The sequence below is a fragment of the Podarcis melisellensis genome (assembly GCF_964234715.1).
Source record: "Podarcis melisellensis genome assembly, chromosome: 13".
Taxonomy (NCBI): Eukaryota; Metazoa; Chordata; class Lepidosauria; order Squamata; family Lacertidae; genus Podarcis; species Podarcis melisellensis.
The window spans coordinates 24,139,775-24,263,077 of NC_138545.1; the positions used below are offsets into that span (position 1 = coordinate 24,139,775).

General features: G+C 42.0%; 4 protein-coding genes and 2 long non-coding RNA genes across 17 annotated transcripts; 4 read left to right on the plus strand and 2 right to left on the minus strand.

The window, feature by feature from the left end:
• Window positions 1-16,690: 16,690 nt before the first annotated feature.
• Window positions 16,691-40,068, minus strand: LOC309354775 (butyrophilin subfamily 3 member A1-like). Its single transcript, XM_081885046.1, has 10 exons — window positions 39,695-40,068; window positions 37,475-37,571; window positions 35,922-36,275; window positions 34,817-35,101; window positions 34,274-34,372; window positions 28,210-28,236; window positions 27,208-27,234; window positions 25,315-25,328; window positions 18,862-18,997; window positions 16,691-17,614 (listed from the first exon to the last, which is right to left on the minus strand). The coding sequence occupies exons 2-10, from the start codon at window positions 37,539-37,541 to the stop codon at window positions 16,953-16,955; spliced, it is 1,671 nt and encodes a 556-aa protein (XP_081741172.1). The 5' UTR covers window positions 37,542-37,571; window positions 39,695-40,068; the 3' UTR covers window positions 16,691-16,952.
• Window positions 40,069-42,072: 2,004 nt separating this feature from the next.
• Window positions 42,073-52,107, minus strand: LOC309355956 (uncharacterized protein). Of its 8 annotated transcripts, XM_081887135.1 has the most exons (12): window positions 51,908-52,107; window positions 51,026-51,064; window positions 49,002-49,295; window positions 48,761-48,811; window positions 47,073-47,099; window positions 46,358-46,375; window positions 45,533-45,604; window positions 44,984-45,008; window positions 43,989-44,014; window positions 43,253-43,353; window positions 42,683-42,778; window positions 42,073-42,290 (listed from the first exon to the last, which is right to left on the minus strand). In XM_081887135.1, the coding sequence occupies exons 1-12, from the start codon at window positions 51,936-51,938 to the stop codon at window positions 42,279-42,281; spliced, it is 792 nt and encodes a 263-aa protein (XP_081743261.1). In that variant the 5' UTR covers window positions 51,939-52,107; the 3' UTR covers window positions 42,073-42,278. The 8 variants fall into 8 exon arrangements, 7 of the variants coding, with proteins under 7 accessions (XP_081743261.1, XP_081743260.1, XP_081743257.1 ...); XR_014162667.1 differs by lacking the exon at window positions 51,908-52,107 and having other exon boundaries at window positions 42,683-42,774; window positions 51,026-51,696; XM_081887134.1 differs by lacking the exon at window positions 51,908-52,107 and having other exon boundaries at window positions 43,253-43,350; window positions 51,026-51,221.
• A 2,370-nt stretch (window positions 52,108-54,477) lies between these two features.
• Window positions 54,478-110,199, plus strand: LOC309355958 (tripartite motif-containing protein 72-like). 5 transcript variants are annotated; one of them, XM_081887147.1, is made up of 10 exons: window positions 54,528-54,620; window positions 54,764-54,884; window positions 55,789-55,886; window positions 58,181-58,291; window positions 59,337-59,393; window positions 62,061-62,081; window positions 62,409-62,429; window positions 63,362-63,382; window positions 64,411-64,437; window positions 65,219-65,879. In XM_081887147.1, exons 3-10 carry the CDS (start codon window positions 55,874-55,876, stop codon window positions 65,761-65,763), a joined length of 816 nt encoding a protein of 271 aa, XP_081743273.1. In that variant the 5' UTR covers window positions 54,528-54,620; window positions 54,764-54,884; window positions 55,789-55,873; the 3' UTR covers window positions 65,764-65,879. The 5 variants fall into 5 exon arrangements, with proteins under 5 accessions (XP_081743272.1, XP_081743274.1, XP_081743273.1 ...); XM_081887146.1 differs by lacking the exon at window positions 54,764-54,884 and having other exon boundaries at window positions 54,478-54,620; window positions 55,784-55,886; XM_081887148.1 differs by lacking the exons at window positions 54,764-54,884; window positions 62,409-62,429 and having other exon boundaries at window positions 54,478-54,620; window positions 55,784-55,886.
• LOC309355966 (uncharacterized protein) lies at window positions 69,918-73,214 on the plus strand. The gene is made up of 4 exons (XM_081887158.1): window positions 69,918-70,189; window positions 70,387-70,452; window positions 71,425-71,715; window positions 72,768-73,214. Exons 1-4 carry the CDS (start codon window positions 70,168-70,170, stop codon window positions 72,893-72,895), a joined length of 507 nt encoding a protein of 168 aa, XP_081743284.1. The 5' UTR covers window positions 69,918-70,167; the 3' UTR covers window positions 72,896-73,214.
• On the plus strand, window positions 78,179-80,671 carry LOC309355979. Its single transcript, XR_014162678.1, has 3 exons — window positions 78,179-78,322; window positions 79,936-80,001; window positions 80,385-80,671. It is a non-coding gene; the product is annotated as an uncharacterized lncRNA (long non-coding RNA).
• LOC309355975 lies at window positions 82,278-86,089 on the plus strand. The gene is made up of 5 exons (XR_014162674.1): window positions 82,278-82,364; window positions 82,975-83,041; window positions 83,612-83,667; window positions 85,405-85,436; window positions 85,934-86,089. It is a non-coding gene; the product is annotated as an uncharacterized lncRNA (long non-coding RNA).
• Window positions 110,200-123,303: the final 13,104 nt, after the last annotated feature.

The following is a 123,303-nucleotide window of genomic DNA, read 5'->3' on the forward strand; positions in this document are numbered from 1 at the left end:
CATTTATCTGACGGTAATGTAGCCAGTCTCGAACTTTGAACTTTAGTTTCTCATAACTCTGAAGTTTAAACTTCTCACCATCTTGTTCTAGGATTTCACAATATTTTGGCCAATTAGTATCCATATTAAGTTTTTTCACCGCCTTAGCTTCCATTGGTGACAACCACCTGGGAGTTTTACTTTCCAGCAAATCTTTATATCGAATCCAAACATTGTATAGTGCTTTCCTAACAATATGGTTTTTAAAACTTTTATACACCTTTACCTTGTCATACCATAAATATGCATGCCAACCGAAGTTATTGTCATATCCTTCCAAATCCAAAATGTCTGTATCTTCAAGAAGCAGCCAATGTTTCAACCAGCAAAAAGCTGCTGATTCATAATAGAGTCTTAAGTCCGGCAGGGCAAAGCCCCCTCTATCTTTTGCGTCAGTTAAAATCTTAAATTTTATTCTGGGCTTTTTGCCCTGCCAGACAAATTGGATATGTCTTTCTGCCACTTCTTGAAGCAGTCCATCTTGTCTAAGATCTGTAACGTTTGAAACAAAAATAACATTCTCGGCAATACATTCATCTTAATAACAGCAATTCGGCCTAACAAGGAAAGTCTCAATCTTGACCATATTTCTAAATCTTTCTTTACTTCTGTCCAACACTTTTCATAATTGTCTTTAAATAAATTCACATTCTTAGATGTTAAGTTCACCCCCAGATATTTCACTTTTTTTGTTATTTCCAACCCTGTTTCACTCTGAAATCTCTCTCTTTCTTCCATTGTTAAGTTTTTTTCCAGCACTTTCATTTTCTGTTTATTCAGTTTAAATCCTGCTACTTGACCAAATGTCTCAATTAGTTCTAATACTCTTTTGGTACTAGTATCTGGCTGTTGCAAAGTTAACACTAGGTCATCTGCAAATGCCCTTAACTTGTAATTTTTGACTCCGACCTGAATACCTTTAACCAACTGGTCCCTTCTGATCATATTTAACAAAACCTCCAGGACTGATATGAAAAGCAAAGGGGATATTGGGCATCCCTGTCATGTCCCTTTTTCTATTGATATTTCTACCAGGAAGAACTTTCTGACAGTAAGAGCTGTTCAACAGTGGAACTGACTCCTTTGGGAGGTTATGGACTCTTCCTTCATTGGAGGTTTTTTAAAGTCATCTGTCAGGGATGCTTTAGCTAAGAGTCCTGCATTACAGTATCCCCACCCCAGCTATAGGCTAATAAGACAAACAGAAGACAGGAAAGATGCTCTTCAATACGTGAATTATTGTGGTCATCCCACCTTGCTTTTGGGAAGAGAAAGGAAGCTCATATTGAATACCCCTTAAGCATCCTGATTTGAGCAGATTACATCCCAGATTACAGAAGGTATCTCAATTTGGACTCCCGCGAGAGCTCCGGACCAAAAAAGCAAGCATTCCAATTTTGATCCATGGGATGTTGGAGGGTATGATATTTTGAGTGAATGAAATAATCATGAAGAGACGCTAGTCTACAAACAGTGGAGTGTGTTGCTTCCACCTGTAAATACTAGATTATTCATGATATTCTTACCTGCCATAGCTGTTCATTTGGAAGTGTCAGACTCCCTCTATCCAGCATTGCTTTGTGTTTTGATTTTAGAGAATCGTATCTTCGTATCTTCAGATATGAAGAAGTGTGCATGCACACAAAAGCTTATACCAAGAACTAACTTAGTTGGTCTTTAAGGTGCTACTGGAAGAAATTGTTTTTATTTTGTTTTGACTATGGCAGACCAACACGGCTACCTATCTGTAACTGTGTTCAGTTTTGGTTAAGCAAAAATGGCTATGATAGCATCCAGATTCCTACTTTCATCAGCTGTTCTTGTAGAATCAAGGTGTGTGTTTGTGTACAAGCCTGAAGTTCACCTAGGCTTGTTCATTTTATGAGGAACAGAAGGAGGAACATGGGACTTGCAGTCTATCACCTGAGCAGTAGGCTGAAAACAGGTACACAGGGGAGCTGGTCACGGACTTCTCGGTTATCTTTTTATTTCATTGATATTAATTGTTTCTTAATTTACATCTATAAATATAAGTTGGCACATGCACACTAATTCAAATCAGTGCCATCTTTTGCACTTTTCCTTTTTTTTGGTGGTGGGGGCAATAAATACACTCTTGTTTCAAACCCCCATAACCAAATTGTAAAAGGCAAGCAAATGGTGAAATTTTTAACACTCTCTTCTCTTCTTACCTGTGAAATCTTGTAGATTTGAAGGATGCTTGCAATGTGTAGAGAAGTTTCAGAGCTAAGTCCCCCAACGACAGCGACCAGATTACTCTGAGTGTCACATTTGTAGTTGGGCTTAAATCTGTTCAGTGTGGAAAGAAACTCAGTGGTTGTATGACAGGTTCACATCGCACTGAAATAGCTGTCATAGATGTGGAACCCCAGGGTGACATTGGGTAAGATCTGGCAGTTTTCATTGATCTCCTTGACTGCAAAGGCCAAGGCCAAGACATGCTGGTAATGTTTAGTCAGAAAGCTACAATGACAATGACAGGTTATCTCAAAGGGGCATTTCACTCTTGATAAAACAATTACTGCTGTTTTGCATGCCACCAAGATCGTCTGCTTTGGAGTAGGACACCAATACCACCCCATTGCTGCAGATTATTCATTTATCAGATTCATTTAAAATAGCATCTTGGACAATAATATTGTGATGGCCTGGGATTCCGATTCTGAGAGTGAACAGGAGGAATCCCAGCTGGCACAGGAGTCCCCGCCTCCAGGGCCGGCTGAACTGGGGCAAGGCCTGGATTCTGAGGAGCCTGCACCTGTGCCAGATCCTCAGGAGCAGGCACCAGGTGAATCCATTCTGGCCCCAGAGGTGGTTGAGGACTCAGTGTCTACAGGTGAGTCTCCCCCGGGGCCCAGTAACCCTTCAGCCTCTCCTGAACTGCAGAGGCTTAGGGCAGAGAGGCGAAGGGAACTGGTTTCTCCCAGGAGGAGTGCTTGCCTTAAGGCCAGGAGAGGCGGGGCTCCTGGGGGCCGGGGCCGCCCCTGGCCTTAGAGAAGATAAAGGCCAGTCAGCCTGGTCCCAGGTTGCGGGAGCTGTTTCGGCCAGCATCCAGACCTGTTCTTCCAGTGTTCCTGTTCCCCACCTGGCTTCCTGCTTCTGATCTTCGAGTGTTCCTGTCCCCGCCCGGCTCCCTGTTTCGGACCTCACCTCGCACTTTGTGGACTATCTCCAGGCTAGTGACTCAGGACTGAACTTTGACTACGGTAACAGTAACCTTTCCCCCGGGACCAGCACAAATATGATGGACAAAATGGGCACATACACACTTCAAGGAAGTATGCAGAAAGAGCTGTTTCATTTTTCTGCATAGCATTGGTTACATTGCATGCATAGGTGCTTGCTGAGCCATTCATGAACATACACATCCATGTCCAAAGGAAAGTTGAGATGTGGTTTTGATGGGGATGGGCTACCATTAGAATATTAAAAGGAACGTTTAAGTCCATGTGCTGCATTTCAAGGCAGGCACACAAGGAAGGACCCATTCTTTGAAGAGGTTGATGCTTTGTGCAGTTACTTAGCTAAAGGAAAAGAAATGCACGTTCACCATGATTTCCTCCCACATTTCCAGAATGTAGGGTTTGTTTTGTTTTTTAACTACAGTATTGTTCTTTATTACTATTTCAATGGAGGGGATATATCTCAGATGTAGCTTGGAATTCTTTTTTGTGGGGAGAAACAAGACAATTGGAAATACCATTCCAGTTCCCGTCTGTACAAATTATTCCTGCTGCTAGTCTCCTAAACTAATGTATTTATGGAACAGCTGTAATCCAGTGGGAAGGAGCAGTGGGAGGGAGAATGAACTAGAATATTGTGTAGAAGCATTTTTCATAGAATCATAGAGTTGGAAGGGACCCTGAGGATCATCTAGCCCACGGGTGTCAAACACAAGGCCCGCGGGCCAAATCCGGCCCGCCAGACCTCGTCATGTGGCCCGTGTAGCCGCCACTGGCCGCCAGCCTTCACCTTTTATTCTCGCTTTTTTTCTTTGACACAAGAAAGCTGCCTCTTCAGCGCATGCGCGGCAGCCTACGAGCCAGAGAACGTCTGCCCTCTAGCGGTGCCGGCCGTTCTACACAGGAAACCTGCACTTTACATGTCCTTTACATGGTCATACAGATACAACCGGCCCTTTGAGGGTGACCAAACTGCTGATGCGGCCCCCGATGAATTTGAGTTTGACACCCCTGATCTAGCCCAACTCCCTGTAATGCAGGAATATGCAGCTGTCCTATATGGGGGCTGAACCTACAACCTTGGCGTTGTCAGCACTGTGCTCTAACCAACATAACTGGAAGGTTGGAACTCTGAACATGACCCCTCCATATTTCTGGCACAATTTGTTGTAAGCACCACATGCCAGACGATATATTTCCTAAAATGTTCTTTACACATTTTTCCCCCTTACACAAAAGCCAATAACCAACAAGGGAGCATCCTTACACAGGTTCTCGATTCTGTTGCTGAATGGGGTCTTTTTTGAAAGTTTTCTCTTCAGAAAGCAGGATCATTTGAGAAGCAATGCCTCCGATGATGAAATCACCTAGTTGATAATATTTGTGAGGAATAGGGATGGGCTCACTGATGGCACATTTAAGAGGATGCACCTGGCACACTGCAGGAGGAAGCAGCGCTGCTAGCAACACTGCTAATATCACCATGCTGAGGGCAAATTTGCGCTCTTGGCAGAAATTCCTTTGTTTGTTTGTTTTTTAATTAATTTTTTATTGAATTTCCAACACAAATTAGCACACTGCAGGAGGAAGCAGCGCTGCTAGCAACACTGCTAATATCACCATGCTGAGGGCAAATTTGCGCTCTTGGCAGAAATTCCTTTGTTTGTTTGTTTTTTAATTAATTTTTTATTGAATTTCCAACACAAATTAAAAAACAAAACAACACACACACATAAACAGACAAAACATATAAACATGTATAATTTCAAAACCTCTTTTTCATTAACCTTACTTCCCAGACTTCCCCTTACCTCCCCTTTTCTGCATCCCTGTTTTAAGATTTCTTCAACAACCCCTCACGCCAATTAACTGATTACTTATTTTCTTTTTTAGCTTCTTCTCATACTTAATCAATTACAGCTGTAATTCTATATTTTCCTTTCCCTTGACATTTCAGCACTCATTAATTTTACAACAGTTCTTAAGATAAACTTTGAATTTCTTCCAATCTTCTTCCACCGTCTCTTTTTCTTGGTCACGGATTCTGCCGGTCATCTCCGCAAGTCCCATGTAGTCAATCACCTTCGTCTGCCATTCTTCCAGCGTGGGTAGTTCTTGTGTCTTCCAATACTTTGCTAGAAGAATCCTTGCTGCTGTGGTGGCATACATAAAAAACATCCTATCCTTCTTAGACACCAATTGGCCGACCATGCCCAGGAGAAATGCCTCTGGTTTCTTATGAAACGTACATTTAAGTACCTTCTTAATTTCATTATAAATCATTTCCCAGAAGGCCTTAATCCTCGGGCAAGTCCACCAAAGGTGGTAAAAAGTACCTTCAGTCTTATTACATCTCCAACATTTATTATTGGGCAAATGATAAATTTTTGCAAGCTTGACTGGGGTCATGTACCACCTGTAAATCATTTTCATAATATTTTCTCTTAGGGCATTACATGCCGTAAATTTTATACCGGTGGTCCATAACTGTTCCCAGTCAGCAAACATAATATCATGACCAATGTCTTGTGCCCACTTAATCATGGCTGATTTAACTGTCTCATCTAGTGTATTCCATTTAAACAGCAGGTTATACATGGCAGAAATTCCTTTGTTGTCACATTATCTCAGCCAGGTTTTGAACAGCTGCTCCTTGAGTCCTCAATTATAAAATGTAACATTACTGAGATCTGATTGATGCCCTTCTTAGCCCCTACGTCCAATTCAGAATGCAGCACATTTTAAAAATGATCATCCAGCCTTAATCACAAACTGAGCTAGTGACCACTGGAGCTTCAGGGCGACATATATTAAATTAACATTAATCACAATCATTTTGATAATTACAAAGGAAGCCAGTAATTTCCTAGTTATGGGCTCACTGTAGCACTACTGAAGAAAACATGTTTGTCACATCTCAGATCTCCTTATCCTCTTCCTATTGGCCCAGCTAAGTGTGTGTCGCAGTGGAATGACAAATGCAAGGGAAGACCATTGGAAATTTGAAAGTTTGATCTGGAGTCAGATCAGGGTCAGCAATTTAGACACTGAGGGAACTCTGCACCAGCCATCTCCAATAACTCCATCTCACCCAAATCCTGGTAAAGGGAAACGCTGCTGATTTGCAGATCCTACAGTGGTTGTTGGAGAACCTAAGACACTTATCAACAGTGCCCAGCTTAAAAGTGTTGGTCAGACATTCAGAACTCTCACTATTCCTAACTCTGGTGCAAACCGTATATTGTACTTCCCCTCCTCTGTATTGTTACTGACATCTATTTTAATTATAATCAGATCCTAGAATTAGAATTAAATACAAAAGTTACAATCAGTGGCAACTGATATCATTCTGAGTTGCCAGGCCTGCAATTTTTAATCTTTTTTTCATAACGGTAGGGCTTCTAGTGCTTATTTAGTATGCATAGTTCCATTGAAACAAACAAACAAACAAACATTTTGTGCACATATTTGGACAGGGGAAGACCGTCCATGTAAGTGGGCCCAAGTATGATTTTCAGACAAGAGTCATTCCATATATAAAGCTTACCACAAGACATAGTTTTTTGAATTTGTGTATCCCTTGTCAACAAGCTAAACACACCAGTGTTTTAAAATGTGTGTGGAACATTTGCTTCCAGTTGTGTGCAGTTCTCCTCCCTACCAAAATCAATTTAACTTTTCAATATCCAAGGTACTTTCTCCCCTCTAGATTAAAAGAACAAAAGTATTCCAACCAATAGATGGTACACTGGTTGAAAACCAATGGATTATGGCATTAGTGCAGCTAGCATGAGTTTAACATAAAGTATACCTCTCATGAACTATCTGTGACCCTGTTACAAGCTCCTATCTAAGACATGACCTGGAAGGTATAGCAAATATCATGACCCCTAAGAGTTGCAGTAAAGATCAGCATACAAATCCTTCTATTTACCAGAAAGTTTAATTTTCACCTTCCTATAAGCAGGAACTGGACTTCAGAAAGACAATGAAATCCTGTTTCGAAAATGGCACAATTCTCTATGATAATAAATAAGGAAGTGGAATGGAACATCAAAAGGATGAGACAAAAAAATTTCGAATCTGCAAATAAATCTGGGAAATTATTAGCGTGGCAGATTAAAAAAAGGAAAGAACAAAATATAGTACATAAGATTGTGGTTGAAGACAAAGAGATTGAAGACCCGAAAGGAATAAGGAAAGGATTTATGGACTTTTACAGACAATTATATAAGAAGAAGGAGAAAGATAACTTAAAGGAAATAGAAAAATATTTAAAAGAGAAAGGGGTGCATAAGATTCCGACGAAAGAGAAAAGTAAATTAAATGAGAGGATAGAAATAGAAGAAATAAGAAATGCAATTAAAGAATTAAAAAGTGGAAAGACTCCAGGACCGGATGGATTCAGTGCAAGATTTTATAAAGAAATGAAGGACATCCTAGTTGTACCATTCAGAGAAGTAATGAATGATATATTAACGAAAAGAGAAATACCAGAAACTTGGAAAGAAGCATATACTACTTTAATACCCAAGCAAGACTCAGATTTATCTCAAGTTAAGAATTATAGGCCGATCTCACTTTTAAATAATGATTACAAACTGTTTGCTAATATATTAGCAAATAGGATGAAAAAAGTGTTAAAGGGTTTGATACATGAAGATCAGGCAGGTTTTCTTCCTGGCAGACAAATGAAAGATAACATTAGGAATGTAATTAATATTTTGGAGTATTTGAATGCCAGGAATGATAAGCAAGCTATGTTGATATTTGTGGACGCGGAAAAGGCCTTTGACAACATTTCTTGGGAATTTATGTTAAAAAACTTTGAAATGATGGATATAGGACAAGAATTTATGAATGGTATTAGGGCAATATATAAAGAACAAAGAGCAAAATTAATAGTTAACAATGTGGTAACAGAAAATATAAAAATAACTAAAGGTACGAGACAGGGGTGTCCGCTCTCACCATTATTATTTACCACGGTCCTGGAAGTCTTTTTAAGAGCAATAAGAGGCAATGAACCGATTAGAGGGATAACAGTAGGAAGTAAACAATATAAAGTTAAGGCCTTTGCTGATGACTTGGTATTAACTTTGGAAAACTCGACAAACGCTGTAACAGAAGTTTTGAACGAAATAGAGCAGTTTGGCCAAAGGGCGGGATTTATTTTGAATAAGAAAAAGACAAAAATGATTAGTAAAAATATGGATTGAGAAACCATCGACAAAGTGCAGCAACAATTAGAAATATAAGTGGTAAAGAAAGTTAAATACTTAGGAGTCTGGCTAACCCCCAGAAGTATTGATCTGTATCAGAATAACTATATACCAACTTGGAGCAAGATTAAAAAAGGCTTAGAGGTGTGGGGAAGAATGAAATTCTCGTTTTGGGGAAGAATTGCAATAATAAAAATGAACGTGCTACCAAAGATGTTATTCCTATTTCAAACTGTTCCAGTAATCAGGGGGGCAGCTATTTTTTAAAATTGGCAAAGAGAAATTTCAAGGTTTATTTGGCAGGGTAAGAAGCCGAGAATAAAGTTTAAGTTATTGACTGATGCGAAAGAAAGAGGAGGCTTCACTCTGCCAGACCTGAAATTATATTATGAAGCATCTTGCCTCTGCTGGTTGAAGGAAATTAGAAAAACACTGATTTTTTTAGATTTAGAAGGTTTTGAGAATAGATTTGGGTGGCATGCTTATTTGTGGTATGATAAAAAGCGAGTACATAAAGGTTTCGAAAACCACACCATAAGAAGGTCTTTGATAGAGGTTTGGGAAAGGTATAAAAACCTGTTGGAAGTAAAAACTCCGTATTGGTTGTCACCATTAGAGGCGTTGAGTGTGAAAAAAATCAATATGAAAGGGGGATGGGCAACATATCAGAATTTAATAATAAAAACAGAAGGTAAATGGAAGTTGAAGTCGTTTGAGGTAGTAAAGGAATATATTAATGCTTGAATCATAGAACAGAATCATAGAATCATAGAGTTGGAATAGACCACAAGGGCCATCGAGTCCAACCCCCTGCCAAGCAGGAAACACCATCAGAGCACTCCTGGCATATGGTTGTCAAGCCTCTGCTTAAAGACCCCCAAAGAAGGAGACTCCACCACACTCCTTGGCAGCAAATTCCACTGTCGAACAGCTCTTACTGTCAGGAAGTTCTTCCTAATGTTAAGGTGGAATCTCCTTTCTTGTAGTTTGGATCCATTGCTCCGTGTCCGCTTCTCTGGAGCAGCAGAAAACCACCTTTCTCCCTCCTCTATATGACATCCTTTTATATATTTGAACATGGCTATCATATCACCCCTTAATCTCCTCTTCTCCAGGCTAAACATGCCAGCTCCCTTAGCCGTTCCTCATAAAGCAACGTTTCCAGGCCTTTGACCAATTTGGTTGCCCTCCTCTGGACACATTCCAGTTTGTCAGTGTCCTTCTTGAACTGTGGTGCTCAGAACTGGACACAGTACTCCAGGTGAGGTCTGACCAGAGCAGAATACAGTGGTACTATTACTTCTCTTGATCTAGATGCTATACTCCTATTGATGCAGCCCAGAATTGCATTGGCTTTTTTAGCTGCCGTGTCACACTGTTGGCTCATGTCACGTTTGTGGTCAACCAAGACTCCTAGATCCTTTTCACATGTACTGCTCTCAAGCCAGGTGTCACCCATCTTGTATTTGTGCCTCTCATTTTTTTTGCCCAAGTGCAATACTTTACATTTCTCCCTGTTAAAGTTCATCTTGTTTGTTTTGGCCCAGTTCTCTAATCTGTCAAGGTCGTTTTGAAGTGTGATCCTGTCCTGTGGGGTGTTAGCCACCCCTCCCAGTTTGGTGTCATCTGCAAATTTGATCAGGATGCCCTTGAGCCCATCATCCAAGTCGTTGATAAAAATGTTGAATAAGACTGGGCCCAAGACAGAACCCTGTGGCACCCCACTACTCACTCTTCTTCAGGATGAAGAGGAACCATTGATGAGCACCCTTTGGGTTCGGTCAGTCAGCCAGTTACAAATCCACTGAGTGGTAGCACAGTCAAGACCGCATTTTACCAGCTTCTTTACAAGAATATCATGGGGCACCTTGTCAACTGCCTTGCTGAAATCAAGGTAGGCTACATCCACTGCGTTCCCTTCATCTACTTGTAATTCTGTCAAAAAACGAGATCAGGTTAGTCTGACATGACTTATTTTTCAGAAATACATGCTGACTATTGGTGATCACAGCATTCCTTTCTAGGTGTTCACAGACTGTTTGCTTAATGATCTGCTCCAGAATCTTCCCTGGTATTGATGTCAGACTGACTGGGTGATAATTATTTGGGTCCTCTCTTTTCCCCTTTTTGAAAATAGGGACAACATTTGCCCTCCTCCAGACTTCCGGGTTAGCGCCATCGTCTAATGGCGGATTCCATCCGAGCTCCAGAGGGAATCGGCTCAGTAGGGGACGGGTCCTGCCGCGGCGGCGATGCGGGGACCCTCAGAAACCACAGGCGCGGAAGCCTGTGGACCTGGTGACTCGGCGGGCACCATTTGCGCCCCCCGACCCGCGAAGGAGCCTTTTTAAAGGCTTCGGAACAGGGGACGGGGAGCGGCGCGGTGCTGAGAGTCGACTGCTTCCCCTACGGAGTGAAGCTGCATGCCATGGTCGGACAGCGCTGACTTCTTCCTTTGAACATTTGGACTAAAAGTAACAACCCGTGAGTAATATGGAAATTGGACTTATAAAAGGGAAATTTTTTCTTTGGATTAGGCACGATTGGGGAAGGCGCAGAAAGGAAGTCCGTCTCCCTGCCTTGTAAACAACTTAAAGCAAGGACTAGATAACTAAGGTTGAGAGAATACCTTCTTCTTTAGTGGATAAAAGCAATTAATTTCACGTTTTGGCAGTATAAGTGATCTTTGCTGGAGGATAAGAGTTAACTTTGAGAGCGGAAGTGTCACCCCCCCCCAGGACCCGGGAGTGATCCGTGAGAGAGCCTGTTGAAGAGACATAGAAGATTTTGACAGCTGTCAAACTAGCTGTCAAAGTTGGGAAGAAAAGAGAACTTTCTGGTGTCTGCTGGTTAGATTTGTTGCAATCTGGTTATAAATTGTTGAGAACAAAGAAGAACAAGTTAATTGGACTTTTGGGTTGGAACTGGAAGGAATACTAAGTAACCAGAATCCCTCTAGAGGGGGTTCAGGGACATTACAAGAATGGCTGCAAGTGGAAAAATACTGACTGAACTGGTTTTCTTTCTCTTGGGAAAGTTACAAGAGCAAAGTGATGTTTTGGCTACAAATGTTACAACACTGAATGAAACAGTAAATAAACTTACTGAATCTGGAAGGGACTTGACTCAAGTCTTTGTAGCTGAACAAAAAGTCTTTGCAGCTGAACAAGAAAAGAAATCTGAGAAATCTGAGAAAGTGGAGAAAGAGATACATGATGATCTGGAGGGAAAGGAAGGAGGAGCTACAATGCAGCAGATGATTAAGGAGAGCCAGAGGCCTGTTAAGATGGACATAAAGGAAAATAAGATCTGGATGATGAAAATCTGGTTTGAATTGAAGAATGAAGAATGGAGAGATCTCCTTATGTGGAGATCTGAAGACCTATGGATTACAAATTTGACCAAGGTGGAAGCTGGAGCTTTTGGAGCATTTGGACTTAAAAGAAGCAAGAAACAAGATTTGGGCTCCACTCTTAAATATGGAGGTCTGGCTGGAAGAAAAATGGACAGTATTGGGACAGAGCTTCTCCGAGACTTGGTGTTTAATATAAAGGACTATCAAAAAAACCGTCAGAGAGGAGTTGAGAGAGAATTAAGAGCCTCAGACGTGAGGTCTCCAGGCTGATAGCAGTTAGACCGATGGATATTTGTTGGGGATCAAAACCGGGAAAGGGGGGGGTGAGGTTTGGGAATCCAAAGGGTGTACAATTATATTTTGTTTTTGTTTTTTATTTTGTTTTGTTATTAGTATAAAAATTGGGGAATTCGTGGAAGGGAATTGGGGTCGACCTTAGAAAAAGATTTTAAGAATGGGTACTGATGTATAAAGACTGATGTTTATAAGTTAAAATTGGTTATATAAAATGAACTAAATATAATAATGAACTATATATAATAAGATTAAAAATTGGGGATAAGAACTTGTTGAACTAAAAATTGGAACTGGAATGCAAGAAGGGGAGGCGTGGGGAAGTCATGGAAATAAGTTATTGAAAATAAGGCTTGTAAATGTGGAGTGTTTTTTTGTTTTTTAATTTTTTTCTTTTTTCTTTTTTTCTTCTTTGAAAATTTCAATAAATATCTTTTAAAAAATAAAATAAAATAAAAGGAAACACTGAAATTCTGCTTGACCAGCCTTCCCAAACCTGGTGCCCTCTAAGTGTTGTTGGGGCTACAACTTCAATGATTCCTTAATTCTGGCCATGCTGACTGGGGCTGATGGGAGTTGTGGTCCAACAATACCTGGAGGGAACCAGGCTGGGGAAAGCTCCTCTTGACTAAGACTGTGACTCAACAGAATGAGACATGATTAATATATATATTCATTATTCAAATAAAAGTAGAAAGCAGGAAAAAAAAATTGCCCTCCTCCAGTCTGCCGGGACTTCACCTGTTCTCCAGGAATTCTCAAAGATTACTGCCAGTGGTTCTGAGATCACATCTGCCAGTTCTTTAAATACTCTTGGATGCAGTTCATCTGGCCCTGGAGACTTGAATACATCTAAACTAGCCAAGTATTCTTGTATTATCTCCTTAGTTATTCTGGGCTGTGTTTCCTCTGCTGAATCATTTGCTCCAAATTCTTCAGGTCGGGCATTGTTTTCTTTATCGGAGAAGACTGAGGCAAAGAAGGCATTGAGGAGTTCAGGCCTTTCTGTGTCCCCTGTTTGCATTTCACCATCTTCTCCTCTGAGTGACCCCACTGTTTCTTTGTTCTTCCTTTTGCTACGGACATACCCATATGGCCTTTTTTTGTTGCTTTTAACCTCTCTAGCAAGCCTGAGTTCATTCTGTGCTTTAGCTTTTCTGACTTTGTCTCTACATGTGCTGGCTATTTGTTTGAATTCCTCTTTGGTGGTTTCCCCCCTTTTCCATTTTTTGTACACATCCTTTTTTAATCTTAACTCAGTTAAAAGTTCTTTAGATAGCCACCCTGGCTTCTTTAGGCACCTTCCATGTTTCCGTCTCATTGGTATTGCCTGAAGTTGTGCTTTTACTATCTCCCTCGTAACAAACTCCCAGCCATCATGAACTCCCTTTCCTTTTAGTATTACTGTCCATGGGATCTCACCCAGCACTTCCCTAAGTTTTATGAAGTTGGCTTTCTTGAAGTCAAGAAATTGAGTCCTAGTATGCTTGGCTGCTCCTTTCCGCTGTATAGTAAACTTCAGAAGAGCATGATTACTCGCGCCTAATGATCCTTCCACTTCTACCCCATTAACCAGGTCATCAACATTGGTTAGGACCAGATCTAAAATGGCTGTTCCTCTTGTTGCTTCTCCCACTTTCTGGACAATGAAGTTGTCTGCAAGGCCAGTGAGGAATCTGTTTAACCTTATGCTCTTGGCTGAGTTTGACATCCAACAAATATCCGGGTAATTGAAGTCCCCCATTACTACTATCTCCCTTCCTTTTGCATGCTTGGCCATCTGTTCCAGGAAGGCATCATCTATGTCCTCCGTTTGGCTTGGGGATCTATAGTAAACTCCCACAATGAGGTCTCTGTTATTCTTCTCTCCCTTAATTTTGACCCAAATGCTCTCACTTTGGCTTTGAGGTTCTAAATCTTGGATCTCTTCACAGGTATACACATCCCTGACATATAACGCCACTCCTCCTCCTTTCTTGTCTGGTCTGTTTCTCTGAAATAGATTGTATCCCTCCATTTTTACATTCCAATCGTGGGACTTATCCCACCAGGTTTCAGTGATGCCTATTATGTCATATTTAGTTTGCTGTACCAAGAGCTCATCTTGTTTATTTCCCATGCTTTGCGCATTAGTGTACAGACACTGAAGTCCATTAATCATCCCCCCGTGTCTCTTATTTAAGGATTTTTTCCTCCCACCACTAGGTCTGCGTGCTGTTTGCTCCATTTGGTCTATGACATTTGGATGATCATCTTCATCAATTGATAGACTCCTACCTTCAGGAGCACTGTCTCCCTCCCCCACATTAGTCAGTTTAAAGCCCTCCTGATGAGGTTTCTGAGATTTTTGGCAAAAGCATTCCTCCCAACCGCTGTGAGGTGCAGCCCATCACTTGCCAGAAGTCCATCTTCAAGAAACTGCAGTCCGTGATCTAAGAATCCAAACCGTTCCTGTTTACACCATTTGCGAAGCCAGCTGTTCACTTCCACTATTTTTCCCTCTCTCCCTGGGCCACGTCGTTCAACTGGGAGGACAGATGAGATGACAATTTGTGCATTTAATTGCTTCAATTTCCTGCCCAGAGCCTCGTAGTCTCTTTTGATCTTCTGGAGGCTATTGCTTGCAGTGTCATTGGTTCCCACATGAACCAAGAGGAAGAGGTATTTGCAGTGATTGGCTGCATTACTTTCAAATTAATGAAACGTTTAAAAAAGATCTGAGATTAAGAGGCTTTGAGGATAAAGAGTCAAAATTCCAGAAAGAAATACTAAATAGTGATTCTAAATTTTTGGCTAAAATGTGTAAGATATTATTAGAATGGCATACAAAGGATGAAGAGGTAAAATCGGTTATGATTGACTGGGCTAAAGATTTTGGATATAACATACAGATGGAGGATTAGGAGAAATTATGGAAAGAAGTTTTAAGATTCACTGCATGTACAACAATAAAAGAAAATGTGATGAAAATGAGGTATCAATGGTATGTAACACCAGTAAAGTTAGTAAGGATGTATAAAGGATGTAACAAATGTTGGAAATGTAAAGAAAAAGAGGGTACATTTTATCATATGTGGTGGGAATGTAAGAAAGTAAGAGGCTTTGGGGAAGTGATATATAATGAATTGAAGAAAATGTTTAAATACACTTTTGTTAAGAAACCAGAAGCGTTCCTACTTGGTATTACAGGGAATGAGATAAATAAGAAAGAAAGGAAGCTATTTTTATATGCAGTGACTGCAGCAAGAATACTGATGGCACAGAAATGGAAGCAAGAGGAGTTACCTACACTAGACGAATGGAGAATGAAGATGACGGACTATGCAGAACTTGATAGACTGACGGGAAGGATCTGAAATCGACGAGATTAGATTTATAGAAGATTGGGAAAAGTTTACAGAGTATATGCACAAATTAAGTGATAATCAAATAACGCTTGTAAGTTTTAATGAAGCTCTGCAAGAAGAAATGTTTAGAAAGTGAGCAAAATAAGACTTAATTTATAAAAATAATGGAAGTAAGGTTTTAGAAATGTGTAAGAAGTTAAGAAGGGAAGGAGTTTCAGTCAAGTTGAGGGAAGTAAAAAAGAGAATGGATATAAAAAAGATGTATGAACTGTATAAATTTTGTATTGGAAAATTTGAATAAAAATAATTAAAAAAAAAGAAAGAAATCCTGTTTCGAAAATGAATTTATGAATCACATGCTTTGCTTGACCACAAAACAAGCAATGAGTGACACTGTTGCCTTGAAGGGGAGAACTTAACTTTTTCAAAAGGCACAGATCTCAGATCCCTCACATTGTGTTCTGCTTGCTTCTTGATCAAGTGTTCCCTTCCCTTCCCTCCCCTTCCCAGTGGCAGCACACAACTGCCCTCAGTGTCGAGTTAGGGACTCTCTTTGCTCTTTAGGGTTAAGGTGTCTATACTTGCTGTATGAAGCAGCATCAATCTGCATCATCTCTTCATTTCCATGTAATAAACCTATATTTCCCTACTTCCTAGAGTCAGAAGTTTTTTTGTTTTTGTTTAACTGATAATGCCATTCACATATTGACTCCACACAAAAGGTAGTAATCCTCTTGGACCTGAATATTGAGTTGATGTGTGTGGTGTACAAGCATGTTTGTTCAGACATATATCTCATGACACTCTTTTTACCTTCTGCTCGGTTATGAAGACATCACCCCCTCCTCTTCTTCAGACCATTGCATACCCCTGCTTAAATCTTTAACCCAATTTCCATGTCTCCCATTCCCTCCTTTTTTGCAACCCCTTTTGTTTCCCCATTTTCACATTCACTCTCTTTTCCCTTTCACCTTTTCTCAACACTTCCTTAAACACAGATCGCCCCATTTCAATCTCGACTCTGCTGCCTGATTTGCACATGAACTCTACTACATAAAGGCTTTCACTTGAACCTGTGTGTGTGTGTGTGTGTGTGTGTGTGTGTGTGGACACTACTGTTAACATTCAACTTCAAACAAACTCTGTTTTTAGTTTTTTTTATTTTAAATTTATTTACAAATATGACAAAGGCTCATAGACAAAAATGAAAGCATATATTCAGTAATGGTACTATCTATCTTCTATTTCTGAGAAAGATCTGTGTTTGGAGGGAAGAGATTCAATAACAGTATGCCTGATTTAGGGGCAGCATAGGATTCCTATGACGGTCAAATTGGTGCATCCATAAATGTGCATCCATAGCAATGGTTAAAAAAAAGAAATGAAAGAAAAATAAATGGCAAAAGCAAAGCAGAATGTCCATCAGTTCAGTCGTGCTAGTATGTCATGTACTGTTGCCATTATTTTACCCTCCTTGTGAAGCTTGGGCATTTCACACTTCTTCCCTGACAACTCTTCTTTTCTTACGGAAATTCGTAAAAACCCATTTCTTTAATGGTTTTGGACCACTATTTTCTGAAGCATTGCTTTTCTTTGATGACTTTGGGTCACTGTTTTCTGAAGCATTGCTTTTCTCTGATGGCTTTGGACCACTGTTTTCTGAAGCACTGCCATAATCTAAAAATGGGTACAATTTGTCAGTGGGTTTAATGGAGATAGACTCTAAAAGGACTTTGGCATCTTTGATGCTATAAAATGAGATTTCCCATTTTTCTTGATCCAGTAACAAACCAATTACTGAATAAGCCTGATGTGCCTTCTTTTCAATCTCTTTCTCACATGGACCGCAAAAGAATTTTCCTTGGCTGCTTTTGAGAGCCCAGCAGCCTTCCTGAAAGGACTTAATAACCTTTTTCTCTCGGAATTTGTCCCTTTCAGCCTTAGTCAGCACCCCCAGCTCCCAGTCCAACCTCTCTCCCACCTCCACCTCCCAGTAGTGTTTTCCAGCAGCATAACCTTCTTTCCCCACAAAAATCTGTGTTCCCATAGAAGTTACTCCTTTCCCTGGGGTGAGAGGTTGAAGGCTGGCTTTTTCTTTATCCCCACTGATGTTGATTTCTGGATGTTTATAATATGACTCCAAAGTGACAGCAACTATAAAGGAAGCAATCACAGGGAGAAAGGAAACAATGTTTAGTTCCGGAGCAGTAGATTCCTCATTCTGCTTTAGCAAACACATTTTATCTCATAGTTGACCAATTATAGTTACTTCACAACTTGGATATAGAAACTTAACTGGTTTGTCTATATAGAAATGCCAACACATTTGTGTAGGAACTCAGTACAATAAGAAGACATGGCTATATAGGTGTCTTGATCACCCTTCCCCTGTTTCAGAATGTTTTTGTTTTGTTTTTAATTTTATATTGTGGATCTGTTTTCTGCCCTGGGCTCTTTTGAGATAAATACTGTAAATGATACACCTGAGAAAGAGCTCCAGTGCTGACTTCTCTATACAGACAGCCACATGCAAAGTGCAGTCCTAAAGAAATCTGTTAGCTCAGTTCCTCTCTGGTCTGTGTGCATGTCAGCTCTGCACATGCAAACAACTAGAGCAAGGATAGGATAGTTTTAGCCGCCCCGATGTTGAATTCTGATTGCTTCAGAATTACAGTAATTAAAACTATTGTAACAAATGGTATGATTTGTCTGGGCTGAAGATGGCTGAAGAACACTACAAAATGGATGCCTTGATGAACTATCAGTGAACTGTGTTGCAAAAAGAGCTAATGGAATGGCAGACTTCATGATGTTTTGGCAAAAACTGTGTGTGATAGGAACAGTATGGAACAGCACATCCAAGGAAGCATGGAGATGAGCTGCACAATATCAACTTCGAGATAAGTTAAGAGTTGTGAAATGCCAAGATTCAGATGAACAACAAGGTGTATATATGGCAAGACCCTCCAGCCTGGTATGTGTGCCAGACATCATCAGCGCACTGCTGTCTGTTCACCCATAGCTCTTACTGAAACTGAACACTTCAGTGAAGAGTGTTGAGTATGAGAGAGGCAAGAATGTGTGTATGACTGAGTGCATGTTCCCCTGTCTTGATATATGTATTACATGATAATCAATAAAGCAGAAATCCAATACTGGTTGTCTGTTGTGTTTACTTGTGCTTTCGTGGAGTATCCTAGGTTTCATCTATGTTGGACACCTAAATGGATCCAAACGAACCTAATTGTTTGTAACACTATGAAAGTACCAATTGAATCAATCCATTGCTACTGTGATGTTTTCATATGAAAAAGGACAGCAAGTGAAAAGTCACTGAATGATGACATTTGAGTCATGTATGCACATCTATGCAGTAAGCCTAATTAGGACATTTTCCTTACCTGCATATTCCCGAGCTTTTCTGACCTCTACAAACAGAAGAGAAAATTGATCAGTCACAGAGAACAGGGAAACATCTATGAAACAAGTGAACAGCCCAGAATTTTTCAGAATTGAATAAAGTGATTTTCTAACATACTAGAAAACTTTTTCAGTACAGAAAAATCATTGCCTCATCAAAAGCAATCTGCCTTACCCAGCTCATTGCAGAGAATACCTAAGTGAAAGAATATTCCAATTAATGATATCATTGACAAAATATATGGGGTTGCTTCATGACAAACTTAGTCCACATCCTCAACTTATATTTATAGCATTGTTATACCATGACTACCTCTAAAAACTAACAATAACAATAACAATAATTTATTATTTATTATTTATACCCCGCCCATCTGGCTGAGTTTCCCTAGCCACTCTGGGCAGCTCCCAATTGAGTGTTAAAACAATACAGCTGTAAATATTAAAACCTTCCCTAAACAGGGCTGTCTTCAGATGTCTTTTAAAAATAGGATAGCTGCTTATTTCCTTGACATCTGGTGGGAGGGTGTTCCACAGGGCGGGCGCCACTACCAAGAAGGCCCTCTGTCTGGTTCCCTGTAACCTCACTTCTCACAATGAGGGAACTGCCAGAAGGCCCTCAGCGTTGGATCTCAGTGTCTGGGCTGAATGATGGGGGTGGAGATGCTCCTTCAGGTATACAGAAGTGAGGCCGTTTAGGGATGTAAAGGTCAGCAGCAACACTTTGAATTGTGCTCGGAAATGTACTGGGAGCCAATGCAGATCTCTCAGGACCGATGTTATATGGTCCCGGTGGCCACTCCCAGTCACAAGCCTAGTTGCCGCATTCTGGATTAATTGCAGTTTCTGGGTCACTTTCAAAGGTAGCCCCACATAGAGTGCATTGCAGTAGTCCAAGCAGGAAATAACTAGAGCATGCACCACTCTGGCGAGACAGTCTGTGGGCAGGTAGGATCTCAGCCTGTGTACCAGATGGAGCTGGTAGACAGTCACCCCTCCGTGGACAGCTGTGAGCCCAACTCCCAGGTTGCGCACTTGGTCCTTCATGGGCACAGTTAGCCCATTCAGGACCAGGGAGTCCTCTATACCAGCCCGCCCCCTGTCCCCCAAGAACAGTACTGTCTTCAACCTCAATCTGTTAGCCACCATCCATCCTCCAACCGCCTCCAGGCACTCACACAGGACATTCGCTGCCTTCACTGGTGCTGATTTAAAAGAGAGGTAGAGCTGGGTGTCATCTGCATACTGATGAACACCCAGCCCAGACCCCCTGATGATCTCTCCCAGCAGCTTCATATACTGTAGATATTAAAAAGCATGGGGGAGGGGACAGAACCCTGAGCACCCCACAAGTGAGAGCCCAGGGGTCTGAACACTCACCCCCCAACACCACTTTCTGGACACTGACCAGGAGGAAGGAGCGGAACCACTGTATAACAGTGCCCCCAGCTCCCAGCCCCTCTAGAAGGTCCAGAAGGATGTTATGGTCAATGGTGTCAAAGGCCGCCGAGAGACCCAGCAAAACTAGGAAACAGCTCTCACCTTTGTCCCTAGCCCACCAAAGATCATCGACCAGCGTGACCAAGGCAGTTTCAGTCCCATGGTGAGGCCTGAATCCTGACTGGAAGGGATCCAAATGGTCTGCATCCTCCTGGCATGCTTGGAGATGTTCAGCAACCACCTGCTCAATCACCTTGCCCAAGAATGGTAGATTTTAGACTGGGTGATAGTTGGCCATATTGGCCAGGTCTAAAGATTTTTTTTTTTAAGAAGTGGTTTAATGACCGCCTCTTTCAGTGGGTCTGGGAAGGCTCCCTCACAGAGGGAAGCATTCACCACCCTGCAGAGCCCATCACCCAGCCCTTCCCGGCTCACTTTTATTAACCAAGATGGGCAAGGATCAAGGAGACAGGTGGTTGGTTTCACTCATCCAAGCAGCCTGTCGACATCCTTGGAAGTAACAGATTGGAACTGATCCCACGCAACTTGACTAGACAGGACTCTAGCACTCTCCTTCCCCGGCCCTGCTCCCACGGTGGAGTCTACCTCCTTCTGAATCTGAGTGACTTTATCTGCAAAAAACTTTGCAAAAGCATTGCAGGAGATATGGGTTCCCTACCAGGCCCTGGTGATGAAGGTGGTTCTGATAGATTGCGAACCACCTGAAAGAGTCTCCTGCTGCTGTTTTCTGAAGTTGCAATAGAGGTGGTGAAGAAGGTCCTCTTCACCGTCACCATTGCCACTTGGTAGGCTTGATGTTGAGCTCTAGCCCGTGTCCGGTCTGATTCAGAATGAGTTTTCCCTCACCGTCTCTAGCCATCTCAACGATTGTTTCATCACTCTCAGCTCCGGGGAAAACCACGGGGCTGTCCGGGCTCCCTGCAATCGGAGAGGGCGCTTCGGAGCCAGACAGTCAATAGCCCTGGTTAACTCTGCATTCCAGCAGGCCACCAGGGAATCAGCTGAAAGGCAATCAACATGGGATAAAACATCCCCTACCACTCTCTGGAAGCCAATTGGATCGATTAAGTGGTGGGGGCGGACAATCCAAATCGGTCCCACCTCCCTGCAGAGGGGAAGGGTCATGGAGACGTCCAGTTGCACCAGGAAGTGATCTGACCATGGCACTTCTTTTGTTTCGCTTTTACTTAATGTCAGATCACTAACATCTGTGGAGGTAAACACCAGGTCTAAGGCATGTCCGTGGCTATGAGCTGGGCCAAACTTATTCAGGGACAGCCCCATGGAGGCCATGCTTTCCACATAGTCCTGAGTGGCCCTTGTAAGTTTGTGTCGGCATGGATGTTAAAATCCCCCAGGACAACTAAACTAGGTGTCTCCAGGAGAACGTCCGCCACAACCTGAAGCAGCTCAGGCAAGGAATTATTGGTGCAGTGGGGAGATTGGTACACCAAAAGGAATCCTGTACTGCCCCTATTGCCCAACTTCCAGAACATGCACTCAGAAAAATGGGTCTTCCCAATAGGACATCTGGTGCAAGCTAATAACTTCCTAAAAATCACTGCAACCCCCCTCCCTGCCCACATGACCTCTCCGCCCACATGACCTGGTGTGTAAGAGAAACCTGGTGAACAAGCAGTGGCAAGGACAGGCCCATCTGCTTCATCCAACCAAGTCTCTGTCACACATGCCAGGTCAAGTCCTCCATCCCCAATCAAGTCGTGGATGGCAGTGGTTTTATTCATCATTGACCTGGCATTGCACAGCAACACTTTCAGGTCATGTGGGTTTCCCTTGCTGATTCCAATATCCTTCCAGACAGGACCAGACCTGGAGGCAGGGATAGTCCTCAAACAACGACTAAACCTGCCCCCTCAGTAATGACATGGTCTGGTCTTAGTTTAACTCCTCCTCCTGCCTGTGATCACTGAGATGGGGTGTCCCAATACATCCCCCCCCTGTGGAACCTGCCCCAGCCCTTCTGTTGGCTGAGGCCCACTCCCAGGCAGTCCTGACCCATTCCACTTAAAAAGCAAAATACAAACTATACAATAACCTAACAAAATAATGAAAGTAAAAACAAAGCAAGAAACAATTATGCTAAAATTAAACTACTCCCCGCCCCGACTAAACATTTTTCCCACCCCAAAGAGAAAGAATTTTTTAAAATAATACAATATTTTTTAAAAACCACCATTCAAGGTGCAGCAGATTAAGAACACTTAAAACATTTAAAACCATTTCTGCCACTTGCTGCAGAAAGAAAGAGTATGTGTGAGTGTAGGCCTGATGGAATTAGCTTGCAGGGGGGAGCAGCAATAGCAGCAGTGTCCTGAAGGCCTCCTAGGGCCTCTTAAGCTGTGGTGGTGAATGTAGGCCCCACCCCCTAAAGCCTCCTGGGAATTGCAGTTTCTTAAGGATGCTGAGAACTGTTAGGAGACACCTAATCACCTTATAGAGCTACAATTCCCACAGTGCTTTAACCATCAATCCTCTGGAAAGTGCAGCTTTGTGAGGGGAAAAGTGGTTTCCTCACAACTCCCAACACCCTTAACAAATAAAAGAGTTCCAAGATACTTTGGGGAAAGCCATTACTGATAAAGTGGTATATTATTGCTTTAAATGTGTGGTGCAAATGTGACCTTGGTCACACTTAGGTCCTATTGAAATTAAAGTAAGAAATTAATCATGGTGACCTATTTGTCCCATTGATTTAAAGGTGGACCAAGTGCAACTAACTTAGTCTGGATACAGCCTATGAAAAATATATTGCAGGGTAAACTCATAATACTATTACAGTGGTACCTGTGGTTACAAACGCTTCTGTTTACAAATGCTTTGGGTTAGGAACTCCGCTAACCTGGAAGTAGCTGCTCCTGGTTGCAAACTTTGCCCTGGATGTGAACAGAAACCTCGCTCCAGAGACGCACGTGCAACGGGAGGTCCCATTAGCAAAAGCGTGCCTCAGGATAAGAACGGTTTCAGCTTAAGAACGGACCTCTGGAATGAATTAAGTTCGTTACCAGAGGTACCACTGTATATATTTAGAATTCCACATAGTACTAACTATACATGAAATAAATGTTGGGGGGGGGGGAATTCTGAGTCAAATTGCAAAATACAGTGGTACCTCGGGTTACATACGCTTCAGGTTACATGCACTTCAGGTTACACACTCTGCTAACCCAGAAATAGTGCTTCAGGTTAAGAACTTTGCTTCAGGAGAAGAACAGAAATCGGGCTCCAGCGACGCAGCAGCAGCAGGAGGCCCCATTAGCTAAAGTGGTGCTTCAGGTTAAGAACAGTTTCAGGTTAAGAACGGACCTCCGGAACAAATTAAGTACTTAACCTGAGGCACCACTGTATAGCACTTTCTCCTACCAAAATGGATGTCACCGTCCTACTCCTTCTCTGTTAATTCAATCCCCAGTCCCTGCCTCCAAATCCATACATCAAGTTTTGTCTTACCAAAACGGCGTTCTAGTTCCGAAACACCTATAAAAGAATGACTTGAATTAATACAATGAAGAGTTAAGAAAATAAACGAGAAGAAGTGAATGACTAAGATGTGAGGTCAGGCTACATAACTGAAAATCCATATAGGTCCTATGTTGCTTTCAGTGCATGCTAGATGCAAAGCCCACAGTGCTGCTCCCCATGACACACCCACACCCGGACCCCTTGTTCCTTGCCACTGCCAGGCATCCAGCCCCTGGTGCTCCCTACTGCTGGCTGTTCATCTCCTCCTTCCTTACTGCAGCCATGTCCCTTCTACATATATTATGAAAATTTTTATTATCACATATAAATTTTTATGATAATAAGTCATTTCACTGCAATGAAGGACCTCTCAGCACATCATATGGTAAAGTTATTGTGACAGGAGTTCATCAGAATGTATTGCGCTATTATTTTTTAGCAGTCAATAGGTGGGCCTTTACCCCATGCTCTATATTCTACTAGGAACATGGATTTGGTCATTTCATTTTCTATTTTTTAAATAATTTTTATTAAAGATTTTCTTGGGTTATAAATGTAGGTGCATTGTCTCTATTTTCAGTTCGTAGACTCATTTTGAAATGTATATCCAACCCTTCCTCCCAGAGATCGGGAAGAGAGAGAAAACCCCAAGGGCTCTCTCAGTGCCAACCCAAGTCTGCTGGCCTTTGGTTCTGTATCAAGGAGCTGGTAAGAATGGCTCACATAAGTGCAGGAAAGAAGCTTGCAGTTTATCAAAGACTACAGGCACTTTGTAGCTAGTTAGTCATTCAAAGGATACTCACTTGCTTGTCCTGTGCGTTTCTCAGTTTCTACAACAATAAATGAAAAAGAGTAAATCTTAGCACACATATACCCAGCTTTTCATTCAGTTCCTGGGATACTTGTTGCAATTTGAGCAGAACACTAGCCTGAAGGAGCCCATCCTCCATTCATTGTAATTTTAAAGCCTCTGTCCTCCTTTTACAATTGTGCAGATTACCTTCCTATGGATACCTGTATGATGTGTGCTATTTTCATAATAAAATCTGCTCTCAAAACCACACAGGGAAGCAAATTCCTTTTAATTTAGCTTGTACCCAGCACAAAAAGAACCCTATACAGTGGTACCTGGGGCTACATACGCTTCAGGTTACATACGCTTAAGGTTACAGACTCATACTACATACTAAAGTGGTGCTTCTGGTTAAGAACAGTTTCAGGTTAAGAACAGACCTCCAGAATGAATTAAGTTCTTAATCCGAGGTACCACTGTACTTATTTGTCCATAATTTGGAAGATTTCTTTCCCAGAAGTACTTCTCTCATATACACTGTTTTCATATATGACTGTAAAACAACAAGGCAGTTTATGTGGCTTCTTGTTAGCTACCTCAGACAGAAAGCCTACTCTTGCAGAAACACTACAGCAATATTCTTTTTACTTTTGGAAGGATCCATCACTCCTTAATGGGGAAAAAAACAACCATGCCTGACAATTTCATCCAATTCTGCCAAAAATAAAGATTAAAGACCAAAAGGGAAAATGAGCAAAGTAAAAGCTTTATACCGAGCACAGAGGACAAAAATCAAAATCAAAACAAAATCTTGGGCCTCTTTGCTTGTCATTTGGCAGATGTTCTTCACTCTGGAAGCTCTGGCTGTGCTCCAAAAGGCATGTTGTGGATCTGCCCAGACTCACAGAGGAAAGTGATGACCAGCTCATCAGCCAAGCTCAGGAGAGCTGCAGTCATTGGCAGAGGGGAGAGGCAGTGGGGAGGGAGATGGGCTGCAATCCTGCTGGGGTGGAAATGGCTCTTCCTGACTTAGCTTCTGCATGAGAGACTTCTCTCTAACAGTGGATCTAAAAAAAGCAGGAGGCAGAAGATGGCTTTTGGCAGATCTGCCATGAAAATTACTTGAGCCAGTCAATGCTTCAGTTGTGACCATACATAGGCAGTGGCAGGGCTTGCCCACAATGTTTTACCACTTGAATTCCTGGTACATTTTAAGGCACATGTTAAGACCAGAGTAATACAAATATTATTCTCCCTCTTTTTATGCCCCCCAACATATAAACATGATCACATATCTCCTTCTCCTTGGCTTTCTCTTCTCTAGCTAATAGATCTAGTTTATCTTTTCCTCTTTTTTTATATATATCTGGAAGACCCTTAACGGCCCAACTCCAAGTTGTCAGCATTATGGAATGCCTTCAGTTTGAAATGCCTCTTGCAGTTGTCAATTTGAACATGGTTCCAGGAGTAAAACTTCATAGCAATACGAAATGCCTAGACAGGAGATGAATCGATGAACCTATACTGCAGAAATATGATACAATAATCTTTATTGTCATCGTACCATACAGAACAACGCAATTGAAAAAATCTACATCAGACATTCAAGAACCAACAAGCTTTCTATCCCAGTTGGGCTTTTGAAATCTTGGAAGGATAGAAGAAATCCCGCCAATATAAAAAAAAGGGAGCTTGAAAAAAGGGAAACAATTTCATCTTACCTATTGCTTCAATTGCATGATTTCGGTCTGAAAAGAGTGATAGCAAAATGTTAGTCATACACACTCTATACATACATGTAAGTATGATTAATCAAGGCTTTACTTGCACCGATATAGCTAAAGGGGTATCTTTTGTGGGGAGTGTCCCTTCTACTACTCTGCCTGTTAGCTACTATTGCCAACACAACTACTATTAATAATACAAGTTATGGTATATAAAGCATTAGATCAGGGGCGTAGGAAGGGGGAGCGGAGGGGGCGGTGCGCCCTGGGTGCGACTCTGGGAGGGGTGACAAGATGGCCCCTGCCTCCCCCCAGCTGTAGAGCAGACGAGGGTGCGCGCAGTCCATATGGGCGCTGCTTGTGCGGCATCCGTACGGGCTGCCACTCTTGGTCGCCATCCATATGGGATGCCACTCGCGTGGCAGCCCATATGGGCTGCACCACCCCAAATGCCAGAGAGGATTCCTCTGCCACTGCATTAGCTTGGCAAGGTATCTTGAGGATGTGACGGGATTATTCCTTCCTTGCTCAATTCAACTCAACTCCCCAACCCAACCCAACCTCTGCTTTGAATAGTTTCAGCCACCAGGCCTACTGTATGACCATCCAGTCATATAGCTATTCCAGCACATTAAGTTTTTCCAGGTAATAAGAGCATTTATTTATTTAATAAAAAATTCTGGGGCTCACTCATTTATTGTGGTTAAAATTTTGCTATTTTTCACCTGCTCCTCTTTACTGGGCTATTAAAAAAGTGTTACTGTTAGTCAGCCCGAAAACAATACTGCTAGGGAGAGGCATATGCTAAAAATATAAACAATTATGGAACACTACTATAGAAGATGTGCATCTCTCTTAGAGGCATTTACCAGCTTGTGCTTCAGTCTTCTGTTTTTCTGCAGAAAACAAGATGCATTGCAACATTATTCATTTATTTACTGAACATTATATGCTGCACTGTATCTGTTTAGAAAGATTCGTAGACCAGAATCATAAAGCTTTTAAAGTGATGCACACACTGAAACTATTGGTAAAACTCAGCTAAACTGAGTTAAAACCCACAAGACTGTTTAAAAAGTATACAAAAGATAAATATCACTGAAACAGAGCATAGATAACTACGTAAATATATATCTGGGGAGACTTGCTGAAATAAAGAAGTTTGTGGCACCTGTAAAAGTGTAAGTTCTGCGGACTGAAACATTCAACTTGGCATGTAAAGAGGTTCCAGATCGTGAATGGCTTTACATACTAATAGTAATACCTTTGACTTAGCTTAGTAACAAAGTTGTAGGCAGTGCAGCCAGTATTGCAGCATTCTGCCCTCACTACAGTTTCCAGATCAACCACAAGAGAAGTCCTGCATAGAATGAATTACTAGGGTTTTGGCATTTCCAATGACTGAACTCTTGTGGTCAAGCTTTTAGTTCAGGAATGATTCTAGCTGTGGCACCTGCCCAAGGTGATAAAAGCCACTCCTAGTCACCAAGGTCACCAGGGATTCAAGTGGCAATATTTAAGGTAGGCATCATCTCCAGAAATGGTAAGCATGCATTTAATGCATCAGAAGATCAGATAGCAAAAGTGTGAATATAACTAATTTACAGAAAATATGAATACAATCTTAAATCAACAAATAATCATTCAAAAGCAAATGAAACTCCCGAAAAGCTAAATAACAGAATATTCCATGGTTAGCCATAGTTGAATAATAGGGCTTGATGCTCTGTAGAGGTGGAATTTGTTTTCATACAAGGAAAGGAAAATAGACTTGCTAGGGAATTTGATTATGATTCTTTATACCTCAGTAGTGAACTCCCGGTCCCTTACATAAATGATATGTATAAAATATATCACTGTCAGTTACTCACCATACTGAGATAACTTCTGATAATTCTCTGAAATAAATATAGCAAATGATAGAAATCAGACAATTTATTTATCTGACAGTCCTTATTTCTCCTAATACACACATTTTTGAAGGCTATTTCTTTTAATATGATGCATTATTTTCACTAATACAGTGGTACCTTGGGTTACAAACGCTTCAGGTTACAAACACTTCAGGTTACAAACTCCGCTAACCTGGGCAATCGGGCTGCCAGACTACTAGAGCTACAAAATTGCTAGAACTGTCAATCGGCTAGAACTGCTACAGTGGACTGTTACATTGATCTGCTACATTGGGAATTCGCACTTTTTGAGACATTGTAAGTACTCAAGGATTGGCTCTGCAAAAGACTAAAAGATTAATAAGGCTTCTAGGAATTTTTGGCTGTTTGTAATTGATATTAACATTGGAGAGACTTGAACAACTTGGTAAATTGCATGAACAGTAACTTTTTTTTCTCTCTCAAGAACTAGTTAGTGTCCCCCTAGTGGAACTTTGAAATCCGGCAATTGCTGGGGGAATTTTCCATTCAGGAGCTTGTGGATTCCCATGGGAATTGTTAATCGTGAGACTGACCTTGGTGCATAGACAGTGGTGGGATGAGTGGGAAAACAAGATCAGGCAAAGCCAAAACACAACAAACTACTATAACTTCACAGCTGCGCAGATCATCGGTTCCTATTGTCTCCGTGGCACGACAGGAAGATTTAGAGCAAGCAAGGCCTGAAGGAATGGCCACAGGTGGAGACACATCAGTATTGGACAAAATCCTTGGAAAATTAGTCGATCTGTGTAAGCAAGTGAATGAACATTCAACTAAATTAGACCAAAATACAGCTAGTGTAAATAATCTGACTCAACAAGTCGGCTTTAATGCGCAGGCAATTGGGAAACTCTTGGAAACCACCACTGAAAATCGCAAAATTGCAGAGGAGGCCCAACGGAAAGTGGAGGCCGTGGAACAGGAAATAAAACCTATGCGTAAACAGATTGGTGACCATCAGGCATACCTGTCCATGGTGGAATTAAAAAGTAAAGAAAATAATCTGAGATTGAGGTCAGTCCCAGAACTTGAAAAGGGAGATTTAAATGAATATTTGACAAAAGAATTTGCAGAATTTTGGTCTTTGGAAGAAGATAAGGATTTTAAAATAGTAACTGCATTCAGACTTGGAAGAGGAGGGTGGAAGGTTAAATCTAGAGACTGCCTGATCTCCCTCAGAACGAAAGAAGAAAGAGACAAGATACTGAGTGCACACTTTCAAAAGACCTTGGAAATTCAGGATAGCAATGTGGAAATCTACAAGGACATCCCGAAACATCAATTGGAACTTAGATCTGATTACAGAGATTTGGTGACACTACTGAGAGGTAACAGTATCATCTTTAGATGGGAATTCCCCCAGGGACTATCCTTTACTTTTAGGGGGAAGAAAGTTAAAATCAAAACAGCTGAAGACAAGGAAAAATTTTTGAGCGACTACGGAGAAGACCTTCAGAAAGGGATTGAAGGTGAACTAGGAGCCTTAGGACCTGGACCATTAAGTTCTGTACCCACACCTTCGGGATCTGTGGACCCTGAGAAAGTGACACCACCGCCAAAGGGAGAATAAAAATACTTCAGCATGTCTCTGCAACTGCTAAGCTGGAACATTCATGGTTGTAACTCCCCGAAGAAAAGAAAAAAGATATTTCATTTATTAAAAAAGGAAAAATTAGATTTAATTTGTTTACAGGAAACACACGTGACTAGGCTTCACAGGAAAGTTTTAATTAATAAGAGACTGGGCCAAGAATTTATCTCTTCTGACAGAGTGAAGAAGAGAGGAGTTGTCATCTATGCAGGAGAAAGCCTGTCACCAAAATTTCTTTTTAAAGATGAACATGGAAGAACTTTGGCAATTGAAATCTAAGTACAAGGTGAAAATTTTTTGATCTTGGGAATTTATGCACCGAACGAGGGGAAGTCGGAATTTTACAAGAAGTTGCATGAGACAATGCTGGAGTACATTGACTACAATAACATCATTATGATGGGAGACATGAATGGGGTGGTATCTACGAACATGGATAAAGCGCAAAGCCAAAATATAACAAAAGAGGGCAGACTACCAAAGACCTTTTTTGAACTAACTGACAATAGGGGCTTGAATGACATCTGGAGAACAAAAAAACCCCTAGGAAGGGAAGGGACTTTCTTTTCTGAAGCTAAAATGACATGGACAAGAATTGACCAAATATGGATAACTAGAGGACTGGCACCGAAGACTAGAAAAGTGGAAATCTGCCCAAAAACCTGCTCCGACCACAACGCAGTAAAGATGGAAATGAGACTAACTACGACTGATTCCTTCAGATGGAGGATGAATGACACCTTATTAAGAGATCAAGAGATTGTTAAGAAGGCCCCCCAAAATTTGAAGGACTATTTTGAAGTAAATCTGAAAACCACAGTGGAAAAAAGAATAACCTGGGACGCAAGTAAAGCAGTTATGAGGGGGTTTCTGATACAGCAGAATGCAATAAAGAGGAGAGCTCAAAATGAGAAAAAAGACAAAATCTTGGAAACGATAAAAGAAGGAGAGAAAAAATTAAGATCGAAACCAAAGTCACAGGAGATCTTGAGAGAAATTAAACTATATCAAGTACAATATATGAAATTAGTAAATAAAGAAGTTGAATGGAAAATTAAGCAAATGAGGCAAAAAACTTTTGAATCGGCAAATAAATGTGGGAACTGCTGGCATGGCAGTTGAAAAAAAGACAGAAGCTGAATATGGTAACCAACCTCGAGATAGAAGGGAGAAATATACAGAATCCTGTGGAGATTAGAAAGTGCTTCCAGAGATACTTCAAACAACTTTATACACAGGGGCCGCAGAAAGAGTCTGATATAGACCAATTTTTAAGAGCTAATGGATTACAAAAACTATCTCAAGAAAATAAGACAATATTGAACCATGAGATAACGGAACAGGAGATTGAAGGTGCCATTCAGAACATGCAATTGGGCAAGTCTCCAGGGCCGGACGGGTTAACCTCCAAGTACTACAAGACTTTGAACGACTATTTAATCCAACCACTAAAGGAGGTGTGCAATGAGATTATGGAGGGGAAGAAGGCACCGGAGTCGTGGAAAGAAGCTTTCATCACACTTATACCAAAATCCGAAACTGAAAAGACACAACTTAAAAACTACCGTCCCATATCCCTGCTAAATGTGGATTACAAAATTTTTGCAGATATTTTAGCCAACAGACTGAAAAGAGTGTTAAATGAAGTAATACACAAAGATCAGGCAGGCTTTCTTCCAGGTAGACATTTGTCTGATAATACAAGGAACATTATTGATATATTGGAGTTATTGCAGACGAACATAAATACAAAAGCAGTGTTAATTTTTATTGATGCGGAGAAGGCCTTTGACAATATTTCTTGGAATTTTATGAAAAAAAACCTGAAGGGAATGGGTGTGGGATGAGGGTTTGAAAATAGTATAGAAGCAATCTATTCGGAACAAAAAGCAAAATTGATAGTTAATAATGTGGTGTCAGAAGAGATTAAAATTGAAAAAGCAACACGACAGGGGTGCCCTATCTCTCCATTGTTATTTATTTCGGTCCTGGAGGTGCTCTTGAATATGATTAGGAGGGACCAGTTGGTTAAAGCCAAACAATATAAACTTAAAGCCTTTGCAGATGACCTGGTTTTGACGTTGCAGGAGCCAGAATCTAGTACGAAAAGAGTTTTAGAAATGATTCAGGAGTTTGGTTAGGTGGCAGGATTTAAATTAAATAAGCAGAAAACTAAAGTATTGGAGAAAAATATGATTGTAACGGAAATAGAAAGGCTTCAGAAAGAGACAGATTTAAATGTGGTGAAGAAAGTGAAATACCTAGGGATAAATATGACAGCCAAAAACCTGAACTTATTTAAAGACAATTATGAAAAATGTTGGTCAGAGGTAAAAAAAGATCTAGAAATATGGTCAAATTTGAAGCTCTCCTTGTTGGGCCGAATTGCTGCTATAAAGATGAATGTATTGCCAAAAATGTTGTTTTTGTTTCAGACCTTGCAGATTGTGGACAGAATGGACTGTTTCAAGAGGTGGCAGAGAGATATTTCTAAATTTGTCTGGCAGGGCAAAAAGCCCAGAATAAAATTTAAAATACTGACTGATGCTAAAGAAAGGGGGGGGTTTGCCCTGCCAGACATGAAGTTATATTATGAATCAGCAGCTTTCTGCTGGATAAAGGACTGGCTACTTCTTGAAAACACTGACATTCTGGATTTGGAAGGGTTCAACAATGCGTTTGCGTGGCATGCATATCTGTGGTATGACAAGGTTAGGGCTCATAAAGCATTTAAGAACCATATTGTCAGGAAAGCAGTTTTTAATGTCTGGACAAGATATAAAGATTTATTAGAAAACAAGACCCCAAGGTGGTTGTCACCTATGGAAGCTAAGGCTCGGAAAAGACTCAATATGGAGGCCAAATGGCCGAAATATTGGGAGATATTAGAACATGATGGAGATACATGGAGATTGCAGAGTTTTGAGAGATTAAAAGACAAAGTGCGAGACTGGTTACATTATTACCAAATTAGAGAGGTCTTTAATATGGACAAGAAACTAGGTTTCCAGGTGGAAAAATCGAAATTAGAAACGGAATTGTTAGAACCTAAAACTAAGGTACTGTCAAGAATGTACAACTTGCTGTTAAAATGGAATGCTCAGGATGAAACAGTCAAATCAGCTATGATTAAGTGGGCACAAGACATTGGTTATAACATTATGTTTGCTGACTGGGAACGGTTATGGACCACTGGTATGAAATTTACGGCATGTAATGCCTTGAAAGAAAATATTATGAAAATGATTTACAGGTGGTACATGACACCAGTCAAGCTTGCAAAGATATATCATTTGCCTGACAATAAGTGTTGGAAATGTAAGGAAACTGAGGGAACATTCTTTCACCTCTGGTGGACGTGCCCAAAGGTAAAGGCTTTCTGGGAAATGATCTATAATGAACTGAAAAAGGTATTTAAGTATACCTTCCTTAAGAAACCAGAGGCATTAGTGACAAAGCTGAAAGGAATGTGCAAAGATGTTTTAAGAGTAACAAGTAAAGAAACATAGTTAAATTAATCAAATGAGGGGGGATTAGAAGGTAAGTGGACAGCAGTGGGAGTGGTTAATTTAAAAGAAATTAAGGAACATTAAAATTAGTTAAAATAGAAGAAGAATTTGCTGAAACTAAATTGGAAATTTGAATACAGAAAAGGGAGATGTGAGGAAGTCAGGAAAGTAAGTTATATGAAATTAAGAGTTGAACTTATATATTTTTGTTTGGTTTTTGTGTTTTTTATTGTTTATTGTTTGTTGTTGTGTTATTTTGTCTTGTTTGTTATTATAAATCTGTTGAAACCTTAATAAAAATCTTTTATATATATATAAAAACAAACTCCGCTAACCTGGAAGTAGTACCTCGGGTTGAGAACTTTGCCCTAGGATGAGAATGGAAATCGCACAGCAGCAGTGCGAGGCCCCATTAGCGAAAGTGTGCCTCAGGTTAAGAACGGTTTTGGGTTAAGAATGGACCTCTGGAACGAATTAAGTTCATAACCCAAGGTACCACTGTATATGCATTTTTTTGTGTACACTTTCCCCTAATATATTTCAGGTTGAAAAAATGAATCACAGAATTCAATAAATTTGCATTTTGGTTCGCGTCCTGGTTTGCTGAGTCCAACAAAGGTAGAACCACATTAAAATGTAAACTGCACTAAATTTGCCAACTACGGTATCTGTTGGGGAAGTGACTCTGATTGCCTGAAGCAGCTTTTAAACTATGCTCATTTTAAGGCAGTTTAAGGAGCAATTACTGGCTGTAGTAAATACATATTGATTTAACTGGTATGTTCCCTATTTCTTCTCTATATCTAAGAACACATCACTCATTTTAATAAACCTGGGTACAAAAAACCAGAAAGTTTCTGTAACAGTTCACATCTACAGTTTAATGAGATTAAATACTTACGTCTGACTTTGTACCCAGCACCAACAAGAAGGCAGATGAAAATCAACAGAATGATTAGGAAGGGTGCTAGCCAAGGGGAAGTGGCAGGATAAAGGGCATCTGAAACACACATTAAAATCTCAGTTACAGCAAAACTAACCCAACCGGTTTCAAGTTGCAAAACTAATTAACCAGAGTCTTACTTTGCCACTCACCTTCATTGCCCCAAATTCTCCTGAACTTCCCATTTTGGGAGGGATTGAGCTGACGTTGTGGCAATAGGGGTGCTTCAGTTGTGACCTGCCTGCCTCTCTGGTGAATAGTGGATATGGGAACCAGAAGACATTTTAGCCATTACCCCAGATTATAACTGATGAAATGCTGCTCAGCAGAACTACAGTTGTAGATAATCTGGATAATCCATTCAAACAAAGAGCCCTGTGTACTCCAGAGGCATCAAAACAGAATTAATTTCCCAAACCTCTCTCTTCCTATATAGTACTTGTACTGAAAACACAGTGAAAGCATTGAACCTCTTGGCCCTTTTGCTTCACCCCTACTCACCAGAGATCAGGATTCTCGATTCACTCTCAACCTCTAACAGTTTGCTGATGATTTTGCAAGAGACTTCATGGTCAACTCCTGATTCTATTGTAATGGAACTGGAAACACTGAAGTCCCCTGCCTTGGTCTCTGTGATTGTAGTCTCTGACTGTTTACTTCGGACTTTCCCTTCATTGTCCAGCCAGAGAGCACTGGGCTTTGGGTACCAACCGTTGGAGCTGCAGGCGAGGCCAATCCCCCAGCCTTTATAATCCACCAAGGCAATGGTGGGCTCTGTTCCTTTTGCTGCACAAGAAGAACACCACATATTAATTTTCCATTGCTCCAAGTATCATAGAACCTGTCTAGAGTTTCTGCACTCTGACCAAACACCAGGAATCATACTTTATTACAGTCAGTTCTTACAGTACACATTTTGTGCCAAGCTTCCATTCAAAATTCCTTTTTTTGTGTCTACTGTATTGTCAAGCTACAGGACGATTGGTCCTGTCAGTAGTGCTCATGGGTGTGAAGAGATGGAGAAGTCTGAATGAGTGAGTCACTGACCTGGGTTCTACAGTTTTAAGTTTGACAACTTGTATTTCTGAAAATGTATGCTTAATATGGCCCACAGCACATGATGATGTCCCTGCCTCCTCAGACGTGCTCAAGAAGAACATCCAGGAGTTAGGTGGTGGTGGTGGAGGCAGCAAGGCTTGGCTGCTGCTGCTGCTATTCTTCATGTGCTCCTCTCTCTTCTGCAGCCATGCATCTTGTGCCAAGTGTCCATGCATACTCTTAACCCCATCCTCCTCTAGAACCCAGCCCACTTCCTTTTCTTCCTCTGCTTTCTCTCCCATCACAGAGCCCTGGAGAAGGAGGTTAATTGGCAGACACGCCCCCCCCCCATATGCAAAATATAGCAATTGGCTTCTGTGGGCTTGAAGCTTGCAAGCTGGATGCAGTGTCTTCTAAAAACATGGTATTCCCCCAAAGGTGCTCCTGTCTACCTGGAGATTCAAGTCCTCTTTCTGCACCCTGGAGTGGGACAGGCAAACCTAGAGACTCCAGGTCAGCCCCAGAAGTTTGGCAACCCTAATAATAAAACTAATAAGAATAAACTCACCTGCCAAAACCAATTCAACCACCACTTCATTATACCAGTCTCCAAGGAATATCATACAGGTGTAGTTTCCTTGGTCAGACAGACGGCTTTTCTTCAGAATCAGAGACATGTTTCCTTTACTAAGATCAGTACGGGAAAGCTCAGCTCGATCTCGGTATCTGTTATCCTGTGTTTCTTGCCCGTTTCGACCATAGTAGGATTTCACATCAATTTTTTCTGAGGATTTATCTAAGATCCACTGGACCTGGATGTTGGTGCTTTCTGGTACCCTTGACGTTAGTTGACATGGCAGGAGCACTTCTTTTCCAAGGAAACCAACTATAGGTTTATGGGGTGGAATGATTTCATATTGACCTTTGGGGAATAAAAATAAATCAAAAGTTCACCTTAAACTGACCACTACTGGCAGTGATTCCTCCATGGAATTCTTTTTGGAGGCTGGAAGGATATGGCACCCATCACCAACAGCTAGGACCATGGTAGCCCCTACTGCTAAACATGTCCAGTTCCTTGCCCCGATTGTGCAACTCCTACTCTAAATATGAAATGCTCTCTATCTTCACATCCTAAAAATAGGGTGATGAAATAAAAGATCCAGCATGGGTTTCTCAAAAACAAGTCATGCCAAGTTTCATTTTTTTTATAAAGTTACAAGCTTGGTGATCAGGGGAATGTAGTGTACCTTGATTTTAGCCAATCCTTCAGCAATGATAATCTTGTGAGGAAGCTGATAATGTGTGGGTTGGATGAGGGAACTGTTAGGTGGATTTGCAGTGTGTTGATGGACCAAACCCAAAGAGTGTTCTCTAATAATTCCTCATCGTCCTGGAAAAAAGTGACAAGTAGGATGCCATAGGGTTCAATCCTGGGTCTGTTGTTGTTTAATATCTTTAGAAATGACTTGGATGAAGGAATTGAGAGGATGCTTGTCCAATTTGCCGATGACACCAAACTGCGTGGGGTAGATAATGCCACTGAAGACAGAATTGGGATTCAAGTTGACCTAAGGTTACCAGATTTTTTTCAGTGAATCCGGGGACACTTTTCAACTTCCTACTAAATAGATGGATTGTCAGGGGACTGATTTGCAAATCTGGGGACTGTTTCTGGAAAACGGGGACATCTGGTAATCTTAAATTGAACATAATGGATTGAAAAACTAGGCCCAAACTAACAAAATGAATTCCAATAGAGACAAATGTAAGATTCTGCACTTAGGCAGGAAGAACCAGCTGCACAAATATAAGAGGGGGACACCTGGCTTGCCAATAGCACATGTGAGAAGGATCTAGGGGTTATAGTGGACCACAATCTGAACATGAGTCAACATTGTCATGCAGTAGCAAAAAAAAAGCTATTCTAGGCTGTATCAACTGAAGTATTATGTTCAGGTGAACTTCCAGACTGTAAGAGTTGCTAAACAGTGGAACGGATTCCCTCGGAAAGTGGTGGATTTTCCTTCATTAAACAATTCTTACTGTGTTTTGCACACAACTATTACCACAGAGGTGAACTGCTCGCTGCAGTAAACCTTACAAAAGTAGCTTGCTTACCTGCAACTAGCACATGGGAGATCTGAAGAAATATCAAGATGCAAACATTCATTGATGAGGAAGACATGGATCAAAGATCTGAAGAATAGGACTATACCTGTACAATTGTTGAAAGGAAGAAATAAAATATAAAATTGCAATATCCACTGGTCACCATTTATTAATTACTGTCAACAGTTCTGTCTACTTTATTTAAATAAATATAGGCATTTTTGTACATTAATCTTAATGTAATTTGGCTTTGTTAAAACTTAATTTATGCTATATATACACCAGGAATGGTACATATTATGCAAATCTGCATCCACTTTCGCAAGTAGGTCAGAGGACCGTATTCAATACAGTGTTTTGTTTTGTTCTTCTGCGTAGCCAAGCTATTTTTGAAGTTTATTATTCTATTATGATGTGTTTTTGTTATTCTGATTATCTTGTTTTGAACTTATTTTACTAATATATTTATTGCATTTGTTACACACCACTTTTCAGTTAATGCACTTGAGGTTGTTTACAAATTTAAAATAGCAGAACAAAAATGTAGTGACTGAGACCTCTCAGGTTGACTGACAACTGATGGCATTTGCTCCTGGCCTCGGCTTCCTTGCCATATCTCAGGGCAGATGGGACTTTAATAGCCCCAGAGAAGGTGAATGAGGGCTGTCCCAGTAGTTTTCTCAGGCCACCTATCAGGATCTGATTTGCCATGCTCCCTAGCCTGGGCATCCCAGTTTCTGATTTTCCTCAAGGAAGACAGTAGCCTTAGGGACACTGTGGGAGGGGCTGCCTCAATGATTCTGTCAGGTCAATTGGGTAGTTCTGTCAGAAATCAGTGATATGGACTCTCTGGCCTGGGCTCACTTGCTTTTATGGGTTAATATGGATAGTGATTTTTTGGTCATGCATTTGATGTGTATTGCTTTGAGCACAAAGTATACGGGGAAATGGTGCACAAATAAAGTGGCAATGATACTGGTAAGTCTTTTTTCACTTTCCTGTAGAGTTGGAAGCAGCTTGAAAAGGAGATTGCTACTTAAATAGTACACATTCACTCCAGTGTCCCCTTTTGTCTATTCTTCTGCTCCTTCTCCACAAATAGGTATATTTGTAATTTATTATTATATTAAATGAAACAAAGGGAATTATAGCTGTTTATTTCACCACACTAGCAGAACGTATGTGTCAACTAAAGCTGTATTCTATAGGCACACTTATCTGAAAATGAGGCATGTATAGGATTTCACTTTTGTTTATATATAATACATTTTATGTTCTTACCCTATTTTAGTTTAGATCTGATAAAAGAAATCTGTTGCATATATAGTAAAAAATAATAATTCAAAAGCTAGCTACTCTGTCTCTATTGTAAGTGGATGGATCATGTTTTTCCCCACATCTCTTCAGCATTTCAGGAAATCAAACACCCTGCTCCAATATTGTTAAACCACAATACTAAATCTAAACAGTCACAGGTAAATTGTGTTGTGCAGCACCATCTATGTATGTCACACAGTTTTACTGCTGTTTCTGTCTTACACCACTCACTAATCCACTTTCCTCATGTAAATGTTGATACAGAGCTTTTCACAACACAACATATTGAGGTATAAGAAACATTCCCAAAATGGGGAACTGCATCCTCTAAAGTGAACAACAGGTTTTGTGGGAAAGGTCTGGAATTGGCTAGTTATGCATATGCAGTGAAATGAATGGCTATATGGGAGATCCATATTCAATTAAAGAGCTTGAAAAGCAGGAAAAGCCCTTCAAATTGAGAGATGGTTAATGACATCCCCTACTCAGAGTTCCAGGAACTTGGTACAAAAAAGTCTAAGACGTCCTATGGCAGAGCTGACTCTGTGCACCAAGGGATAAACAACACTTTCTAGAGTAAAATGGGAGTGACAAAGAAGCAGCCATTTCATGTCCAATACAAATGAAAGAAGCAACCACCAGGATCTCTGCAGAAAGGAGCAAGTCGCTTTCATTCTTCTTTCTCTCAAACACACACATTTCTATTTGTAAACTTACATTTTGCATGGAAATTTACTATCACAAGTATATTTGCAAATGTGGCTTGAAAGTTTCTACACAAGGGTAGAACTAATCCTATATATATCCTGAATGGAAGCATGGGAAAAGCCTCTCTCCACCAATTCATCATTAAAGAAACACATTCCAATAACTAAAAGAATTAAATATAATTATGGAAATATTTTTTCTTACCTTTTAGCAAACAGTGAGATTTGTTCGTCAGTTCCTGTACCTTGCTCCCGCTTCTGGCGGACCTTTGTTACGGGAGTTATTTACTTTCATTTTCCTGCTCTGCATCGAGATAAGTAACTGCCAACAATCTGCTCTGCAGTTAATGGCCCTGTGACATTCAGCACCTGCCTCCAAAGGATAGAGGAGTGTCCCATGCAAACACTAAGCTCCACCGATACTTGTAGAGCTAATGCAGTGACGATAGGGCTTCATTTGAAAGGACAGTCCTATATGAACGGCTCTCTACCCCAAGTCTGGTTTAAAGATAACCGTAAGAAGGGAGAACAGAGACCTTGAAGTTCTGCAGCAACAATTAGCATCAGGACAACAGCCCGACAGTCACACAAGACTTCCGCTCTATGATGAGCTGTGCTGAATTTCTATTTAAAATATAGCAATTGTTTCAAAATCTGCATCTACATGTAATGTATAAATCAGAACACACAAACTGATGCCCTCTTTTCCTGATTTGTTTATACTACTAGCGTTAAAGGAGATTCAGCAGCATATGCATGCACACAACTCATTCATTCTAAATCACGATAGACCAGGCAATCTGAATTAATGCAGTGAATGTGCAGCTTAGCCCTGTTTATTGCCTTGCTTGCTACAAATCTACTTCTACCCTACTTCTGCTTCCTGCAGTTGTGCTGCTGTAGAGGCTCCATGGTGTTTATTCTCTCTGTGCTCCTTCTAGTGGCTATTCCTCCTCTGGTCATTGCTGTGGATGCACAACCTGTCTGTCTCCAGGCACTGCAATCATCTGCAAGGGATTCCTATGTGGTCGGCTTCATGTTGGCAGCCTTCATGTCACATTGTCAGGAGTGCGTACAGAAGCCAGGCCCTGTGTCCAGTAGGGCTTCGCAGGACTGGGGCCTTCCTAAGTTTGTTCTGGGGAGGAAAGCATGGCCGCACAGGTGACTGCACCTGGTGGCAAGAGCCAGGAAGGGATATAAGGTCAGCATTTCCCTTCGGCTCTTTGCCACATCAACATGTTTCCTGCCTTGGGCTTCTTGCTTCCTGATTCCCGGACCCCAGCTTCCTACTCCCTGCTTCTTGATCCTCGGACCCTTGACTTTGTGACTCCTTGCTTCTCGACCCTCCGACCCCTGACTTTGTGACTCCTTGCTTCCTGACCCTTGGACCCCAGGCTTCTGGACTCTCATTCCTGCTCCCATCCCGCCATCTTGTCCTCAGCTGGGACTTCGATCACCCGTAGACTGGACCATGACACACATCTACAAACATTTGATGTACACAACTACATTATTCTTAGATCCTGAGATTGAGAAATGGCATCTGTCAAGAGCACACAATATCAAGTTCTTATGGGCTTTCCTACTGGAGATATGCCTCATTGTGCCACCACCGAAGGGTTTTTTAGAGCAGGTATAATGGAAATGTGAGCATAGCCCAAGGTGTACTAGCTGCTTATGAGGTAGAACAGCACCTGAGCCCTTGAACTGGTAAGCGGCAGCTTTGCAGGATGGCTCTGCTGCCCCCAATGAGATCCTCTGATGGATACCACTTACAGTAGTCTCCTGCTGGTGGAGAAGCCTATCGGTTCTCTCCACTGGTTGGAATCCAAGCCTGCCTGAAAATTCAGACAATCACAAGCAGGCTTGGAAGCCGGACATTCCTGGGGGGATAGACCACCAGATTTACCTCCCCACCATTATTAAGCTTGTTTGGTAATTGGATATTGTTGGTTTCTGATTTCAGAGCTGGGCAGGAATTCTCCTACCAGGCCAATTGTCTCCTGTTTTTTGGTTTTCACCTACCTCTGTCGGAGGCAGTGGAAGACAGGAGTGCCTGGCATTGGCTGGTTCATGGGGTCACAAAGAGTCGGACACGACTAAACGACTAAACAACAACAACAATGGCAATTTAGGCATTGAATAAATCTTAGTCTTGGCTGGAGGGGAGGTTGTAACCTTTGCCTACCCCTCCGAAGGAAAGGGTATTCTGTTAAAGGGATCTGGGAGGACTTGCTTCTGTCCAGGGGTCCAGGTGGAGGCTTGGGCCACAGCACTTCTCTAATTGGCGATCCCACGGCAGTATTCCTATTTGATGTATGTCATAGGACTCCCCTCCTGGGCTGGAAGTCAACAGTTATACTCAATGCCTACACCAAACCTCTACATCTGTAATCAATAAAGTCATGGCCTTATTTGCCCCCAAATATGTTGTCCTGTCTGGTTATTCTATGTGGAGGTAGGGTGAGGGGGGGTAGGTGGAGCTTGAGCACTCATTTTTTTTGAAGAAACACACCAACAAGCCCAAATCAAAATAATTTTAATTGAACAATTATATTACTTAAGGTTATGACAAACCTTGTTAACATAATGAATCTGTATAATGAACAACATGAAAACTTCAAAAACCGTGAGAAGCCTCACAGAATCTGTTGTAAAGAATTGGTAATCTTTGCATGCATAAGTTCAACATGCAGAATCTTCCATGCAGTAGAAATGAAAATACTTTTCAGGATGTTGAGATTTAGGTTTTGGAATAGTTTGTGTTATTTAAGCCCCACATCTGGGAATCATACTTCTTCCTAGGAAGCAAAACAGAAAACAAAAATACAAAATAAAATTCTGTCATTCATATGAATAAATGAAATGTCAAGCATGTGGATAAAACATCAGCATGTGATTCCCACACACCGACTTTGCACTGACTCCATTAGAGATATTCACAATAGGATATAACAGGATTAGCGAATCTCTTGTCCATGGGCCTATTAGGCCCCCAGGTCCTCCCCATATGCCGTACACCTGACATCATATATAACGTCAGGTGTGGGGCAAGTAAAGGCCAGGCACTGCAACACCTGCAAAGCATTGTATACAGATCTTTCCGAGATTAACACACAGCTATTCAAAAATAAATTGGGTTAAAAAATGCATACATATAGATACAAGATGAATGCTCTGAGTATATACTGACCTCATAGAACCTTCCCAGAGCAGGATGAGCTTCCTGTCTCTTCTTAAAGCTTACATGGCTATAGGCTTGATGCAAAATTCCTTTGGGTGCCTCTGCCTTGGGGGAAAAAGTGACAGATTATATTAGTGCTCTCCTCTTTGAAAACCATAAAACGCACCAAGTGGTGTGTGTGAGTTGGGGGGGGGGGGGAGAGACATACAGGAGGAGTAACCAGTGAGAGGTAAACTACCACCACCAGACAGGAGCATGCCAGCATGCAGATTTGGAATGCAATCCTATACATGTCCCAAGTGGGGATGGACAACAGGTAAGTGCACATAGGATCACAACCTAAATTCACAAGAGTTGTAAAAATGAAACATCCACCGTTTCTATGTGAATGTGTAGATGCATGTCATAAGCAAATGCAGCTGCTCAGTCAAGTCCAGTTTGGAGCTAAAAGAGATGGAAACATACGGAAGTACCCACAATGTACCAAATGGTCTGAAAAATACTGTTATAGGTTTGGGGGGTCGGTCTGATGAGAATTGCTCTGCAATTCACCAAGACTGCAACATTATGCATACTCACCTGGCAGTAAATCCCACTGACCGGACTGAGGCTTATGTCTGAGTAAACATGCAAGGGATTCTGCTCTGATTCATCATTCAGTGAACCAACTGGTTGTCCTTCTGGGGAGAAAAGCAATACTGGGGTTAGCAGTAATAGTTAGGATGAAAACTATAAAACATAATCTTTGACCCTGCCCAAACAGTGGTGTCTAATCTCATTTCCCCCTCAGCCTAGATTGTAACAGGGATAATAGGGATACAGGAGTACAGTGATGGGACACTAATTCAAGGAAGGATGCTCTACCATGTTTGGATTTTAAAGAGCAGGCCCTCCTCAATTTGGCATGTACTGGCCACATTGGAAGGGGTGGGGATATCAAATATAGGAACCATGCTCTTTCCCACTGCATGTTAACTCCTTTTTCTTATGAGAGAGGGAAGTGGTAGTGGGAAGGAGGGTTCACTAGCTTAATAGGGCAAGTTTTGGCTCTCCTGACATGGTTGAACACCAGCTTACATCAATCCAGTTCAGTATGGTCAATGATCAGAGAGCAACATCTGGAGAGCCACAGCTCCCTACCACACAATTCTGCCTGTTCATGCTTGCCTTTGCAACATGAGGACATAAGGGAAATGCACAGTAGATTCAGCTGGCTTGCTTGTGAGCAAGCGTTAGACCTCACATCACTTGACTACATGCTCCAGTGTAGACAATACAGGAAGAGAAAGAGAGAGATGATAAAGCATATCCTTACGTGTTTGGTTTTCTCTTTCTGGATCTCTGTGGAAAGCAAAGATGTGTGAGATATATAAAGCTGGAGGGGCAGAGAGAAGTTCTCTCGTTTCAAATGTGTATGTAGACATACATAGAAAGTTTAGAGAGTTGATGTGAGTTTTAATTAGCTTCAATCTATTACTTTTTTTGTATACTTTAAATTATTGCTGTAAATTTTATTGTTTTATCTCTTTTGTAAACTGCTTTGGGGTTTTTCTACAATCAAGCAGTATATGCATTTTATGAAATACATTAATATACATCTCAAGCTATTAAACTAAAGTCAAAGATTAGCATGGGTTCTATTTTTTATTATTTATTAAGTTTGTATGCTGTCCTTCATCCACAGATCTCAGGGTGGGTCACAACAAAAACACAGACATTATATGTCTGCAATAACATTCCAGCAGGTAACTTCATTTAAAGCCAAATTCTCTCTCTTCCCATGGAGAATCAGCTTCCCACACTTCCCTAACTCTACCTATGAGTGTTGTGCTCACAAAACAAGTATTAAAGAGTGGAAAGAAACTTAAGAGCCCTAGCTCAAGTGGAGAACAAACTGCCCCCATACAACATCTTGTCTGACCCTTCTTGAAAGAGCAGGCACTTCACTATATGAACTCATTTTTAAAAAATATGATTAGATATAGTGTCATACAACATTACTACTTGATAAATGATTGTCTGAATTTACCCATCAAGTTTTGCTACTTCTCCAATTTTATTACTGTGAGGAATGGTGGAAGTTGTCTCTACTTGCAAATGAGTAATTTCTATTTAATCCGGGAGAAGATATGAAAGCATTAGTTCCAGTTACGATATGAAGCAGGTTTAGGCATGACCAATATCCAGAGAAGAAATTGTTGCCCAGAATATGCTGTTCTGAGGAACAAAGCTGCTTTACCTTATTTCCTGCACACCGAATCAAACTTTATTGATTTGAAGACATGAATATTAAAGTCTCATTACACCTACCTGGTTGCTCGCCATTGGATTATACCTGAGAGAGATACAGTGTACATTGTATCATCTTAGATCAATCTCTTCATAGCTGCTATGACATAACACCACAATTATAAGACACATTGAACCATTGCATAAAGCAGAAGACATAAATGGGGAAAGTTCTGGACAGCTATTCAAAACTAGCCCCTCCCTGGGACATCATCCCACTTGTTCCTCTGATATTAGGGACAGTAGCACACATTCCTTCAACATGACATTTGTTCATTATCTGTGCACACACCTTTCAGTGTGATTGCTGGAGTGGACATGCAGACAGCATGCAGGAACATTATTATGCATATGTTGCCCATCCAGGAGAATCAAGCAATAAGATGAATGTGTGCACAGTGTCATGTCAGAGGCATCATCCAACCCACCACTGTCAGAGAAACAGACTGTGCAATACGACTATACTGAAGTAAGTTGGTTGTAACATAAATCCTAGCAAGGCAGGATTGCAGAGGGCTCATTTTAGTAGTTAGTTTTAATTACGATTGCTATATTTTGCTTGATCATTACCTCTTTTCTCCAGCACATAAAACAGTGCAGCACAGATAAAGATGGAAGCAGTTGTAATTCCAAATCCTAATGCTAAGGGCAGGAAAAAAATAATGCATGCATCAATCCACTTTATTCAAAAGGATGGAAAAGCTAAGACAGCAAAAGGAAACGTGTTATACAATGGTGCATGCATAGTAAAGGTGGATACATCAAGCAACATTCAATGATAGTAAACCCTGAAAGTCTGAATTGCCAAAAAGAACAGTTTTTATTTTCATTTGTTAGATTTATATACTTCCCTTCATCAAAAGATCTCAGGGCAGTTCACAAGAAGCTGATTTGTCCAGATTTCTGAAATGTGGTATGGAGTACCCAAAGTTTGATTATTGTGATTTCAGACATGTCCACTGAAACATGCTTATGATACAGTGTGTCTGCTGCTATGGAACTTATAACAGAGCAACTCATGGGATCAGGGAGGTTTGCAAGCAAGAGTCTGGTAACAAGTAATAGATGTACTAGGCTTTGGGTTGGGGAAACCTCAGGTGCAAGGGCTAAATGTCTAGCCCTAGGGGTGTTCCCTAGGCCACAACCCTCACCAGCCCTGCTTTGCACCCCCTTGAGTGATTCTTGGCTGCCTGGAATGTATTACTGAACTCTAATGCTTCTTGTCTGCCTTGGTTGTAGAGTCAGGTGTGTGTGCATAGAAAGATAAAATCCAAATGTGTTGTTCTGCCCAGTTTTGCTTCTGGTTTCACCCACCAATGGCATGTGACCCTCAAAAAGTTGCCTCAAAGGGCATATGGCCACATTCAACCCTAGAATAGATTAAAAACTACTTACCTAAGGAAATTTCAAAACCTGTGAATTGAAAGCAAATGGGTTATACAAAAATTCTCTCTCTCTCTTTTTTACTTTTCAATTTGTATTGCCTTTTACAAATTTATAAGAAACAGGATGTCATCCAACCAATCTTCCAGTCTCTGATCACTTAGGTTTTACAGTGGTACCTCAGGATGTGACTGGGATCTGTTCCGGAGCCCCGTTCGCATCCCGAACGGAATGCAAGACGCAATGGTGCGTCTGTGCATGTGCGTGTCACGTTTTGCCACTTCCGCGCATGTACGTGACATCATTTTGAGCATCTGCGCATGTGCAAGCGGCAAAACCCGGAAGTAACACACTCCGTTACTTCCGGGTTGCCGCGGAGCGCAACTCGAACGCACTCAACCCGAAGCACATTCAACTCGAGGTATGACTATATAATCTATGGCTTCAAAATGACCTATATGATTTCTTTCCTTTTGAGATGAGAATCATCCCTTCCGATTCTTCCTGCTAGAGTATCATTGCATAAGGGATTCTGCATGGGGACTTCTCAGTGGCTTTCAGGAGCCCTGGAATAGATAGCAGTGCCTGCTGGGCTCTGTGATTCACAGGACTTTTGCATCTTCACCCAGTGATAGAACATCAATTCATCTAAAAGTCAAAGAAGGCCACAGGATTCTTACAGCAAGAATCCTGTGGCATTTAGGTTTTAGAGTAAAAACTCACTTACCTAAGGAACTTGCATTATTTGAGGCACCTGTGAATTGGATAAAAGTGCATAACTTTATAAATGTGAAAGATGTAATTGCATTTCTTACCACTTCTGCTGTAGCTGAGAATTCACTCCATTTCTATGGTGCTTGCAAAGGTATAATCACATAGGAGTTACTGCCTATTTGAAGATCAGCCAAGGTGTTAAAAATGATTCACATTTATTACAATATCATTTAGAGCAGCTGAAGGAAAGAAATGCCCTTTGTGCTTTCTGCTCAGGAGGTACTGAACATAATGGGTTAGTTGCTGACTAATTTAGGTTGCATTCTTATACCTACTTACCTAGAAGTAAACCTCAATAAATTAATGACACGTCTCAGTAGACATTAATAGGATTGTGCATTAGTCACACTTATTCCCCATTGAAATCCATGTGACAGTCATTATTAGTCTCACTAGTTTCAATGGGAAGTGCAACTAAATTACTCTTGATCCAATCCAAATGTTTACCCCATTTACTGAAAATTCAATAAGCCATAGAACAGACCCAATAAAACATAAGCAAGAACTTAAGCCGCACACATATACAATCAATAAACAGCAGAATCATAAGACTCTATCAAATACCTGGGGGAATAGTTCTATCCCCAAAACAAATGGATGTTAATGACGGTGCCAGGTTAACTTCACTGATGATGGGAGCTTTTGTTCAACATCTTCTGAAGGCTATCAGGTTAGGGAAGGCTGATTTATACCCGTATGACAGATTTAGCTATGCCACTCTCTTACAGTTTACCAGTATATTTAAATCTCTGCTTCTAAAAACACTCTGTCTTTTGTTGTGGTGCAAGACTTTCCAGTAACTTCCCATTTCCACCATCCATCTTTCAGATATATGGTTCTCAAAGGTTGCTTCAGAACTTTTATTTTCTTCACCTTTGCTCTATGGTATCATGACATGCCACGCACCCAGTAACTAACAAGGCTTTCAGCTAAACAGCTGGTGAAATCCAGCTTATGTAAGATTTACAATAGGCAGCTCTAACGTGTATGTGACCTGTGGACTTGTTGGATATTGTTGGTAGGGTATATGTGTTTATCTATTACTAGAGCCACTTTATTTGAGGTTAAGAATGGACTCATTTCCTGCTCGGCTTGTTAAAGTATTATCATTGTCATTGTTTTGTATTTGAACTTCAAACTTCATGATTCTACATATTTTGAAAGTGAAACAGGGCCACCCACATTTAAAGTAGTGGCTTCAGTGAACTCTGGGACTTCCCAGGTATGCAGAAGTGGGTATATTTTTTATAAAACATGAAATTAGAACTGAGACTATTTATTGGCTTCCAGGACCATGAGGCTGTCAAAGCCTCTTGAGCCCCTAACACTTTAAAGTATCCTGCAAGGAGAATTATGCTGGGATGACTAGCAGAAACTGTTCCCACATAAACAGCAGTAAAGGCAGGGCTGCGGGTAACAGACAGGGGCTGTTTCCCCTGAACCTAAGCATTCTGAAGGATGAGAAATACAAAGGTGTCATTTTCCTACTCACAAGCCCTAAACAGCACTTTAAGCCTAATGTTAGGGGCGAGGTTTACCTTAGATACTTTGCTTCCCACTTGTTACAATCATTCCTTCTAATAAGGAGCTAGAGTTGCCATGGCTCAGTTTGAGAGAAGAGTGCATAATTAGCATAATTACCTGCATGTATCCTGAAATCTTCATTGAAGTCTGTTCTCCAAGTCCCCCTTTCTAAATAATAATAATAAAACAGAAATGAGGAGGAGGAATCAGCAGCAATCAAAGTAGTTGAAGCCTAAAGGAAATAAACTCAAAGCATTTTGGGTAGCATTAATGTATCACAACAGAAAATTTCCATTCTTGATTCACCAAGAAAATTACCAGTTTTCTATAAAAACTATTTCATTTGTAGTTTTCTTACCTGAAACATAAAGGTTCCTGGTATCACTTGGAGAGGAATTATTCACCTGGTTGTTTTTATCCTTGTTCTGGTACATGCAAGAAAGCTGTCTTGTACTTGCTCTTGATATTTTATAAGAGAACTTATATAAAAATACTGCATCCTTTTGCTTCTGACTTTTGATTTCTACCCCGTCTTCACAGAGAATAATTCTGGTAAAAGGAGAGACTGGTGGTATTTGACACTTAACCAAAACTTCATCTGCTTCATCAATGGGTGAGGTTTCCAGAAATATGTTTGGTTTGATAAGAGTACCTGTAGGAATGAGAAAACAACCCACTAAATTGCATACAAATATGAAAGTTTGTGTAGCATTTGACTAGTTTATAATTTTCAGTCCATTTCATTTGCCAGGAATCCATTAAAGACAGTGTATATTTTGTCCAGACAACTCATGATATATTGTTGAACATAATATAGCATATTGTTTTAAAACTGCAAAATTCCAATCAATGGGGACTCCAGTCAGGATTTGTACTGTGGTGAGCAGTTCCTCTCATTGTTCTCTTCCCAAACATTCCTCTGGAGCTGCTATGTGCATCAGGAAGAAAGTTCCCGTTCGTACCAAATGGAAATTAGCTTCTAATGCAAATAGCAGCTGCTGCTAAGTGATATTGGGACCATGATGGGGCAGAAGGGTAAACTCCTTCTCCCTGTGTCCCACAATGGGAGCAACACTTACCTGGGGTGCGACAAGTCTGTTGCTTTGTGAATACCTTAGGTTTTTTTTTAAAAAAATCATGCAACATGAGTATGATTGTGTACCTTGAATTAGGACACAACTGATATTACTAGCACTCCTTTAATAGTATATTGGCATTCACCTATATAGCTATGGTGCAAGAGTTCTTATTAATCAATACTAACTAGTCACGTGTTTCTAATAACCTCCTGCACTGCCATCAGCAGTATGAATGAATGAATCTTTATTTGCATCAGCCACCAGCCATTGCAATAAAACAAACAAAATGTGGTATACAGAGGATAAAGGTAAATAGGCAAATAATGGATCTTATTGTAATTGCCCTAGCTAAAAACCTTGCAACCTTTGATGTCAGCTACTTATCTTGGTCTGCCAAGAGAAAGGACACTGTAACAGTGGTTGGGTCCCCAGGAATGGACAATAAGAGAGGAGTGATAACTGTACTTCCCAAATCTTTATAAAGAGTGCAAGCCAGAAAGACAAGAGCAGTATGAACTGCATGTGCTTGATGAACTGGACTGTGCTTCACAAAAACCTAGATAGGTAATATATTCAGATCCCTCTCTGTTAGAGGTTCACATAGTCAGTGGCATAGCATGGGCTGCCAGTGCCCAGGGCCATATAGAGGGATGGAAATAGATGGAGTACACCTGTGCATTCAGCTGCCTAATGGCATCCACATCACCCAGGAGATCGCAGCCACAGAGATAAGAAGAGTCATTCCATTTTCAGCAGAGGTCACTTCTGGATCGCATGGAGAAGCCGTTTTCAATGGAGCCCAGTGATAGAAGCACACAGCTGTATTGAAGCAGCACCGGGTGTTGAAATTTTGTGCCCTTAACAATTTTGTGCCTGGGGCAACCACCCATGTGCCCCACCATGCTACACCACTGCAAATAATTCTGCTCATAAAGAAGCCCCTCTAGCCTAAACTGGAAGTGTGCCAATCTGTTAAACATGTGTACATCTAGTTTGGTTCTTAGCTGCCTTTAAATATCTACATAGAGGGAAGGCCTTCTAAATATACTTCTACTGGATGTGCTATTTGCACACCAAAAAAATAATCCTTACAAAACGAAAGCTGTTTTTCCTGTCTGTCTAGGGTCCAAGTCACATGTTACCCTTTTAAGGAGGTAGTACCCATTTCCCAAACTTCCCACACCTATATTAACAGGATAATAGTGGCAAAGAGGTGGTGTGGAAATAGCAGTGAGGTGGAAAAAGCATAATTTTTTTTTTAAACAAAAAGGGCAACACCTCCCACAATGAGAGCAACACTTACCTGGGGTGGGACAAGTCTCTTGCCTTGTGAGATGAATACCTTTAAAAGTGAACATACTATAATAAGCTTTTAGTAGCAAGAAAATACTGATTTTGACCTCTTTGAAAGGCAGCAGTGTCATTCAGATGCATGAACCCTTGAGAATATTTAGATTTGCACCTCAAATAAAGACTTACATTACTCTGAAATCACAACTCAATATATGATGCAAACATACTGTGATATCATATATTTTCCCATTATTATTTCCCATTACTATGCACTAAAATTAAATGAACATTTGGGGAAGTTTGGAATATGACACTGGAGTGTTTGATCAAAGAGAGGAGAGTCAAAATCCCATTTCTACAGCAGCACTTTTTAAAATATTTTTTATTTTTGTATTTTCTATTTTACATAAACAAATGAATTAAAAACAAAAACATACAATCCCTTCTGACATCCCTCCCCCCATTGTGGATCTTAATGTAATGATTTCTCCCTCTGCAACTCTATCATGACTCTATTCTTATAAATCCTTTGTCAATCCATAGTTCAGAATGTTATTACAAGTTTTCTGTCAATCCTACCAATGTATGTAGATGTTTACAATAGCTTTTCAAATAAATTATAAACTTTCCCCATTCTTTGTTAAATACCTCCTCACTACAGTAGCACTATTGGAATTTCCACTCACAGTCCTTGGATAACTGACAACGATGGGAAAGGAATTTAGCAACTCTGTAAGAGTGGCTCTTTTTTCATTATAATCCCTACTATTATATAATTGCAGTTTTTAAAATGCTCCAAGCACCAATTGGCTAGATAAATAAAAATGATTCTTTATATTATATTATAAATCACTCCACTTTAAATGGATTCCCTGTTAACCCTTATACTCACAGCAAAGGCAGACCCCCAGCAGAAGTATCATTACAAATATAGCAGCAGTTCCTCTTTGTGCAAACCGGACAGAGGTTTCTGCTGCTCACACAGCATTTCCTACACTTCAGAATGAGATGCTTTGTGCATAGCACACCATTCCATGTTCCTAATTTGCATGAAAGTTTGAAACAGAAGCAGTACACTTAATACGGATCTGCAGTTTACAGTGGTGCCTCAGGTTAAGTACTTAATTCATTCCGGAGGTCCGTTCTTAACCGGAAACTGTTCTTAACCTGAAGCACCACTTAAGCTAATGGGGCCTCCCGCTGCTGCCACGCCGCCGAAGCCCGATTTCTGTTCTTATCCTGAAGCAAAGTTCTTAACCTGAAGCACATCTACGCTGGCTTGGTCCACAGAATGGAAATGGCAGTATCTCTAAGGGTGTGCTCTGGGGGGAGCTGTCTTCAGGCACCAGGTCCATTGACAGACCAACTCAGTATTACAAAGATGTCTACAAACATGGCATGAAGGCTGGCAACATTGACCCCACCGTTTGGGAATCCCTGACTTTCCTGGGAGTAAGCCCCATTGAATTCAGTACTGCTTACTTGTGGATGGACACACAGTTGCTTGCACTGTTTACTGACCAGCTCCCCCTCCTCCTCATTGTGTGGCAAGGTCCTGCCCCGCCCCCCACGGATGAATAAAGACACAACTATTTAAGGTTAATGGGCTAAAAAAGGCAACAACTTTATTGGTTACAGATGATGAGCGATATTGGTTTAGGCATTGGATCTAACTGACTATATCTGGCTCTAGCCCATCTGCAGGAAGTCCAGGAAGGGTTAACCATCAGTAGGGGGAGTCCTGCTGATGCACATCAACTAGGAGCTCCCCTGGGGGGTCACTGATAGGGTTTGTTCCTAAGGCCCTAACCTCCCTAGGCTTCAGACAGGGCCGCCCCGCCCCAGAATCCTTTAATGGAATACCCTTCAATATGCGGGGCAGGTGATGGCGCTACCTCTCCTCTTCTCTTCTCCAGAAATATTCCAATGCCTAACCGCCACTCGAGCCAAAAGGCTCGCGGCCAATACCCTCACACCTGCAACAAATTCCTAATGCCATCAATTATATCACCCAGCCAAACATCATTTCCTGCACTGGAAAGATGCACACCATCTTCACGGTAGAGGGACAACTTGCTGAACTTAATGGTGAGGTGCTCGATAACCCGACCATTCAGCGCTACCACTCTATGAGCCACCAAACGGTCCAATAGTTTCCTGCCTTTGTTTATCGCAATAGGGCAATGACAGTTTTGCCACACATGCCTCTCCACCAGCGATGACCAAAATAGTGTGGGTAGTGTGTGGGTAGACACACATTTGCTTGCACTGTTTACTGATAAGCTCCCCACCCCATTCTCACACCACAATTACAGGAATCACTTTTGGGGTTTGGTATAATGCAGAACTCACCCATTCGGGTATAGTGGCACTCTGAGGTAAAAGTTTTAGGATAGGTAGCAGTTTAGGCACAATGACCCAACCTCCCATTTCATCATAAGGTGGCCAGTTAAATTTCCCACCTTCCATTTTCCTATTGTGGCACAAAAGCAGCCCCCCTCAAAGCCCCCGTCCAACTAATCTCTGCTTTTTTATCACAGGGAGTGGGGCAGGAAGCAAGCAAAGAGATAACCCTCTTTTAAAGAAACACTTCCTTTTTTTAAATGGAGGGGAGCTGTTTAGGGGGAACCAGCAACGTAAACACCAGATAATGCAGATGAAACACTTCCCCCCTCAGCAGCACATTAGGAAGTGGAGGATTGGGGGAACAAATGTGTGAGAAATAAAGGAGTGAGGGGAGAATTGGGGAGAGGTCAGGGGTAAGGAGGAGAGAATGGGGAACATAATGAGGGGAAAGCAGAAGGTGCATGGAAGAGGCCAGCCATGGAGCATCCTGGCCTAGTGTTTCCTGCCTAGGAATGGGGGAAGAATTCAATTTGTATTTAAAGGTGAACCTACCAAATTCTTGCTTTCTGAAACAATATGAGAACCACAGCACAGGCATCCTTTGAAATTCACACTGCTCCAAATTTTGCCATGCAGTTCTCCAGACAAATAATGTGTACAAAAATGCTAACACTGAGGTAAAGTGTGAATAAAAATACATATATATTAGTGAAGATAACATTAGAATGTTGTTTGATGCTGTCCTGGCTTCTACTTCATGGGTTTCCTTGTCCTGGTCTGGTTGGCTGCATCTGCCCAAGCCAGGCAGTCTCTGAGGGCACAAGAAAGCATTCATGCCTCAGGCATGGTCAGTCAGGGACAGTGTTTTCCTGGCCGGTGAACTGCTGCAACATGTGGAGAGCCACAGCACAGTGTCTGCAATTTGCAAATGTGCACACAGGCCCAGAAAGCTCTCTGTTCAAACACAAGCTACCCATCATAATGACAGGTGGTTTCTGCTAGCATATTTTCTCAGTTACAAACCAGTTTCATGTGTGTCAAGAGGGTGTTATTGCAAACAAAGATCCGTGTACAATAGCTGGATGGTTAATAGGTAACTAATCCTTAAGTTTTCCTGGTCAATGTTCACGTCGTGTTGTGCTTTATGATTTCTCTACTCTCACTTTCATTTGTGCCACAGCAACATGCGTGTCGAATGCAATTCTCATTTCAGTAGCTGGGGACTGAACTTTGGGATTACTTCTAATGCTCAGGAAAAGGTACATTTTTGTTGTTGTTTCTCTGTCTCAAAATAACATGAAAATGGGTGATATATGGTTTAAAGGGGGGGGGGCAGTGAGCAGTTCATGAAATATTTTTGGATTATGACCTGTTTCTTTGTCTCCCTTCCATTATATGCAAGTTGGTTCACATACCCTTGGATATCAAATTGCGTCACTGATTGAACTTTCGCCCTCCTGGTAGTTTATGGGACTCAAAAAAACCATGGTTTCAATAACAATACCCTGCATTAAAAATGCAAGGTACATTTTTAGCACTTGACAAGATAATAGATTGTATTATAATTCTACTGGGAAAATTGTTAAATGGTGGTTATGGTTACATACTCTGGTTGCATACTCATCACTGCCTTAAAATGCAGCTATGTCATTCTTTTTCTCATTTCAGTTTGAAGCTGGTCTGAGGGAAAAAAACATCAAAATGCAGCTTTTCATAAGGAAGTTCAGGGTAGATCTATAATGTGGTTAATGTTTCATGGACATGGCTTTTCGCACCATCTGTGGGAGTGCACTAGGTGCAGAGTAATCAGAAGTGTGCACCAGCCTTGTTGCACTAGTTGTGTCAGTGACCTCTTGTTTGTAAAATGGGTTGTGTTTGTCTTATTTTTGCTTATACAGTTGTAGCTCGGGTTACAGACGCTTCAGGTTACAGATTCCGCTAACCCAGAAATAGTACCTTGGGTTAAGAACTTTGCTTCAGGATGAGAACAGAAATCACGTGGCGGCAGCAGGAGGCCCCATTAGCTAAAGTAGTACCTCAGGTTAAGAACAGTCTCAGGTTAAGAACGGACCTCCAGAACAAATTAAACTCTTAACCCGAGGTACCACTGTACTATTTTCTTAAAAGATGGAGATGATTGAGATGATGGTGATGATTTTATATAAAGAAAGCTTTCCCCACCTTTCTTATAACAGTTCATCCTCAGTGAAAGGTCAGTCCCAGAAATTTTTGATCCCTCTGAAACAGCCTGGTAGAAAGGCAGATAGCCGTGGTAGTTACAGTTATACAAAACAGGTTAAATGTGCTCTTCCTTAATTTTGAATCAGGTGGGCTGTTTTTGCATGTGCATGAATGTTACAGAAAGCCATTTCATGTTATTGGCACATATTTATTTTCGCTGGCATTGTTGCTGTTATTTCAGATCAGAACAGCCTGAAGAGGAACAAGAGACTTGGCTCTCACGGAATGTACAATTTTTGCTTCCTTCTGTGCTGTAATCCTGGGAACAGCGATGACTTTATTAGGTAAAAAGTTCAGAGAAACACCAGAAATGTGCTGTGTTGTCAAGACTTGGTAAAGTACTTAAATGCAGGCTATGAACCAGACCTTCATATGTGCTTGAGGCTACAAATTCCTACAAATTAATGGGCCTTTCCCCCACCTCCCATAATTCTCATCAAGGAACCCTTACTTGTATATATCAGGTTATCAGAATCAGGAAACATGTGCCTGCATTTGGGGCTATCCTCCTATTACAGATACTGAGGAAATCCAAGCAACTAAATCTATACCTTTTTGTAGTTCAGGATCAACTTTAAATCTCATTAAAACACATCAGGAACTTTAAAGTGTTTATTTGTGACTTCCTGTTGAAGTCATTAAGAGGCAAAACACAAACTACATTATTCACATATGCATATCCAAAACTTGTGCTCATACAGGTCTCATTTCATCTGAAGAAAAAGCAGCTGCAGTGTTTCACGTCACAATCTAGATTATGAGGGGAGGGAACAGGACTTGCCAACTCCTTTCCAACCAGACCTGAAGGTGTTTTTTGCAGCATCTTCAGGAACAAACAGGGACATGGGTGGCGCTGTGGGTTAAACCACAGAGCCTGGGACTTGCCAATCAGAAGGTTGGGGGTTCAAATCCCCTGACGGGGTGAGCTCGTTGCTCGGACCCGTTGCTCGGTCCCTGCTCCTGCCAACCTAGCAGTTCGAAAGCACACCAGTGCAAGTAGATAATTAGGTACTACTCCGGTGGGAAGGTAAATGGCATTTCCGTGCACTGCTCTGGTTCGCCAGAAGCGGCTTAGTCATGCTGGCCACATGACCCAGAAGCTGTACGCTGGCTCCCTCGGCTAATAAAGTGAGATGAGCGCCGCAATCCCAGAGTCGGCCACGACTGGACCTAATGGTCAGGGGTCCCTTTACCTTTACCAGGAACAAACAGCACCAATGGGAGGGGTGGGGACTCAAGGATAAACTGTTTTGAAGTCCTTGATCTAGAGCACATTCTGGATTATTTACATGGCTGCATTATTTACAGAATGAAAAAAAAAGTCATTTAAAACTTTTTTTGGGGTAAAAAAATATGAAGAACACAGCCTGAAAAGAAATACCTAAGGCAAGACTTTTCCTACAGCCAACCATTAGCAAGTTAGAATTAGTGAAGAGGGCAAGGATCTGGAGCTCAGCTCAACAAACAGATAAAACAAAACTGTCTACAACTGCTGGTCACAGCAACTGAAGCCAATTGCAGCAACTACAATAAGATAGGCCCACAATACCTCACAAGACTGTTCTGCAACTCATATGGAGTCCACATATCACAAGGGGCCACAAGGCACCCATTCTGATAGGGCCTTCCCATACTTTGAAAAGGAATTGAACTCATTTTCTACCACAGGGTGTTGTAGTAGGATTTTAAAGGTTTCTATTGGTTATGAAGAATTCACTCACTCCCCCCCCCAAGCTCCATCTGGACATTTAAGAGCATCACATAGTGAAGGAGCACAATTTCTAAATACCTTAAGTCTCTCTGCTACAGGTAATGATGACTACTCTGTCCTGTGGGGGGGGGGCACAGCTTATGGTATGTGTAAAATTATATTAAATAGTATTTGAAGTGATTAAATAAATCATGTAAGTGACAAATTGCATATTAAAACATATATTAGGGAAAGTAAATACAAAAATATTTATATTAGGGAGATTAATGTACAAAAATAGATTATACTAGGCCAGTTTTTGTAAGGAAAAATATGTGTATTAGGAAAAATGCACAAGGATCCACATAAATTCTTGTGCTGATTATCTATCTATATATCTCCACCTGTCCAAAGCAAACTGATGAGAAAATGGGCCAAAGGGAAGATTAGCGAAATGAGAAACTAAGAGAAAGTGAGTCTGTCCTTAGCCACGGTCCACATATTTAAACAATCAATGTCCCAAAATGTGAGACATGGTAAAATCTATTGGGATGAGCACGCTAAGTCCTCAGCAAAGACATTTGCTTCTGCCTGGGCCAAGCCGTTATACTTTGTTAAGTGTCCCATATAACTGATACACTGAAAATGAAAATATGGGGCAATGCAGCCTAGAAAGATGTAATTCATTTACTACCTTCATTGTTGTATTTTTAATATTCTGTTAGGATCTGCACAGAGTGGCTGGGGAAACCCAGCCAGATGGGCAGGGTATAAATGAGTGAATAAATTAATAATAACAATAACAATAACAATAACAATAACAATAACAATAACAATAATAATAATAATAATAATAATAATAACTTCTTTGACATTTCTGTTTTGCAGAAAACTCTCCCTCATATTGCTCTGCTTGGACCTCTGTTTCCTGGGCACTGCTTGCAGTAGCCATCATAGTTTTTCTTGCTTTCATTGCCGCGTTGATTTGTTTAATTAAAGGTAAATATATGTTTGGTAAAAGGAGTGGGATTTCTTCAATTTCCCCTTTGTTTACAGGTGGGAAATCATGGTTAGGTCTTTAAGTTTAGTTTCAGAAGTTGTTAATGAACCCTCAAAATGACGCCATAAATGTTTCAGAGGGAGAATGCAGAAGTATTCACTATGAGGAAATTGCATCTTCTTTTAAAACTTGCCTCTCTTTTTTAAAAGTCGTTCTGAAGCTGGGGGCTGAGATAGGAATTCCTATTCCAGTTCACTTCTTGGTTTCCAAAAATTACTCCCCTCGCATATATCTTGTCCCTTTCATTCATGTTGCATTGCAAGCTTGGTCAAAATGCTCCTCAAATTTGGCTGAACCTCTGCAGCAAAATGAATGAATATGAAATATTTCATGAGAATAAGGAAACACTTTTGTTTTAGGTCTATTTGTGTCATCCATTGTTTCTATGATTTTTAAAATGTATCAATGACTCATACTTCGAAGGACCTGGTTTTGCAAAATATTGTAAGCTCCCACTCAGTTTCATTTACAAATAAGTATCTGATCTCCCTGTTTGGTCTTTGTTTCTGATTCTCCCTCAAGGAGCTTTGTGGCTCAGTCCCACTTTGCCTTGTTGCCCCTCCCTTACACCTACAGTCCACATATCCCCCAGGCTGAATTGCCTCTCCCAGTTCAGCTCCATGCTGAAGACAACCAAACTACAGGCCTGTTTGTTCCCTTCAGCTTTACAAACTCCAAGGCTTGTGCACAATCCTCATCCTTGGCTATTTTGTGCACAGCCCTCATCCTTGGCTATTTTGAGGCAGGTTGGGCGAAGGCTGAGGGAAGGAATAGGATGGCCAACCTGTCTTTTCTCTACCACTTTGGGAGAAATGTGCCTCCCTTTGGTCTTCTGCATTTAGACTACCAGGATTCTCAGATGTGGCACACACTCTTAAAAATATAGTATAATAATAGCTACCTTCTCATCCTGTATTAGTAATGGAAAACATAGAGCCCATTTCACCCATAAACATGCATTACATTTCTGCGTTCATTTTCCAGAGAAACGTGAGAATTCACAAAGCAGATATGGTGAAGAAAACAGAAGAATAATACCAGGTGAGGTTCCTGCTTGAGTTAATCTAATGGTGTGCTTCTGGATATTTATGTATGTACATTTATGCTTTAAAGCACTGAAAACCAGCACTGCTGTACAGTGATTAAAGCTAAAGCAAAGCTGTGCATGCAAACTTCCATTTAGATTTGAAAAGAAAGTCCCATTAGAAGGAGGTTTATAGGGAAAAGAGGATTAGTCCTGAAAAAAAGGCAGAGGAATTGTTGTGGTTAGGAAGGGGGCTGGGGGCGAGCAGGCAATGATTCAGATGCACCTGATCCAATCTCCCCAGACCAACGTTGTGTGTCACAGTACACCTTCTGAACCCAAGTCCTCTCAGGCATTTTAGTGGTGATGAGGGAATTTCCCCTTGCCAATGAAAGGAACTTTTGTGGAGGGAATCGGATGGTGTACAGCACAGGACATATTATCCTCCCAGCTGAACTGCCTCTCTTGCTTCTGCTCCATACTGAAGACAAGCAAACCACAGGCCGGTTTGTTCTCTTCAGCTTTATGAATTCCTAAATCCAGGCTGACTGAGGGCTTGTACCTGTGCAGCTGCACACTCCTCATTTTGAGCCAGGTTGGCTGATAGTAAACAATATAATAACAGAAAATATTGACATTATGAAAGGTACAAGACAAGGGTGCTCACTATCACCATTATTATTCAATCAGTACTGGACGTCTTCCTAAGGACAATAAGGAGAAATGAAAAAAATAAAAGGAATTTCAGTAGGGTCGGAAGGAACATAAAGTTAAAGCCTTTGCAGATGACTTGGTATTAACAATAGAAGAAACGTTAACCAGTGCTAAGGAAGTATTAGAAGAGATAGAACAATTTGGGCATGTAGCAGGTTTTAAACCGAACAAAAAGAAAACTAAAACGGTAGTTAAAAATATGAATCAAGACTTGGTGGATATGTTGCAGCAACAGATCTGTATAGAAGCTGTCAAAAAAGTTAAATATTTAGGAATATGGTTAACATCAAAGAATATAGACCTTTTTCAGAATAATTAATGGAATGGAATTAAAAGAGATCTGGAAGTATGGGGAAGGATTTCTGTCATTAAAATGAATGTGCTACCAAAGATGTTATTTTTATATCAAGCAATTCCAATAATCAAGGGGGCAGCAATTATTAAGGAATGGCAGAAGACGGTTTCAAGATATATCTGGCAGGGGAAGAAACCAAGAATTCAATATAAGTTGTTAACAGATGTTAAAGAAAGAGGGGGCTTCGCTCTGCCAGACTTGAATTTGTATTATGAAGCATCTTGCCTCTATTGGTTAAAGGAAAGGATGTTGTTAGAAAATTCAGATTTGTTGGATTTGGAGGGTTATGATAATAGATTTGGTTGGCACGCATATTTATGGTATAACAAGACAAAAGTCCATAAAGGATTTGGTAACCATATATTCTGAAGATCTCTATTTGAAATATGGGATAGGTATAAAAACCTATTAGAACGTAAAACACTGTGGTGGGTTTCCCCATTAGAAGCGATGAGTGTGAAAAAGACAAATATGAGTAAAAATTGGGTCACATATGAAAAATTAATACAAAAGGAAGGAAGTAAATGGAAACTGAAACCCTATGAAGAGGTTAAAGGATATGTGAATGACTGGTTGCACTATCGACAAGTTGATGGAATGTTTAAACAGGATTTGAAGGAAAAAGAGATTTTATTATAATAAATCAAAATTCGAAATAGAAATATTGAATAATGATTATAAAATTTTGTCTAAAATGTATAAATTGCTGTTCAAATGGCATTTGAAAGATAAAGAGGTAAAGTCGGTTATGATACATTGGGCCAAAGATTTTGGGTATCATATACAGTTAAAAGATTGGGAAAAACTGTAAAGAAGGATTAAAATTCACAGCATGCAATGCTTTGAAAGAAAATGTGATGAAAATGATGCATAGGTGGTATATCACCCCTGTGAAATTAGCTAAAATGTATAAAGTAAGTAATAAATGTTGGAAATGTAAAGAAAAAGAAGGAACTTTTAACCACAAGTGGTGGGAATGTAAGAAAGTGAAACACTTCTGGGAGATGATATACAATGAGATGAAAAAGATGTTGAAATATACATTTACTAAAAAAAAGAAGCATTTTTACATTGTAGGGGAGGATATTAACAGACAGAATTGTAAGTTGTTTTTATATGCAACAACGGCAACAAGAATATTATTGGCACATGGAAGCAAGAAGAATTACCGATGAAAGAAGAATGGCAAATGAAATTAACGGACTATGAAGAATTAGATAAATTAATAGGAAGGATTCGAAACCTGCGGGACCAAAGATTCTTAGAAGACTGGAGTAAATATTTGAACTATTTGAAAAGCAATTGTAATAAACAGATTATGCTAGTAGGGCCGCAAGTTCTGTAAGGAGGATTATGTGAAATATTGCAAGGAAGACTATGAAGAGAATTATTAGTTAATGATAATTAAAAGTAATAGAGAAACTAAGAAATGTAGAATAAGTGATAAAGAACGGAAAATCTTCACAGGTTGTTTACGGAAGTCTAAAATATTGTATAAGATAAGAAGTTATATTAAATGACTGTTGGAAATGATATGTTTAAAAATTAATAAAAATGTATATATATATGGAAATGTAATTCATTCTTTTTTTTCCTCCCCTGCTCTCTTTTCCAGATAAACTAATAGCAGAGAATGGTAAGTTTTGCAAACTCTTTCAGTTTTTGAACATGCAGAATCCAAGTGACTTCCTCCATTTTGCCATCCCGTATATGTTTACTGAGCAGCTTGGGTCTGCTAAAACTTAGAACATGCCCCAGAACTATATCATACCCTCCAACATTTCTCTGATGAAAATAGGGGCATCAAGTGTCTACTTTGGTTTTGATCTGTGCAATGAATGTTGTGTGATTGCCAAACAGCCATACTTGGTCTTGACATGGCAGCTAGGAGTGTTCTGTGTCTCTATAAATCGGAAAATAAATGTAATTCTTTCTTTTTTTCTCCCCCCGCTCTCTTTTGCAGATAAATTAATAATAGAGAATGGTAAGTCTTCCAAAATCTTTCAGTTTTTGAACATGCAGACTTCCTTCCAAGTGACTTCCTCCATTTTGCCATCCTATGTATGTGGGTGGGGTGGGAGGGTTACTGAGCAGCTTGGGTCTGCTAGAACTTTGAACTTGCCCCAGAACTAGTTTTGGATTTGATCTGTACAGCTCTGTACACCCTTCGGTGTGGCGGCATTGTGAGATGGCAGAGGCTTCCCTGGGGCCCCAATGGGGGAGTTGAAACAGTGGTGCCCTTCCTGACAGGCGGTGGGGGCATAACCCCCCCCCAGCCTATCAGGAACCGGATCCTAGCCTGACCCTGCTTCAGTGAATGGGGAGGCAGGCTGGGACTCAGGCTGTGCCAGGGGGTGGAGCTGTCAGAGCAGATGGCTTTCCTTGGATCCACCCCTTGCCCATTTAAACAGCCCGCCCCTGGTGCACCACCTATTTGAATGTTGTGTCATTGCCAAACAGCCATACTTGATCTTGACGTGGCAGCTAGCAGTGCTCTCCGTCTCTATAAATCAGAGAAGAGACGCTTTTGACACTGAAGCCTCAAGAAAAAAGCACCAATGCAAGCAATGTACCCACCTAAAATATTTCTCCCTTTACCCTCCTCCCCGCAATCCCTTCCATTTTGACTCAACCTGAACCAAAGGTTCCCTTCCTCTGATGGAATGAGTATCCTATTTATTATAAAATGCATATCCCACAGAGGTATCAAAGCATCTTACAATAAAATATACAATATGCAAAGTTTAAAACATAAATTAGACATTTGTCAGAAGAAGACTTCCATCTGTGGAAGGGGTCCTTTGGGTACAAGTATTTGTTACTAATTCTAGATTACAAACTGATTACAAATTTGTTTTTCTTTTTTAATTTGAATGAGGCTCTTCATTTCTAAGCCATGCAAATTTTCTTTTGCAGAAACCTTGAAGATCGAAAAAGGCAAGTAGCCTAACATTTTGTATATGTGTTGCAAAAATATATATTCCTGAATCATAAAAATACCACACGTGCCACAACCACTTCATTTCCCCGTTTCTTTGCACTTAGTCCAGGAATTAACCAAAAAGGGTGTGTTTTTGGTCAAATTTTCATCAGTTTTGGACATAAGGAGATTTCATATCATATCTGTGCAGAGTTTTGAAAAAGCTGTCAGTGCTGCATTTTCCTCATCTTAGAAATTATTATATTATATTATATTATATTATATTATATATTATATTATATTATATTATATTATATTATATTATATTATATTATATTATATTATATTATATTATTATATTATATTATATTATATTATATTATATTATATTATATTATATTATATTATGCTTTATAGCTGTGCCTGAGATGAGTAGATACTAACTTATGCTTTTAGAATATATATTTTTAATGAAATATTTATTATAATAGTTGTTTTGATTGTGGTCTTTTGACAAAGGGTGGTTTATTAAATCCGCCCACCCACCCACCCACAATATCCATCTACATACAGGATCTTCCAGACCTTAGTTAATGGGGTGAAAAAAGTATGAAAAGAGCTTCTTTGAGCATTTAATTAAACACGATCCAAATCTGCCAGGGTTCTCACACTAAAGCTTCCATGTATGTTCAGCTGAAAGCAGGTTAAAGCCCCCTTTAGACATACATGGTCATTACATCAAGATCAGACAGGAGCCCAGATAGGATGTGGGGGCGTGGGGCTTACACATGCAGTTCCTGACCCACCACACACTTTTACCACAGTGTAAGAAGGCTTGGGTCATACATAGCAAAGGCCTATTGAAATCAAAAAGATGTAATTGAGTCGAAACTAAGTTAAACCCAACTTATTTCAAACAGTATGTTCTAAGCATGGTTAAATCTGGATCCAACCCATGGCATTGATTGATTAGGTTGTAGAATGAGTAGAAGTATCCATCACGTTCTTGCCAATGAAACCTTTATGTTCATTCCTTTATTCACAGAATTCTCAGATGCCCGCTTCTACAGAGGTGAGGAGGATGCAAAATCATGTGCAAACAGAATGGATATTGGAGAGAAACCAGCAACTTCTGCAAACTGCTGTTTGTTGACTCGGGCTTCTTCCAGTCATCCTGTAATGGGTAGCTCAACCTGTGTGCTGCCAGATGGTGCTTGACTGCAAATCCCATCATCCCTTGCTTTGGTCATACTGTTTGGGGCTGATGGGAATTGTAATCCAGATCCATACCTACTGGACTAATTTACTTATCCAATACTGTTTGGCTCAAGAAAAGCACAAACATTTTTAAATGCACATTTTCAGGGGAAATACTTTAGACAATGTGTTTATACAATAGGTATACAGGAAGGGTAGATCAATGTGGAAATGGACTGACAGGTAAGCACATGCAAAAGTGAGGATGACCATCATTAATGTGACCAGAATGTGCTTAGCACATTAAACATGTTTCAGATGGCTAAAGCATAAGGAGATATGTTGAGGAACATAGAAGAATTGTTGTAGAGAGAGGGTGAATCATGCAATGCAGAAAGCTTGGATAGAAATTTGTATTAGTCATCATGTCATAGATTCATAGAATTGTAGAGTTGCAAGGGACCCTGAGGATCACCTGGTCCAACTCTCAGGAAGGCAGGAATATGCAGCTGTCCAGCAGACAGATGAGAGTGTGGTCCACAGATGGGTGACTTAAAAGAGAGATGCCCACAGACCGCCTTACTTAATTTATACATTAATTTATACGCTTCATTTAAGTCTGTGCCTTTGAATCAAGGTCTTTCTTTTTGTTGCAGTTGATGTGATCTTGGACCCCAGGACAGCTCATCCAAAGCTGAAAGTGTCCGAAGATGGCAAAAGTGTTTGGAACACAGGAAATGTTTCTAAGGTTTCTGACTGGGAGGAGCGGTTTGACTCCCGCACATTCATTCTGGCAAAACGTGGATTTTCAGAAGGCAAACATTACTGGGAGGTGGGGATTCGTCAGAAGAAAACCTGGGACTTGGGAGTTGCCTCTGCAACCGCTTCTAGAAAGGGGAAGATCACCCTGTGTCCTGAGAATGGCTACTGGGTCATAGGATGTGATGATGGGAAAGATTACTGGGCTCGGACAGAGCAATGGACCCACCTGAAAGTGAATGGAAAGCTTACAAAATTAGGAATATTCCTAGATAAATCAGCTGGAAGCTTATCTTTTTATGATGTCTGCAGTAAAAAGAAATTGCACACCTATAAAACACTTGGTGTTGGGGAGCTTTATCCCTTCTTCTCCACAGGATCTGTGACTGCAGGGCTAAGTGGTTCTCCACTAAGGATTCTTCCATGGAATTTGCAAGAGTGACTGTGGGTATAGAATGGGAAAACATACCAGCTAGGCCTGGAATAGCTCAGAATTAGTGAAGCCCTTTCATTTAGCCAAGATAGTAGTATAAATCCAGGTGCCAAAAAATGAGAGAAACAGGACTTCCGGGTTGACGCGATCGGCTAATGGCGGATTCCCTCCGAGCTCCGGAGGGAATCGGCTCCGCTGAGGACGGGTCTCACCGCGCCGGCGACGCGGGGACCCTCAGAAACCACAGGTGCGGATGCCTGTGGACTTGGTGACTCGGTGGGCACCTTAAGCGCCCTCCTCGACAGTCGAAGAGCCTTTTTAAAGGCTGCGGAGAAGGTACGAGGAGTGGCGTGGTGCTGAGAGTAGACCGCTACCTCGGCGGAGCGAAGCCGCAAGCCATTGCCGGAGAGCGTCAACTTTCTTCCCGACATTTGGACTGGAAACAAATACCCCGTGAGTAGAACGAAATTCGGATTTTAGAAGAAATTTATCCTTAATCTGGAACGAACGGGGGGGTTGTGCTAAAGGGAGGTCCGCACCCCCCCTTCTATGCAGACAATCTGAAGCAAGGAACGGAAACCTAAGATCGGATTAAAAAATCTTTTTGTGCCTTTTGGGACTGACAAGAGATTCCATTAATTTGTGAGAATAAGTTTCTATCTTTTTATTTAAAGCTGTGCTGGAGGAAAGAGGTGTTTTTTGAAAGTTTTTTATGAACCCCCCCCCTCTGGGACCCTGGAGTGTCCTGTATCAACTTAGCGCGAAAGAACGGGAGTTTGACAGCTGTCAATTGAGCTGTCAAACGGCTGGATCAAGATAAGAACTGTATCTCTATATCTCTCTGACTAAAAGGTGTTACATTGAACTAGAAGTGATTGGAAACAAAGTAATAACAAGTAACTATAAAGTAAAGGACTGTTGGTGGGGAACTTTGAAAAATGGCAATCCCCCTAGGGGAAACCAGTGATATTACAATGGCTGCAGAAGGAAAACTACTAGCAGAAATAGAAAGAGCTCTCTTTCTCATGGGAACTTTACAAGAGCAAGAGATGGTTATGGAAAAGCAGCTTATGACCTTGATTTCTAAAACAAGCAACCCTGCTGGCGGAAATGAGGATCTGATCTTGGAAGATTCTACAGCTGAACCAGAAAAAACATCTTTGGAGCTGGTGGAAAAGGAGTCTGGAGGGAAAAAAGTGCAGGAATATGAATTTGTGCAGCCAGGGAACAGAGAATCCTCTTGGATTACAAGTTATGAGAGGAGAAAAGCAAAGGAGGAAGTCCATGGACACTATGGAGTCAAAGTTAAAGGAATAAAGAAACATAACTGGGGCTTCCTCCTCTTTTCTGGCCTTGCTGATTGTGATCTGGGGGAACCTTTGGTAGAACCCTGGCAGCAAACTCGACTGGAATTCGACTGGAGAGAAAGTGAAGAGACTGTGTTAGACATCCCTCGAGACCTGGAGATCTACAAGAAGGACTACCAACATAACAGGCAAAGAGAGACTCAAAGGGACTTAAAAGCCTCTGATGTGAGAAATCCAGGCTAAGAGTTCTACAAGAGGACAGTGATCTGGGAAGGGACAGATACCAGGGCAGGGAGGAAGGGGGGAAAAATTTTACTTCATCTTATGACTTTTGGATTTTTTAATTTTAATCTATATTTTAATATGAAAAAGTGGGAATTTATGGTATAAGAACCTGGATCGATCTTAGAAAACGGATTTAATGTATATAAGAGAAGTAGACAAATAAATTGGACTTAACAAAGGGAATTAACTTTAAGTATAACAAGAATAGGTTTAAGGAGTGAAACAAGAACTTGCTGAATTTTACAGGAGAATTGGGATGCATGGGGTGGGGTGGGGGGAAGTCAGGGAAAGAGGGTTATGAAAAAATCTATTTGTGTTTTTTCTTCTTTCTTCTTTTTTGTTTTTTCTTTGTTTTGTGTTGTCTTAAAAATGTGAAAACTCAATAAAATTTTTTATAAAAAAACAAACAAAAAATGAGAGAAACAGAGGAGACCCAATGGCATCAATGAATCCTGCATCTAAGAAATAGAAATGATTCAAAACATATGGAGTGTGGACAAGATACCAAGATCTACTTGGAAGGGAAACACTTTTATGGCTATCCCCTATAGAAACTAGTACACAAAAGAAACTTAATGTGATGGAGAATTGGGGCAGATATAGAGACATACTTTATTTTTCTGGAGATGTATGAAAATGGAAAAAGTTTGAAGAAATGCAAGAATGGGTAATGGATTGGTTTCAATATTATGAAATTAATGAGTTATTTAAAAATGTGTTTATACAGTGGTACCTCAGGTTACAGATATTGATATTGATTGATATTAGAATGGGAGACAAAAGATGAAATAGTTAGCTTAAAAATATAATATATTGGATTATAATATTGTGGTCATGATTTGGTAGGTAGAAGATAGGGTGCAGCAGAAGGAGAGAAACAATAAATTCATGGAAAATGAAGTGAAGACCTTCTGGGAAATGATATATAATGAATTAAAAAAGGTATTTAGGTATACCTTCCCCAAGAAACCAGAGGCCTTTCTATTGGGCATTGTTGGCCAGAAGGTGTTAAAGAAGGATAGAACTTTTTTTATGTATGCAACCACAGCAGCAAGAATACTTATAGCTAAATATTGGAAGACACAAGATTTACCCACACTGGAAGAGTGGCAGATGCAACTGATGGACTACATGGAACTGGCTGAAATGACTGGCAGAATCCACGACTTGGGAGAAGAAACGACGAAAGAGGACTGGACTAAATTTAAGGATTATTTACAAAAACATTATAAGTTGTATGAATGTTAAAATGCTAAATCGCACGATTTGGAAGTTTTGGCTTCAGCGATTAGATTTTTGAAATTGAAATTAAGCTAAAAGTAAGAAAAGGAAGAAATTTAAGGGGTTATTAAAGGTGTTAAAAGGTTTAAATAATTGACAAAGAGTATCTTAAATTAAAAATATTGGAAAAGTATGAATTAAGAAATAAGGTGATAATTTGCTGACATTCTAAAGAGTAAAGAACGCAAGGTATGGGAGATGTGAGGAAGTCCGATTGGTCATGTAAAAATATTATTGAAAGTGGAATTTTTTCTTCATTTTTTAATTGTTTATTCTTTCTTTTGTAAGTGAACTTTAAATTCCTGTTTGTGTATTGGAAAATCTAATAAAAATATTTTTTAAAAAAACAAATTCATGGAAAATGGGGGGCGATGGGACAAAAATAAAATATGAAACTGTGTTTTGACTGTATATGTTAAAAATGTTGAAACTTAATAAAATATAATTTAAAACATAAAAATGATTCAAAGCCTAGTTGCTCCTTGTAAGCATGTATAAATAGGGAAAGTAAATTTCAGTGACTGCATAAATGTTGTAGATTCTTCAACAAGGAAACTCATAGTAAATATTATTGATTTGATTTTTGTATTTTGAATAATAATAATAATTTTAGAATTGTTAAATTTAAAATGTCAAGTTTTGGGAAGGCACAGGCTGTAAAGAAGGCAGGCAATTTGCTTATCCGGGGTGCAGGCCAGGATTCGACTCTTGATAGGTGGTGAGAGATTATGCCTCTGCCACCTATTTGGATGGGGCACTGATGTCACAATTCCCTTGTTGAGGCCTTAGTGAAGCCTCTGCTGTCCCACAATGCTGCCACGCCAAAAGGGTGAACGGACTTGCTCTACCCAGTTTCACAGTAGAAACTGCTAGAATAGGGATTGAGCCCCTGTGGCATGGGGGTGGTTTGTGTGCATTGGTATGTCTCTTGGGCATTAGCTGCTGGGGTGCAGCCCTGTTCATTTTATCCTGGAAAAATGTTTCCTATTTATATTCTTAGAAGGAATTTTCAACCACGATTAATGTCTGAATCTTCTCTCTATCATGTGAACTAATTTACCCATTTTCAGAGGGGTTTCTGGTGGGGGGGGGGTAAATGGGATAACAGATGAAAAGCTGCCTTTCTGACCATCAAATATTCTCTAAGTGAATGTGCCTGAGGGTCAGAGATACTGTGATACTTTAGCTAAAGGGACCTTCCACTGCCGCAGCCGCTGCCACGCAATTTCTATTCTCATCCTGAAGCAAAGTTCTTAACCCAAGGTACTATTTCTGGGTTAGTGGAGTCTGTAACCTGAAGCGTCTGTAACCCGAGGTACCACTGTACATTGAATAGTTCACCAGAAGGAATGGTTTAAAAATTATACATCGTTGACTTGTAGCTGCAGCCACATCTGAGGGTGTGCCCTGGGGGAGGGGACAGAAACATGCATGCTGCAAATGTCCTGATCATTTCCATCTCGTCTGTGAGAGAAGTAGAAGGACCTGAGAGTCAAGAGTAGCAACGTCAGATTGGGAAGCCAACTCCTTCTCTGCCCTGATGAATCTCTTCTGGATTCTCTGTAAGTTTGGGAAACTAGGAACGGAATTCACGAATATGGTTATTAAAAATTTCCAGGGATTGTTAGAAAACACTTAAGCCACTCCAAAAAAAGCTGAAGTAAAAACAGTAGGTTAGGAGAATTCTTAAATCATTGCTGTGCCCTTGTTATTTCTTGTTAAAACATAGTGTTAACATATTGTATGGATGTTATTGCAGGTGCTCTGCTTGCAAATCACTGGTGTGTAGGTGATGGCAAAGATTCAGAGCTTTGCACTTCGACAGGTGAGTTTGAACCTGTGAAGCCTGTGCACACCGGTAAGTATGTAAAGAACTGCAGGATTGTGCATGTGTGTACAACTAATAAACATGTCAAGATGCAATATAAAGGAGCACAAAGAGAAGTGCTAGGAAAGCAAAGAAATGAGAAAGAAAATCATGCCGATAAAGCAATTCACAGAACTGCTTGAATATTCCTCCTCCATTGCAATTAAGTTTTCACTTGCTCTCTGCACTTCTTTCTTTCTTTCTTTCTTTCTTTCTTTCTTTCTTTCTTTCTTTCTTTCTTTCTTTCTTTCTTTCTTTCTCTTTCTCTCTCTCTCTCTCTCTCTCTCTCTCTCTCTCTCTCTCGGTGAACTTTCTGCTCATGTTTTCTTATTAAATGCAACTTTGGCTCCTGGAGTGAAAATTATCTTCGCACTATGTGTTTATCCATTAGAGCTTGTGCTGACCAAATTTCTTTTTTGTAAAGATGGGGCTCTTATTTCATCCAGAAAACAATATCCCAAAATGATGAATAAATAGTCTATTCATTGTTGAAGGATGCTGGCCAATATTCAGAGATGCTGTATCCTAAGATTCTCATCCTATTGGAAACGACATAGGATTGCCTCATAAGATCTTTTTCTCATCTAACTATTAATCTTCTATACTTTAAATAAATTAAATTGAGAGTTTACAACCCCAGATTTCTAAATAAAAATGGAGGTGGCATTAAAATGCTTTAAATAAATAAAACAGAATAGAACATTGCATGCTACTTTCCCCAAAAAGAAATAATTGAAGGCAGTATACAACAAACAATTGGGGGAGGGGACTGCTTAAAAAGCAATACAGTAAGACAAAAAATAAAGGTGATAAAGCAATTTAATTCCACATGATTACTCAAATGTCCACTCTCTACTGCAACTACATTTTCACTTACTCTCTGCATTCCTTATGCTCTTTCTTTATTTCTTCCATTTGTTCGTTCTCAAGGTGAACTTCCTGCTCCTGATTTATTCTTGAACGCAACTTTCATTCCTGAAGGGGAAATTATCACAGTACTATGTGCGGCTCCTGCAGAGGTTATGCTGACCAGATTTTTTTTCTGTAAAGATGGGGCTCCTGTTTCATTCAAGAAAGCAACATCTCAAAATGCTCAATACATTGTCTATGCATCACTGAAGAATGCTGGCCAATATTCCTGTGGTTACCAGCAGATTGATGCAATGAACCAAAGGAAGACATCTGCCCTCAGTGTTGCTCAGAATCTGATTGTCCAGTCAGGTAAGATTGTAGAAATGATGAGACTAGGAAGCGACCTGCAAGAGAATGTTGCATAGTGGGATAGTCCTGTTCAGAGTTCCAGCTAGCCAGCCATGACATATTCCAGCACAGTTAATTTCATTCTCCATCCATTTGGTTTCTATTCCCCCATCACAACAATTAATCAGTATTTCAAAGCTACAGAGCATGTTCAGTCCTCCCTGGTCTGCTTTTGAGATTCAACCTTACAGTGTTTTTCATCGGTTTACATACAATGTGTGAAAAATATTCATGTGCTTTGTTTATGTGTCTGGCCTTTATGGATGGGACTTAGATTAGCTCAAGTCCATCCTGTTTAATTTCTGCTGGCACTGTATACGTTGTTAAAGAATGCATGAAAAGTTACAGGTGTTGTTCTATCCAACTAAGGTATACTTTGAGTAGGCCCAATGGAATTAATAGATCCTAGTTAGTTGCCACCATTGACTTCAGTGGGGCTACCTATGATTTAGTTGTAAACAAATCCACTGTTATGATGCACATTTATATATACATTAAATGACACCATTGGTATGCATTCCTCAAAATATGTATTTTTACAATACTTTTCAATGCATTTCCTAATAAAATACACAATATATTAAAATACTTTCCAAGCAAACTCCAACTTTTTTCCTTTCTTGTTATCCCCCTCTCTAAAACAGCTTCATAGGGTGGATAGATTGGAAAGAACTATAGTTGAAAACGGAGCAGATTGTTTTTCTTTTACTATTTTATTGTATGTTGCAAACTGCTACAGGTTACATGTATGATTTTAGATGCTTTTATGCTCTGTTGTCCATTGTAAAGGCCTTTGGCTATATACAATAAAAATTGATTGATTGATTGATTGATTGATAGTATTTGAGATATATAATCAGAGTAGGAAAGTGCTATGATACACTTGCATATTCTTCCAACAAACATAAAACCATAGGGAACTTGTTAATGTCTATTTGTAGATTTATCTCCCTGCCTCTGGTCATAGCTGAATAGCTACCCAAATCTTTCTGATCTTTTTCTATTCGATCCAGGTCAGACAATACCTCCCTATATTTGGATTCTCCGCTCCTCATTGGTGCTTCTTCTCCTGGTCTCACCACCAATCATCACCTATTTCATGGAGAAGTATAATTGCTCCTTGGCTGGATCTAGAAACTAGGAAATCCCATTGGGGAAAAAAATGCCTCCAGACTGTTCTATGTCTGTTCTCTTTCTCTCATCCATTTATTCACTTACAATAATGTTTCCAGTATTCTACTAAGCCCAGTTCAAGTACTGGTTTTGACCTTTAAGGTTCCAATAAAGGGCTTGGGTTCATGATGTCTGGTTAGCTTGCCAGATGTTTTTACAGCAGGTACTGAAAGCAATACAGCAAATATGTCTGCATAGTATTAATGGAAATCTTCAGTGTATAGCCTTTTATCTATTGGGATTTATATTATTTGCTGCTTATTTTAACATGCCTACGTTTTAAAATATTATTTTTATTACTGCCAAATAAATTGTTGAGCTATTGTGTTGCTTTGTATTGTGCTGTATTTCTATAATATGTTAGCCACCCTATGTGTGCAATGTTTACAAAGACCACATTCTATGTAAAGGAGTAGAGAAATAGGTAGACAGATAGAAAAACAATTATATAGGGATCCTCAGCTGGTAGATCATGGTGGGGAACCTTTTGGGGTCCAACCCCATTAGCCAACTTTGATAAATGGACCAGCAACCCACCTGTCCATCACATGACATAATTCTGTTAAACTCCCTTCAGACGTTATCCAAACATGGGAACCACAAAGCAAGGGGGATTGGCAACCCTGTGTTTTGCAAGCCACTTCATGACACTCCTTTCAACCTCCAAAACTAAGGACTCAAAGGAACAGCACAACACGGCTTCAAAGAGCTACACTGGGAAGGAGAAGCTTCTCCCCTCTCCTTGAGCAAGGCATGCTTTGCTCCAGCAAAGGGACAACTGGGGGCCCATGTGAAGTTCCCAATTGTTCCATTGAAGGCCTGGCTTTAGTTATTTAGAAAAATATTTATATACTGATATTCATATGAAAATATCAGAGTGGTTTACAACAATTGTACATAAAAAATATAATAAAAACCATATTAAAAGGTTAAAATCAGAAACAAGAAGAGGATGTCGGGTGTAGGATGGATGGCAGGGCTTCCATAATTTTGTCAGCCAAAGGAGGAGACGTGATGGGATTGTTGTGCCCATGGACTGCAGACTGCCCACACCACTGTAAAAACAATCCAGCCTCTGGCAACTTCCCTCCTGGCTCCTAAATAGTTATCATCCACAAATTCTTCTTCTTCCACAAAGGCGTTCTTATTACATACCTCATTCCTCCTAAGATAGAAACAAATCTAAAGGCTCACAGAAATTACCACTTCCACATCTCCAAGGAAGCTGGAGCCTCTTTCCATGGGGATGCGAAGAGAATGGCTGAATCCTTCACACCAGAGATAGAATGTAATAAGACAAAACTTGTAGCCAGACAGCAGGAAGGACCAGGGTCACTTGCCTCACAAAACTGTTGCTCGTTCCATTCCAACATCAGAAACTGCTTGACTAGGGATCAAGGCCCTGTGGCATAAATGTGCCCCACCAGGAACAACAACAACAACAACACATTTTTATTTATACCCCACCCTCCACGGCCAGAGCCAGGCTCTGGGCAGCTAACACCAATAAAACTACATTAAAACACAATTGGGGAAAAAAACCCAGTTTATTAAAATATGGGATAAAATACAATTTAAAATGCAGCCTCATTTTAATAGTAGCCCATAAATCAAAACCATAAGGGGAGGGAAACATAAGGGTCAGACTGAGTCCAAACCAAAGGCCGGATGGAACAGCTGTCTTGCAGGCCCTGCGGAAAGATGTCAAGTCCTGCGGGGCCCTAGTCTCTTATGACAGAGCATTCCACCAAGTCAGGGCCAGTACTTAAAAGGCCCTAGCTGAGACCAATGTAACCACCTTGCGGCTTGGGACCTCCAAAGTGTTGTTATTTGGACCTTAAGATCCTCCACAGGGCATACCAGGAGAGGCGGTCCCATAGGTGTGAGGGTCCTAGGTCGCATAGGGCTTTAAAGGTCAAAACCAGCACCTTAAACCTGACCCTGTACTCCACCAGGAGCCAGTGCAGTTGGTAAAGCACTGCATGAATGTGATCCCACAGCAAGGACCCCATAAGGAGCCTCACCATGGCATTCTGCACCCACTGGAATTTCTGGGTCAGCTTCAAGGGCAGCCCCGCGTAGAGCGAGTTACAATAATCAAGCCTGGAGGTGACCGTCGTATGGTTCACTGTGGCCAGATCAGGGCGAGAAAGGTAAGGGATCAACTGCTTGATACGGCGGAGATGGAAAAATGCCACCTTTGCTATGGCTGCAACCTGCGCCTCCAAGGAAAGGGAGGTGTTGAAGGTTACACCCAAGCTCTTGACAGAAGGCGCTGGTACTAATTGAGACCCCACGAGATGGGAGTTGGCCCCCAACCCCATGTTGTCCCGAGGACATGTTGTCCCAGAGGACCTCTGTCTTCAAAGGATTTAACTTCAACCTGCTCCCACACAGCCATCCAGCCACAGCTTCCAAGCATCTGATCAGTGTGTCTGGGGCCGAGTCAGGGCTGCCATCCATTAACAGATAAAGCTGGGTGTCATCAGCATATTGATGACAACCCAGCCCAAAACTCCGGACAATCTGGGCAAGGGGGCACAAAAAGTTACTGAAAAGCATCAGGGAAAGGATTGCGCCCTGCAGGACTCTACACAGCAAGGACTGCCAGGGCGACAACTCCCTCCCTAGCGCCATCCTTTGTCCCCAACCTGAGATAAAGGAGCGCAGACATTGTTGGACTGTGCCCTGAATCCCCACGTTGGCAAGGCGGTGGTCCAAAAGTTCGTGATCGACCATATTGAAGGCTGCTGATAAATCTAAAAGAATCAACAGTCCCGACACACCTTGATCCAGCTGTCTATGGAGATCATCTGTTAGGGTGACCAAAGCCGTCTCAGTCCCGTAACCAGGGTGAAAGCCGGACTGAAATGGATCCAGAGCCGATGTTTCATCCAGAAACCTACCAAGCTGTTTGGCAACCACTCTCTCAATTACCTTACCCAGGTGTGGAAGATTCAAAACCGGGCGGGAATTGGATAGATCTAAAGGATCTAGAGATGTTTTCTTTAAGAGCGGACGCACCACTGCTTCCTTCAACTCTCCTGGGAAAGTCCTTGTACCAAGGGACTGATTGATGATGTCACCCAGGGGGGACTGCACCTCGTCTGGGCACACTCTAATCAGCCAGGACGGGTATGGGTCAAGGGGGCAAGTGGTGGGCCTTCCAGCTCAGAGGAATCTGTCTACATCAACAGGGAGTATGCGATTGAAGTGGTCTAATACTGGACCCGAGGACAGTCGAGGTGCCTCCAGTTCTGTTACTGTATCCAAATTGGCAGGGAGGTCACAGAGGAGCGGCAAGACTTTCTGCACAAAAAAGCTCACAAATGCCTCACAGCTAAGGGTCAAATTCGTATTTAAATTTGGCTGTTCCTCTAGGGTTGTTCTAAAAAGTTGTACTGGGCGAGAGCTAGCAGATGCAATGGAAGCTGAGAAGTAAAACTTTGCAGCTTTCACTGCCATCTCATAGGCTTTCATAAGTGTCCTATAAGATGTTCTTGAGGCTCCATCGTGAACACGTCGCCATACTAACTCTAGCTGTCTGAGGTCCAGCTTCATTTTCTGGAGCTCCTCGGTAAACCAGGGGCCCCAGTTTTGGCAGGGTCTCAGAGGGTGCTTAGGTACGATCTCATTGATGGCCACCAAGAGCCGGTTATTTCAGTTCTTGACAAGCTCATCTAGTGAGCCGCTGGGGGGGGGGGCAGGGTCCCACAAGGCCTGACGAAATCCATCCGGATCCATCAGCCTTCGTGGGCGAGCTCAAATAGGCTCGCCACCTGAGCGGGGTGGGGGCGGGAAGTCAATCCTGGCTTTCAGAGTGTAGTGATGAGACTATGGCACTTCCACAAGTGAGGACATGATCACATCTATACCTGCACCAAAAATCAAATCCAGTGTGTGGCCTGCTTGGTGTGTGGGACCCAAAACAAACTGGGAGAGCCCTAATGTCGCCATGGAAGACACCAGGTCCAGAGCCCATGAGGAGGGGGTGGCATCAGCATGGACGTTGAAGTCCCCCAAAACCAGTAGGTTAGGGAACTCCAAGGCCCAGCCCGGCACGACATCCAACAGGCCTGACAGGGTGGCTGCTGGTGGGTTAGGTGGTCGGTACACCAGCCAGACAGCCAAGTGTGGTGTTCTTACGGAGCCCCCGGTCGTCTCACTGACTATTGACCCGTACACCACTAATCCGCTGCCACCAACCAGGTCCTCCCTGGTAAAATCACTTCAGTCTCAGTCAGCTTTTCAATTAATAAAGAAGAGTGTATTTTTATTTCAGACATAAAACAAAACTTTCACAGCATTCCAAACAGTGTTCCTCTTTACTTTCTTAATCTTATGTTCCTCTCTCTATCTCTGCTTCCTCCCCACACTCAAGGAGCAACTGCCCTGTCTCTCTATTACCAATTGCCTTTCCCAACCAGCCAACCCACTCAAACCAACTACCCTCCCACAACTCCCAACGAACTCCTCCCTAGAACTAGTTTTATAAACCCACTGACTCCACCTCCCTGGGTCCTGTCTGAGCATCCTATTTAACTATTTCCCCTCCAGCACTCTCTCGTATATGTTAACGTCAGACCAAGCTCTCCTTGGTGCCCCACACTAGGCCAACACATTTGGTGCTGGAGATTGAAGGTGATGGCAGAGCCCTGAAAGAGCAATCCTCCCAGATTAACAACGCTTCCCCTCCCCCCCCGACCCACAGTCCATGACTGGTGGAGGACGGAGAAACCCAGGGGTGCTATCTCATGCAGGGTGACTACTTCACCTTCACACACCCAATATTCACACACACAATGCAGCCCAGGCACCCTCCCCTCTTTATAGGCCATGTTACCTAGGGGGTGGCTTGTGTGCATGGGTGTGTACATACTTTAGCTCCATCTTGGGCATGAGATGCAGCCCCATCCACTTTATCCTGAGGGGATACTGTCCTCGGGGAGAGGGGGGTGATTTCCTATTTCTTTCCCTAGAATGAATTTTTCACAGCAATTCATGTCTGAATCTTCTCTCTATCATGTGAAATAATCTACTTATATTCAGATGGGTTTCTGGTGCTGGGAGATAGGATAACAGATGAAAAGCTGCCTTTCTGACTATCAAATATTATCTTTAAGTGAATGTGCCTGAGGGTCATAGATACGTTGAATAGTTCACCAGAAGGAAAGGTATAAACTTATACATCCTTGAGTGGTAACTGCAGCCACATGTGGGGGTGTGCCCTGGGGGAGGGAATAGAAGCATGCATGCTGCAAAAGTCGTGATGATTTCTGTTTCGTTTGTGAGAGAAGTAGAAGGAGCTGAGAGTCAGAAGTGGGGAAGAGTGGACAAACATCAGATTGGGAAGCCAACTCCTGCTCTGCCCTGAGAAATCTCTTCTGGGTTCTCTGTAAATTTGGGAAACTGGAAAGGGAATTCATGGATATGGTCAACCTCTTGAAAGATCTGGGGAAACTAAACTCCATAATCCCCATCAGAGCTTTCCTCGGAGTGTGTGTATGTGTGATTGTCAAAATTAATGGACTTAGCTGAGATGGCGAAATTGACATGTTTTATCAGAGAAAAGCCATTTTTACCATTTACTAAAGATTAGAAACCTCTCCCATACTTTTTGTGTGGAAAAGAAAATGAAATAATGTCATTTGGATATGAGGATTGAAGAAAATGGTTTACAGAGGGTGGCATTATTGGTGTTACACTGGAGTGGATGAAATGAGTGATGTTTTTATGTAGCATCAGATGAAGAATCAGAAGTTCTTTAGCTTCTTAACTTTTCCCTCTTTTAATTCCTTTATTATTTCTTTTTCTTTATCTCTTCCTCTTTCTTTCTTTCTTTCTTTCTTTCTTTCTTTCTTTCTTTCTTTCTTTCTTTCTTTCTTTCTTTCTCTCTTTCTTTCTTTCTTTCTTTCTTTCCCCCCTTTGGATTAATCTTTTAGTTTGGATTTTAAAAATAGGTATTTGACAATAATCTTTGTATTTCTAATAAACACTAATAAAATGTATTTTTTTAAAAAAGATAATGTGTGTGTGTGTTTGTGTGTGTGTGTGTGTGTGTGTGAATGTATATGAATGCTGTTCTAAAAAGAAAGAAAAAGGTAAATAGTAAATACACCAGGTCCAAACTATTTTCAACAGAAGGACTCCTGCTCTGCCTACGTGAGGCAGGGGAAAAAGACTTAAAAATACTGTTCTGTGTGAGGTTACCAGGACTCAAGACTGATTTGAATGAGCTTTGGTTCCAGTTCAAGTCACCTGCTCCTTGCCACATCCCTGCAACAGCCTTCTGGGGGACTCAGTTTACTATCTGAGCTGTGATGAGCATATCTTTATCTGATCTGGAGGGACTTTCTGCATAGTGAGACCAACTGAGGGAGAGATCTGCTGCATCCTAAGCTGCCCATGTCTTTAGATCTTGTGATAGGATCGCCCCTGAGGACTACAGAAAAGCCAAGCTGTTTTCAACATACATTTTAAAAAATAAACTGAAACAAGGCCTTTATCTTCAACTTGTGGAGGACATTTCATGAAAACAATTAACAACTCCTTCTTCTTCTTCTTCTATCTGTAAGAGAACCAAGAATTTCAGTTTAACAATGACTGGGTTACACAACATAATGTAAATGTAGAAATTAAAGAAGTGTTGGTAGAAGGAACAGCATGAACACAGGGGAAAGGGCAATTTCATTGATTTCCCCTCAGCTCTGCATTTGCACATGCTTGTTTAATCTCTTTCACACACCATGCACTCCCTTTGCACCCAGAAAAACAACAACAACTGCACCAGAATAGGAGGTGCTCTGGCAATTATATGGTATTGACTCTTATTTATATGTGCATTATTTGCATAATTGGAAACTACCAGGGATTGCTAGAAAATACTTAAGCCAGTTCAAAAAGGCTGCAGAAAAAATAGCAGGTCAGGATAATGATTAAATCATTGCTCTGCCCTTGTGTTTACTTGTTAAAACATATTATAAACCTATCACATGGATGTTATTGCAGGTGTTCTGCTTGCAAAGTACTGGTGTTTGGGTGATGACAAAGATTCAGAGCTTTGCACTTCTACAGGTAAGTTTGAGACTGTGCAAGACTCACCCTATTGGAAACTTGTTATATGATTGCCTCATAAGATACTTTTTCTTACCTAACTATTTACAATCCCAAATTTCTAAATTAAAATGGAGGTGGCATTAAAATACTTCAAATATATAAAACAGAGTAGAACACTGGCATGCCACTTTCCCCCAAAAGAAATAGTTAAAGGCAGAATACAAAAACAATTATGGGGGGGGGGAACAGTGCTTAAAAAGAAATACAGTAAGACAAAAATTAAGGTTATAAAGCAATCTAATTCCACATGATTACTCAAATGTTCACTCTCTATTGAAAAAACAATGTCACTTACTCTATGTATTCATTTATGCTCTTTATTTCTTCCGTTTGTTCTCTAGGTGAACTTCCTGCTCCTGATTTATTCTTGAATGCAACTTTGGTTCATGAAGGGGACATTATCATAGCACTATGTGTGGCTTCATCAGAGGTTGTGCCGACCAGATTTTTTTTCTGTAAAGATGGGGCTCCTATTTTATTCAAGAAAGCAACATCTCAAAATGCTTGATACATCGTATATGCATTGCCGAAGAATACTGGCCAATATTCCTGTGGTTACCAGGAGAAGGATGCAAAGAACCAAGAGAAGACATCTGCCCTCAGTGTTGCTCAGAATGTGATTGTCCAGCCAGGTAAGGTTGTAGAAATGATCAGATTAGGAAGGGACCTGCAAGAGAATGTCGCATGGTGGGATAGTCCTGTTCAGAGTTCCCGCTAGCTAGCCGTGACATATTCCAGCACAGTCCATTTCATTCCCCACCCATTTGGTTTCTATTCCCCCATCACAACAACAACAACAACAACAACAACAACAACAATTATTATTATTATTATTATTATTATTATTATTATTATTATTATTATTATTTTATTATTATTATTCTACCACAACAGTTACTCATAGCCACAGAGCATGTTCAGTCTTCTCTGGAGCACACTCATATATTTATCTAAACGAAAGTAGGTGCTGTTCTGCATCTATGCAGCAGATGTTGTAGGATCTGGCCAAAAGAATGGGATGATAAGCCATGCTTTTCTGATATTGTCCATTTTTTTCCTGCCCAGGTTGTTATGATTCCAATGGTAAGTAAGCAGCATTAGTGCGTAAAAATACTTATTTGATTGATTGACTGTTTATATTTGATTGTTTGCCATTTTAAATCTTAACACCAAAACAACATAATGCAGTTTATACTCAAACACAATCATGAAAATAAAACTTTTTTATCCTTTCCCAACAGAGACCATTAATGGCCTAAGACCACATTAATAGAATCTTTTTGTCATTGTAGAAAGTTTGATAGCACTCTTGATGTCATTGCCTGATTTTTTTCTTCTTTTTTGACCAGTGATTGCCATCAATCGAGCCAGTTCGGTATACAGAGAAAAATGGCTAAATATTTTATTTATTCAAAAGATATGAGGGAGCAGTACTGCCTGATTTAGTCTTGCCATATTCCAAAAAGCAAAATTCCTGACACCCCAGCCTCCCCCCAAAACAAACAAACAAAAAATAAATTTAAAAAAAAAACATCTCCAAGAGCCGATTCTTCTTCTTCTAGCAGGGAAAGAAAGGGAGATTCCTTGTTCAGGGTTCCACCCCCTGCTTTGGGAGGGCAGGAATGAGGATGTAAGTTCCTTTGGACCTGCTCCTGAACAAGTAGCCACAGGCACCCTGTTCCCTTTTAGCTGGGCTCCTCGCCTCCTGCTCTGTGTCCAGGAAAGGGGAGCAATTGTCCTCAAGGCAGCAGCTGTGGACGCTTTGAGAAGGTAATGCAGCGGCTCTTGAGGGGAGAAGAAGGCGGGAGCAGAATAACTGTCTATTTTTTGCCTCCCTGGAGGCTGGCAGGAGCTTGGGGCTGCTCTCGCCCTTTTCCCACCGCCCTCCATGCTCCTCTACTCCTCAGTTGGGGATGCTGCATGTGGGGAGGGCACAAGCACGCTTTGGGTCTCCCACATGGGGGGGGGGGTCATTCCTTCCGCTGCTCAATAGGCGAAAATGGGGGGGACCCAGGTTGCCATATTTACAGTAAATTCCGGACATCTCTTAAAATTAAAAAAAATTCCCCAGGGTGCCATTTTAGGCATCTGATTTCCTTGCATATCTGGAATTTTCCAGACGTATGGCAAGCCTAGCCTGATTTAGGTGGGGCTAATTTTGGCTTTGTGAGGGAAACCAAATGAAGATTCCCTTTTCTTTTTTGATCTAATTCAGGTTATTCTTCTTTTTTTGGCAGGGCCAAATTGGGGAATTATATGTGGTGGTGTGGGTGGTGCCATTCTGGTGTTGGTACTTTTGATCTACCTTTTGGCCAAGAAAGGTGAGTGATGGTAACCTGAAGCAATGATAATCTACCACGGAAAGGGTTGATTTTTCAAGTATCAGCAAATCTGATAACTGTGTAGGGGTGAGGAAGAAATTCTGTTCCCATTTGAAGTGACCTTACCTAATTCACACTTACAGGAACAATATGTGAACTGAAACTCAGTTTTCCTTCAAAACACACACCTGCAATGCAAGTCTCCAACCAAATATGTTGGAGAGTAGTATCTGTGTGCATAAATTTGTGTGTGCACAGGTATGGGAGAAATTGTGTACATACATGCATATGTTAGCAAAAAGAAAGTACAAAACTGAATTCTGTTAGGGAAAATAGTTTACATCCATTTGGAGGACTGTACATTTAGAGGAGTGGCTTCAACTGACACTCGCCTTCATGGAACTGCCCCCAGCCTTTACAAAAACACCCCCCCCCCAAAAGGCAATTTTTTGATTGACTAGCCTAAGATCCAGGACAAAGCACCGCCTTTCAGAAATTCCACCAGGATGTCAATTCTGCCTTTGAAATCCCGGTAATGTTTGGGGAAATCCAGACATATGCCAGCCCTAATTTATGACAGCTTATTTGCCTCTCTTCTTTTTTGTTTTAGTGCTGGGTCTTCAGAGATCTTCAAGGCAGGACAGAGCTAATACTGAACACATTCCTTACGATTATGTGTAAGATTTTCATTTCTTCATTCACTTAATTTGTATGCTGCTTTTCCACACAAAAAAAATCATGCTCAGAGCAGCTTAGAAACAAAGAAAATGGGAATATATTTCAAGCACTCCAAAAACAAGTTCATAGAAACATAGAAAATGGTCTTTTTTCATGCACTTTGTTCAGCTCTATTGTTGAGAATGTGTGAGGATTTTTGTTTCTTGTTTTTTTTACACTTTCTCCTAAACTTTTTTCTGGCAAGGTCCCTGCATCTCCCCACTGCCACTGTTGGACAAATAGCAGAGGGATTTAGATCAGAGACGTGGTACAGGGGAAGGAAATACATGAATGAACTAACCAGAGTCTTCTGCTGTTGACTAAACACATACATACCGAAGCTTCTGCTCTTATCAGATTTAAAGCCTCATGTGACTAAACCAAGTTTAACAGTTTGGATCTCCTGCATTTTGTATCATTCATGGTTGTGTGAAGGAATGCAGATCTCATCCTTCTCAGAAAAGGCTTTCTGCCTACAGAACCAGTAAATATGCAGCATCACAAATGCATTTGCCTCTTGTTTTTCTTAGGGAAGGAACTGCAGTCAAGGACAACAGCAGAAACCTGATCTCTGAAGAAGTTCAATGTAAGATAATTCCTTCCTCCCTTTGGACTGAGGGTCATGAAAACCACAGTTGCATCATGAATCATGCCACAAGTCTAGCACACAATCAGAGGATCTATAGAATGTTTAGCAGCTTTATCGTTTTTGGTCTGAATAGTTAAGCTTGCAGACTTTGCGACTGTGGAAAAATGCTCTAAAAACGAGTATATAAATGTTTCTGCTGAACAACTAGGAAGAGAGTAAATGCACTTCACTTAATCTTGTGACCGCAATGTGTGTTTGAAATATCTAAAATGAAGGATTAAGAACTTTGAATTCAGGTGTAACTTTTTAGTATTGCTACACAATCCCTTGGAGGTTTCTGTGTGAAAGGCAGAATTTAGTTTTAGAATACAAATATTATGTTCTGGAACATGAAAACCACAAAATTAATTAAGTTTTAAAAATCCTTTAACTCTCCAAACCTAACGGAAGGTGCAGTGGTTTTATTTTGTTATGCAACTGCATTCCAATGACCTCAGATGTAAACCCTCATGTCTCTGGGAGAAACTAGATTTTTCTGCAGTTAAGTGAAGCTTCTGGTTCATGCCTGCCTACAAAAATTGTAACACATTATTTGGTAGAATGGGCTTATTTATAGAAGTTGTGGGCTGTGGGAGAGAACGCTCTCGCTGTGGTTCCTCACCTACATGACACATTCAACAAGCACGGATGCCCACATAGCTGTTTTGGAAGGCTTCTCTCAATGTAGCCTTACCAGAATGGTTGAATTTGATTGTGATACACATTTCCAGAGAGCTATTTTTGCAAGCCTGTATTATACAACTGTTTCTGTTGCCTCCCTGACCTCTTAGTCAGATGCATTCTCAGGATAGCTCTTCTGTCCAGACACTGTTTTTGTTGTTGTTGTATCAACAACAATCAAAATAATACATCTTAATTGACTTCCTTCCAATTCCCCCTCCTGGTTCCATTATTTTATACTTATTTATACAAGTCCACAAAATCTTATACTCTTACCTATCCATTTTTAAAAAACATATTCATGTTATTAGAAGTGAACTTTAAAAGTTCAACTAATGTAAAAACCTATACACAAAGCTCAGAACATTTTGCTTTAAACATTTCCCTGATTTAAAAAAAAAAGAAGAAGAACCATCCAGACACTGTTGGATTATTACTCTCATCAGACCCTGCCGAAATGCCTGTCCTGACCCTCACTGTTGGATGAAGAACTCAAACTTTCTTTTCTGTCAAACCCTTTAATGCATAGACCTGGGTGGTACCCAGGCAAACAAGAGTAAAGGTACAGCAGTGAATTATATGGCTAAGTGTGAGCTGAGACATTGATCCAAGGAGCAACACACACCCTGCCTCTTCCTTTTGAAGAGTAGGGCAGAACCAAGTCTTGACATAGCAAATGAGAGGTGTTTCTGCTCTGGAAAAGCAAATTGGCACTTTGGTGAGTGAATGGGGCCTGTGAGGTGTGTTTGTGTCAGTGCTGACTGATTCTCAGGCACCTTCCCCTGGAGAAGAAGCTCATTACTAGCAGGAGGTGTCAGTGATGGCAATGGCCCTTCAGGAGCTGTGTGGGCATTGTTCTCTTTGAAGCAAATGATGGAGCCTGATGATCAGGGATGAACCACTCCTAAAAGAAAAGGTTCACACACACACACACACACACACACACACACACGTACACATACTTATACACATCCTTGAAATTTTACTGTGTGACTAGACTGAATTTGTTTTCAGATGCCAAACTTACAGGGCTCCTCCAAACAGCAGTGAGTAAAATGTCACAGCCAAATCTGGGGTGATCTGTCTTAGTGCAGTAGACCTTATTCAATTCTGACTCTGTCTAGTTTAGACTCTGTCTAGTTTAGTGCATTCCCCAGGGCTGTTCAGGGGTAGGGGGCTGTCTGGTACACTTGCTCCAGGACTCGGAGGGCTAAGCTAGCTGGGGGACCCTTCCAGGGACCTGCTGGACTTACACTGTCATGCCAAAAACTTTATTCTAACAAAACTCCCTCCCTGGTCCTCAGACAAGCTCTGCATTGGCCTGGTGTTACCAGTAGGCTATTGTAGTTTCCCCACTCACCCCCCCTCCTATGTACCAAAGACCCTGGAATACTGTGTAAAACTACAAATATATTCCAGAAATTCTTTGGGTAGGTTAGCAGTTTTTTCTTTCCATAACAACAATTGGCCCCAAATTACTTCTGTCAGAAAGCCAATATCAGTAGGTAACTGTTTTTTCTTTCTTTTTTTTCAAATTTCCAAGCCATCACCATCTGGAAATATAGAAACAACAGCCTATGCAACTATTACTCCATTGTACATGCAACCTGCCTGAGAGACCTCAAACATTTCACATGCTGATGCTGCATCCTCACAATGCATGGCAATTTACGGGAATTGATGATATGGAAGAAGTTTGAAAGTGGGATTTGGAAGCTTTACAGTCCCCAGAAGATCTGAGAAGACTTCCATCAGACTTTTTTTGTTTATTATTTTATTTACTCTTTTCCTGCCTGTAACCATGCAAGGAACCTTTTTTTGGTTTCCCACTGTTATGCACACTTAACCTTCAAATCCTACCATATCCTTCTGGTTGTGTCTGATTGCAGTTTCATTGGTAATGTCAAATGTTAAATGATGTAACCACAGGTAGATGGAATTATGAAAGTGATGTTCATTCTGTTGTGTTAATAATGGTAGACTTGTCTGTTCAACACAATAAAGATACCTGGGAATTCTGCTTGCTGACATCCTAGGCCTATAAATATGGATATCATATAAAGCATAGAAATTGTGGCAAATGTATTTTGCCTATTGGTTTGTTATATAGGAAGATGAAGTAATCAATGTCTCCTTCACACATGAGAATGTTGGAGATGATCCTATATTCCAAATTAGCAGTGCAGTCCAAGCCCAGGATCTGTCCAGATAAGAGAGTTTAGAGAGCCTTCTAGGCAGTTGTGGCTGCCTTGTGCAACACTTTCCCACCAGATGTGAAGGAAATAAACAACTATGAAGGCAGTCCTATATAAGGAAGTTTTTAATGTTTGATGTTGTATTGTGTTTTAATTTGTTGGAAGCCACCCAGAGTGGCTGGCATAACTCAGATGGGCGGCATATAAATATATTATTATTGTTATTAGATTTTCCCAGCTGAGCCATGGCAATGCTGGTTAAGTTCCCTGTGCTGGCTGAGCTGGAGATATGTATCAGCATAAATCCCCACTGGTGAAACATAAGCCAGTGTAAGAGTAAAAAGGGGGTGGTAGGGACATGATGGGGCAAGGCAAGGCATACTCTTATTCCGAATGCAATCTAGCATGATCATGTGACTTAGGGCCTAATTCTCAAAACCTGGGCCCACACTCACCTGCCAGTTCAGGGATAGGGGTTACAGACAGCAAGAAATGTGGTTGCCCCTGTTTCACTTTCAAATGTGTAGACTCATGAAGTTTGAAATTCAAATCCAAGACAACAACAATGATAATACTTTAACAAGCTGTATAGGAAATGAGTCCATTCTTGTGGTTCTAGTAATATTTATATACACACACACTGGTAAACTATAAGAGAGTGGCACAGTTAAATCCATCATATAGATTTAAATTAGCCTTCTCAAACCTGATACCCTTCAGAAGATGTTGGACCCTGAATTCTAACCAGTGGAGAGAGCCAATAGGCTTCTCCACAAGCAGGAGACTACTGTTAGAGGTATCCACCAGTCGATCTCATTGGGGGCAGCAGAGCCATCCTGCAAAGCCACCACTTACCAGTTCAAGGGCTCAGGTTCTGTTCTACCTTGTAAGCAGCTAGTACACCTTGGGCTGTGCTCACATTGTGTGCTCTTGACAGATGCCATTTCTCAATCTCAGGATCTAAGAGTAAATGTCCGTGACCAGGAGACTTGTGTGACTGTCGGGCTGTTGTCCTGAGGCTAATTGTTGCTGCAGTACTTCAAGGTCTCTGTTCTCCCTTCTTAAGGTTACAGTGGTACCTCGCAAGACGAATGCCTCGCAAGACGAAAAACGCGCAAGACGAAAGAGTTTTCCGTTTTTTGAGTCGTTCCGCAAGACGAATTTCCCTATGGGCTTGCTTCGCAAGATGAAACGTCTTGCGAGTTCTTGAGAGTTTGTTTCCTTTTTCTTAAAGCCGCTAAGCCGTTAATAGCCGCTAAGCCGCTAATAGCCGCTAAGCCGCTAATAGCTGTGCTTTGCAAGATGAAAAAAACCGCAAGACGAAGAGACTCGCAGAACGGATTAATTTCGTCTTGCGAGGCACCACTGTATCTTTAAACCAGACCTGGGGTAGAGAGCCATTCATATAGGACTGTCCTTTCAAATGAAGCCCTATAGTCACTGCATTAGCTTTACAAGTATCTGTGGAGCTTAGTGTTTGCCTGGGACACTCCTCTATCCTTTGGAGGCAGGTGCTGACTGCCACAGGTCCATAAACCATAGAGAAAATTCTTGGCAGTTACTTATCTTCATGCAGAGCAGGAAAATCAAAGTAAATAATTAACGTAACACAGATCCACCTGAAGCGGGAGCAAGGTACAGTAACTGACGAACGAATCTCAGTTTGCTAAGAAGGAAGGTAAGAAAAAATATTTCCAGAATTGCATTTGATTCTTTTAGTTATTGGAATGTGTTTGTTTAATGATGAATTCGTGATCAGGTGAAAGGAGCAAGGCTTTTCGCTTGCTTCCATTCAGGATATATATAGGATTAGTTTACCTTGGTGTAGAAACTTTCAAGCCACATTTGCAGATATACTTGTGATAGTAAATTTCAGGGGCTTCCATGCAAAATGTAAATTTACAAATAGAAATGTGTGTGTTTGAGAGAAAGAAGAATGAAGGCGACATGCTCCTTTCTGCAGAGATCCTTCCTAGCCACACAAACCTGAATACTGGTGGTAAAATGGCTGCTTCTTTGCCACTCCTATTTGACACTGGCAAATGATATTTATCCCTTGGCACACAGAGTTAGCTCTGCCATGGGACGTCTCAGACTTTTCCCCACCAAGTTCCTGGTCTTCTGAGTTGGGGATGTCATTGACCATCTCTCAACTTGAAGGGTTTGTCCTGCTTTTCAAGCTCTTTAGTTAAATATGGATCTCCTGTATAGTCATTCATTTCAGTACAGATGCATAACCAGCCAATTCTAGACCCTTTCCACAAAACCTGTTTTTCACATCAGAGGATGCAGTTTCCCATTATGGGAATATTTCTTATACCTCAATATGTTGTGCTGTGAAAAGCTCTGTTTCAACATTTACATAAGGAAAGTGGTTAGTGAGTTAGTTAGGAAAGGAAAGTGGTTCGTGAGTGGGTTAGTGAGTGGTGTAGGAAAGAAAGAGCAGTAACTGTGTGACATGCATGCACGGTGCTGCACAACACAATTTACCTGTAACTTTTTAAATTCAGTATTGTGGTTTAACAATATTGGAGCAGTGTATTCGATTATCTGAAATACTGACAAGATGTGTGTGTGGGGGAAAACAGTATCTGTCCACTTGCAATAGAGACAGAGTAGCTAGCTTTTGAATATATCTATATCTATATCATCTATATCCATATCTATATCTATATCATCTATATCATCTATATCATCTATATCATCTATATCATCTATATCATCTATATCTATATCTATATCTATATCTATCTATATCTATATTACTATATATGCAATACCTTTCTTTTATCAGATCTAAACTGTAATAGGGAAATGTATTATATAAAAACAAATGGAAAATCCTATATATGCCTCATTTTCAGATAAGTGTGCCTATAGAATATACAGCTTAAGTTGACACATACGTTCTGCTGGTGTGGTGAAATAAAGGTAAAGGTAAAGGGACGCTTGATTGTTAGGTCCAGTCATGGACGACTCTGAGTTTGCGGCGCTCATCTCGCTTTATAGTACTGGCCAAGGGAGCCGACATACAGCTTCTGGGTCATGTGGCCAGCATGACTAAGCTGCTTCTGGCAAAACTAGAGCAGCACACAGAAACGCCATTTACCTTCCCGCCGGAGTGGTATCTATTTATCCACTTGCACTTAGCCGTGCTTTCAAACTGCTAGGTTGGCAGGAGCAGGGACTGAGCAATGGAAGCTCACCCTGTCATGGGGATTCGAACCGCCAACCTTCTGATCGGCAAGCTCTAGGCTCTGTGGTTTAGAAATACACAGCTATTATTCCCTTTCTTTTATTTAAAATAATAATAAATTACAAATATGCATATTTGTGGAGAAGGATTAGAAGAAAGACAAAAGGGGACACTGGAGTGAATGTAAACTTCATAAGTAGCAATCTCCTTTTCAACTTCCTTCCAACTCTACAGGAAAGTGAAAAAAGGCTTACCAGTATTGTTGCCACTTTATTTGTTTACCATTTCCCCACATAATCTGTGTTCAAAAAATAAACATTAAATGCATTATCAAAAAATCACTAAATATATTAACCCATAAAAGCAAGTGAGCCCAGGCCAGAGAGTCCGTATCATTGATTTCTGACAGAACTATCCAATTGACCTGACAGAATCATTGAGGCAGCCCCTCCCCCAGTGTCCCCAGGGCTACCGTCTTCCTTGAGGAAAATCAGAAACTGGGATTCCCAGGCTAGGAAGCCTGGCAAATCAGCTCCTGATAGGTGGCCTGAGAAAACTACTGGGACAGTCTGTCATTCACCTTCTCTGGGGCTATTAAAGTCCCATCTGCCCTGAGAGATGGCAAGGAAGCCGAGGCCAGGAGCAAATGCCATCAGTTGTCATTCAACCTGAGAGGTCTCTGTCACTACATTTTTGTTCTGCTATTTTAAAATTGTAAATGACCTCAAGTGCATTAACTGAAAAGTGGTGTGAAATAAATGCAATAAATATATAGATAAAATAAGTTCAAATCAAGATAATCAGAATAACAAAAATACATCACAATAGAAAAAATAAACTTCAAAAATAGCTTGGCTACAAGGAAGAACAGAACAAAACACTGTATTGAATATGACCATCTGACCCACTTGCAAAAGAGGATACAGATTTGCATAATATTTACCATTCCTGGTATATATAGCATAAGTTAAGTTTTAACAAAGTCAAGGTACATTACATGAAGATTAATGTACAAAAATGCCTATTTTTTTAAAAAATAAAGTAGACAGAACTGTTGACAGTAATTAATAAATGGTGACCAGTGGATCTTGCAATTTTAAATTTTATTGCTTCTTTCCAACAACTGTACAGGTATACTCCTATTCTTTAGATCTTTGATCCATATGTTCTAGACAGGTTCTGTGATACTTGGAGCATTGGAAAATTAATATGTGGTGTTCTTCTTGTGCAGCAAAAGGAACAGAGCCCATCCTTGCTTTGGTGGGTTATAAAGGCTGGGGGATTGGCCTCACCTGCAGCTCCAACGGTTGGTACCCAAAGCCCAAGGGAAGTCCGAAGTAAACAGTCAGACACTACAATCACAGAGACCAAGGCAGGGAACTTCAGTGTTTCCAGTTCCATTACAACAGAATCAGGAGTTGACCATGAAGTCTCTTGCAAAATCATCAACAAACTGCTAGAGATGGAGAGTGAATCGAGAATCCTGATCTCTGGTGAGTAGGGGTGAAGCAAAAGGGCCAAGAGGTTAAAGGCTTTCAATGTGTTTTCAGTACAAGTACTATAAGAAGAGAGAGGTTTCAGAAATTTATTGCATTTTGATGCCTCTGAAGTACACCAGGCTCTTTGAATGGATTATCCAGATTATCTACGAATATACAGTGGAACCTTGTATTACGTACTACCCTCCTTACGAATGCTTTGGGTTACGGGCTCTGCTAACTCGGAAGTAGATCCCCTTGTTGTGAACTTTGCCCCGGGATGTGTGCGGAAATCACACGCTGGCGGTGTGGCAGCAGTGGGAGGCGGCATTAGCGAAAGCGCACCTCATGGTAAGAACAGTTTCGGGTTAAAAGCAGACCTCTGGAACGGATCAAGTTCGTAACTGGAAGTACCACTGTAGTTCTGCTCAGCAGCATTTCATCAGTTATCATCTGGGGTAATGGCTGAAGTGTCTTCTGGCTTCTATCCCATATCCACTATTCAGCAGAGGGGCAGGCAGGTCACAGCTGAAGGCCCCCCCCCCCCCCCGGGCACAACTTCAGCTCACTCCCACCCAAAATAGGAAGTTCAGGAAAGTTTGGGGCAATGAAGGTGAGTGGCAAAGGCAGACTCTGGTTAGGTTAGTTTTGCAACTTGAAATCTTCTTCAGGAGAAATATGAAATATGTGGCTGTAACTGAGATTTTAATGTGTGTTTCAGATGCGCTTTATCCTACTACTTTCCTTTGGCTAGGACCCTTCCTAATAATTCTGTTGCTTTTCATCTGCCTTCTTCTTTGTATTAAGGACGAAGGGAGACGTAAGTATTTTAAATCTGTCATTTTCTTAATGTCGTTTAACTGTAGATGTGAACTGTTACAGAAACCTTCTTTTTTGTACCTATGTTTATAAAAATGAACGGTGTGTTTTTGGATACAGAGAAGAAATGCATACCAGTTAGGTTTCAAGTTACACTCTTCACAAAGACTTATCCAGCCTGTGAACGTCCTGGGAAATTCTTCTTTCCCACAGATAGGCACATCATGTGATGTCAACAATCTGGCTGTCTGCAGCGGTGATGTTTCCATATACTGACATCCTCCCCCATATGAATCATTGTTAGCTGCGGACAAAGCTTGATCCAGAGAAGAAAACAAACAGTTGTTATACATATAACAATCCCCTGTTATTTCAGTTCCACCCTTGGAACTACCCGCCACTGGTTTCACCAATGTAACTCTCTGGTTGTCTGTTTTCCAAGGAATAGATGCTTCTGCATTACCTTGGTTAGGGAATGTAGTGTTACGCTTAGCAACTCCCTGTTGTGTCTTTGTCTCTGACTTAGACATACCCTTAACCTGGCTTGAGTTGTCAACAATAGTTAATACATGCAACAGCTGAACTAGCAAACTCTTGAGAATACCTCTTGGGTGGTATGCCCTTTGTGATTCTCTCAGACCTGCGTATGAGGTGCTGATCCTCTTTGCTGACTGGTTCAGTCTCAGGACCTTTTGGAGAACCAGTTCCAATAGTAAACAGTGGTTCATCCTGAACCTGTGAAGATCTAGCTTTTGTGTGTGAACCTTTCTCAATAACTGTGTCAACAGAACTCTCCGAGCTTCCTGTGTCACTTTCAGTAGCACTATAATCAGAATAATCAAATTCATCATCTGAATCATCAGCAGTGGGAAATGTGTGAAAAATTACTCTCTCCTGTCCAGGAGCACTCTCTAGAAATTTTGTGAGAATCACCTGACCAGATTCAGACAAAATTACTCTGTAGAGACCCTTTTCATAACCCACAAAAATGCCTCTGACATTCTTCACCCCATCTGGAGTTTCAGTTCTGATTTGAGATCCAAAAACCCTAAAATGCGAGACAGAAGGTTTCCTGTGGAACAGCTTCTCAAAAGGAGAACATTCCATACCTTTTGAAACCTTTCTCACCCAAGAGTAACAAAAACAAGATAAAGATTCAGCCCGATACTCATGTGGCAAGTGTGAACTCAGCAATTGTGCCTTCATGCCATTTTGCAAATCTTTGTTCACTTTTACACAAACAGTTTTGTTCCATGCAGCCTCTGAAACAGCAACCTTGTGCTCTATCCCTTGCTTCTCCAGGAAATCCTGAAAATCCTGTGAAAGAAAAATTGGTTTCTCATCTGTGAAAAGAAAATCAGTTTTAGCATCATGAATATTCTTAACCTTGTCACAAAACTCCTTAAACCTTTCTAAGGTTTCTCTGGGATTCTGCAACATGTAAATCCATACATATTGAGAAAAATGATCAACAAATACATCAGCATACACTCGCTGAAAAACACTGTTAATCTTTGTTGCCTTTCCTCTCGTGTCTTCTTTCGAGATACCTGCAAGAGAAAGCATTTTAGATTCACATGCTGTGCACATTTTATAGTCACTTTCATCAAAAGTCAACAAATACAGTCCGTCTTTCTCTCTTGCAGAAAGATACAGCTCTCCATCTTTGTAGATTTTGAAGCTTTCCTAATCATAGGATAACACCAGTTTCTTCTTAGGGATTTGAGATACACTCAACAGATTGTACTTTAAACCCGGAACAAATTAAACATTGTTTATAGTCAAGTTCAGTCTTTCCAGATACACAGTTCTGATCCCGGTTGCTTCCATTTCCTGACCATTGGCCAGTTTCACAGTGAAGTGTTGCTTCTCAAACGTAGAAAACAGTTCCTGTTGTGATGCCATGTGTTGCGTCGCTCCTGTGTCTACAATAAAAGCATTCTCCACGGATGATGTGGCCTTTAGGGACATCAAAGCCATATCTGGTTTTGCCTGGGACTGGGTATGACCTTTGTTTGAAGCCTCAGGCTTTACAGAGCTCCCTCTAGCTCCTTTCTCCTGATGTGGTGTCTTCTGACGAACAGCGTTCTGAGCTACAGCTTTCTCCTCTGTAGCAATAGTAGTGGGGGTGCTTGATTTCTGAGCTTCACTCCCCCCATCAGCAACAACCATTGCAGCAAAAACAGGTTCATCAACAGCAACAGCAGCAACAGTCCCTTCACTTCCCTGTTGTGGCTCAAAGCTCCTCCCAGCTTTCAATGAGCTCTCAAGAATTTGGCTAGCTTCATCTTGGCTCTCCCCCTTTGGCGCAACCAATTCTCGGTCCTTGCTTCCCACCCCAGCTTCACAAGCTTTGCAGAGTGACTCCCAAGCGACCCTTGGTTCTGCTGCACCCTTTAGGACTGGCTCAAGATAAGCGTCCACATTTTCTGCCAAAATTCTCAGGACACGCTGCTTCAATTCATTTTGAATTGCAGCCTTCTTCCCCTTTGCTTGTACAGCAACAGGCTGTGGAGTTTGGACTAAGTCCCATAATTGCTCTCCCACCAGCAGGAAGAGTTGGATATACATTTCAAAATGACTCTGCGACCTGAAAATAGAGACAATGCACCTACTTTTATAACCCAACATTCCAGCACTACAGAAAAACCTGACATTCCAGCACTACAGAAAAACACGTCCTTTCAGTTCAGTTCTTCCAGCAAGTCTGACAAACTTCCTGAACATGCGCACACAGAAGGTTTCAAGTTACACTCTTCACAAAGACTTATCCAGCCTGTGAACGTCCTGGGAAATTCTTCTTTCCCACAGATAGGCACATCATGTGATGTCAAGAATCTGGCTGTCTGAATCGGTGATGTTTCCATATACTGACATCCATTGCTATTGGTGGTTCAGGGGGGATGAATCCTTCCAAAATTAAAAAGAATATCTGCTGTAAAGTTTCTGCAAGAGTAGACTTTCTGTTTGAGGTAGCTAACAAGAAGTCACATAAATTGCCTTGTTGTTTTACAGTCATATATGAAAACAGTGTATATGAGAGAAATACTTTTGGGAAAGAAATCTTCCAAATTATGGACAAATAGGTCCAGCCTTTTCCCCCCTGCTGGGCACAAACTAAATTAGAATGAATTTACTTCCCTGGTTTTGATAGCAGTGATTTTATTATGAGAATAACACACATCATACAGGTATCCATAGGAAAGTAATCTGCACAATTGTAGAAGGAGGACAGAGGCTATGAAATGGAGGGTAGGCTGCTTCAGGCTAGTGTTCTGCTCAAATTGCAACAAGTATCCCAGGAAGTGAATGAAAAGCTGGGTATATGTGTGCTAAGATTTACTCTTTTTCATTTATTGTTGTAGAAACTGAGAAAAAAACAGGAAAAGCAAGTGAGTATCCTTTGAATGAATAACTAGCCGCAAAGTGCCTGTAGTCTTTGATAAACTGCAAGCTTCTTTCCTGCACTTATGTGAGCCATTCTTACCAGCTCCTTGATACACAACCAAAGGCCAGCAGCAGACTTGGGTTGGCACTGAGAGAGTCCTTGGGGTTTCCCCTTCCAGATCTCCAGATAGGCATTTGGGAAGAAGGGTTGGATATAAATCTTAAACTGACTCTGCGACCTGGAAATAGAGACAATGCACCTACTTTAATAACCCAAGAAAATCTTTAATAAAAATTATTTTAAAAATAGAAAATGAAATGAACAAATCCATGTTCCCAGTAGCATAAAGAGCGTAGGGAACAGGCCCACTTATTGACTTCTAAACAAATAATAGCAAAATACATTCTGATGAACTCCTGCTGGAATAACTTTGCTGGATGTTGTGCTGATGAATCCTTCATTGTTCTTGGGGCAGTGAAATAATTTAGTATATGTCAGGGGTTCAGGAGCAGAGGGACAGGGAAGGGAGGAATTAGAGACCGAGGGAGAGGAATCCGAGGGAGAAGTCAGCGATGATAGCCGTCCGAGGTCTCTAAGTCTCTCCAGCGAATCAGAGGATTCACAGAAAGGGGCTCCCGTGATCAGAGCAAGGGGGTTGCCAAGGGGAACACCCCAGGAGGGAGGGGCCAGAGAGGGCTCAGAGAGCAGCAGCTGGAAATCGGGACCAGTTTCCCCACCGGAGAGCAGTAGGGGGGAGGAGCCCCAGGCATCGGGAGCAGGCAGCTTTCCGTCAGCGGAAGGACAGGAGTCAGGGTTAGCCACGCCTGCATCAGAGAGCGAGGAAACGGTCAAAAGGAAGGTCAGGGGCAGCGCGCGCGCGCCAAGTTCAAATGTACAAGAGGGTGGCGCTATAAGCAGCCCGGAGAGGGAGCCGGGTCCCAAAGCCCGCCGAAGAGAGGGGGAGGAGTCCGAGGGGTCCGCATCCGAAGCGTCCAGGAAGGAAGGCACCCAGGGGGGTAGTAGGACCCAGAGGCGCAAGGAGAAACGCAGAAGGTGGAGTAAGGCTAGAGTGTTGAACTGGTGTACAGGGGGCGGAGACTCAGATGAGGCTTCGCTGGTCTAGGGTCTAGACGTAGAGATGCACGCTAGGGTTTGAAAATGGGAACTAAACTTCAATAAAGACTTTGTACAGTTCCGCTGGCTAGCGTTGGTCTTCCGTGAGCTGGGACCTGGAGGCAGTCTCTGACAGTAAGCCTCATCTCCAATTTCACCGGTTTTCTTCGCCTCAAGCATCGCTACGGGAGCGAGGCAGGGAGGGCAGAAGACTGGTGCCTTGCGAGCTCACAAAAGTCAGGCGAGATGACTACAGAACAGAAAATAGCTTCCCTGCAAGAAGCGGTGACACAACTCAGCGCTGAAATAATCGCATCCAGGAAGAGAGAGGAAGAAGCGGCGGCTGCCTGCAGAGATCTTCAAGCCAGGTTGGAGGGGCTTGCGAAGCAGGGGCTACCGGGACCCAGATCCGAGGGGATTGGGTTGGGGAAAAGAGGAGCCAGCATTGTATCTCATTTTGATGGGAATTTGCAGCAGTACCCCAATTTCCGAGCAGACGTGCTGTTTGCGCTGCAGCTGTTGGAGAGAGACTTTAGAGATGAGCAAGAGAAAGTGGGGTTCATCCTGTCCCATTTGCATGGGGACGCGAAAGCATGGCTGCGAAATCTGTGGAGGGACAAGGATCCAGCGCTCCAAAGCGCAAATGCATTCATTAAGGCGATGGATTCCTGTTTCTTATCAAACATAGACATTGATATTGCCAGAAAGGACATATTTGGGCTAAGACAAGGGAAAGCCAGCGTCAGGCAGTATCATTCCAGGTTTTTTGCATTGGTCAACGCGCTGAATTGGGATAAGGATTCTCCGCCAGTTAGAGACCTTTTTTTGGAGGGATTGAGCCCACAGATCAAAGATGAGATGGCACGGGGAGAGAGACCCACAACCACTCAGCAAGCGGTGGAAAGAGCGCTGTCGATTGGGGTGAGGCAGGAAGAACGCCCATGGAGCAAAGAAGAAGGACGTTGGGGACGCACACCAGGGAGGGTGCCCCCCCCTCTTGCCTAGAGAGACAGCGCGTGCGCAGTCCACGCCTCCACAGGGAGGGGGCGAAGAGCAGATGGAGATTGGAGCAGCTAGGGCTCTCTCAGCTAACAGAGCCTTAACACCGGGAGCAGTAAAACCGAAGCTGCCTAGAAGGAACAGGAAGTGCTATATATGTGAGAGTGAGGAGCACCTGGCGAAAGAGTGTCCCCAGAGGCTCCGCAAGCAAACTGCAGCTTCAGTGACAGTATTGGAAACAACTCAGCAGAGAGAACCACAGCAGGGAAACGACGAAGTCTGGCTGGAATAGGAGGCACTGGGGCCCAGCCAGACAAATCAGTGAAGAAGTCCCCAGAGATTTTGCAGCCCACAGACCCCCTCCCGCCCAAACCAGTGGTGCAGCTCACCGCATCGCTCCAGCTGCCCAATGGACTCACCTTAGAAGTGCCTATCACAATTGACTCTGGCAGTAATGCAGACTTTATAGGACTGGAGTTCATTCAACGACACAACATAGCTTTACTGCCAGCCACGCTGCCCCTGAAGGTTGTCACGGTGGATGGCAGGGAACTGCTAGGGGGGCAGGTGGTGCAGCAGACGCCGCCGATGGTGATGCAAATTGGGAATCACCGGGAGGTCATCAGCTTCAATGTCACCCAACTGTCAGACACGCCTGTAGTATTAGGCATGAGTTGGCTGCACAGGCACAGCCCAGCGTTGGCTTGGTACCAGCGCCAACTAACGTTTGGATCCTCCTACTGTGCAGAACACTGCATCATACCCAGCCCAGAAGAGGAAGAGGAGGACCCGCAGTTACAGTTGGGCACGCTGCAAGCAGTACCCCACAAGTATGCGGAGTTTTTGGAGGTTTTCTGCGAGAAGGAGGCGGACAAGCTGCCTCCTCACAGACCCTATGATTGCAAGATTGACCTCCTGCCGGGGGCGACGCTGCCAACGGGGAAACTGTACTCCATGTCTGAGGATGAACTGCAGGAACTCAGGGAGTTCATAGATCACAATTTGCAGCGTGGGTTCATCCGGGAGTCGAAAGCGGTGGGAGGCAGTCCAGTATTCTTTGTGAAGAAGCGGGACACGCCCCAACGGAGGCTGGTGGTGGATTTCAGGATCTTAAACTCGAAAACCAAGCCCTCAGCTTTCCCCATGCCCAAGATAGACGACCTGCTCGCGACGGTGCGGAAAGGACGCGTTTTCACCAAGTTGGATCTACGTGGGGCGTACAACCTGATTCGCATGCGCGAGGGCGACGAGTGGAAGACGGCCATGTTCACGCCACTGGGCACCTACGAATACAGAGTTATGCCCTTCGGATTGCAAAATGGCTCTCACACTTTCCAAGCCTTTATGCATCATGTGCTGGCGGGGCTCCTTTACAAGAAGTGCGTATGCTTCCTGGACGACATCCTGATTTTTTCAGAATCGCGAGAGGCGCACGAGATGGATGTCAGGGAAGTTCTGCAGAGACTGAAGGAGCACAGGCTGTACGCCAAGCTGGAGAAGTGCCAGTTCGACGTGACGGAGGTGGATTTCCTGGGCTACAAGCTGTCGGACAAGGGGCTCGCCATGGACAGCGTCAAGGTTCGCGCAGTTTTGGACTGGAAAAGCCCACGCAATCGGAAGGAAGTCCAGCGGTTTGTCGGCTTTGCCAACTTTTACCGCAAGTTCATCAAGGGATTTGCCATGCAGACAGCGGCCATCACCGACACGCTCAGCTCCAAGAAGAAGAAATTCATCTGGACGGAGCAAGCGGAGCAGTCCTTTCAGAGACTCAAGCGGCTCTTCGCGTCAGAGGAGCAGCTGCTGCATGTGAATCCCAGCAGACCCATGAGGGTGGAGACAGACGCCTCAGACAGAGCCGTGGGAGCTGTCCTGTTGCAACAAGACCAGCAGGGGGACTGGAGGCCGTGCGCCTTCTACTCGAGGAAGCTCAGCAAGTCGGAGCAGAATTATACCATCTGGGACAGGGAGTTGCTAGCCATCCATGCAGCGTTCAAGGCATGGCGGCACTTCCTCATCGGAGCCAGACACACAGTGCAGGTCCACACGGACCACAAGAATCTGGAGTACTGGCGCACGGCTAGGTTCCTCAACCAGCGACACATTAGATGGGCGGAGTTCTTCGCGGACTTCGACTTTAAGATAGAGTACATTCCGGGCGACAACAACGTGATGGCGGATGCTTTGTCCAGAAAGCCGCAATACCTCGAGGAGGCGGCACCGCCGGCGGCCAAGCACATTTTCGCACCGGAAGCGTGGGCATGCGCGTCGGCAACCGTGGACCTGGAGGCCGTCCGTCGCGCGCTGCGGGAGGACCCCTTCGCACAGGCCAGGATGGAGGAGGTGCACAGGGGCACAGCGAGGGCCGACGAGTTCCAGATACGCGATGGGTTGCTCCTCCACAAGGGAGCACTCTACGTGCCGGGAGACGACCTCCGCGCAAGGGTTCTGCAGCAGCTACACGACGCTCCCACCGCAGGGCACTTTGGCAAAGAAAAGACTGTCGAACTAGTAGCCAGAGACTTTTGGTGGCCCAAGATGCGGGGGGAAGTCGCGGATTACGTCGCGAGATGTGACACCTGCCAAAGGGCCAAGTCAGTTCACAAACCGCCGGCGGGATTGCTGGAACCGCTGCAAACACCGGCTGAACCGTGGGAGAGGGTGGCCCTGGACTTCGTCACGGATCTGCCCAGTTCGAGGGGAAAGACAGCAGTGCTAGTGGTGGTGGACATGTTTACTAAAATGGCACACTTCATTCCGTGTGCGAAGGTAGCCACGGCAGAGCAGACCGCAAAACTGTTCATTGACCACGTGTTCAAGGTTCACGGTCTGCCACGATCTATTCTCTCCGACCGGGGGCGACAGTTCATCTCGAACTTCTGGCAGAAGCTGATGGGCATTCTGAACGTCAAAGTCAATTTGGCGTCGGCGAGACACCCACAGACCAACGGACAAGCGGAGAGGGTCAACGCCATCATGCAGCAGTACCTGAGATGCTACGCCAATCAGCAGCCCACGACATGGGTGGACTACCTGCCACTCGCTGAGTTCGCTTACAACAATACGAAGCACGTGTCGACGGGGGTGACGCCGTTCTTTGCCAACAACGGGAGGCATCCCAGAACCTTCCCGAGTTTAGAGAGAGTGGGGGAGGGGGAGCCACAGGCAGCGGAAGCCTTAGCGTCGGAGTTGCAGGAAGTCCACGAACAGCTCAGGAGGCAGTTAGAACTCGCAAAACACACATACAAAGTGCAGGCAGACAGACACAGAAGAGTTGGGGAAGACATACAGGTGGGAGACTGGGTCTGGTTAGCAGCGCAGGCAGTGCCGACCAGATCGTTGGCGAAGAAGAAGCTAGGACATAAGCAGCTAGGACCTTACCAAGTCCAGGCACAGGTCAATCCAGTGGCCTTCCGGTTGGCGCTTCCGGAGGGTTCCAGAATGCATCCGGTGTTCCATAGATCAGTGCTCACGCCCTACAAAGCACCTCATAGATTTCAGGAGCCAGACACAGCACCGGACCCGCTCAGAGAAGGGCCCAGACAGGGGGGGTCGCCAAGGAGGGGGCACATCAACGAGGTCACAGAGATTTTAGACTCGAGATGGGGGGAAGAAGGAGTAGAATATCTCCTAGCCAGAGAGGGTACCCCGGCCACTGCGAACAGCTGGGTACCGGACTATGCTTTGGAGGAGCCTTTGCTCAAAGAGGAGTTTCATGCCCTCTTCCCACACAGGCCCATGCCAGCCGAGTATTTCGACGACTGGCTCTTCACAACCACTCTTTCGGCCAGCACATTCCAGGGGTTCGACTCGGACGAAGAACAGGCCCCAGTCCCGAGCTCCCGGGTGGGTTCACCACCGGGGTCTGCCTCAGACAGCTCTTATTGGTGGGACGATCGACCAGAGGAGCAGTGGCGCAGGAAGTGGCTGAGTGGTCCTTGGCTGGGACCACCCGAAGAGGGGGAGGGGGGCGAGACGGACATGGACGTGTTGGGGGAAGACGTGGGGTTCGAGCACGGAGACAGAGAGATGGAAGCAGAGGAGAGAGACGTCGACGAGTACATGGGGGACGAACTGTATCCTGCACGCACCCCCGCTACGACGGAGCACCCAGTACCCACACCGGAAGGAGGGGAGGGGGGAAGGGGGGGCTTCGAGGGGGGGATGGATGTCAGGGGTTCAGGAGCAGAGGGACAGGGAAGGGAGGAATTAGAGACCGAGGGAGAGGAATCCGAGGGAGAAGTCAGCGATGATAGCCGTCCGAGGTCTCTAAGTCTCTCCAGCGAATCAGAGGATTCACAGAAAGGGGCTCCCGTGATCAGAGCAAGGGGGTTGCCAAGGGGAACACCCCAGGAGGGAGGGGCCAGAGAGGGCTCAGAGAGCAGCAGCTGGAAATCGGGACCAGTTTCCCCACCGGAGAGCAGTAGGGGGGAGGAGCCCCAGGCATCGGGAGCAGGCAGCTTTCCGTCAGCGGAAGGACAGGAGTCAGGGTTAGCCACGCCTGCATCAGAGAGCGAGGAAACGGTCAAAAGGAAGGTCAGGGGCAGCGCGCGCGCGCCAAGTTCAAATGTACAAGAGGGTGGCGCTATAAGCAGCCCGGAGAGGGAGCCGGGTCCCAAAGCCCGCCGAAGAGAGGGGGAGGAGTCCGAGGGGTCCGCATCCGAAGCGTCCAGGAAGGAAGGCACCCAGGGGGGTAGTAGGACCCAGAGGCGCAAGGAGAAACGCAGAAGGTGGAGTAAGGCTAGAGTGTTGAACTGGTGTACAGGGGGCGGAGACTCAGATGAGGCTTCGCTGGTCTAGGGTCTAGACGTAGAGATGCACGCTAGGGTTTGAAAATGGGAACTAAACTTCAATAAAGACTTTGTACAGTTCCGCTGGCTAGCGTTGGTCTTCCGTGAGCTGGGACCTGGAGGCAGTCTCTGACAGTATAATAATAACAGTTTGCAATATATACATAGGAGGGAAATGGCTGCAGTGGAGATGGAGGAAATGAACACCCAGCAGTGGGGAGCACCAGGGGGTGGAAGCCTGGCAGTGACAAGGAACAAGGGGTCCTTGTGTGTGTGTGTGTGTGTGTGTGTGAAGGGGAGCAGCACTGTGGGTTTTTCATCTAGTATGTACTTAAAGCAACATAGGACCTATATGGATTTTCAGTTGTGTAGCTTGTCCTCACATCTTAGTCACTCATTTCGTCTCATATGTTTTCCTAATTCTTCACTGTACTGCTTGAGAAAGTCTAATGCTGTGCTTCAGGATATTTCAGTGTCATCTGTTGTTTCTATGATTTTTAAAATGCATCAATGACTCATACTTCGAAGGACCCGGTTTTGCAAAATATTGTAAGCTCCCACTCAGTTTCATTTACAAATAAGTATCTGATCTCCCTGTTTGGTATTTGTTTCTGATTCTCCCTCAAGGAGCTTTGTGGCTCAGTCCCACTTTGCCTCGTTGCCCCTTTCTTACACCTACAGTCCACATATCCCCCAGGCTGAATTGCCTCTCCCAGTTCAGCTCCTTGCTGAAGACAACCAAACTACAGGCCTGTTTGTTCCCTTCAGTTTTACAAATTCCAAGGCTTGTGCCTGTGCATCTGCACAACCCTCATCCTTGGCCATTTTGAGGCAGGTTGGGTGAAGGCTGAGGGGAGGAATAGGATGGCCAACCTATTCTACCTATTCTAGCTTTTGGATGGCTCCGCGAAGCCTCCTCAGGGCACGGGGATGAAGGCTTCCCTTGCCCTGCGGAGGCTTCACGCAAAGCTAGACCAGATATCCCAGCAGCTATCCCAGAAGCCAGATCCCTCTTGCTGTTCTGGCTTCTGGGATTCAGATTTTTTTTTTCTAGTTTCCTCCCCCCCCCCAACTAGGTGCGTCCTATCGTCTGGTGCATCCTATAGAGCGAAAAATACGGTATCTAATATCCCTGATTGGTATTTTTTTCTGATTTTCCCTCAAGGAGCTTTGTGGCTCAGTCCCCCTTCACCTTGTTGCCCCTCCATTACACCTACAGTCCACATATCCCCCAGGCTGAATTGCCTCTCCCAGTTCAGCTCCATGATTAAGACAACCAAACTACAGGCCTGTTTGTTCCCTTCAGCTTTACAAACTCCAAGGCTTGTGCTGTGCATCTGCACAACTCTTATCCTTTGCTATTTTGAGGCAGGTTTGGCAAAGGCTGAGGGAAGGAATAGGATGGCCAACCTGTCTTTTCTCTACCACTTTGGGAGAAATGTGCCTCCCTTTGCTCTTCTGCATTTAGACTACCAGGATTCTCAGATGTGGCACACACTCTTAAAAATATAGCATAATAATAGCTACCTTCTCATCCTGTATTAGTAATGGAAAACATAGAGGCCATTTCACCCATAAACATGCATTGCCTTTCTGCGTTCTTTTCCAGAGAAACGTAAGAAGTCACAAAGTAGAGATGGTGAAGAAAGCAGAATAATAATACCAGGTGAGGTTCCTGCTTGAGTTGATTGAATGATGTGCTTCTGGATATTTATGTATGTACATTTATGCTTTAAAGCACTGAAAACCAGCACTGCTGTACAGTGATTAAAGCTAAAGCAAAGCTGTGCATGCAAACTTCCATTCAGATTTGAAAAGAAAGTACCATTAGAAGGAAGTGTATAGAGAAATGAGGATTAGTCCTGAAAAAAAGGCAGAGGAATTGTTGTGGTTAGGAAAGGGGCTGGGGGCGAGCAGGCAATGATTCAGATGCACGTGATCCAATCTCCCCAGACCAACGTTGTGTGTCACAGTACACCTTCTGAAACCAAGTCCTCTCAGGCATTTTAGTGGTGATGAGGGAATTTCCCCTTTCCAGCGAAAGGAACTTTTGTGGAGGGAATCGGATGGTGTACAGCACAGGACATATTATCCTCCCAGCTGAACTGCCTCTCTTGCTTCTGCTCCATACTGAAGACAAGCAAACCACAGGCCGGCTTGTTTTCTTCACCTTTATGAATTCCTAAGTCCAGGCTGACTGAGGGCTTGTACCTGTGCAGCTGCACACTCCTCATTTTGAGCCAGGTTGGGGCAAGGCTGAGGGAAGGAATAGGAGGTCTAACTGTCCTTTGGGAGAAATGCTGCTCCCTTTCCTCTTCTGCCTTTAGGCTCCTATGTAAAACACCTGCTTTACAAAATACAGTAATAATACCTTTCTGTATTTGTATTCTTGTTTTTCCAGAGAAATGTAAGAAATGTAAGGTGAATATCCTGATTGAGTTACTCTAATATTGTGCTTCATGATATTTCAGAAATAGATAGTCCTCCTCCACCTCTTCTTTCTTCTTTTTAAAAGTATGGCTAGAGAGTGTGTGGGGCTCCTGCCTCCATGCACATTGAATTCATTATAGCTAGACCTTCTCAGAGTACTGGGTTTTGAGGATGTATCTGTCTGCAGGGGAATTTTGCATGTTATATATGAGAGGCTAAGGTGGTGGTGGGGGTTTGCATGAAAATATATGAATTTTTTAATGAAATACCATCAAGACCTGACATGCCCGGGGATATTGGTTTCTTATAAAAAGCTGCTAATAAAATATTTTATGTGTGTTTTAAGTGCAATATCCAATGTGACGCTAGATGGCAATTGTGAGCCTTATGGAAAATTCAATGTATTTTTAAAAATGCTTTTAAAGTCATTTTTGGAATGGTTTTTATATGCGTGTAGATTCCACCAAAGTGTCTTTCCATAAATCCTGATATCTCACAGGCACCCTGATTTTGAATGGTTCCCAGTTCTCACAATGTATTGCTTTTAGTGCATTTCACTTTTTTTTAATAATAATTTTTATTCATTTTTCAAACACATAATAAAAAACAAACACAACACAAAACAAAAACATACAAAACATTTAAGCATGTATAATTTCATAATCTTATTTTCATGCACCTTCTTTCGCCCGACTTCCCCATACCTCCCTTTCGCTGCATCCTTATTTTACAATTTTTTAGCAACCCTTTGGTCAATTTATCTATTTAATTCCCTTTCATTAAGTTTTCTTTAATTTGTTAGTTACAGCTGTAATTCTCTGCTTCTTACCCCTTGACATCTTAACACTCCTCAATTTTACAACAATTTTTAAGATATAGTTTAAATTTCTTCCAATCCTCTTCCACTGTCTCTTTCCCCTGGTTGCGGATTCTGCCAGTCATCTCTGCCAGTCCCATAAAGTCAGTCACCTTTGTCTGCCATTCTTCCAGAGTAGGTAGTTCTTGCATCTTCCAATACTTTGCCAGAAGAATTCTTGCTGCTGTGGTAGCGTACATAAAAAAGGTCCTGTCCTTCTTTGGCACCAATTGGCCAACCATGCCCAGGAGAAAAGCCTCAGGTTTCTTAGGGAAAGGTCCACTTAAGGACTTTCTTAATTTCATTATAGGTGGTAGTGCATTTCACTTTTTATTCCTGTGTGGAGGAAATGTAATTTTTTTCTTTTCTCTCCCTGCCCCCTCCTTTTCCAAATGAATTAAAGGCAATAAATGATAAGTCTTGCAAAATTGTTCAGGTTTGAACATGTAAATCCAAATGACTTTCTCTATTTTGTCATCCAATGTGGTGGGAGGTGTGTGTGTGTTGGGGGGGGGGGAAGCTTGGTCTGCTGGAACTTTGTGGATGCCCCAGAACTACGTGCCTAGTTTGGTTTTGTTCTGTGCAACAAATGCTGTGTCATTGCCAAGCAGCCATTCTTGGCCTTGACATAGTGATATTGTCATAACCTGCTGAGGAGAAATGGCAGCTAGTAGTGCTCTCTGTCTCTATAAATCAGAAAAGAAAAGTAATTCTTTCTTTGTTTTCTCCCCCCGCTTCTTTCGCAGATAAATTAGTAGCAGAGAATAGTAAGTTTTGCAAAATCTTTCCGTTCTTGAACATGCAGAATTCAAGTGACTTCCTCCATTTTGCCATCCCATATATGTTTACTGAGCAGCCTGGGTCTGCTAGAGCTTTGAACATGCCCCAGAACTATATAATACCCTCCAACTTTCTCTGATGAAAATAGGGGCATCAAGTGTCTAGTTTGGTTTTGATCTGTGCAATGAATGTTGTGTGATTGCCAAACAGCCATACTTGGTCTTGACATGGCAGCTAGGAGTGTTCTGTGTCTCTATAAATCGGGGAAAATATGTAATTCTTTCTTTTTTTCTACCCCCCTCCCTGTGCAGATGAATTAAAGGAAAGGCTTGGTAAGTCTTCCAAAATCTTTCAGTTTTTGAACTTGCAGAATCCAAGTGACTTCCTCCATTTTGCCATCCTATGGATGTGGGTGGGGTGGGAGGGTTACTGAGCAGCTTGGGTCTGCTAGAACTTTGAACATGCCCCAGAACTATATAATGCCCTCCAACATTTCTCTATAAATCAGAGAAGAGATGCTTTTGACACTGAAGCCTCAAGAAAAAAGCACCGATGCAAGCAATGTACCCACCTAAAATATTTCTCCCTTTACCCTCCTCCCCGCAATCCCTTCCATTTTGACTCAACCTGAACCAAAGGTTCCCTTCCTCTGATGGAATGAATATCCTATTTATTATAAAATGCATATCCCATAGAGGTATCAAAGCATCTTACAACAATAAAATATACAATATACAAAATTCAAAACATAAATTAGACATTTGACAGAAGAAGACTTCCATCTGTGGAAGGGTCCTTTGGGTACAAATATTTGCTAAATTCCATTTCATATCATATCATATCATATCACATCATATCATATCATATCTGCGCAGAGTTCTGAAAAAGCTATCTGTACTGCATTTTCCTCATCTTAGAAATATGTAATATTATGCTTTATAGTTTTGCCTGAGATGTATGTTCAGCTGAAAGCAGGTTAAAGCCCCCTTTAGACATTCACACTCATTGCATCAAGATCAGATAGGAGCCCATGAACATAAGGATGTGGGGGTGTGGGGCTTACACATGCGCTTCCTGACCCACCTCACACTTTTACCACAGCGGAAGAAGGCTTGGGTCATACATAGCAAAGACCTATTGAAATCAAAAAGATGTAATTGAGTCGAAACTAAGTTAAACCCAACTGATTTCAAACAGTATGTTCTAAGCATGGTTAAATCTGGATCCAACCCATGGCATTGATTGATTAGGTTGTAGAATGAGTAGAAGTGTCCATCACGTTCTTGCCAATGAAACCTTTATGTTCATTCCTTTATTCACAGAATTCTCAGCTGCCCGCTTCTACAGAGGTGAGGAGGATGCAAAATCATGTGCAAACAGAATGGATATTGGAGAGAAACCAGCAACTTCTGCAAACTGCTGTTTGTTGACTCGGGCTTCTTCCAGTCATCCTGTAATGGGTAGCTCAACCTGTGTGCTGCCAGATGGTGCTTGACTGCAAATCCCATCATCCCCTGCTTTGGTCATACTGTTTGGGGCTGATGGGAGTTGTAATCCAGATCCATACCTACTGGACTACGGTAATTTACTTATCCAGTACTGTTTGGCTCAAGAAAAGCACAAACATTTTTAAACACACATTTTGAGGGGAAATACTGTATACAATGTGTTTATACAATAGGTATACAGGAAGGGTAGATCAATGTGGAAATGGATTGACAGGTAAGCACTGTTGGAAATCTGGCCCGTCTTGAGGTATGTGCCTATCTGTTCAGGCACCGGCTGAATTCCTTAGACCTCCCTCCGGCGACTCCCGGCAGGATACAACATACTCGAGGTCCGTTCCGGCGATTTTCCTCAGGCTGTGAGGAAAACACACCAACTGCTCCTCTCTCCCCTTTGGTGTCCCCAGGGAGGGGAAAGAAGCAGACAGAAATCTATTTACATCTTTTATTCCTGTCTTTTACTTCAGTACAGAGAAAACATGTCTGCACTCATCAGCAGTTAGAATAAACTCCACCCATGTACATCCAGCACAGGTCATATGACAAACCCACTGAGCTAACATCCGGTGCTCAGTACAGATTGGACTGCCCCTTTGTTCCCATGGCAACAGTCACAAACTTCCTGTTTGGCTTTCCAGCCACAAGCAGCAGTCTTGGCTGCTATAGCCTTTGCTTGCTGCCGCATTGCTGCTTTAGAATAACAAGCACATGCTAAAGTGAGGATGACCATCATTAATGTGACAATAATGTGCTTAGCACATTAAACATGTTGTGGATGGATAAAGCATAAGGAGGTATGCTGAGGAATGTAGAAGAATTGTTGTACAGAGATGGTGAATCATGCAATGCAGAAAGCTTGGATAGAAATTTGTATTAGTCATCATATCATAGATTCATAGAATTGTAGAGTTGCAAGGGACCCTGAGGATCAGCTAGTCCAACTCTCAGCAAGGCAGGAATATGCAGCTGTCCAGCAGACAGATGGGTGACTTAAAAGAGAGATGCCCACAGACAGCCTTACTTAATTTATACATTAATTTATATGCTTCATTTAAGTCTGTGTATTTTGAGTTCAGCCCTTTCCTTTCCTTTGCAGCTGATGTGGTCTTGGACCCAAGGACAGCTCACCCAAAGCTAAAAGTGTCTGAAGATGGCAAAAGTGTATGGAACACAGGAAGTGTTTCTAAGGTTTCTGACTGGGAAAAGCGGTTTGACTCCCGCACATTCATTCTGGCAAAATGTGGATTTTCAGAAGGCAAACATTACTGGGAGGTGGAGATTGGTCAGAAGAAAACCTGGGACTTGGGAGTTGTCTCTGCAACCGCTTCTAGAAAGGGGGAAATCACCCTCTCTCCTGAGAATGGCTACTGGGTCATAGGATGTGATGATGGGAAAGATTACTGGGCTCGGACAGAGCAATGGACGCGCCTGAAAGTGAACGGAAAGCTTAACAGATTAGGAATCTTCCTAGATAAATCAGCTGGAAGTTTATCTTTTTATGATGTCTGCAGTAAAAAGAAATTGCACACCTATAAAACACTTGGTGTTGGAGAGCTTTATCCCTTCTTCTCCACAGGATCTGTGACTGCAGAGCTAGATAGTTCTCCACTAAGGATTCCTCCATGGAATTTGCAAGAGTGATTCTGGGTACAGAATGGGAAAACATACCAGCTAGCCCTGGAATAGCTCAGAATTAGCGAAGCCCTTTCATTTAGCTAGGATAGTGGTATAAATACAGGTGCCAAAAAATGAGAGAAACAGAGTAGACACAATGGCATCAATGAATTCCATCATGTTCCCGCATCTAAGAAGCAGAAATAATTCAAAGCCTATGGAATGTGGACAAGATATCAAGATCTACTTGAAAGGGAAACACCTTTATGGCTATCCGCTGTAGAAACCAGTACACAAAAGAAACTTAATATGATGGAGAATTGGGGCAGATATAGAGACATTCTGTATTTTTCTGGAAATGTATGCAAATTGAAAAAGTTTGAAGAAATCCGAGAATGGGTAATGGATTGGTTTCAATATTATGAAATTAATGAGTTATTTAAAAATGTGTTTATAGAATGAAGTTCTGATTTTGAAAAGATTTTTCTTGAAGGAAAAGAAAAACAGATTTCAAAAATGGATTAGAAATATAATAGATTAGATTATAATATTGTGGTTATGATTTGATAGATAGAAGATAGGGTGTAGCAGAAGGAGAGAAACAACAACGCCATGGAAAATGGGGGTGGTCAACAAAAATAAAAGATGAAACTGTAAATGCTGAAAATGTTGAAGCTTAATAAAATATAATTTTAAACATAAAAATGATTCAAAGCCTAGTTGTTCCTTGTAAGCATGTATAAATAGGGAAAGTAAATTTCAGTGACTGCATAAATGTTGTATATTGTTCAACAAGGAAACTCACAGTAAATTCTATTGATTTGCTTACTATATTTTGAATAATAATAATAATAATAACAACAATAATTTTAGAATTGTTAAATTTAAAATGCGAAGAAGCCCTTCCTTGGACCCGTGGGCACACTTCGATCTTTCAAATTTTGGCAGCACCCTGTGTGAACCCAGAATTTGGCACCCTGCTACCTCTCACCTTCTGTTCTGCTCAATTTACTACAGGAAAGCACATACTCATAGAGAAGCACACACTGGTATTCTGAAGGGCCCCCCTTTCATCTTATGTATGAAAAAGAATCAGGAAGCAGCTTCCTGGTTCAGATGCAATAACAGGAGGATCCAACATGGCGGCGAAGGTAGTCTCCGAGTAATTTCGCTTACTCTTATCAAAGTTTTAAGTGGTTTTATGCGGTTTTTATCCTCCCTTGTTTTTATCCGTGAGTTTTAATGATCTGCTGGCTGTGCTGGCTGTCTTTTAGTATCTTTTAGTATCCCGCTACTTGTTTTATCTTTGTTTTCTTTTTATCTGGGTGGCTCCGACGCCCGGACTTGCCGCCACGGCTGCCGCCGCCTCCCTAACTGGAAGAGATAAGTGAAAGGTTCTCCTGGGCATAAATCCTCTGCCCTGTCGACCAGCTCTTTCCTTTAGCTTTTAGTTTATTGCACACTACGAAGTGAATTTTGCCCGACTGCTGGAACCGAGCTGTCTCAAAAATCCTAGGAACAAGGAAAAGGGGAAGGAAGAGGCTTGAACTGACTGCCTTACTGTGAGTAATTTTATGGCACCACTCTCCTGGAAGTGGTAGTATTCTTGTGAGGAAGACTAAAGGATTTAAGGAGCTCCCCAGCTCCTGCAAAATTGATTTATGGGCCATGGAAAACGTCCAAGAGACTCTGACGAGGCATTATCCTCTCCAAGGCCTAAGCAATTAAGGAAGGGTTCACCTAAAGGAGGGAGAGGCCCCAAAGAATGTACCTACTCAATAGCAACTCAAAATCGTTTCGATCCTCTAACTGCCCTTGAAACAACATCAGAAGATGAGGCCCCTGAGACGTTACAAATTGGAAACGCTAATGGTAACACAAATGGGGATGGTCCCTATCCAAAGGAGGAATTGGTAGCCGAATCGGACTGCACAGGATGCGAGCAACTCCATCTAATAATTAGAACTCTAAACTGTATATTTAAGAAAATTGATGGCCTATCCTCTCAGCTGCATAGTCTTCAGCAAAAACTGGATCACCAGCCGGCACAGACAGCCCAAGAGGGGGCAGTAGATGTTCCATTGCGCCGGCAGAAAGCTCCACCAAACACCGATTGTATGAAGAACTGCAAATACAATCTCAACCCCGCACTGAATCGCCAATCCCTGATTCTACATCCAAGGAAGATTTCCCTAACCTTCCGGGGAAGGGACCTAAGTTGGACAACGCTACATGGGACTAAAGAGCACCTCAGATGGCTTCTAAAACTCGAGGCATCACAAATAGATCTTTGTGCTGTGCTTCCCTTAGTTAGCCAGAACAGATATCAGAGAGTGATGCTGGCTTTCCACTCTGCAAAAATCCCCTCTCTTATTATTAAGCAAAAAGTTCTTTTGAATAATCTTGGTATTTTTCCAACGAGAGTTTTCATGGATTCCAAAATTAGACCCCTCCTATCAGAGGGATTAACCAAGGAGACGGTACAACCCTCCCGCCCTGAACCACAAAAGAGGGCTGAGCTGTACACTCCATGTCTGGGCCAGTCTCATAGTAACTCCACTCCTACAACCAAACACTACGAGTGTGCCAGTAACTCTTTGACACCCCAGGAGGAAAGAGAGCTCATCGCCTCCTTTGGAGAGTTACCAGCGATGGAACAACAAGATATTATAAATAGGCTGGATTTACTTAAACTTCAGCTCCTAAGGATCGCCTGCAACGGAGTTCCTACGAACGATACCCACTCTAATTTAGCGGTGCCATGCCCCATGGAGATGGAAACAACAATTCCCCAATACCCAGCATATAAGGTGCCCTCTGCAGTAGATGGGAAGGTCCCACTGCTGGAGGCAGACTCTTCTCCTCCCCTTCACGCTGGTAACTCATCCCTGCTTTTAATAGACTTATCTGTTCCCTCTGTGATTAACCGATCCAAGAATGGAACTCAGGATAACACCCCCCTGGATAAATCGTTGTCCCTTCACCCCTCCATGCCGGACTTGGAATCAACATACATCGAAGACCATCCACGTCCTGAGACGGTAGTGGCCACCTCAAGTAAGGCTTCTCCACCAAAAATCCAACAATCATGTGAGGAAGACACCACAGTGCCGCGAGTCACCACAGAGTGGACTGAAGACCCAGCAGGACATATAAACCAAATGATCACAAGTGGATCGGTTAGATCCCCAAAGAGGACAGCTCCAGCGGACTTGGCAGGAGCCTCTTCAGGGCCTAGTTGGGCCCGACAGCTAAAAACATCAAATATTATCCATATTCACAATAGCTCAAGAGGCACACCTGCGCCAAAAGGAGAGAAGTCATCTACCATTAGTCAAAGGAAAATTACTGACTTCTTTAAATTTGACAACCCACCAAGATCAGCGTTCCCCCCTTCTCCATTGTGACTACCCAAACCTCAGCCAAACTCTCCCCCGTTCTCCCTTTTAAGCTGGAACATAGCAGGTTGGAAGGGGAAAAAATTCGACCCAGACTTTGTAAAACTAATAAACTCACACCAAGTAATTCTCCTGCAGGAAACATGGGAAGAGGGGAGAGTAAATATTAATGGGTTTGATGCTATATCATTACCAGCATGCCCGTCCACTAAAGGAGGCCGGCCTAGTGGAGGATTAGTCATAGCAATTTCCTTGAAAATACGGGCAAAACTCACGCTTGTAAATGCTTCCACCCTTGCAATTACAGCCCTGATTACGGGGAAAAACTTCGAACTTGCTATAACAAATGTTTATCTTCCTCCTGGAGGCAACATTGCTGACTTATACAATAAATGGGGAATCCTGGAGGAACATCTTATTCTTTGTCACTCCAAACACCCCAATATACCCAATGTTATAGCAGGGGATTTCAATGCTCGCATTGCAACAAACTGGGAGTCCTTAACCAAAGCCAAATGGTGGATAACCCCTGAATTCATTAATGACCTCTCCCTCCACAATCAAAGACTCTCCAAAGACGAAAGGGTAAATGAAGCAGGAACCCTTCTTTACCAATTGGTACTACGTCTAAACTTAGTGATTCTAAACGGGAACTGCCCACCTGACATACCGGGTGAGTTCACATACATAAGCCCCTCTGCAAACAGTGTCCTGGATTATATGCTGGTATCTCATGATATATTCCCCAAATTTTCCCATTTTAAAGTTGAAAATATTCAACTGAGCGACCACCTACCGTTGGTCGCCACAATAACTATAGACTGGACCCCAGATGGAGACAGACATCCAACACATTTGGTTACGAACCCAGTACTGCAAGTCAAAAGTGTAAAATGGTCCGAACTTCATGCTCAAAAATTCTCAGCATATTTACAACAAGGACTAAAACAAGCATATTCAGGATTAATTGAGGATTATCATGATTACGACCAAACCCTAAGACTATTCTCGAATCTGTCGGAAGATCTAACGTCTTTTTTCTCTGTCCCAACGCATATAATAAATCGAACACAAAGGAAGACAGGTGCATTGTGGTTCAACAGTGCTTGTAAACAGGCTAGACAACTTCTTGGTAACATCTACAAAGAGTATAAAGCCTCTGGGGCAACGGTCTTGCCAAAAGAATATTTCCAAGCAAAATCGGCCTACAAGCAAATTCAAAAGGGTGCCAGACTGGAATGGCAAGCGAATCAATGGCGGGCAATTATAGAAGCCTCATCATCACGGAACACCAGACAATTTTGGCTCCTGGTAAATAAAAGAACTAAAAGATACCCTTTAACTATTATTCCCGCCCCAGTTTGGGAATCTTATTTAAAAAATTACTTTGCCACAACTGACTGTATCGTCAACACAAGAGACGAATTTCAAGATCAGCTTCCCCTCTGGCCCCCTACCGATCCGGAAGACATCCATGACCTGATCGTCAACCTTAAAACAGGGAAAGCGCCTGGGCCAGACCTGATCCCAGCAGAAGCTATAAAATACCACGCAGACTGGTGGGCCAAGGTCCTGGCGAACATCTTCGATGCAGTTAACAACTCTGGAATGATTCCGGAAGTATGGAAGGACGCTGTTATCGTTCCAATCCACAAAAAGGGCTCACCAGATGACCCGGGGAACTACAGGAACATCAGCCTGCTCTCAATAGTGGGGAAACTGTATGCCCGCTCCCTGTTGAACAGACTAATCCAATGGGCCGAAGAGAAAAAATTAATTGGGCCCGAACAAGCCGGATTCCGCCCAAAACAGTCAACAATTAATCATATTCTAATTTTACAGCATCTTGCCTGGAAATATTCCACCCCAAAAGGTGGCCAACTCTGTGTGGCATTCATTGACCTGAAGGCAGCATTCGATAGTATCCCCAGGAGCATCCTCTGGGAAAAACTCACCCGCTGGGGCATCAACAGAAGGCTTCTCTGGCTAATAATCAAACTCCATGAGAACTCAGCGGCCAGAGTGAGATTCACCCCGGAGGGTGATCTCACGAATTCAATTCCCATTAACAGAGGTGTCCGACAGGGTTGTATATTGGCTCCACTCCTGTTCAATTTGTTCATAAGTGACATGAGGACTCCCCTGATAGAGGCCCAAGAAAGGATTCATGCACCCCGCCTAGCACTTTATCGCTGCCCCTTGTTACTATATGCGGATGACGCAGTCATTCTTTCTTTTTCTAGAGTAGGTCTCAGGAGGGCCCTAAAAATTTTTGGATCATACTGTCACGCAAATTCCCTTACAATTAATTATGGAAAATCTAAGATCCTGATTTTCTCAAAGAGCCGGAAACTCCATAATTGGAGAATTGATGGGAGAGTCATCGAACAAGTCTATAGATTCCAATATTTGGGAGTCTGGTTACAACATAACCTCAGATGGAAGGCCCATGTAGCCTATGTTACAAATAGAGCCAAATCTATCTCCTTGGCGATCTTGCGATTCTTCTTCACCGATGGGGCCCTTCATATCCCATCGGCGTTGAAAGTCTTCAAGGCCAAGGTGATCCCGACGATTGCTTATGCCATCTCAATTTGGGGGACTTTTGCCAACCTATCTCACCTGGAGGTCATTCAAAATCAGTTTTTAAGAGGGATATTGAAACTGCCCAACTGTGTAAGTAATACAGCGTTACGCATGGAACTTAATATTGTATCCCTGGAAAATGCTCTGTGGAAGCACATACTTTGTCACTGGTTATCTCTATGGCACAATCTCCCAAACTTGTACTTGATACAATGTATGTGGAGAGATGATTTCCAGAGCCCATGGGTAAAAAAATTACAGCTGAAAATAATGGCAATGGGAATCTCCCCATCCAAATTACTAGAGCAGGATATAGTTCCAGCTAAAAGAACAGTAACCTGTAAGCTAGAGGAGATGGACTTGCAGCAGAAAATGATCTTGGGCAATGGTACCTGCTCACCTCTAAATCTTGGTTTATTACCCCTCTTAAGGCTCCCAAACTATTTGAATTCTTTAACTTCCTCAGCTCATAGATATGCCTTTGTAAAGGCAAGATTCAACACCTTCCCATCGAACGTGCTGAGAAATAGATTCTCCAATGGACAGATATCGCTCTTATGTGATTGTAATTGTGGGGCACCAGAATCGTTGCATCACATAATTCTTGATTGTGCTTTTCACTTATCGGCCAGGAGCAAGTTTCTTGCTCAATATCTTAAGGGAATTGCCGATGATACGACTGAAGCCAAATTGAGATATCTATTAAATGATGATGACCCCCTAAGATCACTCATGGTTGCCAGATTCTTGATCAGCGTCCTATCCCTAAAGAAGAGAAACGGACTCCTGTGTGGCTCGGATAATCCCTTTAAACCATGATCTATGCTTTAGGATGTAATTAGGTGATATCACCATTGATGTCTTCTATCAATTTATGAGCAGAGGGTGATGTTTATGCTACAAATTTGTTGTAATGTATGATGTTGGTCTTTTGTTTTTGTTTTGCTTGGTTCTTGTCTGGTTTTTTTTTTTTTTGTAAGTTTTGGCGGTTTTAAATTTGGAGGTTCAAGTACATTATGGTGGTATGGGAAACTGTTGTGTGACGGGCCAATGGCCGTAATAAAGATCAATTCAATTCAATTCAATTCAGCAGTTAGAATAAACTCCACCCATGTACATCCAGCACAGGTCATATGACAAACCCACTGAGCTAACATCCGGTGCTCAGTACAGATTGGACTGCCCCTTTGTTCCCATGGCAACAGTCACAAACTTCCTGTTTGGCTTTCCAGCCACAAGCAGCAGTCTTGGCTGCTATAGCCTTTGCTTGCTGCCGCATTGCTGCTTTAGAATAACATACTCCCCCTAAAGTATCAATGCGTGCTGCGAGCAAAGCGTCATCCAGAGAAGAAAACAAACAGTTGTTATACTTATAACATTCCCCTGTTGTTTCAGTTCCACCCTTGGAACTACCCGCCACTGGTTTTACCAATGTACCTCTCTGGTTGTGTGACTTCCAAGGAATGAGTGCTTCTGCATTACCTTGGTTAGCAACTCTCTGTTGTGCCTTTGTCTCTGACTCAGACACAGCTTCAATTTGACCTTGGTCGTTTACAACAGCAACACATAAGTTAGCAAACTCTTGTGAATACCTCTTGGGTGGTACACCCTTCGTTGCTCTCTCAGACCTGCGTAAGAGGTGCTGCTCTTCTTTGCTTTCTGGTTCAGCCTTTGGACTCTCTGGAGAACCAGTACTAAGCTTAATCAGTGGTTCATCCTCCTCTTCTGAGGGTCTAGTCATTATCTGAGATTTCCTCTCAATGACTGTGACAACTGAGCTGTCTGAGCTATCGCTGTCATCATCAGTAGTACTGAACTCAATAAGATCAAACTCATCATCATCATCATCATCAGAATCATCATCATCTCCTGTGGGAAATGTGTGAACAATCACTCTCTCCTTTTCAGGAGCACTCTCTAGAAATTTTGTGAGAATCACCTTTCCAGATTCAGACAAAATTACTCTATAGAGACCCTTTTCATAACCCACAAAAATGCCTCTGGCATTCTTTACCCCACCTGGAGCTTCTGTTCTCACATGAGACCCAAAAACCTTGAAATGGGCAACAGAAGGTTTTCTGTGGAACAATTTCTCAAAAGGAGAACATCCCAACTCTTTTGAAAACTTTCTCAACCACGTGTAACAGAATGACATTAGCGACTCAGCCCAGTACTCATGTGGCAGATGTGAACTAAGCAATTGCGCATGCATTCCCTTTTGCAATTCTTTGTTCACCCTACTACAAACACATTTGTTCCAAGCTTCTTCGGAACTAGCAATTTTGTGTCTAATCCCTTTCTTCTTCAGGAACCTCTGGAACTCCTGTAAAAGAAAAATTGGCTTCTCATCTGTGCAAAGACAATCTATGTCAGCATCATGCATATTTTTAACCTTGTCACAAAACTCTTTAAACCTTTCTAAGGCTTCTTTCGGTCTCTCCAAGGGATAAATCCAGACAAAACCTGTAAAAGAATCAACACATATTAGGTAATACTTTGCATTGCCTCTAGATGGTGCTAAAGGACCAATCACATCAGCATACACCCGCTGAAATGCCTTGTCGACCCTCGAGGTGACCTGCTTGGTGTTCTTCTTGGCTACACCTGTAAAAGAGATCATGTTAGAATCACAAGAATTACATTCCATGTAATCACTTTGATCAAAAGTCAACAAATACAGTCCATCTTTCTCTTTGGCAGAAAGATACAACTCTCCATCTTTGTAGATCTCGCAGTTCTGATTATCATAGGACAGTTTTAGTCCCTTCTTGGCGATCTGCGAAACGCTGAGCAGATTGTACTTCAACTCTGGAACCAAATAAACATTGTCTATAGTCAAGTTCAGACTTTTAAGATACACAGTTCCAATTCCGGTGGCTTCCAGCTTTTGACCGTTGGCTAGTTGCACCACGAAGCTTTGCTTCTCAAACGTAGAAAATAGTCCTCTGTGTCGACACATATGCTGCGTGCATCCGGTGTCTAGGATAAAGAAGTTTCCCACCTCTGGTGTGGCTTTTAGCGACATCAAAGCCTTTGCAGTCTTTGCCTTTGGCTTGGTGTGACCTTTGTCTGACGTCTCAGACTTTGTGGAGCTTGCCTTAGCTCCTCTGTTCTTACGTGGCTTCTTACAGTACCGCTGAAGATGCCCAGTCTGGTCACAATTGTAGCATCGGACAATGTTTAAAGCTACAGCGCTTTCTCCAGTAGCAACAGCAGTAGGGGCGTTAGAACTCCGTTCTTTGCTCCCCTTGTCCTTGACTTCCAGGGCGGCAAGTCTGTCATGTTCATTCAGAACCACGGCAAAGACCCTCTCCGAAGTCAAATCCGCTGCTGGGAGAGACCCCAGCTGACTGGCAACCGTTTTGTAAGTCCGATTCAGGCTGTTGATCACCATGAAGCAAAACACTTCCTCCTGCAAACGGAAATTGCGTTCCACCATCTGTTGACGCAGATATTTCATTTCCGTCAGGTGCGCTTGAACATCTCCATCAGGCGCAAGCCTCAGGTTGGTCAGCTTCTCAAAATACAGCAACGCTGAAGAACCTGCATCTCTCTGATGTGTCCGTCTCAGCGTGTCCCAAACATGTTTCGCGTGGTCTAAATCTTGTATGTGGATCAACTGCGAATCTGACACGCACAGAATTATAGTAGTTCTGGCCTTCACTTCCTGTGACTCCCAAGCACGCGTTGGTGCTGCTGGAATGGGGTTCTCAATCACCCCAAACAGTCTCTGATTCTGCAGCAGGGCCTTCATCTTAATGGACCAAGATGCATAATTGTCACTGGTCAGGAGGTCTGGAGTAGGCAGGCCTCCCCCCCTCTTGGCATCCATTTTGAGTCCTTGCATTGACTCTCAAACACAAGCCTCTAAAATCCAATAGCTGGCTTGTTTACACTCTGTGCACCTGGCAGCTCTGAACGCTAGCTGCGTTGGAAATTTCCAAGAGCTCTTCAGACTCTGAAGACAAAACATTCCATTTTAACTTTCACTTCTCCTCTCTGAGGCATGGCCTTTGTTGCTAAGCAACAGCATTCCTTTTCCTTGAACAGGAAACCACAGGAATGTTTGGAATGCGGTTTCTCTTTTGACTGGAGCTGTTTTGCCCATCTACTGCTCCCCGTGAAGCAGAGAATAACTCAATCTGCATTCACTCTTCTAAGCCCGAAAAACTCATACCTGGGCTCCGTTGCTTTGCTTTCAGATTCTTCTGGTCAGCCTCTGGCCGCAGAGATCAGCTTTCTCACCTCAGGCTTCCATGGAGGCCACTTCTTGATGCAGAGGTCGATGAAAACAGCAACCGGCGTCTGCTACCACTGTTGGAAATCTGGCCCGTCTTGAGGTATGTGCCTATCTGTTCAGGCACCGGCTGAATTCCTTAGACCTCCCTCCGGCGACTCCCGGCAGGATACAACATACTCGAGGTCCGTTCCGGCGATTTTCCTCAGGCTGTGAGGAAAACACACCAACTGCTCCTCTCTCCCCTTTGGTGTCCCCAGGGAGGGGAAAGAAGCAGACAGAAATCTATTTACATCTTTTATTCCTGTCTTTTACTTCAGTACAGAGAAAACATGTCTGCACTCATCAGCAGTTAGAATAAACTCCACCCATGTACATCCAGCACAGGTCATATGACAAACCCACTGAGCTAACATCCGGTGCTCAGTACAGATTGGACTGCCCCTTTGTTCCCATGGCAACAGTCACAAACTTCCTGTTTGGCTTTCCAGCCACAAGCAGCAGTCTTGGCTGCTATAGCCTTTGCTTGCTGCCGCATTGCTGCTTTAGAATAACAAGCACATGCTAAAGTGAGGATGACCATCATTAATGTGACAATAATGTGCTTAGCACATTAAACATGTTGTGGATGGATAAAGCATAAGGAGGTATGCTGAGGAATGTAGAAGAATTGTTGTACAGAGATGGTGAATCATGCAATGCAGAAAGCTTGGATAGAAATTTGTATTAGTCATCATATCATAGATTCATAGAATTGTAGAGTTGCAAGGGACCCTGAGGATCAGCTAGTCCAACTCTCAGCAAGGCAGGAATATGCAGCTGTCCAGCAGACAGATGGGTGACTTAAAAGAGAGATGCCCACAGACAGCCTTACTTAATTTATACATTAATTTATATGCTTCATTTAAGTCTGTGTATTTTGAGTTCAGCCCTTTCCTTTCCTTTGCAGCTGATGTGGTCTTGGACCCAAGGACAGCTCACCCAAAGCTAAAAGTGTCTGAAGATGGCAAAAGTGTATGGAACACAGGAAGTGTTTCTAAGGTTTCTGACTGGGAAAAGCGGTTTGACTCCCGCACATTCATTCTGGCAAAATGTGGATTTTCAGAAGGCAAACATTACTGGGAGGTGGAGATTGGTCAGAAGAAAACCTGGGACTTGGGAGTTGTCTCTGCAACCGCTTCTAGAAAGGGGGAAATCACCCTCTCTCCTGAGAATGGCTACTGGGTCATAGGATGTGATGATGGGAAAGATTACTGGGCTCGGACAGAGCAATGGACGCGCCTGAAAGTGAACGGAAAGCTTAACAGATTAGGAATCTTCCTAGATAAATCAGCTGGAAGTTTATCTTTTTATGATGTCTGCAGTAAAAAGAAATTGCACACCTATAAAACACTTGGTGTTGGAGAGCTTTATCCCTTCTTCTCCACAGGATCTGTGACTGCAGAGCTAGATAGTTCTCCACTAAGGATTCCTCCATGGAATTTGCAAGAGTGATTCTGGGTACAGAATGGGAAAACATACCAGCTAGCCCTGGAATAGCTCAGAATTAGCGAAGCCCTTTCATTTAGCTAGGATAGTGGTATAAATACAGGTGCCAAAAAATGAGAGAAACAGAGTAGACACAATGGCATCAATGAATTCCATCATGTTCCCGCATCTAAGAAGCAGAAATAATTCAAAGCCTATGGAATGTGGACAAGATATCAAGATCTACTTGAAAGGGAAACACCTTTATGGCTATCCGCTGTAGAAACCAGTACACAAAAGAAACTTAATATGATGGAGAATTGGGGCAGATATAGAGACATTCTGTATTTTTCTGGAAATGTATGCAAATTGAAAAAGTTTGAAGAAATCCGAGAATGGGTAATGGATTGGTTTCAATATTATGAAATTAATGAGTTATTTAAAAATGTGTTTATAGAATGAAGTTCTGATTTTGAAAAGATTTTTCTTGAAGGAAAAGAAAAACAGATTTCAAAAATGGATTAGAAATATAATAGATTAGATTATAATATTGTGGTTATGATTTGATAGATAGAAGATAGGGTGTAGCAGAAGGAGAGAAACAACAACGCCATGGAAAATGGGGGTGGTCAACAAAAATAAAAGATGAAACTGTAAATGCTGAAAATGTTGAAGCTTAATAAAATATAATTTTAAACATAAAAATGATTCAAAGCCTAGTTGTTCCTTGTAAGCATGTATAAATAGGGAAAGTAAATTTCAGTGACTGCATAAATGTTGTATATTGTTCAACAAGGAAACTCACAGTAAATTCTATTGATTTGCTTACTATATTTTGAATAATAATAATAATAATAACAACAATAATTTTAGAATTGTTAAATTTAAAATGCGAAGAAGCCCTTCCTTGGACCCGTGGGCACACTTCGATCTTTCAAATTTTGGCAGCACCCTGTGTGAACCCAGAATTTGGCACCCTGCTACCTCTCACCTTCTGTTCTGCTCAATTTACTACAGGAAAGCACATACTCATAGAGAAGCACACACTGGTATTCTGAAGGGCCCCCCTTTCATCTTATGTATGAAAAAGAATCAGGAAGCAGCTTCCTGGTTCAGATGCAATAATCCTTTGCAAGAATAACAAGTGATATCCACTGGTAATCCCTACCCACCCCCAAGAAACTCATTGAGTTCCGTTATTCACTGTACTTTGTTTCAGAGAGCTATTGGAAGGTATCTCAATGTAGTGATAATTGGCAGTTACAATACAGGCCTACAGTACAGATCAGAATGTGGAAGTAACATGTGGATAGAACTTCTGCTACTTTAGATGACATTGTAGTTTTGACAAGTCTTCAGACTACAGGAGTCATTACAGATAATCCCTGTTAGATTTCCAAGCCCTTTGGAAGAACCTCTGATACAGTCTTCTGAGGGAATAATACTTGGCTTGACAAGCCAAGACACTTCCCATGGGACTGTGGGAATAGTGCTGGGCATTCTAGCAAGAAAAATTGTTTAGGGATTTTTTAAATCCATTTTTACATTTTTAAAAAAATGTTTCCCACTGCTACTTTGCTCATACTTTTAGCCATTACTGGTGTTTAAAAACCTCATATGTAGAGCCATAGATAGAAATCAGTCAAATCCTGTTACCAATATGAGAACAACATCCTTCTTCTTCAACAATTTTCCCCCACCTCTTTTGCCAGTCTCTTCTTCATTAAACCACATTGGAATATTCACTAGTTAACTATCCAGTTCTGAAGTTACAGAGCCCATAAAGAATGAGAGATAAAACTTCAGATGAGCATAATAAATGGCAATCTATTGTTTTATTACTTACTTATTTATAAAAATATTTGTATACCACTATATGACTAAATATACTGTATATGTAACTTAAATAACTAAATATATATATATATAACAAACATATAGCAATCAAACATAAAGCCATACAATAAAACTCTAAGAAGCCATTAACAAAAAATTAAAACATCTAAAATGGCTCTGACCGATCACAGGACGCTTTGTTCTTGTTTCTTGTTTACTGCCATTCACC

What these genes read in the sequence shown, in the direction of transcription:
- LOC309355958 (XM_081887145.1), top strand. Translation starts at nt 62,195, where the DNA reads ATGCCCCAGAACTATATCATACCCTCCAACATTTCTCTGATGAAAATA. An exon ending in AACCTTGAAGATCGAAAAAG is followed by an intron (nt 63,383 to 64,410) that starts GCAAGTAGCCTA and finishes CTTTATTCACAG; the next exon opens with AATTCTCAGATGCCCGCTTC. An exon ending in AGATGCCCGCTTCTACAGAG is followed by an intron (nt 64,438 to 109,032) that starts GTGAGGAGGATG and finishes TTTCCTTTGCAG; the next exon opens with CTGATGTGGTCTTGGACCCA.
- LOC309354775 (XM_081885046.1), bottom strand. Translation starts at nt 37,541, where the DNA reads ATGTCTTCCTCATCAATGAATGTTTGCATCTTGATATTTCTTCAGATC. An exon ending in ATCGAGAATCCTGATCTCTG is followed by an intron (nt 34,373 to 34,816) that starts GTGAGTAGGGGT and finishes TGTGTGTTTCAG; the next exon opens with ATGCCCTTTATCCTGCCACT. An exon ending in TCAGAAGTTATCTCAGTATG is followed by an intron (nt 27,235 to 28,209) that starts GTGAGTAACTGA and finishes TGTTTTCTGCAG; the next exon opens with AAAAACAGAAGACTGAAGCA.
- LOC309355956 (XM_081887131.1), bottom strand. Translation starts at nt 51,146, where the DNA reads ATGACACTGCTGCCTTTCAAAGAGGTCAAAATCAGTATTTTCTTGCTA. An exon ending in AGATTTCAGGATACATGCAG is followed by an intron (nt 47,100 to 48,760) that starts GTAATTATGCTA and finishes TCCAATTCACAG; the next exon opens with GTGCCTCAAATAATGCAAGT. An exon ending in TTATGTGCTGGAGAAAAGAG is followed by an intron (nt 45,009 to 45,532) that starts GTAATGATCAAG and finishes TATCTCTCTCAG; the next exon opens with GTATAATCCAATGGCGAGCA.
- LOC309355966 (XM_081887158.1), top strand. Translation starts at nt 70,168, where the DNA reads ATGAATCTCTTCTGGATTCTCT. An exon ending in GAATCTCTTCTGGATTCTCT is followed by an intron (nt 70,190 to 70,386) that starts GTAAGTTTGGGA and finishes ATGTTATTGCAG; the next exon opens with GTGCTCTGCTTGCAAATCAC. An exon ending in GAATCTGATTGTCCAGTCAG is followed by an intron (nt 71,716 to 72,767) that starts GTAAGATTGTAG and finishes TATTCGATCCAG; the next exon opens with GTCAGACAATACCTCCCTAT.